Source organism: Pagrus pagrus (assembly GCF_965226575.1).
Source record: "Pagrus pagrus genome assembly, chromosome: 18".
Classification (NCBI taxonomy): Eukaryota; Metazoa; Chordata; class Actinopteri; order Spariformes; family Sparidae; genus Pagrus; species Pagrus pagrus.
In genome coordinates, this window is record NC_140202.1 from 10,129,017 (window position 1) to 10,258,173 (window position 129,157).

General features: G+C 42.2%; 1 protein-coding gene across 7 annotated transcripts; it reads right to left on the reverse strand.

The window, feature by feature from the left end:
- Nucleotides 1–687: 687 nt before the first annotated feature.
- ralgapa2 (Ral GTPase activating protein catalytic subunit alpha 2) lies at nt 688–93,802 on the reverse strand. Of its 7 annotated transcripts, XM_084382212.1 has the most exons (43): nt 93,566–93,802; nt 79,143–79,253; nt 78,755–78,804; nt 69,632–69,689; nt 67,967–68,010; nt 67,679–67,859; nt 67,370–67,485; nt 66,683–66,821; nt 65,669–65,877; nt 64,831–65,070; nt 64,407–64,586; nt 64,056–64,190; nt 63,756–63,904; nt 63,497–63,608; nt 62,773–63,010; nt 60,884–61,063; nt 56,261–56,407; nt 55,670–55,792; nt 54,701–54,786; nt 54,513–54,603; nt 54,161–54,334; nt 53,081–53,260; nt 52,147–52,340; nt 51,957–52,055; nt 50,780–50,935; nt 46,759–46,887; nt 45,265–45,393; nt 44,955–45,013; nt 44,559–44,667; nt 42,807–42,917; nt 42,452–42,520; nt 42,017–42,154; nt 39,410–39,587; nt 37,194–38,028; nt 36,471–36,542; nt 35,543–35,666; nt 35,285–35,440; nt 32,053–32,211; nt 29,829–29,956; nt 9,353–9,474; nt 6,470–6,529; nt 5,494–5,536; nt 3,354–3,476 (listed from the first exon to the last, which is right to left on the reverse strand). In XM_084382212.1, the coding sequence occupies exons 1-42, from the start codon at nt 93,669–93,671 to the stop codon at nt 5,532–5,534; spliced, it is 6,081 nt and encodes a 2,026-aa protein (XP_084238338.1). In that variant the 5' UTR covers nt 93,672–93,802; the 3' UTR covers nt 3,354–3,476; nt 5,494–5,531. The 7 variants fall into 7 exon arrangements, with proteins under 7 accessions (XP_084238335.1, XP_084238337.1, XP_084238339.1 ...); XM_084382209.1 differs by lacking the exon at nt 5,494–5,536 and having other exon boundaries at nt 688–3,476; XM_084382215.1 differs by lacking the exon at nt 6,470–6,529.
- Between the last annotated feature and the right edge of the window lie 35,355 nt (nt 93,803–129,157).

Genomic DNA, 129,157 nt, shown 5'->3' on the forward strand with positions numbered 1-129,157 from the left:
CTGTGTCACCTCAGACTTAGAGACTGTCAGCATGGAGTTAAAAGACTGATCACTGATGGTGTACTTGGAAATGTAACTTCCAAGTCTCTTTTTTTTGTTCCAGCTGGTGAATGTCCAAGACCAAAAAGAATACCACTAACTTTTTAAAATGAGTGTAAAGGGTTTTACTGACACTACATCAAGACAGAGAGATATGTGAAGTGTGAGAATAGGCTACAGCCAGCAGTGTAGCACATGAAATAATACAATCTGCTGGTAATGACAGAGCATGTCAGCCTCACAGGGGCAGGGACAAACAGCCCCTGCCTATTCTGCTGTAAACTACCTCAGAGTCAATGATGACAGTGCAGAGCCGGGCGAAAATGAGCCAACATTAGGCTTCTTTTCTCACCCTTTCTCACACACAGTTTTAGGGATCCAATTACGGTCAAGTGCTTTTCTTGCGTCTCCATGTGACCCAGCTAAGGCAGGGCACCCAGTAGGTGCTGCAACCGTTGCACCTGCACCTCCTGGTGAGGTTCCATTATGCTGGTAGGGGAGAGCAGCAGGGGAGACAGATGGGAGCAGGGTCAGGTTACCCCTGCTGCTGCCGCTAGCACTGCAGGGCCAGGGTCAGGAACAGCACCATCATGTCAGCACACACACAACTATGTGATGAGGGGGGGAAAAAAAAAACAGACAAAGATACACAGAATTTCAAATTGATTTAATGAAATGTCTCAATTTTCACATTTCTAATAAAGGTAGCAGGACTTCGGTCGTTAAAAACAGTTTGATATGTTGACAAGTAATGATGAAATCTTCAAGCTTTTTTTTTTTTCCTCTTTCTCTTATACAAAGATTATATTACAGGCATTAATATATTTATATTCAGAGGGCGACCAAGCCCTCAAATTTGACACAATGTACAAGGATTTTTCTAAAACGAGAAGAAAAGCAAAAAAACAAAACAAAAAAAAAAAAACGTACTAGGTCTAACACTAGCTCATTTTCTTCACGTATATAAGACACACAATCCTTATCTTGGTCCACACTAACATCTCCAGCAAACTAAGCCACCAAAGGGGGAGCACAGACCCCTTAAACAGACATCATCTATAACCTACAATCTTTAGATCAGCATCCTGGGTGGTTCCTTCAAGTGGCTTTGGGGAGGGGGGGAAATAAAAACCATAGATGTTGATCCGGGCCTATATAGCTATACATTCTTCAAAAGAAACGCACAAAAATGGACCCCACTGTTTGGATTCCCCATTTTCTGCTCCGGGGAATGAACAAACAAAAAGGGAGGAGGCGAGATGTGAGAATGACAGGACAGCATGGGGAGAAAGTAAGGCATAGTAGTAGTGCAACAGATGGGGATAGTGTTGCAGCTTGGGTGGAGCCCTCAGAGGGTGTGAGTGTATAATATGTGTGTACGTGTGTGTCGGGGTGGGGTGGGGGGACGATGACACCTGGCTACCATGACAACTAGAGCAGGGCAGGTTGGCCCGCCTGGCTGTTGCTAGGAGGACTGTTAGAGTTCAGCTCTGGCATGCCACCAAAACCCATCTCCTCGTGTGGCCTCAGCCAGGAGGCGACACGGAGAGCGGGATCATGGGAAAAAGGAGGTGCCACTCGATTCCATTCACAGATTCACAGACGGAGCAGCACACCACCTATAATAAAGACTAAACAGAGAAACCCTGCGATTCCAAAATCCATCTGTTGTTGTTGTTGTTTTTATTGTGGGAAGCACAGTGACAGTCCTTCAGAGGCGAGGGGAGGAAAACACTTTGTTCGAGACCACTAACGAGGAGATGTGATGCAGGGTTTCCATGGTTTGTCTCAAGACGATGAAAAAGAGAAACTAAAATCTGATTACTGGGAGTCGGGGTGGATGTGGGACAGCATCTCAGGGGACAGACAATACACAGGCACTGTGAGAAGCTCCCTCAGAAACTCACACATACAGACACACACACACACACACACACACACACACACACACATACATACAGACACACACACACATGCACGCACACATACATACAGACACACACACACGCAAGTGCATGGAGTTAAGATTCATAAGATTCACCTGAGGCTCTGGCGGTATTTTTCCTCTAAACAGCACATGAATACATAACACAACACGACAGCAAAATTATTCATCAAATAGTCCTTTCTATATACATCTAGCAAATAAAACTTAAAGCAATTTACATCCAAGAACAGAAGATACACATTCAATGCGAGTTAATCAATGACAGTGATTGCAAAGAAAACCAAACAAAAAATGTTGGTCAGGAACGTTGGAATGTCGATGTCTCAGCTCTGTGGGACAGGGGAAACTGATAGCAGAGGAAAGAGACAGGAGGAACTTATTCAATTACCGGACATGAGCCCATGTTAACAACGTCAGAAAACAATTACAAACGCAGTCTTTTCTCATTCCAGCAGAGTTGCATAAATCAAACTGTGACACAATCCATTGGAATTCATTTAAAAACGAAAATTAGAGTGATTAAAAAAAGAAACAGATTTATATTCAGCTCAAGTTAGAAACACGTCATTGATTGTCCAATAAAAAGCCTCTGACTTCACCTACTACAGGGAATCTGTGATGAGGTGCAGTGAGTCCAAATCACTGTTGGGAGGTGTCCCCCATGCATCAGTCTTTACTCCTTCTTACAACAGGGAGATGGTCCACCAACAGGGTCCAAACTGAAGTGGTATCTTTGACACAGGTGCAGCAGGAGGTAAAAAGGCAGACACATGTATAAATGGATACCAATCGCTTGTGCAGTTTTAGCATTTACAGCTGTGTCATTCAGTGCTTCGCCACATTAAGTGTTGAGATAGATGAGATGTAGAAACAGGGTAAAGCAGTCTCCCATTCCCTTACTATAGTAAGAACTTGTTTTCCTCTAGTGCATCAAGTCTGCATTAGAAAGTGAGAATAAAAATGACATTTTTTATAAGAGGCTGCTTTAAGACTTCTCAGTCAAGTCTTCCTATGTTACTGATTGTTAAGCTGAAAACACCAGGACGAACATAAATAGCTTAGTCACATATCCACCTCGATTAAGCAGTTAAACACCACGACGAATGGAAATGTATCAACGAAATCAACGATTGCCACTTAAATTAAAAATTGCAATATGCTCCAGTGACATGTTTGTAGACACAAAATAAAAAAACAAAGAAAAACAATACACGCCAAAAAACGATAAGGAAATTCTCTTGCAGTCACGGCTGGGTGTGTGAGGTTCTTCGAGAAAAGGTTAAAGGCGGCACTCGTGGGGGGACAGGAGTGGGACGGGGTTGAAGAGCTCAGTTGGAGGATTTGCTTATAGCGCTGGCTGATCGGCGGAGTTTTCCGGAAACTCTGTTCTTTGTGGCACGGGGCATTGTGGGAGAGACCTGGTCGACAGAGTCCGTCGTTGCTCCTGTGGTGTTGCCGGCATCGGTGCTCGCGCTGCCGGTGAAGGAGCCTAAGGGGGGAGAGATGGAGGCAGAGTTTGTACACAGACAGAGATGGCAGGGGCTCGTTGGGCTTTGTGTGATTACTGTTTATCCCAGCATGCTTTGTCATGCACGTGGCTGCTCCCACAACCAAGATTACCCAGTTCATTGGATTTTCACCAACATTCACAGAACTTTCAAAGCAAACTGTTTGAGTTTGTTCTTCCCTTTAACTCATTAGAATAAAGATTTAAAGGAGAGAGAATAAAATATTTCAGAAATCACATGCCTTTTTCACATGCTGAAGATAAGCAAAGCTTGTTAAAAGAGAAGCTGCCTTTCTTCCCAATACAGTTTTTCCAGATGCTTATAGGATATAAAAAAATGAGAGGTGAGCTTTGTAGCTAAAGGCAAAAATAAATAAATAAATAAAAATGTATTCAATTCGCAGTGTGAAAGCAGAATGCTTTGAATGAAAATAAAATTACACATTATGCTCTTGTTGTGAACATGCGGAGCCTTCCCATTGTCAAACATTGTCCTTTGTCCAAAAAACTTCACATCCATGATTACGGGATGGCAAATAGTAATAAGCTGGGAGGTGGACATCAAATGCTGCTGAGGACAATCGAGTATTGTGAACGGCGCCCTGACTTCCTCAGTGTGCCCCCTGACCAAACCCCCACCCAACCCTCCCCAACCGCCTCTGCCCCATGCCTCGAGTTTAAACAACTTTTCTGCTTTGTCAAGATGGCATCTGCTTGCCTATTTTCTTTCCTATCCTTTTATTTCCTGCCATTTTTTCAGAGGCATCTCAAGTTGCAGCGGCTAAAAGGAACGGCAGATGGCTGGAGTAACAGACACTCGGCAGCACAGTGGACACCAGCAGCATCCAGGGCCGCGGCTCACTGGGAGAGGAGGGCTGGGCTTTGGATGAAACATAGGGTGTGTGTGTGTGTGTGTGTGTATTGTGAAGGGCTGGGGGGGGGGCATGCATTCTCAAATCTGCATATGAATATAAAAAAGGGTGGGCTTTGCTCAAAATGTGGGCTGGCCTTGTGGACAGAACAAATCCAGCATTCCCGTATTCTTCTTCCAGTCATTCCTACAGTAAACACTTTCCTAACACTAAACTCCAGCTGCATGTACTGTAAAGTCATATGATGGACAGGAGGAAGGCAACCACCTATTAAAGCTAACATACACAGAGAATAGTGTTCACCACCTACTCAGCAGACTTCCCTTTTCGTTTAGCAGCCATTAAAACACGCTGCACTAAGCAGTCGTCACTCCCAGTGTGACGCTTAATGACTGACTCTAAATTATGTTCTTCACTGTATGGTCTTATGTAAGAATTTATTTGTATAGTGCCTTGCTGAGTGCAAAAATAATCCAGAAAAGCTAATGTGTCATTATTATCGTCATTATACCCCAGCATTTCTGCTCCTTACTCAGCCCGAGCCTCCTTATGGCGAGGTTAATTTCAGATGGAAAAGAAGAAGGGACAGAGCGAGAGAGAAAGAAAACAAAAAAAGTCTTTAAATGGCCCTGCTATCCCATTGGTCCCCTCTGCAGCAGTTTAAACAAGGCTTTAGATGACAAAGACGTCTTCCAGTGCGGCAGGTGTTAGTCTCAGACTCTGCCCCAGGCAAACAGGCACACTCCAACAGGAGGAAATGAGGGGGGTGGAGGGATTGGGGGGGGGGGAAGAAAAGAGAAAAGTGTTTGCTGGGGGAAGAGATAAAGGCGCGCCACATGCAGAAGCGAGGGCCAGAAGTGTAGCCGTATTGTTCATGCTGGTACTTAGTCAGGTGCTAATTGTCCCCACCGTGCATCACTTTCAATTACCAGACTGTCCTAAACAGTAGGACACCCCCCAAATAAACAGCCTGGTTTCTCTGTCCCGCTCCCTTTTGTCAGAGCGCTCGGTAAATAAAGCGTGGTTAGTAGTGGATGGAAAAGGGAGGGGGGTAAACAGCCAGGACGAGCGAAGAGTAGGTAGTCCGCTGGACGCAAACAAAGCTTCCGGTCCGACTCGGGGCTTACCTTCACCCTTTACAGTATTTGGACCTTTAAGATATTTTTTAATCTAAAAAGGAAAAACAGAATAGAGCATCATGTGAGAGAGCAGTGGACAAACACCATACCACACTGCAGCAGGACACAACACAATGCTGCCGAAAAGTTCTGACAGCTTGTGTGGAGTCGAGGTTAGTCATCACTGGAGGGTTTAAACGTCAGACATGTTGAACTGATTTGGTTGAGAAGGAAAATCAACAAGTGCCATTTTTCTGAAGAAACCTACAGGCCGTGATGTCTGATGGTACCTGACAAAACTGTCCAATTCACGGATATCAAAAGTAACATTTTTGAAATCCAAAGCATGAATTGTGGGCAGTTTACATGGCAACAGCAGGCTGAGGAACATTTTCCAGCAGTGTTACTACGAGAGAGGGTTAAAGGGGGAGAAAAGTAAAAGATGCGGGGGCACCTCAGAGGTTCACGGGAGCTTTTAAGTGGTTTTATCCACTAGAGAGTACTGCCTTCTCGTGTGGTTACTCATTTTGAAAAAAAGTTTAGAGGATGAACAGAAAACAACAAAGCAATCACAACTGAGCAAGCAATGCAGGTGTAACACAGCACTGTGGATGGACTCGTGTGACAGATGGACGAACTCATGCAGAAGCGACGACTGACTGGACTGAGGGTGAGGTTGCAATCAGAAACACGGAGGACAAGGCTGTGGAGCCAAAAAGGTTAAGAGATGGGTGATAGGCAGGGGTGGGCCGAGGGTTAAATGTCTTACAGCAATACTAGTGAGTCACTGCAGGAGCGCTTCATTTAGCCATCAGCACACAGAATCTGCACTTGAATTCGAGACCTGCTTTGGGGCTAAATCAAGCGCAGCCCCCAGTTAATTTGATGATGCTGTTCACAGGGACCTAAATGAAAGAATGGATGGATGTTGGTGGGCTGGGGCTGGGCGTCATGCCTAGTGTGGAGGAAGCAGGCAGAGTCTTACAGTCATGTTTGGCCCAGGGGTACTCCATGTCCCAAACCATCCCCGGCCAACGCCTGCACGCTGTCATGGAGCATGGATGACATGTTAGTGGCAGCAATGGGAGCCAGAGCAGGATGAAGCGGACAGACATATGGATTGACAAACTCTCATACAATCGCACATACACTCGCACACACAAAGGCATGGGATGGAGGGGAGCAACACATTTCAGAAGGGTGAGAATGAGGAGCAGTGTCAGCCAGCCATCACTGCTACTTTGAAGCTATATGCTCGATGGGACGAAGACGATCAGGCATGACAGACTATAGCATTGTGGAAGTGGTTACATATTTGGCCTAAAGCATTCGATACAACTGAGGTTTTGAAATAAAAAAGTCAAAACTGTGTTTGAGCTACAGAGCAGCCTTCAATTTACAAATAAGAATACATGAAGACACAAATTAAGAACTGTGGCAGGCTTTGAGTAGTTTCCACAGTTAATCAACTAAGTGATGATATAAAATGAATATGAAACATTTCTGACCATCCAGTAATCGTTTACTAATAACTGTGAAAATGTACTGGCTGTAGTTTATCAAATGGGAATTGTATATGTAAACAGAAAACCTTCGACTGTTTGAATAAATCATTTTGGGATAATTTGGAAAATAATGTTGGCCATAATTTTTTTTAAAAACAATTTTAAGACTGACAGAAGAGATTTCCACACACTTACATCTTCTGAGGGACACTGATGCTTCCAGTACCTCAGTAAAAAAATTAGCCAGGTGGAGCAGAGGGTAACTTGCATTATCAAAGAAAATTCGACTGGTATTAAAAATACAGTAGAGCTGCAACAATTCATCAATTAGATGTCAACTATTCAATTTATTGTCAGCCATAAAAGCCATTTTTCACCATTTTCTGACATTTTATATAGAGCTAATTGATTAATCAAGAAAATAATACACAGATTAATCAACAATGAAAAATAGGGCCGCGCGACATCAAAAAACAAAGCATATTGCGATTATTTGTGCAGATATGATTGCAATATGATTTCATAATTAGTGGGAAGGATCATTATTACATAACAATCTTTGTATTCACTAAAAAGACAATTGATGATGTGACATTTTTTGGGATCTGTATAAAACAAACAAGCAAGGGCATCACTACAGTACTTTGTTATAATGCTGCATCATCACAGATTCGCCTTCTTTTAAAACATTGCAGCTTCTTGAGATTTGGATATTGCATGATTATATTCCAATTACTTGTGCAGCCTTAATGAAAATAATCGTTAGTTGTAACCCAGAATACTGCTCTGTGGGATTTAACCAATATACCTGGCAGCATCCCCTTCTTCAGGCAATTTCTGAACAAAAGCGATTTTTTAAATTAATCCATAGCACTGTTATAATGGTTAGCCTACAAGAAAGTCACTGTGTAACAGTCTTGTATAGAGTGAGTGAGTCCTGGACCAAATATGGATGGATGGACGGACGGACGGACACACACATATACACACACACACACACACACACACACACACACACACACACACACACACACACACACACCCTTATATTAATCTATTTACATGCAGAGATTCCGGCGAATTATGAATTGCCGTTCAGAACAGGTTTCCGCAGCAGTGAGGGCGACACAACAGCCTTCATTATGTTATGGCCTCTCACATTAGCAACAGCATACGCCCCATGCTGTGAATTCTCAAGCCTGGCTAGCCTCTCTAACCTCTGTCCAGCCACAAATTAACAAATGGTTGAAATGTATCAGATTTTCAGTATCAGATTTTCTTCCTCTTTCTTTTGCTCTCCCAAACACCCCCTCCTCTGTATTTTCCCCCCTCAATCCTTCCCTTTAAGTTGGTTTGGTGCTGGGGATGAGAGTAGGTGAGCAGAGGTCAGTCTGGGGAGATTTTACACCTCCAGAGGAGAGATGGGCAAACAGTATGGTAATGTGGCTGACCGATTCTTGTCTGCCTTAATATCACACCTGCTGTCTCAGAAGCTGAAGTCCTACACACACACACACACACACACACACACACAGCCTAAAAATTTCAGACATTTAATTCTCACATGCCAACGTACCGGATAAAAATATTACATACACTTTAAAACGTATGAGTGCTGACAGATTTGAAAATGACAAGATGGTATTGCCAGGTGCTTTCCTTGTCAAAACAGAACGTGTGTCGAGATCCAATAGAGTGGAAAAGTGCAATCCTGTATTGATTTCGGGGCTGTTGCAGATCGATCGGAGCTGCTACAAGTAGGAAGAACAAGATAAGACACGTTTTCCATTCTATTCATCACAGGCTGATAAGAGTGCTGTGCTGACATCCGTGAGCTGCTGTTTGGCGGTCGGATCTCTTAAGTGTTGGTGAATGAGCTCATGAAGACGCATGCATGCACGCACACACACACACACACACACACACACACACACACTCACGCATGCACTCTGCAACCGCCATTTAACAAGGCTGCTTATATTCATAGGAAAGTAATTGCACGGAAAGATGCAGTTTGAAACAAGAATAGATGAACAAAGTAGCGTGAGTGAGGCTTGAGGAAGTGGAGAAAGCAGAGTGTTTGAAGTCGGTCGGATGGCGTGAAGAGCCAGGCCCGTCGTTTGATATTCATCAGCGAGCGTAGGCGTAGAAGGAGAGTGCAGAGGATAAGGGAGGAGGAGATGGGGGCAAACAGGTGCGGAAGAGAAAGGAAACGGGGTCAAGAAGAAGAGACAATGAAGAAAAGGAAATGCAAAAATGTGATGAAGCAACAGTGTGATGGAGAGACAGAAAAATGGGGGCAAAAGAGATGCAGTGGAAAGAACATGAAGGAGGACAGAGGGGTAGTGTGGTTCATTTCTCACCTGTCCCACTCATTGGATAGCCAGGAGAGGGGGAGAAGACCTGCGAGGCAAAGTCCTCAAAGGTCATGACCTCTTTGTGGTTCTGAACAATGGCCTCCAGGTAGAGTGCCCGCTCCTCATAGCTGTTAGCTCTCGTTAAGGAACAAATCATAAAGACATGATGGAGAAAAAAAAACAAGGCAGCATGATATAGTTAAACTTAAAATAATCACATGTCAAAATCAAAACATTTATCTGTCCATAGCACAATTTATCAGTCAGGAACAAGTCATTGAAACAGTCATGAATCCCATTTTTTCACTGCCGCACTGCATATACGTGTAGTGTCAGAGTGAGCTGGGAGAGCTCCATAGGGCAGGGTAGCTCCACCATCAGCAACCCAGCCAAAGGCAGAGATGGAACAATCAGCCTTGCCACACATCCCTGAATGAGAAAGCAGTCTCCAAAATAATCATAAAAAAAAAAGAAAGAATACATCACTAGTGGCGTGATGCTCCAAACCTCTCCTCTACTCCCTCTCTTCTCTCTAATAGAACCCCTGCTGCAGGCACCATGTCTAGGACCACCCTCCCCGACGTGCTGCCTGCCACTTCTCCGTGCCATCAGGGGGAAAATTGGAGCCATTTGAAATTCAGAGTGACAAGCAGTGACTGGAGCCTGGGCAGCCAGCATGCAGGATGGATGGCCGGATTCGAAATGGGAAAAGCTCAGATTAATAAATAAATAAATAGGCTGGCAAAATGGCTGCCGGGTGAGGGTGGAAAACATTCTGATGGCCATTATCATATCATTATCATAGATATATTGTGCTGTCTCTGTTGTGGAATGGAAGCAAGTGCTGGATGAAATATGCAGCGGGCAACTATCGGAGTAAAAAGTTATATCTGATGGCGTAATGATAGTACGCACTTTTCAGATTTAACTGTGTGTGCATGTTTGACAATGAGTCTGATTATTCTCACGGCTGTCTGTTGTGGCCAATTTCCTTGATAGACGACACCTAACAAATTGCTCGACAAACACATGCATTCTCACTCTCACCAACTCCACTCAGAGAGCCCCCTCCCCCTCATCTCATCACGACTGCCAGCGTGGAGTGGCATTGGGCTGACGCCAAGGCTGAACCAGGCTGAGCTGAGATAGGCTGGACTGGGCCGAGAGTCTCTGGTCTGGGTTAGATAGATAGGACGAGACAGTGACTGGGCAGGACGCCCGCTGTGGGCACATGCCGCCACAGCAGGGGCCAAGGCAGCCATGACCAATGGCTTTGAGAGAAGCGTGGCAAAGCGGGGGTGACGGGCACCTGAGCCGGGAGGCACCAGAGGGTTCCACGGCCAAGCTGCTCATAGGGACAGACAGAGATGGACAAAGGGCAGACAAAGGATAGGGTAACAGAGGACAGTAGGAGCAGGATGGGTTTTTGTATACCCCTTGACATGTTAGAGGTGTTTGGTTCCTCACACCCCATGGAGCAAATTATCTATAATAAGTTGTAAGTGTTTTAAGTGTAATATGTCTTTTAAACAGCAAAAAAACCAGCATTATTTTGACATGGAAAGAAAGTTAGAGAGAAATACTAGTAATTGTAGGTTAAAAGAAATTGAAATATCTGGGAAAATAGGTAAGTCTTTCTGGCATTTTGTGGGAAAATTACATTTCTGGGTAAACACATAAGATCGGACACTTGTCAGGACACAACACCAAGAAATTAATTATAGTAAAAACTAGCTCAAGTCGAAAAATTGAAATGGAAAGTAGGCTATAAGACCTGTCAACTAATGTACTGTATCTCCATTCTCTACAGGGCCAATGTCTCCATTTAAGACGTGCAGAGCAGCATGTAAAAGCACTTCCCTGAGCTCTATATCTGTCCTCCAGTCATAGCCAGACAGGCAACGTCACTGTTTTCTGTCACTTGCTGGAAACAGTATTGGACAAAGAGTGGGCATCCCAGTCTCTGCTGCCATGGTAACTTGGGTCACAGCTCTGTGTGGTGGGTCATATCCAGGCTTTTATGGATGACAGACAGAGAGGAAGGATGTTTGTAAAAGAACAAAATGTGCCCAGATAGGTAAGACAAAATATAGTAGAAGAAAGGACTTAATGAAAAGAAATGAGAGAAGTTAGAAGGAAGCTGACAAACAGAAGACAAGGAAGGACGAGGGGAGAGAAAGAGAAGCTCGGCACAGCATGGGTCAACAGAGCCATATGGCTGTCCATTATCAGAGATGCAGATGACTGGAGGCCTGTTATTGAGATTCCTAAAGCAAATATTGACTCCAGCTGGAGCAGACGGTCTCTCTGACTCTGACACACGCCTCTCCTCCACTACTTCCTTCCGTTGCTCTCTATCCAAGTTAGACAAATGGATTATAGTGGGTGAGAAAAAAGCCTTCAAAGGCTAAAATGAAGGGAGATAGCGTAGAACTATCAAGAGACAAGAGAAATATACGACAGGCTGCCCGGAGAGAAAGAAAGGGGGCGAGGGAGGGAGACTAATAAAAGGTATTTTGGAGATGAGTGAAAGCGAGCGCCATAATCAGCTCACTTAAGTAAATGTACGACGCTATCTGTGGGTAAAAAAATTGCTGCACAGAATTCATACCTGATGCACAGTGAGAGGTAATCTTGCCTTCTTTCCATCTCTCGCTCTCCCTCATCTTTCTGCTTGGCTCTAATTACTAAGCCATGGGCACAGCTTGTTCCCCCTGCATATGCACAGATGCTGCTGCCTCCATGCAGTAACTTAATCAAGGGACACGTCCAGAACAGTGACGCAGAGGCTATGCCCATGTCATGCACACCAAACCCACTGACACTGACCTACTTTTGTAGAAAAAATAAGCTGCATCTACTGCTGTTGCGTGCTGGCCGAAGCTTCATGTTTGTGACAAAACTTCTCTGAAAAGGCTGAATCCCAAAATATAAAATGTAATGAACATGTTATGCGCAATAAAAGCTTTTCTGATGAGCTGCATTACTTATCACATAATGCTCCACTACATTTAATGCTGTACAATGCAATGTATAAAAATGAAAATGCAGACAGGTTTACATTTCCACAGATGGACTGCAACTTAAGTCACCCGTGACATAACTGTCATTTAAAGCAGAACTGGGCGGACAAGCAAGACAGGCCGGTGTGTAGGAGGGGAGTGTGTTGCACCACTTTGGGAATTTCCAAGGAACCCCTACGTTCCAAGTGGCTGCATTCCTATTAGGGACAAGAGAGGGAAACCAATGTAACGTCTATGGAGCGTGGCAACTATTGGGACAGTAATGAGAAAAATGTAATGTAAAACAACAAGGTAGAGGACTGATATCTAGAGACATGAAGGTTGTAGTTAAGGAGGTATGATAGTGGGAAAGAGAAAAACCCAAATCCATTCTACTGACGACAACATTTGACACATTTGGGATAATGTGTCCCCTGCTTGCCCTCTCCTTCCTTTGCCACTAGTGAAGACAAAGGAAGTGACTTGTGTTTGGCATGTGGTGGCTGAATGTAGGTGTGTATCCGAAAAAAATACACAGGTCGATTATGCACACACATGCCAAAAACATAAATTCTGTATGTGGCTGAACAAACACCACCAGAGCCAGAATCCAGCAAAAAAAGGTGTGAAAGCATATGTGCATGTGTATATGCTTCAGCCTACGTGTACATGCATATGTATCTGTGGGTGTGTGCACATATGTATACATATGCATGCCTGCTGTCCAGATGGTTGGGACGGGGGCTCTGGGGGAATGGTGGGGGTCAAGCATCTTTGTGGATCAAAGCCAAGGTCAGGGCAGCTGCAGTGGCCCATGTTCAAGGTGAATGGAGGCCTCAGATGGCTCTTCATTAGCAGGCTGTTCCGTCCCTGCTGGACCCCGTTGGCCAACAGTCACTAACTCTCCTCATCATCATCTCCCTCCCTTCTTACTCTCTCAGTTCACAGGGACCTGTCCTGAAAATGCCTGTCCACTGGGATCCATTTTGTGCAGTGTGTGGCCCCGCCCAGGGCACACAGACACGTTCACATGCTCGAAACATAGGCGTTTGTGCATTAAGTAGGCACAACACACACACTCACACTAACACCCTCCACCCACCCACACACACTATTCCCCTAAAAGTGCCTATGTTGACCTCTGAACTGGTGTCTCTCTGGAGAGAAGCATCCTGACCATCCAGCCTCCGTCTTTGTGTTCCTCAGTCCTCCTGCTGACAAAAAGCCTCAAGCCACCACTTGCCTCTGACACAGACACTCAACATCTTTTGAACACACACATGCATAAACATCCCCTTTATACATCATGGCTCCTTTACTTGAAGATACTCTGAATGTAAACAGTTTATACTCAGTGTTTTCTCAGCATTTCTCACCACCAAACAAACACGTGAATGTATTTACCTCGCATAAAAGACTGGATTTTAAATGTGGTTCCTTTTAATAACTGCCACCATCTGTCCACCTATGTCCAGTTAAAATAGTTGCCACATACCTGTCAATTCAGGTACCCACAAATTCTAAGAGCTTCAGGCAGATCGAAGACACAGAACTGCGTTAAGACAGAGATTGTGGAAAATGTATTGTCAAAATCGTTTCAAAACTGAAGGTTCCCAGGAGACAAGAGAGCTCCATCACTCTGAAATGCAGTCTAGAATTTACCATGTGGCAAAACCCAATGAATCTCATAAGGGTTTTAGTCAGGAGACGACAATGAAACCAATGTGAAGGAAGTTCAGGGATACTGAGAGCATGATAAAAAAAAAAATGCTTGGCCTAAATGCCAAGTGAACACCAGTGCCATATCTGGTGAAGACAAGATAACGCTCAACGCCTCAGGAATACCATCCCAACAGTGAACTGTATTAGTGAAGCATCATGCTATAGGCATAGTTATCAGGGGCTAGGACACTGGTCAAGACTAGAGTGGGTTCAGGTGTCAGTGGGAGGCCCTACTGAAATTCTCAAATAGAACCCTGTTTTGCGCTTTACTTGTAAAAAAACAAACAAACAAAAAAAAACACTGTGAAAGGAGGTTTTTTTTTGTTAGTAGTCTAACGTTCTGCATTATTAAGAGACGTAGAGATAAAGACTGTCACTCACACAGTAATCTGTTGATAAGACGGGGCCAGGGGTGAAGGTCCAGATTAAGCAAAGAAGCATTAGTAGGGGTCTTAAGACGCCCCACACTGATTTCACTACTTAAGCTACTACTATCCACTTCTAAGTCACAGAAGTCAGAGGACGGGTGCAGTGTTCCTGCCCCCTCCGCTTGTCCCAAAGATGCCCCTATTTATTTTTAGTGCAGTGCCTTTATGCTAAATTTTCATAGTCAAATATGTAGGGCAATGTCACAACTGGCCATAAGGGGCTTTGTAATTTGTACAGCAAATGATGCCCTCTGTCCTTAGACTCTTGATTCAGGAAAAACTCCCTGGAATTAAAAACAGATGGAGGAAACATCGGGAAGATCGACAGAGGAGGGATACCATTTCCATGACAAAAAGACATGCAAGAGATGTTGTGTGTAAAGACAAACATTGTAGAAGTAGCATACAATCAGGATGACAAAATCTTAAGAGAGACAGTAATATGTGTGGCAATGTCCTGCTTTTGCTTGATTGTCAAAGCACTTTGTACACTGTTTTAAAGGTGCTATATGAATAAATGTTTATTTAAAAGTTTATTATAAAAATATATGAAGAATGTGGTTGTTAAGAAACTTCAGGTGCCACCAAATAGATAACAACTCAGCCACATGACCTCTTCTCTACCATGGAGACCTGGAAAGAGGACAGACTACATTGACTCTTAAGAGGCTCAAACACGCCATTAATACAGGTAGGAGAAAGGAACACATAAAGGGAGAAAAGTGGAGCGAGGAGACACAAGAAGAGAGGTTTAAACTGGGTGAAGATCCAGATCCAAAACACATGTATTGAGGCACTGACAACCCGGAGAGAGAGAGTGGTGTATTCTGAGTAGGTGATTTCTTCAATGTGCTGATCACATAAGTGGGTAGGATCAGGGGATCAGAATAGCAGGGAATCCTCTGACTTAGTATAATTTGGCCAAGAGGTGAAATATAATGAGAGAAGAGCAGAGGGCAAAGAATGGACACCTGAGGAACTCCATATTTCGCATCAGAAATTATTTGATGTAGCATTACTTTAGGAAATACACTGTTTTCTCTCAGATACCCAAGACTAACCGTCCGAGAGACACCAATTGTGTGGGTGAGAGAAACATCCTGCTTTAGCAGAAGGAGCATGTTTGTAATTCAATACACATTCACACAGAGGTACATTTTTTCCCCCAGTTTTGATTGACACCATCTGCGTTCCAATCTCCTACAGGCCTGCTAAAGAGCATGCGTTTCTTCAGTAAACCGGGGGGTAGACCTCTTTGCATGTGTAGTTTTGGTAGAAAGAGGTGCAACTGCATCAAGGAGACTAGAAGGGGCTGTGTTTAAGACACTTGTACAATTTCAACAGAGGCCTGTTGCTGCAGTCAAGTGAGCCAGGACGAGCCATCAATTCTGAACCTATGATATTACATGACAAGCAAGATAACAGTAAACATCTAAGAAGCCTATTTCTGAGAGTTGTGTCGTGTAGGCTATTACCTTGAGACAGTCTGTCTGTGAGGTAGATTTGAAGACACACTTGTAGTAATTTAAAACAAACAAACATCTTAATCAAATGAGACACAATCATTATGTACTGCTCTCAGAGCAGACACATGGCAGACCATGACAACTAATGATTCTGGGAGTTTCACTTCACAAGTACCCCAAAAACCTGCCCTAATGGCTGCTTAAAAAAAAACTTTGCCGTGCATTGGGAGGAACCACTCCTATGCTCCTCAGGCCTCCACAGCAGCAGCCAAGGTTAATCCTGTTTGTAGAAGCGCTGGTGGTAAAAGGGGCTCTTGTAGTGAAGAGGGACAGTTTAGAGATGAGGTGGAGGGTGCCTCTAGGTGCTTGACCCCCCTTACTCTCTTAGCCCCACATCTGCCCATTAACCTTGGCCAATCAGCTTGACCTTGGTGAGGAGAGGAGCTCAGGAGTAGCACACAGTGCCATTGACTCCCAGCAGTCACATAATTGGCCTGTTAAGAGGAAGGGATGGGGAGGGGGGGCTTGGTTGGGCAGGGTAGCCATAGTAAGCATGGTAAAAACACAGATGTGGTCATTATTTTTCTGTTGAAAGGCATAGTGCCTCTCGTCCTCGTAGAATATGCACTGTATTACAGAAATATTGTCCACCCATGGGGGTTCTGTTCCCCGCTTCTGTGGTGAATAGAAGAAAAAGTGTCAGATTTGAACAATTACTGGTGGCAAAGGTGTGGCTGGAGACATCTTCAAATGACTTGCATACAGGCTGCTGTTCCCAGTCTTTACACTGGCTACCGTAGGAAGTTATGTAAGCAGACTGGTGTAGCATAAACATGTCTATATCAACATCACAGTGGCAACTCCAGGAGGCATCGGTATGGAGAAAGTGATTGGACTGCATATGGATGAACTGTCACTCGTTATGGAAAAAGAGATAAGAGACAGAAACATGGCAGAGAGGCTGGGAAATGTACAGAGAGGATGCACAGGGAAAAGGATTGGTGGAGACAGAAAAACACGGGATGGAACTATGGAGAAAGAAGGCGGAGATGGAGAAGAGGGCGGATGGAAGATGGAAAAGAGGAGGGGAAGAAAGAGGGATAAAACCGAGCAGGTGTTGATTGGAGAGAGGCCAGGCGGTGAGTGCCAGCGGTACCTGTTGTCACAGCGAGGGCTGAGGTGTGAAGCTCGTCTCAGCAGAGGCCCTTAGAGGTGTGAGGTGATTATGGGAAAAACGCGGAGGAAGACAGAGACATTTAGATGGAGAGACACTGAGAGGAAGGGAGATAGGGACAGAGAGAGTGAATGTGGCAATAAAGCTGGCTGCTGGAATAATGGCAGAGTGGGAAGGAACAACAGATTGAGGTGGATAAAGTGAGAGCGTGTATGACAGAAACTAGCCAGCAGGGTGATTGTTTAGTGTGTGTGTGTTTGTGTGTGTGTGTGTGTGTGTGTGTGTGTCCACTCCCATTTTATATGGCAGCTACTCAAACCTTGGTGTCTCATTAAACAGCTTTTTGCTGTAGACACAGCAGCAGGACAGAAAATGTCTGAACGTGTCACAGATGCATTATGATGAGTGGAGGTGTTTGTGTGCCCATTTTCTGGGTGTGCATAGACATACACAACATCAGATGCTCTAGAGGAATAGCTGGTTTTCAGAGAGATTCAACAAGTAGTCTAATTAGGAGCGGGAACTGGAAACTGCAGCTCACAGGTCCCAGAGGAGTCGGGCCAAACAGTAAGCCCAGGTTAATGATACCTCCTGAGGGGTGAGTTTCCCACAGCAAGAGCTTTCTAAGCTCCAACCTCCACACCTCTCTACCGTCCATCTGGCATTCAGACAGCGGGATGGGAAGTTATGGCTGTGACATCACTCCTAACCTGTGACATCATCACTGCCCATCAGTGATTTCACACAGGTTTGCCACAGCTGCAGACAAAATCTGATGTCTGTGAGCTGGCATGACCAGGTTATTTATGAGCTGACGGGAGGAAGTAATCACCCATTTTCTCAAGTCTCTGGCAGCCCACCATTCCTCTGGGGGACACTAAAAATCGATTTCTGCTCCGCAACAAATCATAAGACGAGTACCTACAACAAAGTCAATGTTGACCTCTAAACTATCTTAGGTCCTACTGATTGTTGGGGATTCACAGAATATAAACGATGAAGCAACAAGTCATCCTCACAACACAGAGACAAAGGACAGCCACAAGATACCGGGTGACATCATAATTTGTTGTAGCATGATTTTTTTTGACACAACATCACTGCCATCAAAGCCTACTGGGCCTGTGTATTCAGATGAGCCGAGTCTGTAACCAATCTCCTTTTCAAAGGACTCTGTTCTCCATTGATGAGTCCTAACGCAGCAGCCTTAGATGTGAAACACAATGGGTCGACATGATTAATCAAACACAGGCCCATTATAGCCAGACAGTCACACAGGCCTCCACTGTGCATTAACAGAAAGTCATAATAAGATGAGCAAAAAGGCTCATAGGGATGAAGATTAACAGATACAGTTCTGGGTGAGAGTTCTCTCTGAAGGTCCCCTTTGTCAGTGACGATAGCCAGAGTGACATGAATGCCTCCGCCTTCTGGAAACATTATTAGGTCAGGACAAAGGTGTGCATCTTATGAGCTATCTGACGGTGAATGTGCGTCATATTTTTCCTTCAGTTCCTGATATTTGAATTGTTCAGAATCGAGACAGGGGACAGCAGCATCTATCTGATCTCAATTTGAACTTTTAATAAAAAGTCAAAGATGAAACCGAGAAGGGCACACTGGAGCTAGACTGATTGAAATCCATCTGATCACCTTGTCCTTCTTCCAACTCTCATGATGAAATTTATAGCCTGATAATTATCACCAGGCTGCAGACTCAAACTGTGGTTCAGCCCACCTGAGCACGCTTTGAGCATAGCAGCAAGCAATGTTCTATAATCTATTTGACATAAGAAATACAGTTCACTTGTACAAGGAGAGGAAAGTCATCTCTGGGTCACGCCAAATGGCTCTGATTTTAGCCATATGATGACACTGCTCAGACAAGCACTGATGAAATATTAAAACAAAATGAACGCAGGCTTCTGCAATTTTAATGATGCTTGTGGCATGTGCAACAGAATAACTGTGATGCCGCAATGCCAAACATCTCTGTCTGCTTCCCCGCCAAGACACACTCAAGTCTCTTGTTCCTCCATTGCCCCCTCTGTGAAAGGTTCATCGGGCCAATTAGGTGGCCTGGCCTTATGCAAAATGACAGGCATTTAGCGGGAATGATAATGATTAGCGCTAGGTTACATATGATCACAGCTGTGGTGAATGCACAGAGCAGCGAGGGTTAGTTACTGAGGGCAAGAGTGATTCCATTTGCCCTCTTATTTAAATTTTGGACATATTTCAATTAAAGCCGTTGTGTTAACAATGACATAAAAACTCTTGTTTAAGGATCACATATGCAGACACCGGACGAATTTGCTCGGATCATTTTGTTAAAATGTTAATAATGAAGGATGACTATGTTGTTGTTGAAGAGCCAAGGATATGATAAAAAAGGCTTGTGTTGCAAGGCAATTAAGGCGATCCGTACAGTGAAAAGAAATGTGTAAGGTACTTTTAAGTGGAAAGCTGTATCCTGTATAGTAAACGTCCGGTAACACTTTATAGTAGCCATCATTAACCCTCAAAGACCTACAACATTTTTGGGGGTGCCTGATTCTCTTGTATCCCTGTTCTTGCAATCGGCATCAAGTGCCATACATCATTAAGTTTCAGTCCGTACAGTTTAGAGACCCAATTTTACATTTGCTGAATTGGATGAATTTACCATAAGTTTAAAAAAATGCCGGTCAAAATGTGGTGCTTATTGTTTTTTTTAAACTGTGAACTCAATAAGAACAATAAACTACACTTCCCTGGGTTCTGTCTATCAGAAATATGTACCTGGATGTTTTAGCGTTCTATATGAATTATTGTCAACATCTGACCCTTCCTAAGCAAGTTACAGCCATTTATAATAATATTTCCCAAGGTATTTTTCAGTGAAAAACGGGTGTAATCCTATATTTCATTTTCTGACAGTGATGTGTCCAAAAAAAGTTCAGAGAGTAAACAGAAAGGTTATCAAATCATAACAGAGGACATTGAAGCAAAAGTGACATTTTCTCTGAGTAATATATTATTCATTGAGCATGAAAAACAAAAGTAGCATGGCTACAACAGTTGCCCGTTGGCCCAGAGGAAGAAACTACATGGGTTTCCTTGACGAATTAAAGCTGCAGAACATGATGCCGTAATCACGTTCACTCTGGTGTCCCAAACAAGACATGTGTGATTTCACTGGAAAGCTGAGAAACTCTACTTTACATGAGTTTTAAAGCAAATTGACAAGGTAAGCAGTTCAAATGTGATTAAACATTTTAGAACAATAGCTATTTAAAGCTGCTGGTGGCTGTCTAAGTCTTTAAGGGTTAATTAGTTAGTTTAACTTTAGTTAATAGTTATTTTTCTGTTAACAATGAAATGCTTTATAAACCATTCATTGAACAATTGTTTAATAAATGGTTTAAAAGTGAAATAACTATAAACTAAAGCTTAAATAAGTATGAATTTACCATTTACTAATGATGGTTATTACAAAGTGTTACCGAAATCCTTATTACATTTGACCATTCAGTCTTCTCAATCTGAAAGCTGGCATACAGTGGTGTACATCTGACATTAATGTGCAGGGTGGGTAAGGAGCTGGGGCACAGCCAAGAAAAGAGGCCCAGCCGTGTACCTGCTATAACTGTAATGGATCGGGAAGATGGCAAAAGGAGATGTATATACTATGTATACACACATAAGCATGCACACACAGAGAAACCCACACACAAAACCTTAGGCAAAAAAAGAAAATGGACTTCTGTGTTGGCAACAGCTTTTTCCTAATCCTCGCCCCTGGGCTATATTGTGCAGTCAAGCAGGCTATTACATGGCAACAATTAGGGGGGCTGGAGCCCAACACCTGGTCGTCTCCTATTCTGGCCCTTCAGTGGCAGCTGACTGTACAGTCTCACAGCCAGGTGGCCCTCCTTCAATGACATTAGCTAGTCACTCCAGGGTTAATCAGGAGCCTGCCATCATCCAGTGGGCATGCATAGAGGCCCTTTCAGACTGGAAGCTTTTATGGGGGGGAGAGGGATGATGGAGACAATGTTGTTATAAAAACTTGTTCAACTGAAGATCTCAGACAGAGAGCCCAGATAATCTAAATTAACTTGGGGGAGGGGTTCGGGCCTCTTGGATTCGTGGGTTAAGTTCAGTGTGCTGCCTTGATTGGCTCAAGCGTAGCTAGCGGCACGTCAACTGTGCATCCTGCAGATTATAATGGACCTTTTCATGGGCGGACAAAAACAGATGGAGGAGCGGGAAGTGCTATACATCCATGCAGACGGGTGATGATGTGGGGGGAGGCAAACTGGATTTTGTCAAAGTCGGCAGATACAAAAACAAGTGGGTGTAGCTAGAGCGGCCCGGCTATATCTGCCTGCACAAAGCCCCATTCCAAAGCCCCCTGGCTTGGAGATCTGAGAGTAAATAACACTCATTAGAATAACAAAAGCTATAGATTTGTACCCAAATGAGCTAGAGTCTCATCAATAGTAATTAGAGGCTATACATAACTAATGAAGATGTGTACACTACATTAAACAAAGGTACCGAGAGCTGTTGTGTATCTAAACATAGAGTGTTGGATAAGTGGATGTCTGCAGCACAAAACTGTTCTTACATTTCAACCAAAACAATAAGAATGTGCAGGAGAAAACATAATTGATAATCATCTGTTGTATCAATATGAACGCTAATGTGAGACTATCGAGTTTTTTAAATTTTTTTATAAAAGGTCCCATTACTTGAATGTGTTGTGTCTGCAACCAACAATACCTTCCCCCTTGTCTGACATCAAACTCAGAATCATTAAGGCCTGTTGCAGTGGAGAGACACAGGAAGATTTGGCCGATATTTCTCAGTGCTCCTCTTTCAGCCACTTGACAATAAAACACACAGTATTAGTATTAACACATCAAAGGCAGACAATGCACAGCGATGCATACTTAAATGTTTTTGTTTTTGTTGTTGCTTTGTTTGCCTTGCCTTGTCTGTCAATGCAGAAAATTTCATTTAGTGCAAAAATGCAAATGCTGCAAGGCACAAGGACATCCTCTAAAAGAGAACAATGGCCACAGGCCAGCCGAGGAGCAGACACTGCCTTTGAACCATTTAAAGAGGCATTAATGTGCAACTTATAAATAATCAACTAATTCCTTCTTAAAACAGCCAATTAAGTCTGTGACATTAAAAGCAAGGAAGAAAAAAAAAGAAAAAGAGCAATCCCCGTCTCTGAACAAAAAAAAAAAAAAAAAAGAGAATTGTAAATTCAATGGCCATTTAGGGACAAAGAGACCCAATAATGTCACAAGGTGTCTTCACAAGAGTCCCAGTAAACCCAGGGCCACATCAGAGACCAAGAGATTCCAGCGGAGAACGATGAGTGACATTTCACTGACATTTCCCAGCAGCATTCAACGCGGGGCTGTCTCAAGACGGCATCAGAAATATCTATGGATATGCTTGCATGTGACACAGGCGTTAAGGGATGTGGGTTCTTTCAGGGGATGGCCTCAGCTCTGGGGCTGGGTGATGAGGAGCATGGACCCTGGGAGATTGAATGGTAATCACTGGAGCACAGATAATGGATGATTGAAGGCTCTTTCTGCGCCGCTGTTGGATTTCAATATCAGAGAGGCTCTAGAATTGGGATTCTTATCAGGGGCGGTGTGTCAAACAAAGGAGAGCTGAGCGTGAAATATGGGGTCCAACTCAGGCACACGACCATGGCGATTAGCACGAGGATAAAAAAGGCCGCACAAACAAAAGAGGGCAGCTTTAGCCGGACAAAGGGCTGTCCACTGCCTTGTAACAAGAGACACGGAGGAAGAGAGGACATAAAGGAAGGGAGAGAGTACTTGGTGGTAAAAAGGAGGACAGGACAAGAGTTTTGCTGAGATGGCTGGAAGATGAATAGTGACAGAGCCAACTGTTAAATAGTGTTCCAGATTCCCTGCTTCTGAAGAGGAATAATGGACCAGCAGGGATGAAATGCTATATACCCCGCCTCAAAGCCATTCATACACATCCAAACAAACACACATTTCCATTCACACACACACTCGCACACACAAACACACATGGTGGCACGAGGCTTCACATCTATGCCAAGTCCATCACAAAAAAAAAAAACAAAAAGAAAAAAAAACAACAAAATTATTCCCATTTATCCCCAGATTCCAAGCGCTACAGCTTGCCAGGAAAGCTCATTAACCCTCCCTTCAAGAACCCAGAGACAAAAGAGGGGAAAACAAAACATAACTAATCAATGAGAACGCACCCATTGAGGATGGTGGGATGGGGGGTGGGGGGGGGCAAGAACATGCATCCATTTGGATAACCTGAGAGGGCTAACAGCTTTTGCTTTAGTGTTGCGCTGGCTGGCTACGGGGCAGAGAAAGAAAGTTCATTAATTAAACAGGGCTAGGGGGAACAGATGGAATGGCTAGCTGGATGTTTATCACTTAAAGCAGACAGACAGGTTTTAACACCCACACTAGAAGCAGCGCAACTACACATCAATCACAGTGAACACGTCTTCTTAATGCCAATGCAGTCGGTACTAGTCCAGTGGTGACGCTGGGGTCAGGGTGTTCTGGCTGATGGACAGAGACTGATGACCTATTAGCAAGAAAGTCATTATAGCAATTTCATCTGTTGGTAATATTTAGGGAGGACACGTGTAGTGTTTTTGGACAGGGTTAGGGTTAGGTCTTTCCAAGGGTATGGTCTTGATGAGTGTTAACATCCAAACCAACACAGTCACTCATTCCTTTACATATTAGTGAAATGTATTAGAAATGTATGACAGCTATTTTTTCATTATCAAATTAATTGAGATAATCAGTTAATCGATTTGAGTAATTTTTTTAGGAAAAGTCAAACTTCCTGCTACTTTAATGTCAATATTTTTTGGTTTCTTTCTACTCCTCTGCACAGTAAACTGAATATTTTTGGGTTGTGGACAAAACAAGGTATCTGAGCGCATCATCTTGGGCTTCACTGACATTTTCCACTATTTTCTGACATTTTACATACAACAGATAAATTAATCAAGAAAGAAAACCAACAGATGTTTTAGTTTGTAACATTGCTTTCTGTACGTTATTTTGAATTATGCAATCCTCTTAGGTTTCTATATCTGATGACATGTTTTTCATTTCAAATGTAATGGCCTTTAGAAACCAGCAGAGAAAGTACCTAACAAAACCTATATTTGGTTTGTCTATGTACTTAAAGGATTCATTCACTTTTTTTAAACAAAAGAGTTTTTAAATTCTATTTGATTAAAGTGAAAATTCTTTAAGAATTCATCAATCTACATAAATGTATCCTAATACAGAAAATATATGATGTGCCCTAAAGTTGACCAAGACCGATGGAGATGCTCCTGTTATTCTACCTGACATGCAAAGCCTGAGTTGGGACAGAGAAGAACTGGCAGTCTTGCTGGCTTTCACTTTGCCGCTCACAAACACACAGATGTCAGACATTGAATGCCAAACAGACGGAGAGAGGGGAGGGGTGTGAGGGTGGGTGTTCAAGTTTAAAAATACACAGAGCATGACATTCTTCGGGTTACACTAGGCTTAGCAGTTTTACATGCTTTCTTATTATTTTGTGCAATGTATACAAACAGAATTGGTGAAAAAATAAATCAAAATGTGGAAAAAGTTGAATTAACTCAGTCGGACTGAAATTACTTGTAAAGGAGCACCTCAATTAATTTGGCAAATAAAAGACAAGCCTTATTTGTCATAAAGGTTGCAGTAAGACACATACAGGATGCATGGTGCACACAAACACACCCTAGCGCACAAAGTATGCTGGCTTGTAATACCAGAGGGACAACAAAATAAAAGCAGCTTCTGTATACACAGAAACACAAACAAATGCACTGACAGGCACAACAGTTTGACACCAGCAGTGTGTGTACGCTACCCCAGGCGGGGCTCTGGGTCCCTGCTGTTGGCCGTCTGGTTCCACGCCTGCTCTACCTGTGTTTAAAGGGGGCGGCCCCCATGAAGCTCAGACCTCAGAGTACAGGCTGGGCTGGGCCGGGCCCCCAGGGCTTTCAGGGTGTGGGTGCCATGCAGCGGACGCCTTTTGTTACGGGCTGGGTGGCAAGAGGAGGAGGATCTGATGTGGGGTGGTGGAGGGAGGGAGAAAAAAAAAAAAGAGTAATGCTATGAGTCATTCTGCATTAGCAGGACGGGAGGGAGACCGGGGGTAGGGTGGGGTGGGATGGGGTGGGCGGTGGGGGTGGATGAGGGGGGAGTGAAGGGAGAGAATACTTTTGCATGTTGTATGAAGCTAGACGCCATATGCCATCCGAGCTGGGCTGCCTCCTGAGTCAGGGCTCTTGGTTTGACAGGCCTGTGCTTGCCCCCCCATCACCCCCAAAGCTACCCCCTTCTCCCCTAACTAACACCCTCCTCCCTCTAGGCCTTCCTAGGCTCCAGCAATGGGCTAGGCAATTGCTTTGGTTGTGCATGGACTGCGCACTGTGTATTTGTGTGTGTGTTGGAGGGGTGGTGGTGGGGGGTGGTACTCAGTGATCTGAACACATCGGACATTGTCGTGAGTCCCGGCAGGAACAGCTGGTCAGCTGGAGAGAAGGGTGGGAGGGGGATGGGGATAAGGAGGGGGGAAGAGATGGGAGGCAGTGCGCTACACTGATAATGGGATTAGGTTAAAACATTCAGTGGGGGAGAGAGAGACCCCTCCTCTCTGTGTAGCCCCCCAAATACTGCATAAACTCTCAACCGCTCTATCAAAGCCAATGCCAGCCTCCACCCAAACCACTCTGGCCAAGTCCAAGCAGGGACTCTTGAACTCAGAAAGGGCCCCTAACCCATCCCCCAACTACCTGCCTACTCACCCAACAACATCTTACTGCCTCCAACTAAACCAGTAATAAGGAAACACCACTAGATACTTAATATACAGTGATTTCTTAAGTCTCCTTTTAAGAGTAACTTGGGGCATTTTTATAAGGCCCATTTTATTGGTCAGTCCTGTTTTCCATAAACAGGAAGTTGGCTAGTTATACTCGCATCAGCCCAGACCATTACACGAATCCAGCATATAATGACTAGCCTGGCGTCTCACTGTGCCCAGTCAAGCACTGTGTTCCACACTGATATAGACTGCTGAGTATTATCTATGAGGCTGCCGACAGTTATGGCACAACAGCTGGCAAATTAGACCTATCAACGATGCTAAATAATTCATGTGAGACAACACTAACATGGCAGATCCTATTCATGACATCCTATCATGCATACAGGCGCACTTTCATCTTCGCTAGGTGAGGAATCGTACAGTGTACAAAAGAACGCGCTGCTGTCGGACAAAGACACAGTGAGAGTGGGACAATAACTTGCTCAGAAGGGGTGTGAGAATATGTCACTGTCAATGCACTGACTGTAATAATTATGATGGCGTCTTGGAGGGGGGGCTGCAACAGAACACAAAGGAGCGCATGCAGGATATCATATCCATTATATTTTCAGTATACATCCATTGAAATTGTGTACATGTCGTTTTTGCGTTGGGTGGAGCTGGGGGACTGTAGATATGCTCACATGAGCCTGCGAAGGAACATGACAGACTTTCTGGGTTCCACTGAAAGGATCAAGCCCCCTCCTCTCTTCTTTTTGCTACTGCACACAGACACACAGACACACACCATCTAAAAGCCTGGCTCGCATGACTGGCGATGGGCAGAAACAGATTATGGTTATTGATCGCTGCCTGGAGATGGATCTGTGTGTGCGTGTGTTTATGTGTGTGTCAGAACAGAGGATGGGGACTGAGGGCAGTGTGCAAAAACTATTGATTCTGTCCAATAGGGAGGCTATGTCTCTGAATCAAGGTCAGTTCCGCACTGTCTCACCTATTACAAACTCGCCGTCTCCCCAACACACACACATGCGGACAGTTTTTACCCTTAACAATGCCCCCGTCACAAAGAGTGATGGACAGCACATCAAACCCAAGTGCTTGTTGAAGAGAGAAATGAATCCCAGCGTCTGGATGAAGACATTATTCTACAGTGACAGTATGAAGGTTCTTCATCATATAGTAAATGGCAGCAGACAGCAAAGCCATCCAGCGAAAGGCTGGGTCCAGGTGACACAAACAAACTCATTGTCTCCTTCAAGCCGATTTATCATAAGCTGTGTGCATGAATTGCAAAGCCCCATTAATAGACGGACAAAATTATATTCACTTATTCTACTTTGGTGAATCAATAAAAAGAATGGTGCATTAATAAAAACTCCAGTTGTGTGAGAGGGAACACTTTGTGGTCACAGTTATTCCAAGTGCAACTGTGAAGGGTAGACTAGTTGCAGACAATACACTTAGAACACACAAAGCTAGACCAGCTGCATTTTCCATCAGGCATATAAATAATAGATGATACATTATGAGTTGTTTGTGAGAGGCTCGTGATATGATGTCTATGAGGCCGTGGTCGTGTCTTGACGAAGAAATTCTAACTGACAATGAGAGCTGGACACTGTATGAGGAAACAAATGCAGCTACACAGATTTCACAAATCAGAGATGGAGGAAAAGCAGAGAGGGAGAGACTGAGGATGGATAGGAAAACAGCAAGGAGGGAGCATCTATCTGAAAAACACTCCTCCAGCCTATCCGTGTGTGTATGTATTTTCAAAAAATGTTGCCGGTGGTCATTTTTCAATATCAAATCCTATTAGCCTGAGAGATCCTGTGAGTGTTGCAGCAGACTGCTGGAGTCCTCTCAAGCCTTGTGACGGAGCAAGAGAGGGGGCCGCAGTGCCATACTGGCCTTTTATCTGGACACACGGGGGTCATATAGCTTCTCTTTGAAGAAATATTCAACTAATTACCTTGGAGAGTGGCCTCACAGGCAGAGAGTGCACTGTGGATTGTTAAGGCATTTTGAAGGGGTAAACTAAGGATGAGGATTTGTGTTTTGCACAAAAAAAAACACATCCCAGACAAAAAAGGTAGGGTCCATGTTATGAACTGTGAAAGAACTGCATAACCTGAGAAGATGAAAGAATGATGTCTGAAGAGGGAAAGCGCAAAGGGCTGGTGTAATACGGCAAATCCAATGATGGAAGCATACAAAGGACTAACTCCAACCTGCCACTCATGACTTTGTGTCGTCAGTCATGGTATCCTGTGATCCCAATTCTCTTAAATCTAAAAACTTTATAGCGACTTTCACATTGCACACACCAAGCGTAACATTTTGCCTCTGTCCTCACAAGCTCTCGAGCTCGGCAGACAAACAGCAGAAAAAAACAGACATACAGATACTCATGCTGGCAGTGTGCTTTGCCTGGCACATTCATTCATCTCCTCTCTTGGAGTGTGTGAGGCCTGGCAGCCTATCAGTGCCAGAACTCCAGAGGCAGCGCTTATCTCCTCCCATAGATCATGCCTTTGTGCTGTCTGCTCCTCTGCTAAGGAATGCCAGGTAAGGCTTTTGTGGCCCAGCACAGGCCCGGTACTGTCCCACCCACCCACCCCCTGAGGCTCACAGAGGCAGGCAGGCCTGTGGCTGTGACCCCCCCTTCTGGCACTGAGAGTCACACTGGGCTAATTCACTTGGCGTTGGGTAACAGACATCTGTCACTCAGGATGCCCCCGGGGACACACAGACAAGGCCTGATATAGAGGTGGGGGGCCTGGGGATGTGATGCACTGTGAAACGCATACAGGCAGACAAATACTGACACATACCCAACTGTAAACAACATACACACGACGTGTGCTGTCATGTAATTAGAGACCAGAAGCCTTTGTTGTAAAAGACTATGATACAAGGACATGAACATTTAAAAACAACAACTTTTTAAAAAAAATGTCAGTGTCTAACAAACAATAGATACTAGTCTTCCACCTTGGGGGAGGTTTCTATAGCAACCGCCAGAGAGGCAGCGTGGTTCTGGTGAGGCGGTGCAGTACATGCTGTCCGAGGAGGAGCGGGGCGTTAAGGGAGATCAGGTTTCGCCCTCCAGGGGCCATTCCGACTCTGCCCCCCCTTTCACCCCCCAACTCTGTGCTGCTGGCATTCACATGCTAATTCATCTCCATTGGTGATTACACTCCCTTTAAACCAACTGACAACTACAGCTGGAGTCAGGCTCTTAACGGCACACTGTTGGATGGATGGGTGGAGGGATGAGAGTAAGTGTGTGTGTGAGTGTGTGTGCGCTTGTGTCTGTATGCACTTGTATGCATTTGTTGAGGGTGCTCCTGTTTCGGCTCTCCTTGTGCTCCATAAAACTGTAGTGACAGATGATGACACGTTATCTGTGTTCCTGCCCAAAACATCCAAACGCAACCTCCCATGATGCTCCAGGCTGTGAAACAGCCCTGGCCTAATAGCTGTATGTAAATCAGCCAGCCCATAAAGATCAGTGTCAGCACTCAGCTGTGTACGTTAGCTGACGTGACAAGCACGCCACATGTCTCAATGAATTTAGCCAAATGGGCCTCTTGTGGTGCTTAAACTTTTAGCTCAGTTGTGTTACGCATTTGATGAAATCATTCTAAAAATATCACTAAATGTATGCTCATTACCTTAACGGGGTCAAGGGTTGATTTTTTTTTTAATTGTTGCATTCCTCTGACGAGCCATCCCCGTATGCGATAGTGAACAGTCAGTGAAGCAGAATGCATGAGGAGTAAAGGATACAAGCTCTGGTAGAGAGTCAGCCGTGACTTGACAGCTCTGCTGGCATTGATACAGGTGGCCCGCACCAAGCTTGGCAGCAGCGTCCCAGTGATGATGGCGCCATTAAACAGAGGCCCAAAGAAAGGAACCTGGAGAAGTTAAGATTAGAGCAAGAAAAAAAGGAATCAGAACATAAAGCATCAAACCTTCAACACTGATCCCAAGTTAATTTAGTCAGTGTCCCTTCATTCTATACACAAGTGCCCAAAAATTAGAAAAGGTTGATTAAAAATCTTTTTGTTCTTTAACCGTTTCTCCATCTGTTTTAGGGCAAAGGTTCAAGTTGAAATTGGATTTTTTACCTAACTTTGCATGACAACCACACATATCTAATGCAAATCAATGTTAGGTAAATGAAATTAAAATGACAATCAATACTAAACAATGCCCTCATATTGAGCTACCGAACAAATACAAAGGAGCAATATGCATTTCAGCGGCAGCCGGCGAGTGTATGTGGGTACACACGTCTGTTCATGCATATTGGAAGGGGGCCCTTAATCACTGGAGCTCAATGGTCGTTGACCTGGAAGTTGACGTGAATGTCAAAGTCTCTCCCAAAGGTCCTGCTGTCTTCAACTTGCAAGTTCAGCTTATATAATAACCAGTCAAATTATAAAATAAAGGAATTTTAACCAGAGATGATAAAAACAAATTAACTTAATCACGTGCCAGAAAACTTGGTTGACATTGTGTAAACTAACACCAGAAATTTAGTAGATAGTGTGATGGTTATTGGAGTTAAAAAATTGTAAAGATTGACTTTCACAGGGTGGGGTTTGGTTGGGTGGGAGGGCTGAAGAATGGTAGACTCTGCTCTTCTCCCAACTGTGCTTTGACTATAAAAACCCTCTTCTTGGTTGAGGCTACAATATGCTATATGCACTCATTTGTGAACCATCTGCAACCATTTAAGTAATTAAACTTATTGCACCCGATACTACTCTTTGATTCTGTTTGATTGTTGAAAGAAATGCTTAACTGTTTAGTTGTCCAACATAAAAAATCCAAATAGTTTCTCTTAATGAATGCTGTTTGCATAACACTATGAGTGGGATCACTTTGATCCAAACAGAGATGGCAATGAATTGTTACTGTGAGCATTTATAATTTTACCATTTGAAAGAAATTCAACCCATTATTAAAGTATATGAATCGACCATAGGGCTTGTCTATGACTATCGAAAAGGATTCAACATTGAAGTAACATTTGCAGTTTTGCTGCACTATTAATACAGGTGGGCAAACAAAGAATTGATTAAAAAAATGGGAAGCACTATAGGAACAAGGGCTTAACAGTTAATCAAATATTGGAGGAGCTGCATTTTTCTGATATAGGTAAGTTGTGTCAAAACATGCCAATGTATATGAAGATGCACCAACCTACAAATCACAGTCTCCAGATTAGAAGATTAGATTAGCATATTGTTCAGTTCTAATAGAAACACTACAGTAATATCTCCACAGAGTTGGAAGGTGCTCTAGGGCCGTATACTTCTGACGGTCTTAATAAAGTTAAGTTGAGACTCTTAGTTTCTTGCATTATATTATGCATTTCTCAGTCATCTCTCCAAAATGACCTGATTGAAGATTAAAAAAAAAAGATAATCAAGATCTTAACAATGAGAGATACAAAACATAATGTTGTGGTCACATTTTTTCTTCTGAATAAGGTCACATAGGAGGTATTGTGGACCTATCTGAACATCTAAAGCCAGCCTTTCTCCGACAAAGACATTACACTCTCCTCTGGAAGGCCACACATCGAGTGCAGTACTACAGAGTAGCCAAGATGAAAGCTAGCCAAGAAAGGATAGTAACCATCTCTGAGAGCACATACCCACAGTGTGGGTAATAATGCACTGCTGGAGAAGGGGGAAATTGAAAGCCTTTAGACAGAAACCACAACAGGAGAAAGAACCTATAAAACTCACAGCAAAGTCTGAGTAGAAAGCAAGAAGAAGGGACTGCTTTAACTTGTGAACAGAAACTGGACATTAGCGCAGTGCTGAAGACAGCCTGCATGGTTTTCTCGTCTACTGTACTGGGAAAATAACACACTTTGTAATCCTAGTAAAAAAGGAAGCTAATTAAAAAAGCACATGTAATTAAAGTGAATTCCCACTTGTTGTATGCGAATAATTGACGGCAATCTTAACAAAATCCACTGACGGCAGTGGTTTACCTGTGGTTTCTTCATGATCTGGATGAAATACATGTGGTTCTTCATTGGGTAGATGATGATTAGCACGTCTCCAAAGTCAGTTGGGATGATGCCACGTCGGTAGTCCCTGGTGTGCTCTGACCACACTATGTGCACCTCGTCATTTCCCAGGTGACGCAGCTGCCAAACAAACAAAATCAGTCTAATCAGGGGCTCAGCCAGTGCAGCTAATTTTTGATGACAGGAACATAAATTTAGCAAAATTATGGCATGTCTCCACTTTCATCCAGTATGTAACTTAGACCAGTATGTAACTTAGACAGCTGAGAGGTGAACTGAGGCATGTGAGGTATGTAAAAGGGGGTGACTGATAATAAAATAGGATTAACTGCTGACACAGGGTCGGGCAATATATCGGTATTATATCGTTATCGCAATATGGGAATATATATTGTCTTAAATCTACAGCATCTAATCTACATAACAGTAACGTGATGTAATTTTCTGAACTTACCAGACTTGTTCTACTAATATTTGCCTTTACCCACTTAGTCATTTTACCCACATTACTGATGGTTATTTATCAAAAATCTCATTGTGGTAACATTTTGTAGTACCAATAGTCATCCCTACAATATTTAGCCAATATTGATATTCAGGTATTTGGTCAAATATTGTGTATTGGACATAACCTTAACTATTGCAATACTAATCTAAGGCTATATCAACCAGCCCTATGCTGATGGATTGGGTTCTATAAATAATGACACTGGCTTTTATCATTGCATATATCAAATATTTCATTTAATGTTTTATTCCAGTATAAGCAATGTTGCCTATCCTAAAGATAAAACATAAATCCAGCAGGTGCAAGAGCAAGGTGACTTCTTACAGTTCAATCACAAACTTTGTTTGAAAACAATTGTTTAAATAAGGGGTTAGGGCTCCAGCTTTGACTCTTTTTTTATAGCTTTTTTCATTACAAATTCAAATTGCAAACACAAAATGCACAAAATTGAGCATTTTAAGACCAAATAATTCAAATCCAATTAACTTTCCCCATAAGAGATTAAATTGCTTCCCATTTCCACTCTATTCACAAACACAAATGAAACTGGGCAGGGCAAGAAGACACACTTAAATGACAGGAAATTGACTGAGGCTAGTTTGAAATAGGTAAACAGCTTTCCCCTTTCCAAGGTAAAATAGATGGACACTGCTACATAATATTCTCTGACAAGTGGAGATCACTTATTAGCTGCTAGTCCAGTGATGTTTTCTGGGGTATCATGGACACTGAAAAGTGAGCCTCTACTCAGAAGAAAACATCTGCCAATGTACTGTGGGCCTAATGAGCCATTAAGAAACATGCCCTCGCCACCAAAAATGCAATTAGCACATTCTATTATAAGCCCTTAATTATGGTAATACGGTAATCTTAAACAAATCCACGGCATGCTGATTACTGGAGCTTGCCAGTTCAGTCTGTCTGTCCAAGGATCAGCAGGTACCAACCAGGTCAGTCACTGGGACAATTTCAGAGAAAATGTTGAATATGCATTTGCAGTAGACAATCAACACTGGGATGTTAATTTGGGTTAAGGTATTAGCATTTGGATGAGCTTAATCACAAGTTTAATGAGGATGCTTATGCTCTAGTCAATCGTCCTCTGCACCGATCTATTTACTCCCTTGTTAATCACATCCAAATGTTTGAAACTTCTTTAATAAAATGTGATTCAAGTCAAAGACGCCCGTCTAATTAGCCCTCTTTGACCTCCCACCCAGCAAATGGGCTTCACACACATGGAGACCGCCGACCAGAGGACCTAAGTACATAAGAGGCTCCTTAGAAAAACAACCTGCAGCAGCCCAGTTAAGCTGTAGCGCCTAAGGGTGAATGTGATAGCCTAGGCACCCGTCTATCTCCCTCTGTTTTACAGACACACATACACACACACACGCGGTCTACATGGCCTGACCCCAACCCTGCAGGTCGCTTCTATAAATGCATTACTGAAGCCAGCTGCTACTGCTGCAGCCTGCACTGCCCTAAAACCCACAATTGGATTGAGGAATTCATGGTTTTCCCTCTTTTCTTTTTGGTTTAGCCATTTTTTCCCCCTCCATCGTCTTCAAACAGGCAATCTGCCCAGTGAGAGCTCCCACATGAGCCGTTCCCCCACAGTATGCCTCTATGGTTACAGGCAGTAAAGTGGGTAGGACACAGACGAAGCCCGTTTTTCATTCCAATTCTTCATACCACTTTCTCTTCCACCCCCCCCTCTTTTGTTTCTGAAGCATCCGTGCATGTAACCAGCCAGCCAAATTTCTGTTCTGTTCGGCCTGATGCTGATGTGGAGATCTGTGCGAGGTGAGCAACAGCAATTACAGAAGTTCCCAGCGAAATGAATGGAAGTGGAGTGGCAGCACACTCCTTTCTGGGCACGGTCGCCCCTCCAGCGCCTCACTCTGGCCAACCAAAGTCAAAATCTTTACTCTGTCTAACTAATTTCTGAAGTCACTATAAGCACAGGCTCAAGATGGGCTTGGAATGAGTAGGGGGTTATTTGTGAAATAGAGAGGGGGAGATCTGTGGAGGACTGGAGGGGGGGTTGGATATGAGGAGAGTCTGATGAATTTCCCTTCTCAGCAGGGTACTGTATGAGAAGATTGGCAGCACTGGTAGGGGCCTTGCGGCTCATTTCTTTGTGCTAACTGCTACTGGTGCACTACAGCTCAGAATCCCACTGCAGAACCCAATCGATCGCTCCTGTGGCGGCAGCAGGAATTGGATAAAAGGATCCTGCCGGCATCCGGCCGGCGCCTGCCCTAGCAGGGAGAGCTAATGGCTGAATCCAGGCCCTGGTCACAGCACACGGGGAGGGGGGCATGGGCTAGCAGAATCATAGTCATTACCGCTGCGGCACATGCCCTCTCTTCACTCACGCGCCTGCGACTTTCTACTCCTCAGGCCTGCCTGGCTGGGGTCACTAATCAATGCCCGCACTCTGGAGTCACACCTCCTGATCACAGCTTAACACAGAGCTGAAGGCTACAACAACATACTGCTATGGGCCGGGCAGGACTGTGTAGCCATTTCACTGCATCAAACACGCAAAGTAGCATTTTGTCTTTTTTCCAGACATACTTTGGACTTGAAGTATGCAATTAATACAATACACATTACCATAATCTAAATGTCACAGACAAAACAGGTTAAACAATCATGAACACAAACAGGACTTTTTACCTTTTTGGTGAGGCTGTCATCAGAATCAGATGGCATACGAGTGGAGACGTGGAAGATGGCTTCCACGGTGGAGGTAGCATAGTAAGGAGCCGTTAGACCCGTGCTGCCATTTCTCTGGAGGCCACCCATGAAGCCGCAATGTGTGGCCAGGTCCACCTGAGGGATACATGTACAATTTAGTGTGTTCTCAGTGTGCCTGTACATCTGTGTTCAAATTTAGATTTTGTCTGTGGATATTGAGGGTGTGGTTGTCTGCACCTCCCATCCCAGTCCAGACACAAAGTCTTCATAGGCCTGGCTGCCTGCATTATTTGACAAAATGGAGCACTTGTCCTCTTGGCCCTCTCCAATGTAGAACACAGCAATCTTGTGTGTCTCTCGACTACAGAACAAAACATATAGCAGACAGCATTAAAAGAACAACAACCAAACAGCGGCCAATTTTCTAAACGCAGCAGATCTTGAAAAGCCTTGCGCGACTTTAGCCACTTCAGATGAAAATGCTTTGAAATGTGAATGCAATTACGCAACAACACTACACTTCTCTTATCAAGGTAAATTGAGTAAGTGTTAATTTAGTAGTTGAATAAAACCAGATGAGCAGAATGTGAGAGAAAAAACAAGTTTGTCTGCAAAATGTGTCCATTATCTCTCCAGCTCTGACATGATTTTAAATATAGAACAGCAGCAAAAAAAAAAAAAAGCTCCCCCCTCTACTTTCCCTGTTGCCATGGCACTACATAATGCTGGGGTAGATTTAGGGCACTTTGCATGCTTGTGCACAGGTTGCCCAAGCAAGTCTGGCCATCTGGGAGAAAGTAGTCCAATCTTGAGGGAATACTCTAATAAAGCTCCTGTCATTAGTAATATGTGGAGTACTTATTGATTGGACTAAGAGAGAGAGAGAGTGAGAGAAAGACAGCAAGAGTGATAGTGGGAAACTTCCAGGGCTGTGATCAGCAAGAGATAGCACACATTAGAAAAATCATGGCAGAGGAGATGAGGGTCGGGGCAATATGATGCTGCTTCGAGCAACTGAGTGACTTGTAACCAGTGCTTATTTCACTTATGTAGAGTCAGGTTTACTATGTTCTGTTACTGTGTTCATTGGTATCTCAGACAAACCTAACCTTCTACAGGACACAAGATAATAACAAGTTGCAGACAGAACTAATAAAAGCTTTACCACTGCCTGGAATCCAAGTTCTTCAGTTCCCTTAAGAGTTTGGAGTTTTTCTTCAACAAATGGAAACTTTTCCTGTTTAGAAAATTACAAAAAGTGTTCATTAGACAAGATATTTTCACTTCTGTGCATAACAAAGACAATTTAGGAAACCATACTGACAACAATAAACAGTCAATTGAAAATGTATAATCCACTGTCCAACAACCAGTTTTCAAGATAAGTTTTGTTTTGCAGTCAATGTTAACAAAGGCAAAAAAGGCACAGGTGCAAACAGCAATCTCCAACTAGCTGCGCGCACTTTGCACCATTGCCATTAAGAGGTGTTAGCTTTTAATTTACAGGGAAGCACTGCAAAGATGGGGATTGGCAAGGTGGACCTTAGTGAAAACAGCATGGCACTTTTAGCCTGTGGAGAGGAGATTAAGACACTCCAGACTCCAGAGTGCTTTTAACTTTGTTCTTTCTCTCTTTGACTAACAAGCCCACAGCTGAGTTACTTTGAGGATGAAAGAAGTAACTTGGGTTTAAAATAGTATTAGACTGCAGAGGTTATAACACATATTTTATTTTCTTCTTTCAAACTGGCTAAATTTGAGATGCAGTTTGCAGACTGGTTAATAAATAAGCAACAGACATCCCCACTTCCCTTCATTTGTCTCCGTCTTCCTCTAGTATCGTGCAAACCAGACCAGTTATTGTAGCCAACTTCAGTTGATAATGTACCTGCGGTCCCAAGAGTTCATGCCAAGGTCATTAAGCAGCAGCCGGCAGAAGTAGAAAGGAGCTTTTGGTTCCTTGTGGGAGGGTTCCCTCTGGCAGGCGGCCCGAAAGCTTACATCAGCATCCCACCTCCTTACTTGCTCCTCCTCCTGCTCAGTCTGACGCTGAATGGCCTCCAGGATGGCACTCTCTTGCTCTAGGTTCATGCCGTGGGGTGAGGAGGCTGGCTGGTTGAGCCTGAGTTGTGGCTGGGGCAGGCATTCTGGGCTGCACTGACCCAGGTCTTCCAAAAGCTTATCCAGAATATCTACCTCTTCCTCCTCACAGCAGTCAGAGGGGGAGTCCAAGACTGAACAATGATTTTTGTACGGTCCCTTTGTTGGAGAGTTGGCCTGGCTTCTGCTGTGAGCGACAGTAGTGGTAGTAGAAAGAGAGCGATCAACTGCATTAAAAACTCCCGCATGAACAGAGTCTTCCTGGGTGGTGCAGTAGAGGATTGCGCCATCCCATGAGTATTTGCCCGAGATGTCGCGGACAATGACACGCACTTGGGAGGAAGGCTGAGGGGGCTGTCCGACAGTGGGGGTCTCAGCCGGGATCTGCAGGTAGGACACCAGCGTGCTGTCATTAAAGACAAACAGCTGCAGGTTGGGGCTTTTGAAGACCTCGGAGGACAGCTCTGATGATTCCACGTACGGGTTATCGTGGTTTTCGCTCACTAGGCTGTGAAGAAGGGCAGGGCCACCGCTCAGTGGATGGTGGCCCAGATGGTTCACCAGGTGTGTCATGACCATGCGTGCTGTCAGGGGAATCAGCTCCATGTTCCGACGTCGCTTTTCTGGTGGAAGAATGAGAGCAGGAAGACAAAACACTGAGGAAGTGTAACAGTGATCAACAGTAAATCGAACTGATGGGTTTAGAATAAAGAAGCACATGGGGCTATCTTTTATAATATGTGAAATGCAGAGCCATATTTCAAAGGCCCTACATTTGTGTGTAGACATGCTATCATCTCTGTTAGCTCTTTTGATACAAAGCCAAATCTCATTTATGATTACTAATAGGGGTACTTTATTCATTTCTCACAATAGCTTGGCCAGCACATCTCTAAGTAGGTAGCATCTAATCATGAGAGACAACTTTGAAAAGCCCATTGAGTCTTCTTACAATGGACAAGCGTTGAGACTGGCTGAGTGCTAATGAGAACCACCATCTTTACAGGCAGCTTAATAGGACTCTACTTAGTGAATTGCATTTATGTAAATGCACAGGTTTTTACTCCCAAGTGAAAGGCATGCAATGCTTTATTCCACAGTGATGCGGGAAAAAACAAGAAGATGCACTCCTGCATTGTGACAGTGCTATCAATACCATCATCCCCCATCAAAGTGGAGAAAGCTCTTTAGAAAGCAGGCCAAGCTGCATTAGAGATGCGCTGGGCCTTTGATGTGACTTGATCAATACGAGGTGGGGGCATGAATATAACTAGGCCGGCACTCTTTTGGTTTGCCCTTTTGATAGTGTTTTGTTATTTCTTCTAAAACTCTGTGCAGCTGTGCACCAAAAAGCAGAGGTGTGGTGACATTTTCCAGGCAAAAGCTACTGTTCAAATCTCTCACATTGTTTCAGTATGTGCACCTCATATTTGGGCTCTAAGGACTTTTCAGAAGTTGAGGTCAGGAGCGAGAGAGAGGAATATATTGCCTAATGGAATCACAAGGTCGCAAAAAAGAAGAAGAAGAAAAAAAAAAAAATCACATTTTTATCTAAACCCCGTAATGGGTCTTCTATCCAGGGCTGAGTACTAATGTGAACATTCCAGTCTCTGTGATAGTTGATTTCCTTTTCATGATTTTAATAAGATATTGACATTTAATGGAGAGACTCCAAATGAATGGGCTACTTAGAGTTTGCTTTTCCCTGAAATATATTTCTTTTTATATTTTGGGGGGAAGGAATATACATCTCCGTGGTTTGTTAGAAGTAAAGTATGGAGCTGAAAAGAAGTAACAGGTCAGAGACATCATCTGGGAATAAGCTGTGATGTATTGGCTGACAGCCACCAATCTGTGTTAGTTCTTACTCTCACACATACAAATTCTTACATTCAGACACATGCACCCATTGAATCCAACATCATTATTTTTTCTGCCAGGCCAGTGCAATCTCACACACAGCAGTTTGTAAAAAGTGGCATCAGGATGGCTTCATGACCTTACCCTCAGCTACAGTGAGCAAGTTGCCGAAATCAGTGGTGGTCGTCTGGGAGGGTGGCGGCTCAAAGCTCTTAACCTGACCCAACATGAGGTCATAGTCAGTGGACAAGTCTGACAGACTGAGGAGGTAGTGGCTCTGTTGGGTGTGCAGGGTGGAGCCAGACACACAGCAGTGTAGCACCTGAAGAACAAAAGAAAAAGGGTAAGACTTTGTGATTGTATTCAGATAAAGATGGGTGTTTTTTCTACATTATGGCAGTTTTGGGCACTTTGATGACTGAAAACACTGTCTTGTTAGATACGGTCGTGTCTGGTGAGATGATGCACAGTGACACCCCTGCAGGCCTGCTCTAGACTGACATGATCCAGGAGCATATGAAAGGGGAATATACGGTTTATTTACATCATAAGGCATTAGAGGGAGGGAGAGAGGGAGGGAGAGAAGGGGAGAAAAGAGGGTCTTTATTGCCACTAATCCATTTCTCCTGTGATGTGTGAGTGTATCGATCTACATAACAGATGGCAGAGCATCCGTTGGCAGGGCTAGATAAGGCGCACTGGGGCAGTTGATTACAGCCATTGGACAGGTTTACACTGTTTGATTTAATTAAGACTTTATCCTTGTGCTCAGCTCCCACAACAAACAAGCACACACTCACAAAACACACCTGTATATTGTATAATCTGAGTGGAGGTTAGGTGCTGCATATGAGTGGGCAAAACATAAGCTTAATGTATGTAAATGAGGGGGGCCTCTAATTCAGAGCAGAGCAACTTGGGTAAAGCCATGCAAAGGCTAATAATCCCATTCAGTGCACACATACGCTCGAACTTGGCTGAGAGACGCTCAGAGAGGCAGGCTGGCCCTGCCATCTGAAACAGTATTGTGTGGGGCAATGTAGACAGTATGTGGATGATTCTACTGAGCAGACCTCTGGGTGCAACGGGGGAGGGGTTGGAGGCTTGATGCTGAAAAGACCTGAAGCAAACAGCTGCTACGCCAAAGCTCCAAAGAGGTTCCTCTGTGGAGAGGTAGAGAGACAGAATGGGAGGGGGAAAACCCACAGCTGTGCTTGACAACTAAGTGACTGCACTCCGCATAGCAACAGTTCCTGGAAGGTAACGCACAGTGAAACAGGCACACTGTAGTGAGAGGGGCACATTGTATGGATACATGAGCACACAAAAACGCACACAAATCAAATAATAAAAATGCAAACAGAGATACGCAGGTGCAGATACACATGTACAAATGTACCTATCCTAGCTCACACACACACACACACACACACACACGCACACACACACACCCACACACATATATACATGCATACATATGTACACATATATACATGCATACATATATACACATACATACACACATTATATATACACACATACACACATATATATAGGGGAGGTAAAGCTGTCTGCTTAGGCAGACTGAGAGAGCAGGTGGAAAAGCTTGAACAGAACTCCAGAGAACCAATTAGGTCTAGTGTAATGTTACTTTCTACAGCGATGGCCATGGTGCTGGTCACCAAAAATAACTTTTCTCACTTTTCTCTTGCATGACAACCTATTCATTAGCTGGGTCCATGTATTGTGCTAGTGTTTGATGGCTTGGGTTGGATCAGATTGAAGCTTTATTTAAATATAAAACTGCAGTTAAAGGAAGGTGAAGCATGAACAAATGAATGGACACTCCCAGCTATCATGTCAGTGACACTTCCCAGTGATGGGATAAAAGGGAAATGTTTTCTATTAGGGAATCTATTCTCTGCTTGCTATAGAGAATAATTAGCAGTCAATGCAACTGTAGAAACATATAGATTTCAGTCTTGATATCGCATTAATGTTGTCACACCTTGAGATGCCTTGCTTAATATATTATTTCCAATGAAACCCAGAGGGGCCACGTCTTTTGTGTGCCGATAGACAACCAATCATGCCTAATTGTCTTTGCTTTCATAGCAGCTGCAGTCGCTCTCATATTAAGACATATTCCATTCAAATCTCCAGGACAAGCGTTTATAGCCTGAGCTTATCAAGTGGACAAAGGGTCCTGTTTGAATAATTGGACCATTTCTTATCAGGGGTGACATCCTTACAAAGATCTGCCGTTGACCGCATCTGCCCAGACAGGAGGGAATGAATAATACCTCATTCATTTGTGCCTGAAGCTTGGCCCTCATGCTCAGGGTCAGGCCATAAAAAAAAGGGTTTGAGGGACAAATACATAGAAATAGATTGAATACTGGACATTTTTGTCTTCTTTAAACTTCATGCTACGATAAAGCAAGTTTCAAGAGTTTCCTGCATATGATAAATGCCAACTGCATGCATCAGCTATGGTAGGTGCCTCAATAATATACTACACTATAATGTTAAATGAGGCATTATCATGAGGTCACGGTGGAGGTGAGTTTAATTAAAGTGGCAAGCCCATTTGGTGGGGTGGGGGTGGGGGTGGGGGTGTCAAATCTAAAGTTATTGTGTCTGCGGGCAAAGACTATGTATTTCTCAGAGGATATTGGAAGGCAGGCATGTTTGTTGTAACCACAACTTTCAGCTTTTCCCACCCCCCCAACTGCCAGTGAGGCTACCCACCCTGTAGATGTAGTCCAGCAGCGGGGCCCTGTGGGATGTGCAGTCCTCCAGCAAAGGCATGGTGATGGGTTCCAGCAGCAAACTCAGGGGAACAGCCATGCACCAGTCCAACAGGCAGAGCAGCAGCGATACCATCAACTGGCCAAGTGAGAAAGAAGAGACAAGTTCCCTTATCAGTTCAGTAATCCAACATTTAAAACAAATAAATGTAATACTGATAGCACGAAAGATCCCCGATCCAATTTCAGAGAAAAAACAGGTATTAGATGATGAGAGCTGCACAGAAAATACAGAGAGAGAGAGAGAGAGAGAGAGAGAGAGAGCGAGAGTAGTCAAGACAGTAGAAACATTCCTCTGCAACAGCACCATTCCAACAGGACAGATCAAGGGCCTTTAGATCTCAGCCATTTCACGTCACTCCTTTCCTACATGTACCTTTTTGTCTGCTTCCTCTGTTGAGTGCTCTGCGCTCGGCAACAAAAAGGCTATTGTGGCCACAAAGATCTGTGTTGGGACGAAATGAGGAGAAAGATAATTGGATGACACGGACCTATTCATCAGCTGAGTCATGGCTGTGTGTTTAAAATGGATGAGATGCCCAAGATGTAGTGTATGCATATGCGTGAGTAATAAGTCATGTAAGACTTTCTCATCTTACTTACAATATGCTCTCACAGGCCCCTAATGGTAAGTGGTAATTTAAGTGTGTGTGTTTGTGTGTTTGTGTGTTTTTGTGTGTGTGTGTGTGTGTGTGTGTGCGTGTGTGTGTGTGTATGTGTGTGTGTGTTACCTCAATGATTTTCTTAGGCTGAGTGGGCTCCAACCTCTGGAGATGTTCCCAATGGGAGATGAGCAGCTGAAACACATCACAGGCTGCTTGAGCCACTGCTTTGTTCCCAAACTGTACAAACAAACAAACAAGAGGACAAGACACTAATTGACCAGTGATGCGAAAGATCTGGCACCTGTCACAATAAGCAGCATTAACAGAAGAACAATTTTGACAGTACACAGGTATTGTTTCACATTTCTTAGGGCATTCACTCTGCAAGCAAACTAACAATTCATAGGAAATGCACAATGCTGGCTGGCTGAGTGAAGACATCCTTGGCTCAACTTTTTAGATGTTCTTGCTTGCCTGCTTCACTAATAATGTAATTTTATCTAAAGATCTCTTTGTGAAACTGTTCATCAACATGTGGATGAGGGCTGTAGTTTTTTTTTCTATTTCTGTGCAACTACATTCGTGCGAACTGGCCACTCATTTTCACTCTAAACAATGTGACAAAAGACATTTAAAGGCATTTGAATAAATGATTAAAACTGATAAATAATGTATGTATTGCATAACATGAATTTCTTTACAGCCAGGACAACATATTATGACATATTCCCAAACTGGACACAACTTCATAAATGCACATAAACTAAAAGATCATATTACATCAATATGTGTGTCTTGACTGTGATGTGTGTTCTTGAGGTAGATCATTTAATATTTGCTCATTAAGAAGGATCATTTATTTTACAGATTCCCTTGTTGGATTTGTGTCACCAAAATACTAATACAAGATAGGAGAAAAAGTTCAGGCACTGACTATGATAGAATTTGGAGTAATTTCCCTTAAATTTAGCTTTTCACTTACTGTGCATATAATCAGCATAATTTCATTTCCACTTCAAACCATGGCTCATTTTCTCCAGACTCACTGGAGGAGAGAATTGAGCTGTTGACAATTTTCTTTCAAATGTGGATTTCTTCAGTGATTTGAAATTCTTTGTGGAGAAATAGAATTTCCCATTTCTTCCAGCTGAATGCCTCTCAACATGTAACAAGGGCAGACAATGTGGGGAGTGCAGAAATGGCCAAACACAAAAAGGGGCCCTGAGAGTTCAGCACCTGCTTTTAGAAAAGAGACTCTCAGTGCCACTCTTCCCCCTAGATCCCCCACCCAGCCTATACCCTCTATTTTGGGGCTGGCTGAGTCTGTGTGTCAAGTTGTGCAGGGGAGTGATTACTGCTCCATTAGAGAAGGGGGGGTTTGCTCGAGCAGGAAGCTCGGAGATGTAGCTGCTTAAATTGGCCCACATCTACTGAGAGTGAGCAGCCTGGAAATTACGCCACCACCCCAAACCCTTTTCCATGAAAAAAACAAAAAACAGCAGCCTCCACTGGTTCGCTGCATCTCTTCACTCAGGTAGAAAAGAGGGCTCTTCCAAAATATACCCATGAGTCACGTCACTGGACATGTTTTATTCTCACACTTTTTCCTCTTCTTGCTATGTTGAAATTGTTTTGTGATTAACTATCATTTTTCATTTGAGCAAAACTATGTAGGGCTTGTGGGGGTAAAACAAAACAAAACCAAACAAACAACTGACTGTGATGAAATCCAGGCTTGCTGCATGACTACGATAAAAGACACTGTGATTTATTCGATTCAGAATTTTTGCAGCAGTACAGTTGCACTTTAAATTAGATCTCAAACTGTAAATGCATTTACGACACGATGAAGCTTCCTTGCCTCGGAGGGTCACTGACCTTTAGTGTTACACCCAGAACATTGATAGCGTCTTTGACCTGGTGGTGGATGTTCTTCTGCATCAGCTCCTCGCACACCCACAGACCCAGACTGCACACAGCAATGCACCTGAAAGAGGGACGTTATTTTTCTTATGTTTCAAAATAAAACAGAATTCAAACTGTAAAAAATGTATTCAGAAAACTATTTAATAAAACTAAAAGCACTAGTTTGTTGGTAAATAGTCTTTAAAGCATCACACCAAATTATTATGATGGTTAGTAAATACTCTGAATCTAGTAGGGTTTACATTTTTATCATGCATACATATGTCAAACACATTTACTTCAAACTAATACAATACATAGACAATGTAACATAACAAAAATAAGCAACACCAATATTGCCAATCATACCTGGCCCCTTCACAGTGTTCCTTTGTTGCCGTCTCTAGCAGGATGTTGACCAGATAATCCTGAACAGCAAAGAGGTTTGCTAGGTTTACTTTGTGATCTCAGATTACAAGGCAACTCACTTTACATAATATTTGAAAAAATCTGATACCTTTTGTTGTAACATTAGACTTTAGAGTCAGACTGAATTATTCTTAAGATCCTCATGTTCACATTTTGGGAAAAATGTGATTAATCCACAATACAGTGAGCCGTTTTTGTTTCTAAATGTCTTTACTGAAAATATTCAGTATGGCACATGTTGACCACTTACCTTGATATCCTCATTGCTTACAATGATGTCATCAGAGCCAGAGACTCGCTGCAGTACGGGAATCTGGACGTAAAGGTTGGGAAAACACACAAGGGAGCCCAGCATTGTCTGAGCCTCCATCCTTGGAGCCTGACAGAGATAAAAAAAAAATAAAAAAAATGAATAAAAAATCATGCTATCATTAATTTCCTAATGCTACATGAAAACAACCCAGTTCCAGGAAACAGGAAGGTTGCTATCTGGGGGAAAAGGATTGGAGGGATCCAACAGAATTAAGTGGCTCTTTTTTCATGATTCTGCTTATGTTCAACAGAATCTCTTGACACATGGTAGGCGCTGGGCAACAAAATGACTGATTAAATGCACAAGGGATGCAGGTCTAAAGCAGACTGTACATCCTGTTGCACCTGTTGAGCTGCTATTACCCTCAAAACAGATAATACATTCATGCTGGGAGAAATTATCTGACAATCAAAACTGTAGGAAAGGACACATGGTCGTGTTAATAGGGAGTGGTCTTCTTAATGGTCTGTAAACAAAGTGGCTACGAATTGGTCCCAATCTAGCCACAGTCATGTGAAATGTTTGCACTACAAGCCGGTGTTCATGTAAATCAGCACACAATTCCAAAAGATTGTGCAGAGGACTTGCAACAATCACCTTCTTCAACATGTTTTATGGCTTAGTGTTTGACACTTTGAATGTGATTCTTGTATGTGTTTAATGAAATGTGTTGCTGTGCATATTGGCAGTACATGTTCCACAAGAGAGGCTGGAAAAAGTCTAAAGTTTAAACACAACAAATCTTATTAAGGCTATGGAATATTAAATAATCCAACTTTACTCATTACATCTTAGCCTTTCTTTCCCACAGGTGTGCATAAACTACATGTTGGGAACTTCTTATGAAAATACAAAATGTGAAATTATCATTCATCAGTGTTGGCCATGAGACATTGTTGGTCATTAGTATTGACTGAAAAAAAATTTCTAAAAAGTCATGAATCCCTAAAAATGCTTTGTAGTTCTAATGTCTGCCACAGCTGTACAGTCATATATCAAAGTGCATAACATTTTCCACACTTGAAGACTGCATTCTTTATTTTCTTGCGAACCAAACAGATAAAATAAGTTTCAAACATGTGAGTTATTTTGTCCCTCAGATTTTATGTCATAACTACTGGAATTCACAAAACAATTTGATATTCAATGTCAGAGAGCTGCGAAATTTAAGACACTTTTTACGGGGACAAATCTGTAATTGACAGAACCTTCAGTCATGAGAGGGTGAATGAATGATGAACAGTGAAGATCAGCATGTATGAGGAGGAATTATGATTACATTCGGTTGAACTTTCCACAACAAGTAATGAAACACTTTCAGTGACACTCCAGAACACTTCAATCCTGAACATAAATATGTAATATTTAATAACTTTTGAGATTCCAGGTTGACACACTTAAAGAATCAATGTTAAAAATGTGTGTGTGTACCTCCGAGGAGACCGAGCTGAGAACGCAGGCAGCAGCAGTGATGAAATCTCCAATGAGCATGGTGAAGCCTGGCAGGCCGAGGAAGAAGAAACGTGGGGAGCAGGAACGGATGATGGTGTTCAAAACATCCTAATATCACACACAAACACACAGAAATGTTAAAAGGATTCAAACCATGATTTTCACATTGATAATTATGTCATTAGTCATCAACAACTGACTTGACATGATACAGGAATAAATAGCTATCATCCATCAAAACCAAAATTAAGTATCTTCTACAATATGTACACAGTTAGATGGGATTTTAGTAGTTGGTATGAGCACAGGGTCTTATAAGTGTAGGTGGAGTGGAGCAGTAACACTTTGTAAATGGGCCACCATGTGAGAGCCATGGCATGGAGAAAAGCTTTTTCCTCCAACAGGTAGGCTAAGCATTTTAAGTATGTTGAGCAGGCACTCAACTGTACATGTCACTAAAGGACAGAATAAAAAAACAGAGTGGGAAAGAAAGAGGAGAGAAAGAGAAAGAGAGAGAGAGAGAGAGAGAGAGAGAGGCAGCAGATGGATTGTTCACAGAGGATAAGAGCGAGAACAAAAGACCTCAACTTTTGTGAGTTATGTGTATCCACACACACAAGCAAACCTGTAATTAAAGCCGGAGACAAGGTATTGTTTTGCTGAGGTACAGGCGGCTCAGTGGCAGATGGGTGCTCTTTCAACATTGACATATGCTGTCCTGCAGAGGGTTCTGCACAAACTGCTCAAGTATGTACAATGTCATACCATGCAAGAAAAGAGCATGAAAAGCAGCTGACAGGTTTTCCATGCTATATTTAGAAGGTGAAGCAGCAGAAAATAGGTTGATTTATTTGTTCTTTGTTGACAGCAGCAATATTCTTATTTTGGAAAAATATATATATATTTGTATGAGAATGTAGCATCCCAATAGGGCAGAGTGATTGTTCTCTCTTATCTGAGACATTCGCGTGTGCATTTGTGTACAAAGTCAAGGTCCAGGCTAGAAACACCTGCCTTCTTGGCCATAAACTTGTGTAAATCGGACAGTTCAAACATCAGCCTGCTTTCGAGCTGAGCCGAGGGGCACCTTAGCAAACACACATGCACACAATTTCGCTCTCTCTGTCTCTCGCAATGACATTAATCACCTGAAGCTTTGGTAAACAGGGAATGCAGGTGAACAAAAGGAGAATAGAATAAACACGCTGAGGCAGTAAGTAGTAAGTCAAAAGCAACACGATGCACCGCATGTGGAAAATTGGTGGGAAGAGCTTTAGGATTGAGGGCCCATTTTACCATCATTTTGTTCGTAATTGACCTCTGAAGCATAATGTGTGGTGCAGTCGGAGGTAATTAGCATGCAACAAACTGTTGCTTGATTGCCTGAAATGAGCATTTTAGAGGAGGGCACAAATGCAGAATGCAAAGTGTTTTTTATTGTATGTGTAAGTAGAGGGAACCTGATTTGAGGTGTGTGTATAGAAATGGGAAATGAGTCCCGCATGTGGCTCTGTGCTGGCAGTCGCTCTGGCCCCTGCGTCAACAAAAGGTGCATTAACGTAACTCTGAATAGAGCCACCTTAGGCCTTTTTTATTTGGCCTCATCTCCAGGAAAGCACACACTGTCCACCTGCTGGCCCTCTGGGGTGACAGGGTTCAGGCTGGTATTACATCACTACACAACAACATCTGAAAATGTTTCTCTCATTTACTAAACATGGACATTTCAAGTTTATTACAGGCAGATTACCTGTCAACACCCCTATCATCACTGTGAATATGTGGGGTTTTCCCCTCACAAGCTGTTAAGAAGGGATATTACCCATCTGCACGACTATGAGGTTTAATCAACAGCCACAGTCGTGGCTTAGGGGGTCAACTGTCACATTTTAATCTGGCAAGATATTAGTCATACAAGACCTCTCTTTAAGATTAAAGAGGTTAAAATTGAACTAGTTTTGCTCTGAAACTCTGGTGTTTAAGTGTATATGCAAAGCTGATAGATGTTTTCTTTCACCTATGCACAATGACTAGGTGCAAATTAAAAAATGTATTTGTGTGCACAGACCAGATATAGACCTATTAGATACATTTCTGCTATTGTGCTCTGGTCATGCCTTTGTCAGACCAGTGACCAGGGGATGGACAGTAGCCCTGACCATGGCACTCCGTCAGTTGGAAGGAGATTTCCTCCAAGGGAACTGTCATTTTCCTCGAAGCTTTAGGGCCACAACTGATGATTATTTTCAAAACCAAATAATCTTATGATCATTTTCACAATGAATTGATTGTCTGTATAATGTCATATTGGGTCATGTGACATTTTGATAAGCTTTAATCACAAAGTAACATCTTCAAGATGCTTCTTTTGTCCAGCTAACAGTCCAAAATGCAAAGACTCTTAATTTACTGTCATAAGTGACAAAGAAAAGCAGCAAATCCTGACATTTAAGAATGTTTGATATTTTTGCTTGAGAAGGGATTTAAAAAAATTATCAAAATAGTTTGTGATTGATCATCCATCTATCTATTGATTGATTAATTGATTTTGGGACCAATCGTTGAATTAATATCGAGGATTAACACTGGGATTCCCTTGTTGTCTACTAAACATGGCTGGTCAGATTTTGTTTTATTCTATTGATAAACAGGCAGTCTAAACAAAATGCTTAGAGGTAATCTAGAGTATTTTAAATGTACAATTCAAACCATGTGTAAAAACCAAAAACACAAACCATATGTTTAACTAACTAACTGCACATTCACAATCAGATTTGATGATTTGCAGACCAGCCTCCACTAATGACTACTTTGATCATGTAAGCTAATTGAAAAAATTGTGTATGAAATAAAAGACATAAAAAAATACATTAATGTATGGCTGATTTGGAAAAGTATATGTTTTTTCCTTTTTTGGGCGGGGGGTGGGGTGGGGGGGTTGTGGGTGAAGGCAGAGAGGAAGAAGGAGGGGGAGAGTAAGAGCCACTTTCTTATGTTAAGCAGGCGTGCGGCTGTCCTCTATTGTGTGGCGTGAGGACTCTTTTCTCTGGCCAATTTGAGCATGCTTCAGTGGCCAGCCTGGCTCTGGCCCCCCGACGCATTATACAGAGCCACAACAAAAGCTGGAGAATGTTGCCTCAGTCCCTCTCTGTGCCCCCCTCATTGCTCTACTCTACACTACGTTCCCCAGACTCCCCTCCCGCTCCTTCACACACTTGCATACACACAGGCAGGCAGGCAGGCAGGCAGGCAGGCAGGCCAGCCTACTCTGGGCCCCTGGCCGACGTGTCAGTCTAACGGAGCGCGACAGACGTCAATCCTTAATTAATCACGTATACGCGGCGGGTGCTCAAAACATTATTTAACGACATGGAAAACATTCTAATAAGCTTGTCGCACTGCCAAGGCGCAATAGAAACCCAGCCAGGAGGGCATACATATACACACACACACACACACACACACACCCGCGTGCATCCAAAACACCCCCCTCGCACTTTTATCCCTGTCCTTTGTTTTGGGGGACTCCATTCATCTCCACTCAGCTTCGTCTGGATGGAATGGAGCGAGGCCAGATTTAAAAATGAGGTAGGGTGTGGCTAAAGGATGAGGAAGATGCCAAAACACCAAAACATTCTTCATCACCACTGGTTGGCATGCAGTTTTCAACATTACCAGCTGAAATGAAGTCTCAACAATCTTAGATTGGCAGAGCACCTGTATGACCTGTCTCAGTTAAAATACCTGGAATAAGAACTGGCACTTTACATATATTTGGTGTAGATAATAAACTTAAGGTTTACCTGAATTACATCAAGAACTAACAGGTGAATAAGAATCACTGACTCTCATCACACAGGAAAAAGTAGATGGCAATTTGGCATCTTTTTCCAGTTTTTAAACAGTATACATGTACATCACATGAGTTTGACTGGTGCGCCATCTGTTGGTGAATAAAACAACTGGCAGCCTTACTGTAGGTGCCACCTGCTGGCTGTACCTGGTCGTTACTGGTAATGCCCTTATGCATGATGTGGTAGAGGTGCACCATGAATTCACGGTTGGGAAGCACATCCTGGTGCCTGGTCATCATCTCACAGATCAGCTTGTAGGCCTGCAGCTTGCCAGCCTTGTACTCAGCGGATAGCATGGTGGCCTGTGGAGGAGAGTGATGGGCTGAGGTCAGTATTATTATGGGGAACTGAAGACTTGTTAAGCATCTATTTTGTTACAGGGGTAGTGCAAGTAATTTATCAAATGTTTCAGTGAAAACCATTGGATTCACCTTCAGCCAATGTGTGTTTAATGTGACCACACTTGCTTCTCTCAATCAGAGAGGCAAATTACAAATTTTGAGTTTGACTTAAATGTGCAACATTTTTGGTTTTATAAATTTGCTAAAACAAAACGATTAGATACTGCTAATTTAAGTGTGTGCTTAGTCACAGCACTAGCACCGCAAAAGCTAACCATCCAGTCTGGTTTATTACTTAAAAAACTTAAAAAAGTTTATTACTTGAAAAACTTAAAACTATTACATGCTGCTGGGAATGTAATCAAATAGCTTCTTGAGCAATAGAGGATTCTCTCTGGGAAACACCTAACGCATGTTTACAACAGCTAAACATTTTAATGATCTGCAGCCGATGATTATTTTCATTGTAGATCAATTTGTCAATTATTTTCTCAATGAATCGATTACATGTTACGTCTATAAACTGTTATAAAAATGGTGAAAAATCTCAAATGGTGTTCCCTAAAGCCCGAAGACGACATCCTCAAATGTTTTGTTTAGTCCACAAACCAAAGTCATTTAGTTGGCTGTCACAGAGGAGCAAAGAAACAAGAAAATATTCAAAATTAAGCTGGAATCAGAAAATGTTTTACAGTTTATTCTTTAAAAAACTACTCAAACAACTTAATTATAAAGTAGTTGCCGATTAATTTATTAGTTGACAACTAGTCGATAAATTGTTGCAGCTCTAATGCTACATACACCATGCTGTAGAATTTGACAGAAATGATTAGTCATTCTGCATGCTGTATACCTACTAAACTATAAATCACTTCACATCCAACCTTAGCTCCTTGGTAGCATTTTGCACATTTTTCAAGTTAAAAGTATTCAATCATTGTGAGTGTTGTTTTCTAAATGTTGTCTCTTGTGTTGTTGATACCCGAAAGAGCCAGGAGGCCAGCATTCGAATTGGAGGGATGAAGGCTGGCTGGGGAGGAGAGGACTGGTTGTCAACACTGATCCCGAGATTGTCCCGGATCTGAAAGCATATGTTCGCTTTCTGTAAATAAAAACAACATCAAGGGAAAAAAAAGCTTCACATGGTGGTTGTTTTTGCCCCTCCACCTCACCTTGCAGAGCTTGTGCCACAGCTCATAAAGATAGGAAAAGACCTTGGCGTGGATTTTGGGGCAACGGATGTTGTTGACATCTCCTAGGATACCTAAAATCCTCCTCCACAGGACGAAGGCTGAATCAGCATGCCAACCAGTCAGGGTCCCACCCGCAATGATGCTGACATCATCAGCTAGACACTCACTACTGTCTGCATGGTCGGAGAGAGAGTTTGGGGTGGTTTGGGTTAGAGAATAAGTCATTTGGTACATTTATTTGTAGTTGCCGATACCTTATACAAAGTGAACCGATTTTAAGTTCATAGAGGACATTGGATTCAGTCAACAAATGCATATCTTTTCTAGAAGCATTTCAAATGACTTCTCTGTAATACCTTTAAGTTTGAAAAACCCTCAAAGCCATCCTGTTACTGTTAGAGCAGTTGTTGACCAAATCCTAAGCCTCCCTGTGCATTTTCCCAAATGCATTAAAGCACTAAGATCTTTGTCTAGTGAAACAGTTCAAAGCGCTGAAACATTTTTGGGGAAACAAGCACAAGTCACATGCATCAGCCAAATTAACTGAACAGTAAGTGGACAGTGCCACCTAGTGGGCAAAACAAGAATGATTGGGAGTAGTTCAGGCCCGGAAAAGACACAGATGTGGAAACTGTGGATAGTGTAGCAGATCTGAGGTGATTATTATAGGAAGGATTTTTCTGCTCTTTGATTGTTGTATACAAATAAAATTAGATATAGAGCAATGTACAGTATGTTTGGTTTAAACTGAGTAATTGAACAGGATCTGCCATCTGGGAGAATGTAAAGAAACATGGATGGAGGGAAGTGTAATGTTAGTAAAGGGAGTCAAGGAGGAAAATATAGAGCATGGATAGTCAATGGAAAATGAGGACTCTGTGGTCTATGATGAGTAGCAGCTGGGGAGCAGTACCCAAGTGGTGAGGCATGTGTAAGACAGACTGATGCATGGTGTCGTCCAGGGGGCAATCCCGTGGGCACTCTGTGTGCACCAGCAGGGCTGGTGAGGCGGGCGGGTTCTGGGGGTAGTGGTAGTGGTTGTGGTGGTGGTGGGACGGGGGTGCAGAGTGGGGAGGGTGGGCACACTCAGGACCTATAAACAACAACGGGAAAGGGATAAAACTGGGTTTGAGGAAGGGAGCAAGGGGATAAAGGAAGAGCGACAACTTCATGATGATCACGATGTGGGGCAAAACAGACAAATTCACATACAGGGGTGGGAGGGGCAGAATGGCAACGACAACCTCTCCATCTATAATTATGATGGAGGAAGGAGGAGAGGAGGGGGTAAACCTTTGAAAGTGCTTTTTAAATAAAGATAACTTTTAAAACCTGAAGGGTATAAAGCAGATAATTATTTTCCTATCAAAATAAATATATCTGTGACAAACAGATAGCACAGTTCTGACTAAATCAAATTGTACACCACAGGTCATTTTCCCTTCACAAAATTCAAAATGCACAAACACACAAGCTGTCAGCTGGATTTAAAAGATTAAATGGTTTAGCCAGAGAGGCACTGTAGCAGATACCGACATGCTGGTTAGGTTTCCTTACTGGGACACACTACCTGGAAAGTACTAATCCTTCAAGGTTACAGGAGACACCAAAAACTATTGAACCCTTTCAACTCATTTTGACTCTGTGCTGAATGTTTACAAAGGACTGCTAGGTAAGATTGTTTTTCAAATAAATAAGACAATATCTGCTGTCTTTGCTGAATATAATTATTTAAGTTACACTGAACCAAAAAGTTAAAAAGCCATAGAGAAGACATTACCTAAATTTACCTCATTGTGCATTTCTCTCTAATTGACCCTCAGTAGCTTCTTCATTACATCCTCTCGGTCTGCTCATCAACTGTGCAAGGCTAAGTTCTTATCTAGTGTTATTCTGTTATAATTCATTTATGGATGTAAATACATCTTGAATAATACAGTAAAGTAGAAATCTGTTTCTGGTGCTCAGGGTGAGTTTTTATCAGTTCCAGTACCTGCTAGAGCTTCATTGTGGCTGAGCAGCAGACTCCCCTGGCTCTGGGGGTCAGCTGTCACGTCCATGTGGGCTGACTGTGTGGACTGAGTATCAGCCTCCTCGTCAAAGGCCTGCCAGGTAACCTCAGCTTCATTGAGGCAGCCATTGGACGTCTCACTGCTTATACTCTCACCTAGGCAGGGCGGATAAATGAGGTAGGTGAAGGACATAAATAGTGTGAGAAGAGTAAAAGAGGAGATGGTTGTGTAAGGATGCATAACTATTAACTATTAAACCATGCAAAGAGTACACTACATGGAAAGTCCATTGATTATCATTTAAAAAAAATAATTGGTGATGCTATCTCTAACTTTTCTCTCTGAGCTTGGGTCTTGTGTAGTTCGTCTGTCCCTCAGTGTTGCACTCTGTCTCAGCTGGACTGCTGCTCCGCCGGATGAGTATCTAGGAATACAGAAAGAAACATTAAATGAGAGACATTTGAAAGGGCAAATCTTATTTCCTTACTTTGACATAATATTATAGTACAAGGTCTTCTTACCACTGGTGGCTCGCTGCTCTCTCTCCTCCCCTCAGATGTCCTGCTGTCAGAGCCACAGGAAGTAGGGGAGTACTCTCTCTTCTGGGCTGAAGAGCAACAGGGGATATTAGAAAAAGGCAGAGGGATCTTTCTACTACTACCTTTATGTCCTTGAATTATATTGGACTGGCAAACATTTCTAATATCGTGCTAGTGAGAATTGATGAGGACTTCAAGGCCAACTCTGGCTTTCTTATGATTAATGAACATATATTTACTAAAATCAATGATGAATACAATGTAAGGGTAGAAGCACTTCCTGGACACAAATTCAGTTTGTTAGAGGTGCTTTTTGGATAGGTTTCTATATTCAATTTTGTTTTTTAGGTCTAACATGACCATGCCTTGATAATAAAGGCACGCACAATAGTTTAAAGAGAGTCCCTTGGAGTTTTCTTAAGGTTTTATTGTTATTTATTGTTATAAGTATTAAATATAGTCTTCTATAGCACTGTTGCCAAAAATGATCAGCAAATGATCACATTCTGTTTTACTTATGTTTGGTTTGTAATACAACAGATAAATAAAATAATAATATGTCACATATAAGAATACACCCTGGTTGCCTGGTATTCCCATATTCTCTTTATAGGTGGTGAACTTAATCCCTGAATAAAAACAATCTCCAAACTTTAACTTTATGTATAAACCGAGTTTGCTTTCAAAATTCACAGTATTGGTAGGTATCCATCAAAGAAATTGCCTCAAATTGTAGACCATGGCCTAATACTATTCCACCACTTCTAACTATGGCCTAGACACCTATAACATCTAAATCAGTGTCAACAAAGGCAACTCAACTGGCAAATTAGTTTTTCCGTTTTCACCCAGTTACCCGATGGCTTACATGTACCTTTTCTTAATAGGGATGTTATTTCCCTAGAGAAATGTAGGGAATTCAAATCAAGTTTGCATTTGTATACACTGTACCTGGTAAAGCTTCAGACAGTTGTTGGGTGATGTCTGAGGTGCTGCTGCTACGTGGCAGAGGGCTCTCCCCTCCGCCCAGCTCCTCCTCCCCCCCACATTCTGACAGCTGACACTCCTCCACATCTGACAGACAAGAAAAAGAAAAGAAATAACATAGTTAGGCAGAGCTACAGTACAACACCAAGCAAAAACTGTTACACAAACCTTTAAATGTCAACACACCAAGATAGTCATTTGTTATTTTTAGGGATTTGAAGACACAGTATAGATGAAGTTTTAACATATTAATGACATCATTGGTGAGAAATTAGGACATGCACACATGCAGTGGTGACGCAGTCATACTCTTGCTGTAGACTCTATTTCTACACATTGCCTGGCTGCCATAAGAGTTTTTTTTTTCTTTTTCCTTTTTCAATATATAAGCCCAAGACAGTCTTAAGTTCCTGTTAATTCATAAACCTCTCAGATCCAAATACTGTCACAACAGACACTGAAACCGGTGGTGTATGACAGATGGTGATTGATGAATGGAAAGGCAGGGCAGGTCACAAACACACAAACACATGCAGCTCTCAGAACACACTTTACCTGAGAGTCTGTGAGAGCAAGCAGAGTTACCAGAAGAGATACCAGGCAAGAAAGAGCTCACAGTGTGGAGCAGCATAGGAACGCTTTTAGTAGTGGGCAAAGCCTCGTATAGATGAACACAGTTGCTGATGGACTGGCTTCGCTTAGCTTCCATCAGGGAAAAAGAAGAGGAGGAAGAAGAAAGAGAGAATAGAAACAGAATAGAGGTAGAGGGAAGAAGACAGTATTAACAGCAGGTACAATAAAGCAGAGCAGACCAGAGTTTGACCTGAATATGAGAAAATAACTAAAGAAAAAAGACAGCTGAGGCTCTGATTAAAGAATTGTAAATAAGATTCTTACCAGAAGAAAAGGCATGATTAAAACAAAATGAGGGCTGGGCGATATGGCCTTAAAATAATACTGCATATTTTCAAGCTATTGACATTTTTTATAAATAATCATCAGTAATGTGAATATAATGACTCATTGGGTGAAGGTAAGTATTAAAACAACAGTCTGGCAAGTTTACTGTAATGCAGCCTTTAAAATGATATCAATATAATATCTATATATTTTCCAGCCTTCAACCAAACTCAGATTTAAGTCACTGAAACAAGTTTGTTGCATGCATTGATGGATGCATGCACTGAATAGGGGTGTAATGATTATTATTACATTACATCAACTAGGCTACAATTCTGAATATAATGAACACTAAAGAACACTATGAAGGTAGATTAACTTTATAAATTAATTCCATAAATTAACTAAGTAAACACAATAAATAAATAGAAAACAGTGAGACAAGTCTACGTTTGAACACTGGATGTGTCACAATGTTTATAATTCGCAAGCAGCCACTAAATGCACCATGTAGAGCGCGGTCAGTCAACAGTCAAAATTTGAAACGGTATGGGTCAAGGATACAATGCATTTTTACGCAGGTTTTGTCATTCTGGGGACTGGACTGACGGTGATGCAGTGGTGGCAGCGGGTTGGTGGGTGGATGGATGGATGGATGGGTTGGGACCGTGGATGTTTGTATTGCAGCTTTGAACTTCAGAATTGTTAGACCCTTAATACTGAATATTTGTGTAAGATGCAGCATCTTACTGACTTTTTCTCAGGACAAGACAGTTACTAAACAACCTCAAACACACGGTATCTTTGGCATTTCTGCAGGGGTGTCACGATTCTCCAAATCCTCAATTCGATTTGATTTTTGATTTTAAGGTCACAATTTGATTTGATTCTCTGTCTTTTTTTTTTTTTTTTTGTGTTAGCACAGATGGCAATGCCATTGTTGGACTAGTCTAGGAACATTGGTTTTATGCCATGATAACTCATTTAATTTTTTAATTCTTATTTCAAAGGATGGTCTACATGGTGTCATGAGTGATATAATCTCCATTATTCGTTTGCAATGTACCACAATAAGGCCTTATTGTCAAATTTAAATAATGTATAAACAATATAAATGTAACAATAACTTGTTTCACTGATCAATTGGAAACTAACTGTAATCAACAGGAGAGATGTCATAGAGGGTACCTGCCATCCAGCTACTCTTTTTTGTAACTGCAGTGTGCACTCTTCACAGCAGAGGTCACTCCAGTTTACATCAAAACATCCAATGTTGCCTGTGGACGCGCATGCTACACATGTGTTGGAGCGTCACTCCATGGTCCGTGTGTGTGACGTGTTGGGAACCCCCGCTGATCAGTTTGCCGAAAGGCGAAGTTGCTATGTTGTTGTGCTACTAGCATGCTGACCTACTAGTGATTGTTTGTCCTCATCGATGAACATCGATAAACACAACAGTGAAGTCATTACGGTGTATTTTAAACTGGGGCACAAAACCGAACCGAAGTGAAAGTGAAACTTTAGGCTACACTGAGAAATGTCTGTTGTGTTCGCTCTGTAGTATACACCGATTAGGCATAACATTATGACCACCTGCCTAGTATTGTGAAGGCTCCCCTTGTGTAGCCAAAACAGCTCTGGCCTGTCAAGACATGGACTTAAGACCTCTGAGGGTGTCCTGTGATGTCTGGCACCAGGGCGTCTTATAGTGGATCCTCTGGGTCCTGTATGTTGGGGGGTGGGGCCTCCATGGATCAAACCTGCTCCAGCATGTCGTACAGATGCTCGATCAGATTGGGATTGAGCTGTTTGGTGGTGCGTGTCAAGGTTTCCCAGCAGAACATTGCATTGTGATGAGATGATCAATGTTATTCATGTCACCTGTCAGTGGTTTTAATGTTGTGGCTGATCGGTGTATATTCATGCTAAATAGCATGCCCTGCTACTGACCCGTTCTACTCTGCTTATGATCTCCAGAGACATGACCGGTCATGTCTCCGGAGATCCACAGATGTGTTTTAAACTGGTGCACAAGGCCAAACTGAGTGAATACACACGACACATTACTTTACACTCCACTGTGGCTTTATTCGTAGACTGATTGCCAGCTTATGTGATTGGTCACCGCAACGTGACATCGGGCTGCGTTTCTCCAAAAGTTGACTCAGTCTCAACTTTTCTGGCACGAACCGCCACAGCCAAAACGGACTACCCTCATTAAAATGAATGGGAAAACATGCGTTTTCGCGCAACGCCTGATACAGTGTAAATCCATTCGCCATACTACGACATGCTGTGTGTGATTTTTTTCTCTTGACACGCCTCCCGGATGTGACAGTGGGGCCGTGGCTAAATCCTGTCACTTCGATCGATATCCGAATTACAATCGAGATCGTGACATGCCTAGTGCACATCCTTGCTGCTTATCGCCCGACATATACGGCAACATATGATATAGATATATATCTGTTTTGTACATTTTGTCATTTGATTTACTGGTCAGGCTAAAGTTTAGACTGCTACTGCTTTCTATGACCATGTTGGTTGACATGATAGTGATAAAGATAAAAAATTACATATATGATATAGTGCTTAAACTAAACACACTTCTGTGACTTAGCAGACTGCTCTGCCAAATCTGGTGTTAAATTTACAATTCTTTTTAAATTAATTAACCATAAACTCTGTGCTTTATGCTAAGCTATATGCTGTGTATTACTTATGTTTCTTAAAGTTGTGTATTTAATTGTTATTTATTCAGGACAAAGGAGAATGGGGTGACCTGTTCTTTAGGATGCTTTATCTAAATGGTGCAACTAAACACAGTAAAAGAATTAACTGTGTAGAGGCCAAACCAACAACACTGCATCTGATTTCTGTCTAAATGATATAATCTCATGGTATTATTATTCAGACACCAATTAGTAAAGGTATAACTGATAACCATCCCAGCAATGACAGAGTGAGAGCTGGTTCAACTGGGTCTCTGTAGTTGGAGAAGCTTAATGAGTACCATAATGAAATATCCAGTTTTTTCTCCATTATCAAGACAAGATCTCACAACAATATTAGTTTGTATTTGCATGTGCAAGTGCAGCCAAGTTTTGACAGTTGTCAAAATGAGGCATTGGCATTGTGTGTGGATAGCACTTCAGGCTTAATCTCAAAGAGAGCAATGAAAGAGGACAGTTCTATTCTCTGCTTTCAGCACACTTTAATTATGCCTTTCAGTGAGAGAGAGATACATCGTCTCTGCTACAGCCCACCACTGCTTCCCATTTATGCATATTAATGAGCATTAATTACACTCTTAATGAAACTATCAAAAACTGCCGTGCAATTGATGTGTGTGGGTCTTCTCTTGAGGAGTAGGGAGGAGGGCTGTCAGCCCTTTGAAGATCAATGTGGGAGAAATCCAATTAGGCCAAAGAAAGGGAAGGGAATTTGAAGCGGTAGTGTTTAATGTCCATCTTTGCTTGCATGCAGATACAAACAAACAGACTAACAGAATAGGTGCATTAACATGCACACAAGACACACACACATACACACAATCACACACCTCTTCTAAGACTTCATCCTTCAGGCACAAATACATCTGCTCCTAGCTCAACAAGCTCCTCATTTTAGTCCGTTGGTGGTAATTAGAGGGGTGGAAGGCCAGGGAAGAAAAAGGGATCGTCTCTGTCTTTTATCCTCTACATTAAGATTCTGTCTAGACTAAATTAAGTCGAGCAAGACAGGCACTGCAGCTAGTTACTAACTCTACTGCCTTCCAGCTCAACTTATAATTAGCCTGCCACATTCCCATCCGATAAGGGCTGTTTGCGGCGACTGAATTGAGCTAATGACGAGTGTCCAAAGCTGGCCTTTGACATGCCGTCGGGGGGGATTGCGCTGTATATGCCTGCAATCGAACTGACATAGTAACATGTTGACATTGGCCAGTGGCATATGAGGGGAACAATGGGGGCCATCTGCTGGCCTCTTTGTCTTTTGCGTTAGGCCTTTCAACAACACCTGGACTGGCGTACACATGGACCTGTCTGAAGGCTTACACAGGCAGTCAATAAGTCTGATAAACCATGTGAGCTGAAGCTGTGAGCCACTAGCTTATCAGTGCTGTGTTGTTGGCTCACACAAAGCAAGAAGATTAACACAGCATGGATACAAACTAGTACATACAGGTGGAGGCTCTTATAAAAGCTGTCCCTTTGTATTTTATTTATGGTCTTTGATGGTATAGTGACTGTTATCACTGATATTACAGGTACTTACCGGAGGCCTTCTGTCGGACGTTGTTACGGGCTTTCTCTACACCAGGAGCTCCTGATGTAGTGGCAGAGCGTATCCTCATGGGCTCCTGAACTCCTGGCCCACCCTGCTCCCCTTGGTTCCTCCAGCTCAGTGAGAAGGAACGTGCCACTGCTGCCGCCTTCTGGGAGTCCTGGATCACTCCTGACATGCAGAGAACAACACTTGATGATTATTAAGGTGTCAGTGTACAAGTTATTATTATCAATCAGCTATATATTTGGATCTCGACTGACAAACAAGATACTTCACTGTGACTTTAAGCAATGCAGAGTGACTTAAAGGATGAACATCATAACCTTATGATGTTTTAGTTTTAAAAAGGTCATTTGAATATAACACTCCACATACTGCTTTAAGTGGCTTTTAACATCACTGTCTGGTTGCCCATTTCTTTTAACATGCATGTGCAGCATGGGTAATATCTGAACTAGCGTGAGCTTCAAGTGCACACTTAAAGCTCAGATATGTAAAATGTGAACATTTTTGTCTTTCGCAGGTAGGCAGCAGGACACACTGATGGATGGATGTTGGCCAGTATATATTTGTCACTGCTGTAATATTTAGCCAGCAGTAAAATATCCAAAAGGTATTCAATTTCCAATGAAACACTTGAGACAAAAAAATCACATTTGAAAAGCTGGAAAAAGAGAATGCACTGCTTTTTTCCACAACAGACTCACAGACTGAATCAAGTAACTGATTATTAAATTGTTGTTGATAATTTTTTTGGTGGTAGACTAATCCATTAATTGACTAATTGCAGTACTAAACATGTGTTTAAGAGTCTACATCCATTTGAGCAAGAGGTCATAATGTAGGAATTACTTGACATCCATTCAGAAAATCTGTTACACATATGTAGATCTATGTCCACAAACTGGGGCAGAATCTATCAAGTCAGACTTTTGAATATATATAATTAATAGTGCCTAAAACTTGAGTCAAATAAGGTATACTAGAAATACTGTATTGTGGTTATATGCCTCTGTGCACCAGTCAAGTTGCTATTCCTGAGCTATGGTGTTGCGAATAATAGCAGGGACACTTTAAGCAATAGTCCAATATTGGCATATCACAGATATATTGGTATCGGCGTATATATTGTCAATATCATCTGATATGAAAACTTTTGGGTTTAAAAAACACACTGCAGAAAAAGATGCTTGGGACAATTTATAATAATCAAATTTCCTGTTTACTGTTTCAGTGCACTGCTGTCATTTAAGAAAAAAACAAGTGTTTGTGGGATCAAAGTGAAAAATGTGTTTTTATGACCAATAAATTAATAATGGAATTTTATCCTTCCTCATATCGGTATTGACCCTGAAAATTGCATTTCCATTGTGCTCTTCTATTTGTGTAAAATGTTGTAATAATTATCATATGAATTGTTGAGCAATAGCCAAAAAAGTGTCTCTGTGAGGTCACAGTGATCTTGACCCCTGACAACCAAAATCTAAACCGTCTAGTGGATCCAAGTAGTCCAAGTGGATGTTTGTACCAAATTTAAAGAAATTCCCTCAAAGCGTTTGTGAGATATTGTGTCCACAAGAATGGGATACCATGTGGTCAGAGTGACCTTTACCCTTGACATCTTACCACCAAAATCTAATCAGGTCATCCTTGAGTCCAAGTGGATATTTGTGCTAAATTTGAAGAAATACCCTTGAAGCGTTGAAGGCAGATGGACAACCCAAATGCATAATGCTTCCACGACTATCTCCAGCGTGTTTGTACAGTACACTGACCTGAACAGTTACCAAATCCAGAATTAAATCCATCTCAAACCTTTTATTATTTTTTTTTACTCCAAATCCAAATCTACCCCCCCCTTATTTTTTCACTCTCACCACGTCCTCTCTGCTTCTTCTCCTTCTGTTCGCTGAGTTTGTCCAGAGGCAGGTTGGACATGTCCAGGCCATAGACAGAGCGTGCCAGCACAGCCGTTAGCGAGTCCATGATGCTGGCCCACTCTGTCACCAGCTCCTCCCAGCAGGTAAGAGAGGACAGCACTGCCAGCAGCTCGTCCCATAGCTCCCGGGAGATAAATACGCACAGGTTGGCTCGCACCCATGCCACGATGATGGTCTGAATGCAAGATGAGATGGGCAAGGATGAAATAGCAATGACAGACACAGTTGCGGCTAGAAATTCCAGCCCCTGATCAGATGTGACAGCAGAGTTCTCACACGGACACATAGAGTTTGGTATAGTGTCTCTTTGCCTTTTTGTCAACAACCAATACATTCAAGAGACACACACACACACACACACACACACACACACACACACACACACACACACACACACACACACACACACACACACACACACACACACACACACACACACACACACACACACACACACACACACACACAGTACATATAGGTTCCTGAGAAGGACATATAATTATTCACATTAAATGTTCTGTAATTATAATGTACTATAGCTGAAGAGAACTGAGAGTAGGGATGATGGCATATTCACACTCACTCCCTCATCGTTTTTTTCTGATATAAATTAAATACCTTGTATATCAGTTAATGTGAAGCTAAGCACCTGAAGACCTACCCTAAAGAGTATAGATGCTAAACTTTCAGCAAAGCTGTCTTTTCTTTGGTTTTCCTGCGGCCTCTTCATCACTGCCTCTGTGATCCTCAGCAGTACCTGCAGCATCTGCTCCCTGCATAACACAGACAAGCAAATAAGAAGTGTCAACCAAAAACAAAGGGTAAAGGGATAAAGAATCATCATGAAATCAGATGACATGTTAGAGCCATGAAGGAATGACTGGAAAAATCTTGCACGTGTATCTGACTATCTCACTGACCATGTCTGCGTATTCATCGTGTGCTCCATGATCATGTGCCTGTAAATGCTGAGAACACCCTTGCACACCTCAACCTGGTTATCTAGGAGTTTAGGTACATCCTGGCATGGCTCCAACAGGAACACATTGGATGAGTTGGTCAGGAACACCTACACACATGAAAACGGAGTCAAGATGGAAAAAACAGCAAAACAAAAACAAAAAATAAGAAAACAATATGATAGACAAAGTTCAAACCATAAGTACTGCTGAATCAAAGCACAAAATGCTGTGATATCAGGATAAATCATAGACACAGACCTGTAGTGTGGACTGGATACCAGCCTTAACGTCCCTGTTCTGCTCTTCAGTGAGAAAGCCCCGATTGATGGCGCTACTGAATGAGTATGTCCTCCCCCAGCTGGACGACCGTCTGTGGCCATGACTCTGTAACGTCTGGTAGAAAGACAAGGCAGGGCAGTCGATTGGTCAGTATACCAATATGACAAATACTATACTCATACTATATATAGTATACAAGCCTGCTTATCTATGCTGTTTTAAGTGTAAGCATAGTGTATGCGTTTTAGCTTATGACATGATTTATAGGTGAATGTCATGTCTATGCTAGAAAAATCAATTTTAATTGGCTGTGTGTGTCAGAGGTTTCACCTGTGCGTGCATGCTGTTAGTCTCTGTGCTGAGTGTCTGTTCAGAGTCATCCACTTCATCTCCCTGGGTAGTTGTGTCCGGCTCTGTCATGAAGCCAGGCTTCTCCTGCAGGATCCACTTCCTGTACACTTTGATCACCTTCCTGGTTGCAGATGCCTCGCAGGACGGCAGCAGGAAGGCCTGAGGAGTTAGAACATGGACTTTTAATTTGAACTGTCACAGTATTATGAATGGTTTTAAGAAGGTAGTCTGGTAGTAGGAATGAACTTCATGTTATGTTGAAAAATGGCCAGGAGAGGGCAGCATAGTACATGTTATCACAGTGTCACCAGCCTGTTTTCTACACATGACCAAAATTGAAAACTGAACTATTTTAACTGAACAATGTCAAATTAAGAAATAATTCTTGGTGACCCGACTGTACCTGGTGGAAGACCTCGTTGACAAAATTCACATTGTCCCTGGTGGACAGCAGGATGGCGTGCACCATGTCATAAACATAGCGGTGCTCCTCCTCAATGCTACACAAACTGGAATCGCTGGGCCGTCGATCTGACAGCGTGCTGCTGTTGGAGTGGCTCTTCTCAGGCTCCCCTCCTGGCCCGTTCGTATCACCATCTGATGTCTTATCCTTCTCCTGGCTGCTACTGCCTGCAGTGACAGTCTGGGTACCACAGAGACACAGTGGCAAATGAGAGTCCCTTAGTATGCTATAGGGCTGCCACCGCACAGTTAAATAATTGGTTACTACAGTTTCTGTGATTAGAAATTACTTAGTTGATTAGCGTCTTTCATGGTCATTTTCATGGGGAATGAGACACTGCATTGGTTATTAGTGAAAATTAATCTCACCTCCATGTAATCACAATACTACTTTCTCCCGCTGATTACTGTAACTTTGTTCAAACCAGAAACCTACTGCAATGCATATAAATCTCACTATATTATTTAAGCACCTATATATAATGATAAATGATACATATCTAATGTTGAGGGAGTCTTGTTGGTCCCGATTTTTCAGGACTTCAGCGGTTTTTAGCCAGTTATGTTTAAATGTAGTTATTTGATTTCCAAGTTTTGCGCCACATTCCACTGCCAATTGTCATGCATACTGTAGTATTTTAAAGGATTAATTATTTATAAATCGGTGTGAATATTTTCTCTTTTGTGTCTTTCCACAGATTCATGCGCTCATCGGTTTTGCTGCAAAAATACCTTCACGATAGTGTGAGAATACAACAGAACGGTACCGTCATGCTCACCTGGATGAGTTTGGGAATGACCTCAGTGCCGTTCTTGGCGCTCTGCGCCACGGCAGCACTGCTGACATACTTCTTCTCCAGGAAGAAGGTGACCAGCCAGGTGATGAAGGCCACACGGGGTGCCAGGTACTGGTCCCTGGTGCAGAAGGTGCTCTCATTGTTCCGCGTCACTGGCACATACAGGGGTTTTGGTCTGTGGTGGGGTAGGTCTAATTGACCAGTGGGATGAATAGTTAAGGATGGTGAAAGTGGAAGGGGAAAAAAGGAGAAGGGGAAAAGAGGAGAAAAGGAAAAGAGCATGAGAGTAAGACAAAGAGATTAAATGTCAGCTTCTGGTGTCTTGCTGTGAACTTGTTCAGCGTTTTCATGCTGAATCAAAAGTTGATCACTCAACCATAAAACCTCAGGAACAAAACAAACAGCATATTATTTATTATACTGAAATTGATACATTGTTGAGTTGTAACAAATGTGTTTCTTCTGTTGTTTTGATGTCCCATATCACACATCATTCTCTCTTGTAAACAAAAACATTTGTTTGTGTAGTTTACCTTAAATGGTTAATGCCTCAGCACTTGATTTATTGAGCTGAGGGATATACCCTAAAATGACATTATAGGGTTTGCAAAGGAACTCAAGGTTTAACTCTGGGTTTCAAATATCAAAGTCATCTTACTTCTCAAGCTCCTAGTTGCAGAATATAAAGCTTACTAACTTTGCTGTCTTGCCTTTTGCAAGGACAACTCACTCATTTATTTTGCACACAGCCCTGTCTGTGTAGGTTGTGTGTTTTAGAGTGAATATTGTAAAATATTGAGAATGGTACAATTCTAACAATGAACAGTAACACATACAGTACTGTATGTATAGGTATATACACAGGTGATTTATCACCCAAATAGCAGCTCTGGCATCTACTGTACAGTGTGTGTACAGTGTGTGTACCTTTGCAGTAACAGAATACTCACTATGTAGGACAAAGGCAAATACTATATATACTGTAAGTCAGCTTACCTAATAAAGGCTTGTAGAGATTTGTTAGCTTGGTGAAGGAGGGGAATAGATGTGGAAGGTAGTACTTCTTGAAAAGACTGAAGAGAAACCTGAAGCCTGTATCCTGGTTCTCTTTGTTCTTCCATTCTAAACTGGATGCCTGGCAGATGGAGCACAAAGGCAGACAAGGTCAGGTGACAGGCAGCAGAGACGGTTCCAGCATCACTCAGACAGTGAGTGTATATTGTTTGCAACACAATAGTTTGAAGGTTGTTCTAACAAGACATCTATAGCGGGAAAATGGTTTGGGTTAGATGCACGGAAGATTAACAGACTCCAACTTTACACATTTAACAATTGATATTGTATTTTGTTTTATATCCTACTGTGGTACAAGACAAGGATTACATAACATACACTGTAAAGAAAATATACATAAAAGGAGAATGAAGTCTCTAAAAGCAGTTTAAACAAAACAAAATGGCAGAATATGCATCAAGACTATACCTAACCTAACCATTGACCCACAAAATGTTGTCCCTCCATCTTACAAGCAACCCTGCGCTGTAATATAACCTGTGCTACTGCAGTCACCCAGTACCTACAAGGGAACAAAGGAGTTCAAACTTGATATTAAGTTATGATAATCACATTGCAGCCACTGCATAATCTGGCAAATAGTCTTTTCCTAGCATATTTCGGTATTACCTGGATGACCATGTACTTGAGCAGGGTTTCGAGGATGTAGCATGTCTGGTCATCTGCTACCTTTTCTCCTACCACAGCTGGGACCAGTGGGGTAATCTCCTCAGGCACCACCTTGGCTGCACAGATTGATAGATATAGAGATCTTTAAGTTAAGTGCAGGAGACAAGAGTTCTCGCGAAAAAGAAAACCTACACAATCCAACATCAGTTTAATATGTTTCAGATGACCACAATAACCGCTCTCATTACTTCACAGGCTTTGTAAGATTTGTGTTTATCAATTCACACGTGTAGAAGCATTCATATTCACCATCAGGGGGGTTGGAGAAGGGGTTGTAAATGATGGTGTCGAGGGTGCAGGGCCCTCTGGTGGAGGGCACAGCAGGGAATCCTGGCACCAGACAGGCAAAGATAAGGAACTGCTCCTCAGCACAGTTGTCCCTCAGGGCCTGCAGCCACAGCAGGAAGAGACGGATCCCCTCACAGCGGATCTACACAGGAGGAAGAAGGGACATATTAAGGGATACACAAACTTAAATAATCAAGGATACAGACATGTGTAGCCACATTTTGAAGATTTTTTATATTCATACATTACCTTGAAAGAATTTCCAGTGTGTAGAAGCTTTTTCAGAATAGAACCTGGAAGAAAGGCGAAAAAAACAGATTGTCAAAGACTTTTGCAGTCCAAATATTCAAAAGAGGTCTTTACAACACGAGCACAGACACAACAGACGGCACAAAGCTGACAGGGAGGGACCTGCTTGTCATCTCCACTGGGGCAAATTGACCTTGATGGGCGGTTGTGACAAACTAGTGGGGAGAGTGGCGAGGCTTCACATTTTCCTGATGAAAATTAACATCAGTTGGCAGCGACATGCATTCATGAAGGCAATCTGGTTCCGCTGTAATCAAATGAGACATTGCTCTGATTGCTAAATACCTTGGGCGGGAGAGGTCTGTGTGCGTGTTGTGTGTGTGTGTTAGGACATACTCTTGGCAGCCTGCAAACAGCACTGCTTTCATGTAGGCTGTGAAGAAATTCTGGGTAGTTCTTTTGATTTTAAGTAAAGGATTAGGATTAAAGTTGGGATTTTGTGGGAGCAAAAGTTACTTCAGAGGTGTGTTTAAGGCCGTTTTCACACATGCTCCAGTCTGAATCAGCTGATAAGATTGTAAACTTGGTGCATTTCCCCCTTTGTTTGACCAAGACCACCAAGGAGCACAGGTGTGACAACAACCGAAATTTCTGATCAAGAAGATCATTAACTGAGCGATACAACCCAATATCACCCAGTGAGTTCTTTTAAATTTCCTCCACTGGTTCTTTTGTTGTTCCCCTCTCATCAGGTTAGATCAATAATATTTCTATGTTTAACACATAAAGGTCTCAAGAAGTTCTTTCAGTTTTTGGGCTGAGGACAGGAAGAATTAGAAGTAAGCAGACAGAGAATGATAGAAACATTTTCTTCAGATTTTAATGATGTGTCAGATTGCTGCGCTTGAAGCTACAAGGATAAAAACCACTACAAATTATTATTATGCGACTCCTGATGTACCCTACCTACACACCACAAGGATTTTTTCCCCCAGAGAATCAAAATAATTTTAGCAATGAAACTGGAGATAGAATTAAATAAAAAAACCTATCGAGCCAACACCACATGTTCTTCAAAGCAGAAGCACATGGTCACAGCACACCATCTTGACCAGTGACACAAGAACTGATGAGCGCTGAAGAAAATTCCATGCGAGCTCAGGAAAAGGCCAAGATACAGACTTAAACCTTTGAGGATTTGCTGTCCAATGACCGACAAACAGGTGAATTTGTGTGGAGCACCCAACCCCAGATGAGTCTTGATATTTGGAATTACAAGCCTGAGGGGAAGACCAATCTACAACTGTGATCTAAACCTCCACTGTTGCTGCCAACGGCTGACAAACAACAGTTATAATTGGGGTTATCGCTTCTTGCAAGGATTTTCTTTTTTGTGTGTGTGGGACTGAAATCATGCCAGCATAATTCAATTACTTATTTGCATTTCAGATGAAGTGCTCATTTGCATTTTTCCATTTACATCCCCTTCTAAGACTAATTATTTTCTCTTCATTATGGAAGGCTTAGGCATGGCTGTGGTGAATTTTTCTATCTTACAGGTTTCAGACACATAAGGAAGACACAGTATATAACTACCTATCAGGTGTAATGAAGAGACAACATTCAAAAAGTGTTTCATAAGTTGAAAAGATTTGCAATACATACCTATACTGTGAAACTGCCATCGGTTGTAGATTTTCTCAGGGAGATGTTGTAGAATTTTCTGATGAAAAAAGGAAAACGTTTGGATTAGGTTCAGTAAGAGAGAAGTTCTTTATTAAGAAGCCTATTAGCTTCCACAAAGTAGTTGCTAATGTTCCTGGGGTCCTTGTAAACAAAACAAAGCAAAGAAATACAAATTAAAATGACATAGTATTATTAGAAAAAAGTTAAATATAAATGAAACAAGATGATAAGACAACAAACTCTCAACATTTAACATCAAACAACAGAACCCATAAGAAGTATAATTTAGAGTCAGACACATTTCAGCAGTAACAATAACACAATAGTTGCGTTCTACAGTGGGGCCTATTTCCTTCACCAAAGTACTGAGCAGCTCCAGGCTGTACTTTGAAGGATACATTTTTGCTTACATCTGAAACACTGGTTTACTTTGTCTTATATGATAGTAAATTGAAAATCTTAAGAGTTTTGGACTGTTGGTGAGACAACGCTGGACATTTGAGGACATCTCCTTGGGTTCTGGGAATTTAGGACATTTTTCACAATTGGCTGATGTGAAAAGACCGACCAAAGAATTGATTAATCAAGAAAATAATCAGTAAGTTAAACAGTAATGGAAACAACTGATAATTGCAGCCATATGTGCTGTATTTGTTACTAAAAAAAGGGGGAAAGAAGAAACACCAGCGGACTTTGTTTTAGTAAGAGGCACTATTATGAAAAAGCATTATACACTTAAGGAATGCAGCGTGCGTGCCCTTTCCCTCCACTTGGTCTAGCATGTCTGCAGATCCCAGTGACACAGGACAGCACTGAGAAATGTCATCACCTCCCCAACAACCGCTTTACAACTCAATTAGAGCGCTCTAACCTTTCAGCAGCCTATCATTATTCTTGAATGCAGCGACAGGTTAACTGGGTCCCTCTGGAGAGATGAAAAAAAGGCTTGGGGGATGGCAGATGTGTGAGCGTGTGCACGCATGGCTAGTTAATAGTCAGCGCACTGTGAGGAACTGATGCCCCAATGGCTCACTTCTCATCAAATCCTAATCACTGACCCAATAAGACTTCATGATTGCAATGTAGAGGTCAAGTCCGTCCTTTACTGCTTTACGTATGCAGCTCTGACCTATTCAACCAGACACCAACCCTGGCCGGCATGATAAAAAGCTCATCTGCCCTGCCCCTGCAGAGGAAGAGGAGGATACAGACCATGACAAAAAATGTGCATAACTCTAGCTAAAACGATTAAGTCCTCTACAGCCACAGATGCAAAGTAAAACAAAAACAACAAAAAAAGTCTAGAAGAACATGAGAGAAAACTTCTAAGTCTATAGCGCATTATTTATCATTTTATGGTATGGGAGAAAAATGACACTGCCAAGTGACAGCTTTTATAATCTCAAGGATTTTTTTCTTTTTATGGTAAAACAATGAGGCTTATGTAGATATCATTTTTTAAAGTGGAAGCAGACAACCCCCCCCCCCCCCCCCCACCATTTCCAAGTGATATTATTGTTGACGCAGATGTTGCAAAGACAACGGGATTGCTTTCCATTTTCCTGAGTGTAGCAACTGCCAACAACACAGGAGAAAAAGTGAGTATATTCAGTCATTTAGTCTATAATGGAGACGTGAAAGAAGATAGAAATGCTGCCAGTATGACTGGATCGCAAGTCCGGGGGATTTTCGTGCCCAGTGGAAGATAAAATTGCATTGTAAAAGCGAAGGTTATAGGGAACCAATTTTACACTGATGGGGTGATTATTCTATCGTCATTACATTATGCAATCAACATTTACCTTATAATGATACTTCAGAGCATAAACGTGTCTATTGCCAGTTAAATCAGAAACTGACGTTCATAACTGTGAGTATATATAAATGTAAAGGTAACCTATAAAAACAAACTTGTTACTCACCCTTACCTAACAATATTCCGAGTGATTTTTACATTTAAATATTTAAAAATGTAAATGTTTATGACAACCAAATGGTCACATTGTGTTGTAAAATGTCCATATTACCACAACAGAATTGCGCTGAAAGATGGAATATCATAACATTTCAACCTGTGCTATGCTATGTTATTCTAAGTGCTGTGGTGGTCCAGAAGTCATCTCATGTGTTGAGTGTCTCAGTTTGTCAACAACTTCCTCCTTCTCTTGTCATCCTCCATCTTTAACTTTCCCTTCTTGTCCTCTGAGACTAAATCCCTGTCATTATCAGTGACAGGCGAGTTATTGAAAGACATACATCACTTAAAGGGGGTGTTGGATGACTATCTGTGCTGTTCAAATACTCTCTGATCCACAGACGTGATGGTTGGCATGTACAGGCGTGTGGCTGCACCTTGCTATTGATCCCACATGGGATTATTACATCTCTGTGCAGGCTCTATACTGGCCTCCTTCACTCGGTCTCCTTGGGGCAGCAGACACATTATGCTAGGCGGTAACACAGCAGGGTAGCCTGCTTAAGCCTTTCCCTGTGTGTATGTGTGCGTGAGTGTGAGCAGACACAATAACAATGTCATTCTCTCTCCTTACAGAGCACCAGGATGGCAGAGTGGGAATGAGATGGAGAAGCTAGCTCAGAAAGACTCCCTGCGGAGCTGGAATGGCGGCTGCAACAATGAGGAATTTACTGGCTGATATGAGGCGAATGCAGACTCTGCCGGACGGAGGGTTGGTGGAGTTACTCTAATCTGCAGCCATACTCCAGCATAAAGATGGGGGCATTACTGTTGTACAACTACAGCCTTAACACATTTACATGATCCGCACTTAGGTTTCCAGTCGCAGGGCCTGAACATGACACAGAATACACATCTCCAAGAGGTGGTCTGCAAGGGCGACAGCAACAGACATGCAGCACTCTCAGGAGAAATGTAGTCACTTACCTATTGTTCAGAGATTATTATACCATCTAAGGACAAAGAAATCTCCAGAGAGAAACCAAGACACTGGAGACACAAAGCACTAACCTACTAACACTACATGTAGTAATCAGAATACAACCAGTGTGTCACTCACATAACACTTAGGCAATACGTACATCTTAAAATACAATAAATAATGTATTGTATTATCTTTCTATTCGAGAATAACAAATTCTGGCCTACAAAGGAAAGAAGACTTGTATGCCTCACGTACAGTGTGAGAGATAATGTCAGTTACACACCTGCTTTGTAAGAGCAGGCAAAACAAGACTGCTCATTTACATGCTAACCAAATTTCTTAGCTCACCCTCATTATTTGTTGGTAAATGTAAATTTAAGATGACATTGCATATCTTATATGAGCGTAAAATATTATAAAGTTCAAAGGCTAAAGCTCTTTTTCTAGTTTTAATTTACAATGAATTACCAATCTTCACCTATGAGCAAAAATACTAAGACGTTTTCATTCCCCTGTGTGGCCAGTGGGTGGCAGCAGTAGAGTGCAATCAAACTCCTTCTCAGGTGTCCAACTGGCAACTCAGCTGTCAGGTTTTCCTCTGCTGTGTGAAAGCCAGCTGCTAGGACCATTTTGAAATTTTTTTCAGGATTAGGCATGAATACTGTTTTGGACAAAGGTAGAAAGCTAAATTGCATGTCAACAAAGCTATACATTAAAAAAAAAAAGAATCCAGAAAATGTTCAATGATGAATAAGCACTCTTGCAAGTGACATAAATAGTTATCTATAACTATAGAACTCTAAAGCTGTTCAGGTTTGAAGTACATTTTGGCACTTATGCATTAACTAATAACTACTACTAATTACTAAATACTAATTAACCCCCTGCTGGCGGACCATCAGTCATAACTCGGACTGAATAAAGAGGAAAGAGGGAGGAAAAGAAATCATTTGGCTAAATGGCCCTGGGTTCATTTATCAGCAACACACTGGTCAACATGTAGAGGAGAGTTTGAGCGATTCAACAAAGACGAATTCAAGTGCAAAACCATTCCTGGTTTAATAAATGTAATCTAGTAAAAAGCCCTGAACCGCATACAGTTCAGCATTATTCATTAAAATAAGATGAATTAGATGTAATAAACAAAATTACCCCAACAAGACTACTCAGTAAAGTCAGATCTAGATGAGGGTCGTTTACAGAGAGAATTACAAGGGAAATTCAGAGTGCTGAGTCAGGTCCGGATGACAGACTACAGGTCATGGTGAGGTCACATCCTGGAGAGAAAGTGGATATGTCCAGATTTTCCTGAGTTCTGTTGCTCCCAGAGCTGTCCCTTAACCTGTCCCACAACCTCAGTGGCACCAGGATCGAACTGCTTTTAGACAGCAAGAGGTCACGTACGGTCATACGGGAGCGTAAACAAACCGAAGTCCCATAAGGCCTGAGAAGCTCAATCAGGTCTTGCGACAGCAGAGAACAGTTTTCTTTTACAGATACAGTACTCTCATCTGGTTTCATTGCTAGAATTACACCTACACATTCATCAGCAACAGCTTTTCAGTACCTTTTTCACTACGTACTTACATTTGCCATAAACTACTTGCACTGGTATGGCGCAAATAAAATTATATGCATTCCCCCTTTAACTTTCTCATATTCTATAATTTAATCACAGTGTTTAAATTGAGGTCTCTTGATACTGATTAACAGAAAGACTCGATAAATCATTGTGAAAACAAATATCTACAAATGTACTATGCACAGTAATATCAGCATGTCATCAGCATCGACCATCTTTAAAATGAAATCAGCTTGAAATGAACAGTTCTGACAATATGACAGGCTGATAAGATGACACTAAATTATGTGCAACCCAAGTAGTAGTAGTAGTTTAAGTAGTTTTCTAATTTTGCCCAGAGAATGTGTACAATTACCATTATGCAGACCATTATGCATCTGCCTCTGCGCCATCACAATAATAGTGGGCATACTAATATGTTAATTTCACTCAAGGAAAGACTTGATGTTCTCTGACATTAGGTGAAAAAATGTAAGTGAAAGTATTGGCATTTGAGCCCGATTGATGTTTTGGTTGGCCAATTTTTCAGCTGATATTGACCTATCACAGATATAATGGTACTGGTGTATATGTTGTGAAAGTGATTCTTTTTTACTGAACATTATGCTGAAAAAAAGGCTTGGTGTATTTCTTATTTATTAAATCCCTAGTGAAGTTTATAATGTCAGAGCACTGATGTTATTTTCAACAATACCGATTTTTAAACTGTAAAATATCCTGCCTCCATTACATATCTTTGAAAGGATATACGGTATACTTTAATATTTTCAGCCGATATATTGATATTGGAATCTTTTACTCTCTTACATCTCTATCAGCATTGATCGGGCTTAAATCAGCATTGGCAATTGGCCAAAATGAGTTGGAAAAAATGAAAATATTGGGATAATGGAAAAAATTGAATATCGTGTATCCCCAAAAAATACCTAAATTAAGTCAAAATATGGCATCAAAATAAGTTGACTGCATGAGTATTCTTCATTTTCAAGGGTCGAGGTCTGATAAAAGGCTTTGGCTTTACATTTGGGGTCTTTTAAATTTGCACACATGTCCCACCAGGAGTTCTCTGTCATTTAACTCACTACCTTCACAACAGTCCAGGGCTCTGATGCAGTGAAGCATCCCCACAGCATGATGCTGTCGCCATCATGCTGTGTTACGGTGCGGATGGTGTGTTTCTGTCATGTGTCACGCTTGGCTTCTAATAAACAGAGCACTTCGAATGATAGTTAAAAAGCCTCAGTTTTGGTCTCATCAGACCAAAGAACCGTTATTCACTTTGAATCACCAAAGTGCATTCTAGCAAACTCTAGTCAACATGTCATGTTTCTTTCCTTATCCATGGCTTCCTCTTGGCCAGGAAATTGCTGTTGCATGCACAGCATCTCCCACATCAGTCATAGACCCCTGTAGCTCCCTCAGAACCACCATAGACCTCTAGTTCACTTCCTCTTACTTCTGATTATCTCACATTGACAGAGTTTCCAAGGATGGCTTGTTCTCAGCAGATTTACTGTTGTATAATATTTCCATTTTCTTTAAGTATTTCCTATCATAGTGTGAGGAATATGCAGCACCTTGAAAACTTTTTCATATTCTTTATACTGGCCTTGCTGCAGAATTTGTTTGAATGTTCCTTTGTCTGTATGAGCCAGCTAATGCCAAGGGATTGACAAACAAGCAGTTCCTTAAACAAGTCTATTTAACGTGCAATCACATGTCACACCTCGGACACACACACAGGTCTTCACTGAACTTGTTATGCAACTTCTAAAAACAATTAGGAAGCGCCAGTGGGAGTTAATAAAGTAAAGCAGTATTTCCACATTGGGTCAATGAGACAAATCTTCTTATTTAAAAAAAGAACATGGACCTTTTGCTGTGATGATACCAATAGATTTTTTACGTGTTAAAAAAAAACTAAGTATACAGAAATCAATATAAACACAAAAGGTGATGTAAACGAGTACAAAGAAATTTTCTCTCCAGCATCTTCAGTACTAAAACTAATGCATTCTCACAGAGATCAAATCTCTCCTCTGTCAGTTCTGGGGCAGCATCACAAGCTGCCATGGTGGATGCCTTCGTGGCAGCAGACACAAAGAGATCCTGGAAGGGAATGGCCCTGGCTGCTGGTGGCGGTGGGGGTGGGGTGTTCCAGCAGAGTATAGGGGGGAGGGACAAAAGATTACCCCCTCCAGATATCCATTACTCAAACAGGCTAAGCATTGGGCATCATACTCCCCCACAGCAACCCAGGAAAAAAGGGGTCACATACCTCATCATGACAGCAAAGTAATCCCCACATAGCCAGCTCAAAGTAAACACACACTGGAGATGTGTACTGTATAGGTCAGTCAGATTTGAATGCAAAGAGGGACTCAGGTGATGGAAAGTAAGGGGGACTTTATTTCCCATGTGCCTGGAGAGATGAGGACATACAGTAACTGGGAATGGGATGTTTCGCCATGTGTTCTTCTTCACCTGTCATTTTGCATTTAAGTGTGTTGTAAAGCAAAACATGGCTTTTGTCCCACACATTCATAATCTACTCTCCACACCCCTCTGAGGCTATCTGGACAAAGGCTACTGGGGCTTATGTTTTGGTTGGTTGATTTCTGTGACTAAGACAAATGATACACATTTTAAAAAAAGGTAACATCCTGCCCTAAGCGATTAGGTTTTGGCTAAAAATGACATAAGCTATGCATGACTGTGCTTGTTTCAGAAAAGAAAATTATTAGAATGCATAATCCACAAACCTCAAAGTATCGTGTTAATCTTTTACCGCATTTGCTATGTCCCCGTGTTACATAATATGACCTCTGGGATAACATGATGAATATTAGTAGTGCGTGTTTGTGAGCAAAAAGCGTATCCATTGATATATTCACAACCACATATGGTCCAACATGCCTAATCTAATATGGCGTAAAGAGAAAGTCCGCAGAGTGTAGGAGAGCTCGGGATCAAAGCGACCCTGTATCTGTCCTGTACACACCACTCAAAGTGAGCTTATCTTCTCAGTGCACGGGTAAAAGCACACGTCGTCACAGGCAGGGGCTAAAAGGGGACAAATGAGGGTTAAGCTGCTTTCAATGTTAGTTCTTTTTCAAAAGATGACTCCATAAATATGTAGGAGGCATGAATCCAGGCTTTATTTACAGGTTAGGTGGCTGGATGTGCGCAGACAGGCGGGGATGGAGTGGAAAAAAATTGAGGGAAATCTAGTGAGTTTTCTGAAACAGAGGGAAAGCACGACTAATTGATTAATGGTTTAGTCAACCTGTCTACTGTTGTTTAGTCTAGTATTTCAGGTGCGATTTAACTGAATAGTCAACTGCAACTAACGATTATTTTCATTCTCAATTATCTATCACTCTTTATCTATCATGATTAATAGATTCATTGTTTCGTCAATAAAATGTAATAAACGAATAAACGAAAACTGTGAAAAATCGTCATCACAATTTCGATAGCCCAAAATCTGTTGTCCAACCAACAGTCAATAAACCTAAAACTCTTCATTTACCATCACAAATGACAAAGAAAAGAAGTAACTCCTTACATTTAAGAAGCTGGAACCAGCAAATGCTCAACATTTTTGCTTGAAGCGATTAATTAATTATCAAAATAGTGGGCTTATCGACTCATTTTCTTTCGATTGATTCATCGACTAATCACTGCAGCTCCAATCTGATAGGAAAAAAACTGAATGAACGTCAGCAGACAATACAAAATTTAAATAATGCAAGCACTAAAATGTATTACTAAGTACATAATGCATCACTCAGACAGAACGACAAAAAGATGTAACGTGATAACATGAAAATAGAGTTCAAGTTGTGCAAGATATGCCTCATTAGCAGGAATTCATATTAAGATTAGGAATCCATAGCTAAAGACAGACAACAGCAGTGTCTGGCCTGATGCTACTGTGATAAACAAATTAATTGGTCAGTGGGCCTGAATATAAAGTTACACATTATCCTGCTAATAATGACTTACTCTATGTTAGACATAATGCAAGACACACTCCCACACAAGGCTCCCAGGTGAGAAGAAAAACTAGGACAAGACATACTGTACAAAGAGGGGAAGGCAGACTATCCCCCATTTTTTTTGATCTGCTGCCATCCTTACAGGCCTGCCCTGAGCAAATGTAACTGGAGAGCTGACTGTTTGTATTGGAAACTGGAGCTGCCTTTGCAGTCAGGTGGGAAAACAAGGTAAGGGACTTTAGCCTGCATGTGCAACATTAGAGCATTCAGAAAAACAGAGGGAGGTGCCAAAGAGGCAACGATGCATTACACACATAGACACAGAGAGACTTCCCTCCTCTGATTTGCATGCACACCTAGGTTTTAAAAAAGGAAATGAACTGAAAGCTCTCCTAAAGCCTGTTGAAGCCTGGAAAATGATTGAGAAAATGTGTTTTTTCTGCACATTCTCCAATTAATTTCTTGGCTATTTGAGGCAATCTCAGGAAGTAGCCAGAGTTGCAGAATGATGCCATGGAAACTATGGTCCCACCCAAGAGTTCAGCAGTAAACAGGTTGTGGCTGTAGCAGCTATCAGTGGAAATGGAGACAGCAACAGAGACAAAGAGGGATGACTTACTTCAAAAATAAAGAGGATAGAGTCCAGCTCCTCCCTTTGAGATTTGTTCCCTAAAACACAAGGAAAGTACTTTGGTTTTTAAACACATAACCGGGAGCTGTACTGCATTAGCCTCATCAATAATGTAACAATAATAAAGAACATTTCGTGAACACTTATTCAAAGGAACTTGTGTTCCTTGAATGAGAGCATACTCCCGATGGGAATTAATGTCGGGCTCCACACAGAATCATAGTGGACATATCCACAAAGTACTTCTCTACGAGTGTATGTTCATTGCTCTGTTAATGTGGGGCATAGCATAATGAGCAGGTAGAGGGCTTATTATTGAACCACCAACGAGGGTGGTGGTCAACTAGTGAGTGTGCAGTTCATTAAAAAAACTTACCTTTTTGTTTTAAGTTGCTTTCCAGTGTAATGAAATTTTCATAGAAGATAAAATAAATCTGAGAACAGTTGCTCTCAAAGAACGCCTTCAATTCACTCTTGTCGATGAAATCTGTGGAAAAAAAGGGAAATGCTGTCAGTGAAGATCATGAAGACGTGAAGGTCATTAATCTTTGTTGTTAAGATTCTCCTTAAATCTAGATCTGGGAAATAACTTGTATGTATCATGAAATGAGAACAGATTTTATATTATGCAGAAAGTTGAACAGAACAGCCACTAAAAATCTTCCACCAACCTATTTTGAGATACCTGAATGCTTCTGGGCAGACCTGTGAGTCTCTTTAAGCTGCTACCTGACTTGCTGTTTATTTAATAAAAAGTGACAGTGTTTAACTTCACTGTTGCACAGATGAATTTCAACGTGTTTCCCATGTTGCAGATCAGTTTAACATTAATGCAAATTGCTTCACTTCCTTACCCTGTGTAACTTCACTCACTCATCACCTGCAATCATTAGTGGAATGATGACAGGCTTGTTGGAGGGGTTGAGAAACAACTTTGCCTCCAAATCTGATCATTTCACAATCCCTGAGTAAGTGCAGATATTTCTAAAACATCCCTTCCTTGTTGATGATGTGACACAGTACAAACAGATGTGTCTTTGAATGGGAACTCATATCAATGTGCTACTGCACCTATGTTCCACTCTCGCATTGAGATTATTCAGCTCTGTGCTGCTTATCTGTACACAGCTCCACAATATGTTGATTGCCGTCGAAAAGAGGGGTGTGATACACTGCCAAAATTTTCTACACACTTTCAGCAAAAGTCAAAGAATGAGTAAAAATGCATGTCAGTAAATATATGCTGGTGTTCCAGCCTGCAGGACAATTTGCAGTTTCCTCAAAAAGGCTTTCAGTCACCATTTAGAATAAATAGTTTCTCATCTCAGCTTGGATGAGTTTGGGGATTATCTGTGGCCTGGATCAAGGCCAGGCTGTGGTGCGTTCATGGCCACATGAGCTCAGGCTGCAACAGTTAATGAGGGAAATAGGTGGTAGATGTGTACAGTCACAAACAGACTGGCGCTGACAAAATTCCAAATTCTCCCTGTAATGAACCCCTATCATTTGCCATACTTATACAACTGTGGTAATGACATAGGCCTGGTCTGAATAATCAAATGTAGGCCAGGAGGAGTCCTGGCACAATAACAGCAATTAAGGTTCACCTTCTGTTGCAATTCTGCCTCTACCACATGGCAAATTGGACAACTCCCAGAAGCAGTCCAGTTTATGGGAGTGCTGGAATTATGTAGTATACTCAGATGACTTATCTTTGCCCTGAGATTAAAGCAAAGATAATGAAGACACCTGATGGGAAGATCAAATAAAAGGCGCCACTGCCTTTAGTTTTCAGCCTTAACATAGTAAAAACCAGTTAGATATCACCTGAGGATCCAGGGTAGTCCAGTGGCACTTTGAAAGACAGGAGGACTATAATGAAACTAGAAGCTGGATCCCGATGTGCCATAAAAGCCGTAAACAATATCTGAAGATATACTGTCACACTAGCAGGTAGCCAGACACCAATTCTACACTGAAAACTGTATGAATCAGAACTTTACATTTTTCAGTCGCCTGACACAAAAGACCACATCCAATGCTCGAACTCGGTCTCTCACAGAAGGCAGCACTTCATTAAATGCCCCTTGCTCCTGGCATTAAGCTAATCACATCTGCTCAATTCACATTACAGCACAATGACACATGAGAGTGCACACCCTCACAGTGGACCTTAAGGAAAACTTTAATGGTAGGAGTAATGATTGTCCATACAGGGAGTCTCACAGCCTGCAAAAAGTGTACGAGCTGCAACAGCCACCACCAGAGGCTGTGGATGTAGGCAAAGTCATAAGTCAGTGGTGAAGTAACACTACTGTTGTGGCAAATAATTCTACTTCGCCAGACAAATACGCAATGCATCGACCCTTTATATGGTGTTTAGTTATTGTTATTGGCATTGGTTTGTTAGGGTTCCTCTCTGAGCTGACAGGATCAGGTTAGCGGTCTTGTCATCAGTATAGATAGCTGGACTGATAAACTGCTCTGCTGTAACAAAACAAAAACACTCCTGCCTGAAAATCCCACGGGCCATTATACGGGAGATGTGCAGTGAACTGTGGACAATGGACTGGAGCTTCTGCCCAGACATTCACCTCTCAAAGAAGAAAAAACACAAGAAGATTGGCTAAATATCACATTTAAGGTAGACTTTGCTTCAAGTCTTTAACACAGTTCATTCTGTTGGGAGGGTTTCCTGAATGCTGGTTCACCAAAATCCCTCAGACAACAAAGACCAGCTTAAGCCTGTGTTCTGTGATTACACCAGTATTTAAGATTGTCTCTTTAAGATCAGTTCCAAGGAAAATAATGTCACACCTAATATCAATAAAGATCGTTAAAATGTCTGATAAACAATCAACAAATTGATATCAAACAGGTATGATCATTGCAGATGGTGTGCTGGTGTACATTACCTAAATAGAGAAAGACCACAGAGGAAGTCTGTATAATTTTTCAACTCGAATTTGAATATTGTTGGGTGCATGTGGAGTTGATGGGGGTTGGGTCAATTTCATATGTCAAGCAGCATGTCAAAGGGCTATCATCTTGTGCTCTCCAGCCTTCAGTCTCACTGCTCCCCATCTGCTCAAATAGCCCCATGGCCAGTGGAGCATGACGGGTGGAGGGAGAGGCCGTAAGGGGAGAAAAGAAAAATGTATAAAAAGAAGATCACAGGCCTTCTGACAGCGAGCAAGAATGTCAGGCGGACGCCAACCATCTTGGAAAAGGCTGACAAGACACTGATAAGCCTCCCCTCAGTAGGTAAATTCAAACAAAGACAGTCAGACTCTGCATTGCATGAGCAAACATATCTGTTTACTAAATGTTTATATATAGGTGGACGATTTGACAATTTAAGATTGTGATTTATCTATTTTTCAGGTTAATTGTAGAGATTCAGAGAGTATGTAATGCACTCTTACTTCTGTTTCTAAACTACTAGTGCAAATCAATTCAAACAGAGCATAACAACTTGAGAAAAATTTAGATCATGGATCATGTTTGTGATTAAATACAGTAGATTGTGATATTTTTTGGCCAGATGGCTCAACTTTATGTTTATACATACAACATGTACCAAAAAGAACAACATTAAGAAACAGGTTTAGCCAAAAGGCAGTAAGTATATTTCTGAATTCTTGTTTGATTTTTGAATGCCAGATATTACATTGCTCATGTGACCCCAATCACACAATACAACAATTAGACCAACACTGTCAAGCTGAATAAGTTTGTCTCTTTAGTCAGTACTTCTGATTAACATGGGGAAAGTGTACTTACTAGTAAAATGTTAGGTGAAGTGACAACCACAACAAAGTTTATAAATTAAAACCAGTGACAATGAAAGGCAGACTTCTAGATAAACTTTCTGTTAGTAACGACATGCTGTTCGAGTAATGATCTACAGGCTGAGTGTTCTCCTCTTTGTTTTCCTGTTCTCTGGTTTAGGTCTTACTGCTTGGCTGAAAGGATGAAGTTGTACAACGGTTATCAGCATTGTGAACTGCAATATCCAGCGAGACTCTTCACTCAATGGGCTTCACGGACTTCTCGGGTAACAACGAGCGGACAGAAAGAGACAGAACTTGTTCTCTGGCCCTGGGAATGCAGGGGATGACATTGTATCCTCCGAGTCCAACAAGATAACTGTGTCCTTCAATTGACACCCCTCAGTCTGCAAGGCTCTCATGTCACAGACAGGAAAACAGTGCTGGATGAACAGCAGCTGTAGAGAGCTGTGATCAAACAGGGCTGTTATGGTGAGAGGAAATTCTGTGTCTTAACACTGACGACTGCAGCTGAATGAGCTGATAGCTTGGCTCTCTTGTTTTCAGAACGCCTCTGTTTGAGGAAGCAGATTTAATGCCAACCGTCGGTGATGTGATTCACACATAATACCTCTTCTTGTAGAAGGGAGAGTGCTGACAAACTAATAAAGGGGAAAAGAAAAGGGATTGAGGGCTGCTAAGAAAACCAAGCCAAGTTCAGTAGCAAAACAAACCAGGGGGTCAATTGTTCCCCTAAATACTAACCTAGTAATTCTGCATCCTATTGACTGAAGCTAAATACTCAGCTATTGCCTATCAGCTGCCTAAATCACAATTAATTGACTATTCTGCAAGGGGATCATTAAGTCAGCCATATTGTTAACTGACTAAAAACTGTATGAACAAGGAGGTAGATACTGTGGACAGTGACAACTTAATGATGCAGAGACCTGTAATCTTCTCTACAATTAATAAAAACATGCCAAACAGACAAGCCATGGCAGGTTTGGGTTGGATGACACTATTCTCTATTGTGATATGTTTCCTGTTAACTGTCAGGGAAGAGCAGATGTTCCAACCCTGTGTGAGAGGACCAGCTGGAAAATAGTAACGTGCAGCCAGAGGTGAGGGCCAAAATCTAATATTTGGAGGGCAGAAAAACACAGCGTCATCTCAAACTTCTATGGACGCAGATATCATCACTGTCATTTCCATAAAAACTCTTCCCACGCAAATGTCAAAGCAAAGATGTGGTTGTTTTCTGACCTTTGGCTGAATAAACAGATATTTCAGATGTCATCACGTCATTAAAGGTCTCCCTGTTTATTACTCTGACTTCTAGGGCCAAGGGTGATTGAACTTTTGAGTCCCACACAGTATTATACATCCCTATGGCATGCCTTTGGTCCATATCAACTTCATAAGGTAATCATGGAAAAAAGGACGCAATCCATCTGGGGGGCAATGCAGCATAATTTTAGGCTCCAGCTGAATAATTAGTGTCCCTTTCTGTTGCTTGCTATTCTAATGAACTGGTGTTAAACTGGGTTTGCCCAGCAAGCACTAAAGAGAGTGCACACAGCACTGTGCACATAGGGCTTGTTAGCCAAACGGGTGAAGGTCATCTAGTCAGTTGAAGCCTATTGTATATTTACACAGTCAAAACCAAACGCCTGACTACTGTGGCTACAGCTCCCTGTTCAAACTTAATCAGCACACAACACATGCATAATAAGTCCTCACATTTAATTTTCTTAACCCTCTGGACAACTTACAATGTATGCTGTTTATACCACCTGAAGCAGAATCATTAATATGCCATGTCATACTCAAAAAGCAGTCTAATCAGGCCTTTGATCAGACATACACTCATTTGCATTAGATCTGGGCTGGCTAACACTGCAGGTGCACTAGATTCTTGCCAGAAAGGAGACAAGGAAGGAGAAAAGACTGATATGTTTCTTTGGCAGTGCGCTCAGATCAGACACAGAGGACTCTTTAAGGTCCCCAGCAGAGGGATGCCTTGAGGGCGCCAACACAAAGTAGGAGAGACACGGGGGTGGTAGCTAATGTGGATGCACGATGGATGCGCCATAAATGGCGCTTCCCTTCCTACACGGTTTTCTACAAACAAAGAAGCATGAGAAAAATTAAAGAGACTGATAAGATAGCCATTTGAAAGATTAGAGAGGTGTTTTCATTTGTGATTTTTGGCATAAGAAAAGCCAAAACTCACAGACACAGTACTTTAATCAGTTCCAAAATGATGCCTTTCATCAACTACAGTTTTCAATATTAATACAGAACGCCTCAAGTTAGAAGTCAGGTGCTGCTGAAATAATAATAAAAAAAAAAAAATTATCTCAACTTTTTGGGAGAAAGAGCTACAAAAGACATTTTAGAAGCTTTGCTTTTGTAAATGCGAAACAAACAAAAAAAAAAAAAAACATTTTTACACATTACTTAAAACAGTAAGAAATACAAAGATCAAATTCTTTTTTACATGTATGACAGATTTAAATGCTATGTTGTCTGGTGTCAATCTTTTTCTGTCTTCTTTGTGGCCAAAGAAAGAAAGAAGAGATGAGCTGCAGTCAATGCTGTGTCACCCATGGCTGGGCGAGGAGGTTGACATTTGACCGTCGTAAAAGGAGTTTAATCATAAATCTGATGAAACCAGCTGAGGTCTCTCATGTGATTTTACAGAGTTACAATAGCTAACAGGTTGTATGAACCTCATTCGAGGTCTTGATAACAAACATCTGCTTCTAATAGTGTTGAATGTGCTCCAAGCTGCGCCAGTCTGGAGATGTCAATCATAATTCAGTGCTCACTGGATCAAATTGATGTTCCTCATCAGGGGGTCGATTGGGGCCAATTCACCTAGTTTTCTCTAAGTATTGACAGAAGACTTGTGTATGGATGGGTTTAGCTTATAGCACTTTCCGTTGCAGCATGGCACTATTGTGGACTGTAACAGCCATGAAAGCCTACAGTGGGCTGACCAATTTTGAGTGTCTATAGCCAGTCAGAAGGACGCATTAATAACTGGCCTGCCCATGCAATGTATAATCCTCTGTGTGCAATATAGTCAGAAAATGATTAACATACTGCCAGGCTAAAGCAACGGAGCAAAACATGCAGCTCTATTTACACTGACAGATGCACAGCAGGAGCTACAATTCATGTAAGGTATGCCAGTCTGTAAAAACTAAACCTTTGAAATGTCAACAGGCTTCTACTGGCTCAGAAGTGATGACAAGCACAGGATAAATGTTACAGCAGAGTGTCATATGGCTTATTATTCAGTGTGCAACACAAACTGCAGCTGCATTAGAAACAAATGTAATCATTATGACAAGGGTTTTTCCTACATCACAACACTTCTGGTGCATATAATTTCATTACGATGCCACTGTGCCAAACACAGCGTGAATGCCTCTTGACTCGCAGTCAGTGTCTAGCTGTGCAACAGATTGGGGCCTATGAGTCTACGCAGAGCACAGTGTGAAAGAGTCATGGTAGAACTGGCAAAGCCTGACCTTATCCCAGTCTGAGCTCGCACATTAGAGAGTGGCTTATCTCGGCAGCTTAGCACTGAAGAGCCGCTAAACTGGGAACTTTCACTCTTCGTCTTCAAGTGGCCTGAAAAATCCTTACCTTAATCAACACAGGGGCTACAATTGTTTCCCTGTGTAATTATTCCTTCTGGACACTGCCTTTCACAAATGGAGGGTAAAAAAAATGCCAGATTAAAGACTGCACACCAACCGATGTGTTTTCTTCCTACAGTTTTGAAATATCCTTCTTGTTCCTTAATTTTTCTTCCCTTTCAGCAAAGGTAATTTATACGCAGGCACACAATGAAAAGTCATACGCACACTGGCAAAGGAGGAACTCTACCTATTATTATTTTTATCTTTAATTCTCAAAAATCTGCTCGTCTATTTTTGGCTTAAAGCAAACAGGTAGTCAGAGCAGCAGAAAAGCAGGCATGAAGCATTTCATTTTTACTACATCAGTCCTAATTAATGTAATAAAGAAAAAAAAGGTGGTTTCTCGGGAAACCAAAATAAATAACAAAGTAGTATCACTGACTTCTATTAACTTATTCAGTCATTAATGTTTCATCCAGATGCATGATACATGGCAATGACTACTCCATTTGTGGCTTTGTAAGATAAATAACTGTAATATGATGATGCCATGGCATACCACCAGACTACAGAGCAGCTTCTTTTCTAAGGCTTCGAGCATGATTACTTTGGTGGATATTTCTGCAATAGAGTACATAGATGTCATAACATCAAAACTATTAATTCTGCACATTGTGACATTTTCAATGTTTCCAAAATGTCTTACACCTTGCACCTTTAAGCATAGCTAGAATATCTATATAGAAATAGCTTATCTTCTCGCTGATGGTCTTGTTTGCTTAAATAGGTGACATAGAAGCATCAGTATGAAATTGAGACCGTTTCATAAGCAGTTAAAAACACCTTGTTATACATTTAAAATAAACAAAAAGTTATAGCAACACTTAGTTGTATTGTTTGAGATTCAACTTCAACTCCAGCTGATCCCTCACTTCATAAAACAAATAGATATTTATTACTGTTTCTAAATATCTGTTTTTCCTCTTTTCATCACACATTATTTCTCCTGAAATTTGCTCTTTATCAGCTCTGAGTAGTAATCTGCTGGCATTGTAAGCCAAAGCCAAGTGTTTATTTTCCTTTGATTTTAAACCTGGAAATCCACAGCAGATTAGCAGGAGCTTGGCCACTCAGAAAGGCAACATACAATGCAGATCCACTCTACTTTGAGTTCAAATCTTGATAACAAGTGTTGTCACAGTGGACTGCAGGTCCTGGGCTAGGTTTGCCCATTATAAAAGCAGGATAGGTAAACGTTGCAACTAGACAAACTGGTTTTTCATGTGCTGGGTGAAGTCACACAGATATCATCCACAGCAGAGACAGAGCACAGAGCACTGGTTATTTCCTGTCTCTAACTATCTGGCAGGCTAGCAGCTAAAAGAAAAAAGCCTTTCATTCAACACCATGTGATTTATATCATATTTGAATTTTGGGTTTTCAGGATGTGCTGAAACACATGACAGTTATGCCACAGACTGAAAAGAGAAAAACAAGGCAAATAACAGTGCCAAAGCTGTCTGTGAAGTTAAGAAGTATAAAACATCAAAAAAGTTTATGTATATATATATATGTAGCTTCATAAAAACTCATCTCTAACCAGATACTAGTTAGTTAGAAAGAATAGTAATAGCAGTAATAGTTAGAAACATTTAGTGGCAGAAGTCTAAAACTAGACTTTTTAATCATTACATAGTTATTCTAATGACTGTAGCACAGGACTTCTTTATACTGCCAAATGCTTATCTTGACACTGCCAACAGTTTAGAGGTAAGCCACACACATGCCACCCTAATAGCAGAAATAAGAGTGGCAAGGAAATAGATTTATAAATGACAGAGGTAAATTCCATTTATTCATGACACCTGCTCCCATTTCCTTACCAGTTCACTAAAGTTTTATTTATCTGATATAAAAAAATCTAAAGTGGAAAGTCATTTTTACTTCCAACAGATTAAGATTTTAGATGCAGGCCAACTTACATTCCTTATGTCAACTAGAGTTGACTGGCATTGGCAGTCCAGTATTACCGGCTTATAACAGACACCATTTTCGGCATAAATGGCTTGAGACTGGTTGGTGAATTTGGTCAGAAAAATGTAATTACACTGTAACAATTACTCAAATCAATCGGACTCTTTTTGGGGTAGCGATTAGCTAGCCATTTACAGTCAAAGCTAAAATTTCTCTACCTCACATTACTTCATAATTTAAATATTTAGAACAGCTGATGACTCTGTGGCTCATTCCTCCTTTCTTCCTTTAAATCTCCCTCTCAAGCATCACTGCAGATCTCATGCTAAGTGAAAGATCTTAGATGCTAGATGCCAGGACCATAATGACAGAAGCTGTTATCATAATAGCGCCAGACAAAGACCTGCTAATGGCCGCCTAGTGTCACCTTACCTCAGCAGCAGACAATCTTTCTCAAGTAGCTGTCAACAGTGTCACTGACAAATGCACAAAAAATGTTTTTTGTCTTCTACTTATGAAAGAAAGTCGCTTAATGCGTCAAATGCTGTCATTTAATCATCAGGGCTGTCTTATATTTTGGCAGTGGTGTAGTTTAAATCAATTTGTACTAATGTATTTTCAATTTGACATGAAGAGTCCATTTGTAGCAATCAGTGTCAAAAACTTCATTTATCCACTTTGATTTACAGGCCCTGTACTTTCATTGTGAAAAAACAGAACACTGCAAAAACTAAAAACTGTAATGATGATGATAATGCACATCTGTTGGAGCACAGAGACATGTGGATTTGTATCCTTTCTCACAACAGTTTACAGACTCAACTTCAGTGTGCTAGCTTGAAAGGAAAATAAGATGTCAACAAGCTCCCCAGGACCCTAAAAAGTTAATAAAACCTTTTATGATTGCTTACACTGATGGTTATACTGAACTACAGTTGGAGAAAACCCCTCAAGAGTCGATATCATGCCTACATAGTGTGGGATAAAAGATGATAAGAGGCTGAAGTTATTTACAAATCTAAGCCGAGTGTTTTACAAAAGGGGAGAAATCAGAAGTCGAGTGATCTCAGCCTTTACTTGAGCCACACAGAAGACCTTTTTGAGAGCCCTTCCAGTGTTGCTCTCATTGTTTCCTCGGGTGCTTCACCTTGTGATTTCCTCTTATAACAGCAGCGCTTTCAGTTGACCCTGACTCCAGCAACACTTAGAGCATGCACATGGAGGAAAGTAAGGTGTTCATTTCTTCTAAAGAGGACTGCAGAGCTTCCTTAAAAATAAAAAAAGCATTACCTGTGGCTGCAAACTCTCACACACCTAAACCCACAAACAAGCACACCTGACTGTTATCACTAAAAACACTTGCATACATTCACTGTTGTTCCCATGCAGTTCAGTGACAGGTTTAAAATGAGCTTGTTTACATCAGCTTAAGAGACAAAAGGAAACAAATATTATCCACTTCAGATAATCTTGAGCTTGTTCTACTCAGCTGACTGGGTGATGCCCTATAAACAGAGGACCCATGCTACAGCCCTCATGATGTTAAGGCAAATCTGAACTACACAAGAGCTGCAATGATTACTTGATTGAAAGAAAATTAACTGAAGACTATTTTGTTAATTGCTTAATCAATTCAGTTATTTTTCAAGTGAAAATGTCAAACATCTGCTGGTTCAAAGTTAGGATTTGCTGCTTTCTTTGTCATTTATGAGTGAAGAGTCTGAAAATGTACTGTTGGTAACTGTAATGAGCATTTTCCAAAAAATGCTGACACTTTATAGACTACACAATTAATCGATTAGTTGTGAAAATAAACAGCAGATTAATCAATGATGAAAATAACTCTTAGTTGTAGCTGACTAGTCAGTTAAATGTTGCTACCCTCACTAGATGACACCAGAAATACTAGTCAGATAAATGTATTACTATTATTTTACACATGTAAATTACATATTGACATAATTTGTGATGAAATGTCAATACTTCCAAGTCAAATGTTGCTCTATAAATAAACAAGCAACCGTTACTAATGTTAGCAACAGCGGATAACTGTGGCATCTGAGACGTCATATGTAAAATATTTTTTGGGGGAAATTTTTCACCTTATAGATTAAACTGTGCTTAATTTTGACTATGCTTTCTAGTCTAAGTTTATACTTCCATTTATAATTCAAAGAAATTCGCCATTAGGAACGTCCCTTCTTGGCACTGAATCACTACTAGCTCCAGCAGCACTGGTCTACAGCTGACCTGACACTCTGACATCAGCGTGGAGGGAGTGAAAAACTAAATATCTTCTTCAGGAATCGATGGTAACGCCAGACAAACACTTCTGAGTAGCCTACACTCAAATTAGTGATACATTTCCTACACTAATGTGAGCATTTTGCGAGCATTTCAGAGGAAATAGGTCAGTGGTAGGCAACAGCAAACACAGAAAGAGTTGAGACTGAGCTTGACAATGACTCTGAGCAGTAAAGACTAAGGGGAACAGCGTTTGTGCCTCCACTGAGAGAAGCAGTGAGCGATCAGGTGGTTTAGCTGGGCTCCTGTAATTAACAACCTCAGCCAAATCCAGCCAGGCATGACCAGCAAATTAACATGCAGCAGCTTTCACACTCTATCCCACAGATCTGCTCAGTGAGCAGAAAACCAATACAGGGCCACTCTGAAAATAGCCCAGACCACAAATTGTCCTTTCAACTCCAATACAACAGATAACTACAACTTGATTCAACAAATTAGTCTAACAGCTGTCTAGTCCTGGTACTACAAAGGCAGAGATGATGGGACACTACTTTTCATATAGGTTAGTGGACAATGAGTTTGGACAACTTTTTAACTGTTTACTAAAAATTGTTTTACTGTTATTGAAACACACTGTAACTGTTTTTTACAATCATCACATGAGGGAGTTAAGCTAGACAGACCTTCTATTCATTGAGTGCCGTCCTGCAAATATAATGAACAGTATGATTTACAAAAATACAAACCGCTGTCAGAAGGGAAACAAGGGTTGTTATATTCCCCCAAGTCCCTGTCCTGTCCTACACAGCACCCCATCTCTCACCACTGCTTCCTGTCCACACAGGAAACCAGCAGCACCAGGAAGAAATCCTTCCTTAGCTGAAAGCACAGTGAAATCAGAGAGGTTGGGGGGGCATCAACATGTAGGCCCTACCATCAGCTGCTGGACAAACAGACCAGCCTTATCTTGAACTGCACATGAGGGAAAGAGAAACAGAGAGAACATGCAGAGCTCTGTGTTGACCTCCACTTTGGTTGTACTAGTCTTGACATTGAAGGTGTGCTATGATAGCAAAAACAACTAACCATTTTAACTCCCAAACCGTTTTGCTCAAGCCTCTGAAAACCAGTAAGCTGTGCAGTGCACCTGTGCTGTTGATCAATAACACAGCAAACATGTGACTATGAAAAGATTACAGGAAAGTATTTAAACACATGATTCAAACCATAAAAATCTCAAAAGAACTTTGTCCCCAGAGTGGCACTTCCGTTCCCATGACTTCGACTGCTACACCCGATATATCTTTATAAATATATATATATATAGATATAGAAATATATCTCTCAGTGTTCAACAGTATCAACAGATGCTTGCAAGATGCTGCAATATTTTTTTTCTTTCTAAAAAGGTTAAACTGTGGGACAAAACAGCGTTAAAGTTAAGTACTGTAGTTCTGTCGAGATGCTCTGGCCTGCAAATCTTGTTCTCCACATGTAAAAGCGCATGTTTGCTATAGACCCCAACAAATGACAAAATGAACATTGTGCTACAAAGAATAATTTCCACTAATTGTGAATCATATTTCAATCAGGCAAAATAATCCAAGTCTGATTTTTAAGCATATTGTGCAGCCCCCATTGCATTATTATGTAAGTACAAGTAAGAGTTGAGTAGACTACCTTTAAATTGCATTACCTATACTTTCTTATGAGAGACAAATTCTGTGGCTACCTGAGCATAAGTGGCCTACTTCCACTGAAATCCTAGAGGGAAAGCACATCATACAGTACGTTGCACTTGTGATGAATCCGTTGCAGTTTTCCTACATATCTCGCAATTCCCACTTGACAACTTTCCTCCTCGCCACACTCCCCCAAAGTACCCACTGCCCCTGTTTGGCTGTGATGCAATGAGAAATATAACAGTACTGTATACGTAGACATGCTACAGTACCCAATACAATGAAAGGCATCTTGGTTTTATTAGAATGAGTTGGTTAGGGCTGCTTCATCGATGGAAATATTTGCAAAATTGCTATAGTGCTAGGTGCACTACTTTCATCGCAGCAGCTTCCAGGTGTTTAAGGTAAAATGTGCAAAAAACAGCTAGTTTTTTCCGTGAAAATTAAAATTGCAATGCAAAAAATATCATTCTCGTAACCGTGACTCACATAGTAATAGTATTTTTGATCAAAATAATTACAATATTTCTTTTTTCCCATATTGTGCAGACCTAGAGTCTGAGAGGAACTATTTAACCTGCATGTCATCTGCCTCCTATTTGCATGTTTTTGTAAAGTGGATTTGGCATCTAGACCTTCTAGGGGCAAAGAAATCCACTATGTGGACTCTTTAGTAAATAATGCTATTTGAAAGTGGATTGGAAATAGGTTAATTCATGTGTAATACAAAACTGTGATGTGCAGCACAAGTCAGGCTACAGACAGGGTTGAAAAATCAGCTACACAACAGTTTTATGACTATCGTAAATCCTGCACTTCCTTGTCCAGTGAGAGAAACAAAGCACTCCTTCAGTACGACACATTTACATTTTTCATTATTTTCCAACCAAATATCTCTGGGGTAGAGTAACTTGATAGCAGCTCAACCTGGCAACCAGCTATTGGAAAGCTCTGTTCTCTTTAAAGTATATAACTGGAGACCTATGTTTGTCCCCTTCAGTGTTGAGCTAGAGACTTGCATTTACTACGTTTTTTAATACAGACAGGATGACACAGGACTCAATGACAACAGAGGTTGTTGTGGGCATCTGCTTCTCCACGACTGATGCCCTGACAAGGTAGCTTCGGCTAGCATTGGCTGGCTAGTTAGCCACAAGGGGAGCTAGCTCACATTAGCTAGCATCCATGCCTTATCACAGTGACTTGTCTTTTATGAGCACGTAAAAAAAATAAATGGAAACATATGGTGATTGGCATACACTTTAAATTGCAAATTTAGTTTTTTGGCATTGTGCGAGTTAATGCTACCTGTCAGCTTGCTTGCATTAGTCACCGCAGTGACAGCCAGCCAGCCAGCCAGCTAACCTGACGCCTTGTTTGACGTTAGCTGTTACCAGCTAGCAAGCTAGCTAGCTCGACTAGCTAAGCCTCGGCGATGCAGCATCAAAAGCCCGGTGACATTTCACTCACCTAACAGTGACCGAAGGTGTTTCAGCCGGGTCAGTACATCCTTCTTTGGGTCCAGAACTTTCTGTGTAGATTTCTTGACGTCTCCATGCCCCCTTCGAGTGAACATTCCGCTGTAAAATGCAACCGTGGACGCTGAAATCACCTGTGTTTCACCATACACCAAGCCTCCAGTGTGACTGTCACTTTCCTCACCACCACGCTATGCCTGCTCGGTAAACATTCGTCCGATGGCCGCTGGTGTCCTGTTTTTTTTGTGGGTGTGTAAACACGGAAGCAGCCTGACAGGGAGGAGTGGTCATATTACTTGTGTACGCCTCCTTGTTTATAACCGTTCCACCTTGCACTGCAAGTGTTTGTTTTTTTGTCCATTTAAATGAATTATTTCACCTTTCAAGACACTTGGATGTGTTTTTTTGTTTAGGGCCGAGCTATTACATTGTGCAGAGAAGTGTTTCCTCTCGTTCAACTTCCAAAATGTACATCTTTTAAAAACAAATCAAGACAAGCTTGGATGCATCCTGCAGTAAACTTATGCTGCTCTCTTATCCCCCAAGAAGGGACAGATAGATGTTACTCTCTTTCATACAATAGAGGTTTGATAACATGGGGATGGGGTATGGGTGCTCTTATAGCTCCCAAGCGCCCTCTGGTGGTTGAACTGGTTCAACACTACAGCAGAGGAGATGAGAATCCATCTTTACCATGCTTCATCTGATCAGCAGTGCACTGGGAGGAACACAAGTGTGAGGCTTCCCAGGATGACTGTCTTGAATGGAAATACATTTGTATGATTGTACTATAGAGCTGCAACCAAAGATCGTTTTCATTTACTGATTCATCTGCAGTTGATTTTCTCTATAATATTTTTAACAGTCAAAACTCCAAAGCTCTTAATTTTACTGTAATATTAAAGAAGAATAAAATGTATTGACACTGTTAACTACTGTCAACTATTACATACTGTAATATTAGTCAATATCATCTACCCTGTAGTTAAAGTGTAGTGCTAGGCACATCTAACATCTCTATGTCTATAGCAATTCTATTTCCAAATGTAAATACATATATAAAAATATATAGCTGTCACATATTAAAGTTTAATGCACACATTTTTTTGCACAAATCTCTCGATAGTGTGATAATTCTTTTCTACAAGGAGCAACTGTAACGTACCAATTTCCCCTCGGGAATCGATAAAGTGATTCTGATTCTCATATTTGAGGAGATTTGCCTAAAAGTGACTCCAACAGTTTTGATAAATGCAAAGACAATCACACCAAGAAGTGTAAGGGTTAATTTTAGCAAATAATAAAATGATCCCCACACTAAGTGCAAACAAGGACACGCTGTAGCATCCTATAATCAAAGTATGAAGCATAGTTTAACACACTTGGACTGTAGAAGAATGTTTTGTATATTTCAGTACATGCATTGCAATTTGGATGGATTTGGCATACAGGCCTGATATTAAAATAAACTGGATAACCACATTGTATAATGCATTAGTATATTATTGTGACAAAATGTGTGCTCCTTTGATTAACTATCGTCATTACAAGAACCTAGCTAGACAGTTTTGAATAATATTAACGATGACTGCATACCATTTTGTTGTTCAGCTCCATGGCTCTGGTATAGTGCATGTGGCTCACTGACACTGCTTATTGGGTACTACAATGGACTCGACCACTCTACCATGAGAAGTTTTGAATAGAGTGCATGGGTCTGCTGTAAAAAAGGTCTATTCATTATTGCAGTAAACGTGTGAAATTACCTATATTATAATTGTATATAGTATACTTAATAATTGCGTACCAATGTCGAAACCTCAGAAAAAACATGTCTCCCTATTAATCTTCCTAGCTAAATGCAGCAATTGTTACAATCCAGATATGACTGAACCAGGGAACCTAATGTCCAGATGAAAGAGACCTGTATCTTTTGATGTTCACACTCTGATACGCTGACACTCATGAGGAGAAAAAAGGAAATAACAGCTTCACTGCTCACAAGCTGCTGCCACTTGACACTTAAAACTGGAGATTTTGATAAATGAGTATAAGAATACAAGGGCATCTTTAAATAGAAGAGCTCTCCTGCAGTCAAAAGTAAACTTAGGGTTATGCTAAATTGCACAGAGTTCAGCGTGCTTATGGCTTTAATGGGTTTTCAAAATAATTTGTTCTACATGGTTGTGCACACAATGAATTCCATCATGGAAATGAAAAAAACAAAACAAAAAAAACAAGTGTTTACGTTCTGAGATGAATCTTAAGTTTGATGAAATTGGATGTGTCCGTTAATCAGCCCCAATAAACTGACACTCGGTGCAATCTCACACTTTCGCTTGTCTGAACCTATCTGTCTTATTTTGGAGGCAATTAATTTTGAGGCTAAGCTGGGAAAATGATTTTATTTACACATTTTAGACACATCTCATTGAAGACGGAGCTTAGCCTGCAGAGTCAAGATGGAGTTCAAGTTTGTGGCTGAGACTTCTTTTCCGACTTAGTATTAGATAAAGTCTACTAATATGAAGAAAAAGAGACATACATTTATAACTGTGCCGCTGTTGCCCCTATTACATAGCGCATTATACAATACCCTTTTTTTAAGACTTCAAATTATAAAATAAAGTCTATTAATATAAAAGAACAGACATATATCTTTAACTCTACCACTGTTGCCCCTATTACATATCACAATATACAATATATGTTTTTTAAAACTAAGTATTATAAAATAAAGTCTACTAATATAAAATAATAGACATATTCATAACTGTTTCAATGTCTCCCCTTTCTAGGGGAGATTGGGAGCAATTGTAACATCTTTTGGTTTTATGTCATTAATCAAAATCCTCTTAAACTATGTGGCTACAACTTTTATTTAAGTAACTTGTCTCTGTGTGTTACTTTTTAGCAATAATCAAATGATTTTACAAGCAATTCTAGAGACAGAATATTGATTACAAGTCTAGAAGTCAAATGTTACATCTGTCCCCATGCGCAGGGGCAATTGTAACAACATATTGGGGGACATTGTGATAAATAGTACATGTAGCCTAATGCCTCCATACAAAACTAATTAAAACAGTATAAGTTATCACATTATTATACAAATGTAAAAACTAAAAAGGTATGAGATCAGTTTGTCCATTGGCAGGCAGAGAGGTGCCATGTCAGACTGTGTGCATAATGAGTCTCATGTTGCTGTTTCTGATTGGTGCAATTTGAGCTGTTACAATTACCCCCTTGTCACAGTCCCCTTGACACTTAAGGAACTGGTATTTAAAAAAAAGTCAACTTATATAAAAGAATAGATATACTTTCTATCTATTGTACTTGCAAAAACTACAAGTAGACTCACTGTAAGGTGCTGGGATCTCACCAGGAGATGGCGCCTAAACCATTGTTGATCTGAGGCATATAAAACATACCAATACAAGCAACACATATAACTGAGTTTCATTTCATTAAAAATAGGGACCTGCAAAAACAGTGGTATTATTGAAAGTGAGAAAGTCAATTCATATGGCATTCATATGGACAAACCATAGCCAACGTTAACGTAACACAAGTCTCATAAAGGAGTAAGTTATGATTGAATTACTCAATTCTAAAAGTAAAATAAGAAATACTTACAACAATGTCAGTGTCTAAAGGATTCTGCACTCTGAATAAAGAAGACAAGATAGTAGTTTTTCATCTACTGCCCCCCCACCAATTGAGCATGGCGTGTTGTGAGAGTATTTGTCCCTTTTTTTCAAGGTGGATGTCTTGAATAATAGGAGACGGAACAGAGGGAAGCGAGAGCGGAGGCCATAGAGGAGGAGTAAAAAAAGAAGAGTAAAATCAGCCTTTGCCCTGCAGTTTGGTATGACACTCATTATCTGAAGTGGGCCATTCTGAGAAAGGAGGAGGTTGCCTGTCACAACAGATGTTGATTACACAAAACAGGGTAGTTTGGGAGGAGGCGTGAATAAAACACAAGCTTACACACACACACACACACACACACAACCACACAAGGGTTATTGTTGGTGCTTTGTCACCAATCTTAATTGATTGTAATCACCATTCCTTCTTGGCAAACCTCCTCTGTTCTTGAAGTGCAGGTTATTGCTCATTATCTAAGATGGCATGGACCTACAATAATCTATCAACAATAACAGGACTGGATGTTTTCTTCCCTCTCTAATCCTGCACCTGGAAGTATTTTGGGTCCAGCTCATTTCTCAAATGATACGCCGTAAGGTAGAACAATTCAACTTTATAGTCTCCTGTAGAGCCCCACACCACTTTCTCAAAGATAGTTCAGCGCAGAATTAGACAATTACCATGCCAACTGTGACATTATTTTTGAATGAGATCATTTATTTCAAAATGGGATTTCCAGAGTACAACCATCATAATTTATTCTTTTTCACACAGGCCTAGAATCGACAATTGCCAGGGCCTGGCAGGGAAATGAAGACCTCATCGTGACCAAATGGTGGCACTGTAGCCCCACAAATGAGGAGGCGCCTTCTCATGGCCAGGCTGTCGGACTGATTCCAATCCAAGGTTTGAAAAGCACTTGTCTGCTCTAAATTGTTCTTATAAAGAGCTTGGAAATACTTGACTTTTCTCCTTATGTGGTTATGGATTTCCTTTTTGTACAATTAAGTGCCATTAAAAGCTAATGTATCCTGTTAAACCACATTAAGGTGTTGGGGTGGACAGTGGCACAGTTATCCAGCCACATATTGTGAATAGGAGCCCACTTTGGGAGCATTTTTTTGAAATCTATATTACACCATTCAGAAACTTGGGGATGAAAAGGATCAAAAGGGAAACATCTACAGGGCTGCTGATTTTCTGGCTGTGAGACCACCCACAGCTGCTTGACACAGATGAGCTGTGGAGAAACGAAATGATGAAACAAAACCAATCTGTGTTTGACTCAACCGGGCTCACAGACGCATGTTAAAACCTTTTGGATTTTAGTTTCTTGTACACCGTTTTTATTTTTATAAAGCAGATTATGATTTTTTGTGAAGAGTAATCATGAAAATTTGATTGATAAAATGCTTTCAACTACACTAAATTTCGGGCTCACTGTTATAAAACATTATAGTATAAAAGTATTGCACTGAAAATCTTAATCCTCCTTAACAGCAGGTTCTACAAATAAGGCGCAAACACAAGTTTGTAATTTGAGATTTCAGCTCCCACCAGGGGTCGTCATGGTGCCCTTAACCACAAGGTTATCTCACAATTGACAACTTCAAAGCACAATAATTATAATTATATAAAAAAAATTCCAATCTTAAAAAAACGTGGACCTTTCTCTTGACCACAAAATGAGGAAAGAATTCTTCACGTCTTTAATTTTCACACACTGCAAACATGAAGCTCTGTATATGGATATAAGCAATTCCCGATTCTAGTGTTTGTAATGCACACTGTAGTTTGGAGCACATCTCCATGGAGGTTAATGAGGGGGCACTCTGAAGTAATTAAAACAAGAGCATTATAAGGCAGCAGTTTCACATAAGGTACTCAGAGCAACATACCCCATACTTAATTAAAACTCTTTGCTGACAGCATTTTGTATCTTCTCAGGTAATCTGCTGTGAAATTAATAAGGAGGGAGAATTAAATGACTAATGTTGGCAAAGAAAGGCTATTTTTTTTTTTCTGCAGTGTGCATGACAGGGGTCTCTATCTGGAACGCGTGATCCTTATTGCGTTGAAAAAATACTTCTTCAGCTTCTCACCGTAATCTGATTCCAATTTCACTTATGGTGTGACACCATAGCGACAAGCCAGGGGACGTTTAATTGAAATGTCCATGCTTTTAATTGGATTCTGTTAAGATGTGAAATTACCTCCTGAATTACAGTCTTGTACCTTTAAATGCTGATACAGAATGGTTTCCAGCGGTGATCAGTTAAGGAGCTGAAATAATGCCTCCATTCAGCGGCACATCACTGTGCCGAGGCAAAGGAACATTCTTGAATTTAAAGACAAACTGTTCAACCTGGGGCCTTGCATTTCAAAGACAGACATTTATCTTGTGAAATGAATTGTTGTTTTTAACAGGGGAGTTCTTGAGAGACAATGCAATACTTCAGAATGCTCCGGTTACACCAGACATGCAATTCAAGCCATTTTCTAACAATTCTTTCTTTATCAAACTCTTTATCAAGATACTGTATTTAGACGCACAAATGCCCATTACCAATAATACCATGGGTGACAGATATCCATTGCAAGCCAAGTCAACCAGGCATTCATGATATCATAGTTAAGCTGAAGGTGTTAGCATCAGACTCTGACATGATCAGGTAATGTGTGGGTGGAAGGCAGCAAAGCTTCCTTCACCTCCTTGAGGGTTGCGCTCTCCCAACCTCCTACATTGAGATTTGTGAATTTTCCCATTCTGGGGCCCCGGTGTCACCCTGCTGTGGCTGTGCAAAACATCCCTGCCTCCTCCACCTACATCCATGACCCCCTCTGATAAGCTTGGAGTTCATCCTTTTCACTGATTAGTTTGCTGGCAGATTGAATGCCCATGTCTACAGCCCTGTGTCACCCCAGCTGGCTCTACCTGTGTGTGGTTGGATCAGCAGGTGGCTGGCACACTGTCCAGTGTGATACTGAAACCATTATTTATACATAACATCTCTGTGTGCTCAGCAAAGCCATGTTTCCAACCTCAGGGAGAATGTATGGAGTGTAAACCACATCCTTGGTTGTTTCGTATTTCTAGAAAAATAGATCACGCCTCTATTCACGCCAAATATGTATTGGAATCATTTTCTGTGATTCTAGGATTCATATTTTGCATGAGTGAGGATCCAGAAAATGATAGGTCATTAGTAACTTCTCTGCCAAAATTCCCTCTCTTTAATACACTATGTTTGTGTGTGTCTCGGTGTGTGTGTGTGAATTCACATGTTTGTTTGTTTACCATGCCACTGCTGGCCCAAGCTGGAGCCACAGGAGTGTGAAATAACAAGCACAAGAGGGATTTCACGCCTTTACAGAGCTGAAAAGGTATGTTTTTGTCAGACAACTCAGTCCATTTCCATCCCAGACAAACTTTGTTTACTTCCCACTAGTCACTGCCTACCTATTTCCTAAAACACCATGCAATTAAAGGGGCAACATTATATATGGGTTCCCACGGGTATAGTGTGTCCAGGTTTGCTTATGCTTCACCTCTGGTCTGTTTTATCGCTGTTATCAATGGCACACGGTGCATCATTAGAAAAAGACAAACAGCTCAGTTTCTTTTGGGGGGGCGGACGTGCTGACAGGAAATCAATGCCCGGTTTCCCATGAGCACCTAATTAGCTGGACACTTGTGCACTGTTGAGACACGGGCTCGATCTCTTTGTCTGCCGAGTTGATCAGGTAAAAATGCATGAAAGACACCTTCAGAGCTGATAAAGTGTCAGAGAGGTGAGGAGTAAACACGTAAGTGACACTTACGGTGTAGCATGTCTCACACCCACTATATGCTTTAGCAGACTTCATTTGAACTGAGGGCAATATATTCTTATCAAGTAAGCTTTCTTATCTTGATAAATGTTTCTAATATATATATTTATGAACATATATATATATATATATATATATATACACTGTATATGACAGGGGTCTAGGGCTGAGCTTTAACATACAGTCAGGAAACAAGTGCTGAATATAGAATTTAAACTGAGTGCCATGCAGACGGCAGAACTCAATTGGTCTCTCACAGCAAATTCTAAACATTCAATAAAAAAGGGAAGAGGAGGGTAAAAAAAAAAAAAAAAATCTAAAATGTCCAATCTCATTCTATAACCTGTTAGAGTGACACTTGCGAATTTCCACTATGGACAAGGTGGCAGTACAAACGCAGATAGACGAAGACGAATAAAAGGGCCTTCTCATGACAAACTTTCTGGAAATGTCAGCCTTTCATGCTTTTGAGAAGACCTATTTCATATCTATTACAGCAGGCATTCTGTGTCCGATATTTCAGATTTCAGTCCTCCCCGCACTGCAAATCCTCTGCCAATCTTCCGCCCTTAAGAATCTCTGCCAGCCCCGATGCATTATTCCCCCTACCTCCTCTCTCCCCCTTTTGATGTGACAGAACAAACCGCGACCTATTAGGATTAAGGCTTTGAAAAGATCTTTGAAGCCGCTCAAGGTTCCTTTAAACTGGGGAATGACAATATGAGCTGTGTGGCAGCAGATGCTGAATGGAGTGATTGCTAGTCCTCCTCAGCGAGGTCTGCTGTCACACAACATACAAACACTCACACATGCGCGTGCATCTGCGTGCGCGCAAAAAACAACTCGCAGCATCCACCCTTTACCCAAAGCACTGCAGTTGTCTTTTACAGTACACGTATTGTGCTCACAAATGCAGATTTGGTTCAGCACTTTCCTTTTTTTTCTTTTTTTAATGCTGTTTTGTCAGAGCCGAGTTTGGCTCTGAGCCTTTGCTGTATCTGAACTGTTGCCCGGGATGAAAACAAACAAACATGTCAATACTTTGCATTTTTTTCTCCCTTTAATGATCTGTTTCTGTTTAGGACACAGTAATGTCAAAAGCATCATCGGAGGCTGGATGCTGAAATGTGAAGGACGGGGGTAAACAAGGAAACGATGTGGGCTGCTGGAAGCCGACATGAAAGAGAGGAGTCGAAGCCCACTTGTGTGTGCTAACGATGTCTGTACGAGTGTGCGCGAATGAGTTTTGTGTCTACTTAAAACATAATGACATGCCGTGGGAGCAGTTTATCTGGCTGAAAATTAAAGGAGTTCAAGGTGTCTCACTCAGCGTGAAGATTCTCAAAAGCACAGAAGAATTTTCATTTTTCATCTTTTTCTATCGTGAATTCTCGACACTGACGGAGCATCTGATGATGCTGGAATGATGGAATGCCGCACTGATGCAAAGGAGAGCAAATTAAGTAAAGCTGACATCCTGAATGCTGCCTACACACTTTACTTCAGTCACGCAGACATGGCAGAGTGCAAATACCATTGCTATGCATCTTCTGCAATCAAAAAAAGAATTTAGCTTTCTTTTTATCTAATCACACCTTTGAATATCCCTTATCGTACCTGCCTCGCCCCCTGAGGTAGCCAAGGACAGATGCGATATCAAATATTCAAACCGGGTGATTCCTGGAGAGATTTATCATGGCAAATTTCACAGGCGATCCCATTTAGATATTCACCACTGTCTGTTTTGCGTGGCGCCTGGGCTTAAACATGCCCCGGTGTGGGATGTCACAGAAAGACAGTTACTACAAGATAGCTGGTCTGTGGAGAAATGAAGCCATGGGACACACAGGGTAAAAGGCTTCTCACTACACAGCCAGAGAGACAAGTTCTCAGGGAGCTGCCACCATAGAGCACATATTGATCTGCTATTGCATCTTATCTTTGTGACTCTAGATTAAAATGCTCAACATTGCCTACCCCCCGTCTCTCTCTCTCCTACTCTCTGCCAGGCTGAAGGCCTTTCTATATCCCTGAGTGGAGGAGCTCTAATCTCCCCATGAAGTAGTGGGAGCCTATCACTGGCAGAAAAACGCACAGTTCTCACTGCAGAATAAGGGGGAGCTCAGAAATTAACCGGCTTAAAAACGCTTCCCATCGAAAGAGTAACTTGAATGATAATCGGGTTTGATCCTCGGTCTGCGTCTTTTGATGCCGCTGGTTGTTTTTCCTTTTACAGAATGTTGTTGCTCCGTGAGATTTCTGACTTTTCTCCCCTTCTCCTCCCACCCCCTTCCCACTCTTTCTTCTTCTTCAGGCACTGTTATCATAATCCAAACAATTGGCTGTTGTAACTGTATGTATTCCTCTTGTGGGAAATGGCTGGGAATCAGATCCTCTTGGGTCTTGTTTAATGTCCTGTCCAAATGAGCGGGGAAGAGTTGAGGCCCTGACAGAAAAAAAAAAAATCAGGCAGGAATAAAGGGGAGAAAGCCTGGGCAGACAGACGGATGAGCCCCAGGCTCCAGGGCTTTGACTTTGGCCAAACAAACGTTTGTTTTTCAAAGTGTTTTTATGGTAGGATGGATTAAGGCGGATGTGGACCAAAGCCCCCCACCACCCCTAGCCCGTCCGCGGTCTTGTCAAATGGTGCATTGAGAAGAGGGGTCGCACCTGTTAGGGCAGCCCAGAGGAGCAAGACCAGGATGATATTGAGCAGGGCTTTGTGGGTATCAGAGTCAAAACAAAGCTGTCAGCCAGGGCTCATTCATCTTTGATGTTCATTGATGAGGAAACTGGTGGGCCTCAACAGGGCATTGTTTCCTCTAAGTGGTGCCCATTGATAGCCAGAAAGCCACGTTTGTTTTTAGTCTCTGACGGGTGGAGCTCATTTTAAAAGGCTTAATGGTGCATTTAACCAGTCCAAAACACTGTGTTTTGGAGCGCTCCTTGCACCATTGGCTCGGGCCTGTCTTCCTGCTTCCTAAATGGCCTATAAACAATAATAAAATGCTAATCATGTGTGAATGGCCAACACCGGTGGGCATGCATGTATCGTTGAGCCCTAGGCTCTTCTGAATGCCTGCTGTGACAAATCAAGATCCAGAAAACGAGGGCATTTGACTGCCACCGTGTCTGCTTCCTGGCCCGTTCCCCACCTCTCCACTCGCTTTGTCATAAAAAACCTGGATAGCCTTCATAAAGTGCATTTCTCATGCTATTGTTCAGCTAATCATATCCTCTCCAACAATTTCAGGATGTGACAAGATAAGATAGGGAATATTAATGGCATATCGCCTCATCTCAAATTATGAAAATGTGTGGATGGGTGGGGGGAGGGCATCTAGGGAGGAAATAGAAATCAATTTGTAGCGCTTCCATTTTGTGTATTGCCTTGAAAAGAAAACAGTAATTTTCCATGTTATCTACCTCAAATCCTATTAGAATCAGGTTAATTTAGTGGCACCCATTTCAAAACGTTATCATGTCATCCTATCAGCTGATGTCTTTGAGTGCTCTCTGTTTGTGAGGTGTAAACGTTCAAATTTAATACCATGTCAGATACCGTATCTGACTGATGCATGATCTTCGATATCACTTGCAGAATGGTGAATGCAGGAAGACCACTTTAATTAAAGTCTCAATTGTAGTAAGTTTACTATGCGGTCCACCTTTGAATAAAGCGAATGTTTCTGTACTGACAACAAAAATCCTTGCTTCCATATTGTTACATGTGTTAACCAGTTAACTCTGAGCCTGACCTTAAATGCCCTGTTTGTTTGTTTTGGTTTTTTTTCTTCTTAATATTCACACCTCTCTATTTTACATCTTTCTATAAGGGCTGCGTTGTATAAAATGTAATTAATAAGAAATTCCACCTTGCTCAAAGTGTACACTCTAGAAAGGCACAATATGTTTTATATTCTTTCTAGTAACTAACATGAATGCTCTGAATGATTAGGTTATTAAAATGTTTTGCGAGTTTCAAACGTTTCACCCCTCGTGAAGAGCGCTGGAGCTGCATGCTCATAATTTACCACTATAGATCCTGAATTCATGAATATGAATGTCTTTCTCAAGAGCTGGCCCCTATTGTTGTGGAAGAAATCAAGGACTCTTGCCTTATTTCAGCACAGAGGTGTATCAAGGATGCACAGCCGCATCTTACCTTAAATAAGGGTCTCTGTTTACACCTTCAAAGCAGTGGGAAAAGAAGCTCTCTCCGAGTTTCTTTTCCTCTCCCCCCTGATTGTCTGCCAGCTTGATTCGCTTGGATTCTTAAATGATAGGCTCATACAGAGTCCCAGACTTTGTTTACGCGGGCTGCGCATTGGTTGGCTGTCTCCTTAAGCGTGAGGAGATATGCAAGAGCAATCAAATATTTCTATGTCTTGTATAAATGACGGTGGATGGGAGAGGAAGTTTGAATTTTTCACTCCTCATTTGTGGTTCAATTGCCAGAGTGTGTATTGCCTGTTTTTCCGGAAAGAAAATAGATGGCTTTGTCACTCAGTATGCATAAACTGTTGGTCTGTTTGTTGTACGCTGTCAACGGAAATGATAGCAATTCTATTTGTCTTATGAGAAAGACATTGTTACAAAGTCTGAATAGCGGTTTTCATGAAAGGGATTGTTTGTCCATTCTGAAGTTATTTTCGTCAGACATTATATGACATATCTCCATGAACCCTTTAAAATGCTGAAAACCCTGTCTCAACGTGATATGTTAAGAGGAAAGCAGGGAAGGAACTTGACATTTTTTGGAGACACATACACCTGCGTTATTTCTGACAAAACTTATTTCTGGCAAAAACTTGGTGGTAATTATGAGACACTCGTCCAATACTAATAGTACATCTCAGAGATTACAATTTCTCTCTTTATCTGAAATGACAGGCTGTCATGCATGCAGCTCGTCCACATCTTCCTTGCAGTCTTATATCATCTAGCACTTGAACCAAACATATATTTCCACCAAGGCGCGGGAGAATAGCATCCTCCGTTTGGCGCAGAGGAGGTGTGTCCCCTTCTATCTTCACGAGAGAGGGAGAGAGAAAGAGGGGGGGAAGAGAGAGAGAGAGAGAGAGAGAGAGAGTACCTCTCCTTTGTTCACTCCCCTCTCTAACTGGTAGTGTTTGACTTCCCCCAGCCAGGAGTGGGTAATTCTGGAGCCCTGTGTGAGGTTGTTAGATCACTGAGGCCCAAGACAGCACCATTCTTTGCAGACCCTTGACAGCAAATATGTGGTAATGATATTGTCTCCTGCTGGGTAATAACACACAATTCAGACTGCCACATACTGCAGTCGCCGGGGAAAAAATGGAGGGGAGAGAAAAAAAGAATTACACTGAAGTAGTGGAGGAAAATGACCGGAGAAATGTCTTCAACCTGAAGTGCTATATTGAAAAAATTCACTCCTGCAGGACACTGCGGTGGGAACGACTGTTTTATTCCCCTTTTCTCAGAGTGATGTGGCACAGAGCGGCAACTGCTATCTGTCAGAGGTGGTTTCCATGCAAATGTCCATTCCGGGGCAGTTTGGTTTGCTTTAATGATCATTGTGTTTTTTACATGGGCATTTTAAGCAGCCCAGTACCTGAATGCTAAATACGGGGCTAAGCCAGGCTGGCTGTTTAACAAAAGCCACGGCTTCAAATGACTAAAGCCCTTTGTGTCCATATAACTCACTGCATAGTTAGTGTTTAGTATAAACAGCATTTTCCTACTATGGAGACCTTCCATTGTTAACCAGACCACACTGGCAGCTTCAACCTTGACCTTTGTGTTGCTCCACTTGGTACTCGGCTTGTAACTGTCAACACCATCCATCACTGGCCAAACAGGGCTGGGATGGGGGCCAGTGCCCCTGCTGTACTGTGAAATTGTGGCATGTGATCCTTAATGTGCGTGAAGTAGACAAGGCCCTGACACAATGCATCAAGCGTCAGGGGGGCTCCTCTGTGCTAGTCTATTAGCCTCCTGCTGTGCCCCTGGCTGCCTGGATGTATTCCTAGGGATAAGTTGGAATAATAGTGTTATGTCTGCATGCCTCCAAGACACTGGCCTTAGCCTTGTCTGTCAATCAAAACCAGACCTGACCAGTTAGACAGGGTGGGAAGTCCAGCAAACCACTTAAAACACTATTTAGACCAGTTAAAAATAGATTGTTTTAAAGAAGAAAAATTGCAAGTTGGAGGGTATTTTGGCATTCTTAGCGCTTACATCCCCAAAAATAATCTCTGGTCTCCTCTGCTAGTGTCCATGATCTTAGATACAGAGCTTGCCTCTCTGAGGGAGAGACAGCCAGATAAAGAGAGAGAGTGACTCCTTCTCCTTATTCATACATTTGACTGCCCGAGCAGCATTGTGCAATGGGCTAAAATAAATGAGAGCACCATGTAAAAAGGTAGCCTTGATACCGCGCGACTGGGTGCAAAAAGGGAGGCACACTGAAACGGAAGAATTCATCTTTTTCTATCAGCCCCCTCCGCTCACGAGTTGAACCAGGTATTCAAATGGGTTCAATCTCAGCCGCTCAGATTTGCATAACACAGACAGATGAACTCGAGTGATTGAATTGGGCTGGGTGGATTGAAAAAACAGAAAAGAAAATGAATTTCCAAGCGAATTAGGGAAAGACGGAGACAGCAAAGGGTACATTATTTATTTTTCACACTGGAATAATTACGGAATTAACCTTTCCTTCCAATGTGACAGCCCTCTAAACCCTCTTTATCACACTGAATTTGATGTATTGGACTCTCTTGGAAAAAACTTGACTCCTTTGTCGGAAAAAACCCCCCAAAAAAACAGTATTACCTATTATCGCCGCCACACCTGTGTCTGTTCCACCATTGGTCCGAGTTGCTCAGCTGATCTGCATCGGCTGGCTAAGCTCCACCGGGATGTTGTGTTTTGTTGTCCATCAGTGATGTAACACTAATGCCGTGCAACTTCCCTGTGACTGGCAGTGACCACTATAGAGTCACAACACTGCAGGAGGGGAAAAAGCAATTTCATGGTTCACTCTGTGGTTAATGTGCTGCTGTAATCTTTAGAGAGGCTTGTCTTTTTTGTTTAAGTTTCACAGAATAAAGGCTTGGACTATCGTACGCCCAGGCCAATTAATCACTGCACTAAAAGGTGGCGGGAAGCCGTCCACTGGGAATGGCCCATGGTGAAAGTGAGTGTCTGTTTGTGTATGTGTGTGGTTGAGCGAATAAGTTCTTTCGAAAGGAGTCAGTGTTTCATTTTGTTGGTGTGTGTGCTGACCTCAGCTGGCGTGTATATATTTACCTGACTGTGCAGTACGTGCTTTTTTGAGGAGGGGGGTGCACTTTATCGAGTGTACCTGTTCTGTGTGTGTGTGCGTGTTTGCGTGCTGTGCTCGCAGTCAGGTAAGCTTCTCTAATTGCTGCGAGGTGCATTAGCACTCAGCCACCTCTCTCTCTCTATCGCTCTCTCTCTCTCCCTGTGTCTTTGTTTTTCCTCTCAGTGCCAGTCTGCGGGCCAGAAGACAATCAGACCAGAAGGGTCATTTTCTGCAAGAGCTCACCTCCCTCCTCCAAGCCTCGCCGCTGACAGGCTCACGCTCGGCAGGAACCCTAAATTAACACTTGACGTCTGCGAGGCTCAGCCCTGATGAGGCCGCGGAGAGACAAAATGTCAGAAAACAAACACTCCATCATTTTTGCTTCATTTCCCCCGCCGTTGGTGAAACACACTCACCTGGAGAGCTTGAGAGGGCTGCGGTGACATTCACCCCCCCTATCTGTTGCTGTGGATCAGCCCTGGTGCCTATGGGCCAAGGTGAGAAGTTGAGACCAAATAGGAATGCAGGGATGCTGCGGAGGAGCTGGAAATGAAGTCATCGTTTGTAAGAGCTGAATTGTTTGACACCTGTTGGGTTTAGATCAATAATCTGAAATGCTTTTTCTTTTTATTTCAACACAAGACAGAATCATAAATATGAATCTAATTTTGTTTTTGAAAATTTCTTCTCAAAAAAAAATAAAAATCACTTCTTTACTTCCCTGCATTTGGATTGCATTCACCTCCATTCTGCCATTACAAAGTAAATGATTTGTTTTCCTGAGCGCATCAACAACAACCCTTGTAATTATTCCTCACTGGGGATGTGCACAACACTAGGACTCGAAGCTGTAGAGTAGTATGATACTATTTGAAGCCTACTTCAAACACAGTGCCCCCAGTGAGTTACGATAGCGCCAGTGTCTATTTTATTATTTGCTTTATCTCTTTGTTGCGTGAGAGTTTATTTGTTTACATGAGAGGGATTGGGAGGTTTGGTGATCTGAGCAAATTGCAGCAGAAAGTACTTCAGATGGGAATGACTGTAATTAGCATGCTCTTAAATGTGGAACGCTCTCCTAATGTTTTTGTTTACGTGGGGCAGCTGATCTGTGACTGGGTGCGGGGGCGGCCCACAGGCAGGTTAAAATCACTTGTCATGCCAGAGATCATCATTATGAGCTTACAATTGGTCAGTGTTGAGGAACAATCAACGCAGCGCCAGGTAGGCACTCTACAACCAGTCTATGCTGTGAGATTCTGGGTGTAATTTTGTATTTATAGTTGTGTTTTCCAGAGTGGATAATTTCAAAACACAAGTGCATTTATGTGTGTATGTTTGTATGTGGCTATGCTCATGTTTTGGCTCATATTTTTTTTTTCTTTTTATAATGCCTACTGAACTGCCTTTTCTTAATCTCTGCATCTACACTGAAGCACATGTTCCATGACACTCATTAAGAACCAATTAAGAATTTGCTGGTGTGCCCAGTTATTCAGTCAGTGATTATATTTCACTGGAGGATAATATCCAGGTAAATTAAGATTTCGATTTAATTCAGCCCTGGTTGTCGCTGCATCTCCATTTCACATCATGGAACAATTGAGATCTTATCATGGATTAAAGTGGGGGATATTACACCTAATTTAAAATATGCACATCTACAACTGCACGCACAGCTTAAGCATCCGCCATGATACTGTGGAGAGAGAGAAAAAAAAAAAGCGAAACAATTAAGCACCTTATGTACAAAACTCAAAAGGCTGTGAGATACAATTCATCAAATTGGCAGAGCAATTCAGGGCGGAAATGCCGCCTTAAAGAGTTCTTGAGAAAGATGAAGGGAGGCAGCTGAAGAGAAGGGGAAACGAAAAGGAGCAAAGAGGACACAGGAAGTTGGGAAACATGCAAAGGGGCTGCCTTGGTAGTCAGGTGACAGTGTGACAAAGTTGTGCTTGTTTAAAATGGAAATCTTCCCAGACTTCCTCCCTCTTGCCCTCGCTCCCTCCCTCCACCCCCCTGGAGCCCATTGCAAATGCTAAGCTCCGGCATCTGAAGTGGCAACACTTGAGATGGTGAAAGTGACAACATCTTAACATAAGCTGAGGGGCTAAAGTGAAAGTCAGTGCGAACCCCCAACCAACCTCTCTTTTACACCCACATCTTACACCCCTACTCTGTCATCCTTCATACCCCAACCCCTCCCAACCCCACTCTGAGGCTGCTTGGACATCCAACTTGCCTTCCATGTGCACAAGTTGCCGGTGGAGAGCAGGGATGAGATTCAAAAAGTGAAAATAAAAGGTGAAAAAGTTAAGTAGAAAGGAGGGATCTCTCTTTCCGTCTCCTTGCTTTCTACGTTTCACTGTGATCGTTGGTCCTCCCTTCCACTTCCAGTCACAGGTGCCTCCAAACAGAACTGGAAGCATGTAATCCGCCCAAATCCAGCCTCTTCCGAGGAGTGTAAAACCAGGAATGTTCTGTGGGGGTCACTGGATTAGACAGAATTCATGGTGGTAGCTTGGCTTGAGAGGCGGAATTAGCGGAGTAGGGAAAAAGGGAGAGGAGACTGAACTGGTTTTGTATTAAAATGAGCTTACCAGGTGGTCTCCCTCCCAAAAGTGGACACAGTGTGTCAAGTAATCTGAAAAGCCCCAGGGTGTTTGTTGCTCATTGGCCAGAGGCCTGGTAAAAAGAGAGAGCGAGGGACTGAGAGAAAGCGAGAAAAAGAAGGGGGGGTTGGCTGGCTAGGGAGGTGGCACTGATGTGGCCATTGAGGCCTCAGTGAAATGTCTGTCAGGCTTGGTTTACCACAACCACAGCAGTGATTAGGCCCCTTTTGATGACAGGTTTAGTTTTCTGTCCATTGGCAAGAAAGTGAGAATGGACAAGAGGGAGGGGTAGGGGAGCGGGTTTGGGTTGCATTGCGAGACTTTGGGGGTGGGCATTTACGCACTGTTGCAGGAAAACGGGAGGGGTGGAAATGGGGAGGGAGGGGGGGTGTATATTAATGTCTTGCACCAGGGAGCTCCTACGTAATTTCCCAGCGGGTCGTGGGGTCAGGTTTGTATTTAGTTAGTGGTAATGATCTCGTTAGGGATCTGAATGGACCACCGTCTAAGCCCATTGAGGACAGCGAGTGTGCCTCCCCATCCCCCACCTCTGCCTGCCTTGTGTGGGCTTACACAGCCCGTGAACTGTGATTAATGGACTTCCAGGGCTTAATAACTTGCAAAACAGTATTAAACAAGGGAGGCCCCGGGACAATCGGAGAGGCTACCCAGGCGGAGTAGGAGGTGGCTGTAAACAGTGCCCAGCAACAATTGCAATGCATGGAATTAATTGAGATGGGCCACTCACAATGCTACAGCTGGCTAGTGGCAGGGAGCCAGGCCTGGGAGAAAGCTTCAGTGGCGCTTCCAGGTGGCCCAGACCAGGCCAGGCCTTTTCAGTTTTGTAAGTGTTAAAAAATAGAACAGGAGAAAGGCTACATTTGTGATGGGGAGACAGTGAGAGGAAGCCATTGAGCAGAGACAAGAAAGAGATTAAAGAGCACAGAGAGTGATAAGCAGATAATAGGGGGACACATTCAATGGAACAAGTAATCCTTGACACGCAAGCACAAATATGAAGCCTTTTGTCTCTTGTGTCTAATTCAAGCCAGAATGTGTAAAAGTGGCAAAGCAAGAATAGTGATCCACATTAACACAGTACACAGAGACAGATAAAACACACTCATGTGTCCAAGTGCACACATACACAAACATTTCATCCCCCCCCCATATTCTTTTTTTCCCACCCTTGTGCCCTCTTGTCTGGAAACAAATGATCCCAGCGTGGAGTCATGAGTACTGATGTGTTCAGACCACCCTCCTCTCTGTCACAGAGCTCGTCTTTTCTCCCAGGCATCTGTGTGCATTTTATGCCGGTATAATGCATCTCAAATTTGTAAATACAAGCAATGGGCCAATTGTGTCCTGGGGAAAGCACTTTTTAATGGACACGAGAACTACATTGATCTATATTGTTAGAATGCTTCAGTTGAACCAATGAAATTTTAATTAACTAGTTTGTGGTCAGTGACAGTTCACATTTTTGAAATACATTTCTGTGAATACATTTCAAATGTTTTCTTGTCCAGAAAATAATTTGTGGAAGTATGTTCGAAAATGAATACCACCAGGGATAAGAGTGATTGTTGAGACAAACACAATGCCAGCATGATTTTAGCAACTGCAGAAAACAGACACTGGCATGAAACTGCGCGATGTGCCTTCAATTATAGGTAATTATGAAACAATTTGGAAAGCATTTGATTAAAACATGAACAGGTAGTTTCTCCCATCATGAGGTATGTGAGATAAATGTTTTTGTTGAACACAATGTAATCATTGTTTTTATCCCTGCACTCCTAAAAATATAGTTGGTGACAGTATCGTATTGGAAAAATAACATCATGTTGAAATATATTCAATATTAAAGGGGCACTATGTAGTTTTAGAGAAGAAATTCAAACACAGAATATTGATATTTACAATTTAAATGAGGTAATAATACAAATTTGGAAATATTTATTTTTTCCAAAACTGAATAAATAAGCTGTTCTCAGAGGAAAAGAAGGAGCCGAGAACACTGTTTGAAGCTAGAATGTTAGCAAGGTCTGACAAATATAAACAAAGGAAAACATTATGAGACCGTGTTGTCCTTTAGGTCAGTTTGCTTACTCACTTTATTCAGTCATGAAAACAATGAGAGTTTGCGTATTGAGTTTGTTTATGCATAAAAAAAAAATCAGCCAATGAAGATCTTTCTCTTCTCATTAAAATATCTTCCCCAAAACTACACAGTGCACCTTTAAGTAATACAGACGAATGAGCAACTGCTTTCCTATATATTGTCTCGCCTCAGTGAGAGCAATCTAAATTATCCACAATAAGAATAGAAAGTAGAGTTTTGGTTATGTAAGAGAAAAAAAAATGAATTATTTCAAGGCAAAAAAAAAAGCAGCAATAGAGGAAGCTTAGCTGCTTCTGCTGTTTGACATTCACTCCAGTGGGTTTGGTGACTCATCTCCAAATGAGTGACACTGGGGTCATCCTAATCTGCTTTTCTTGCAGATCAGAGATGAGCTGGACAAAAGCTCACTTTCCCATTCACTCTGCTGTAGAGGTCCAAGATGTCTGCAAAGTATTTACCCAAACCCTTTTCTTAATCAGTGGCTGAGAGGTTATTCGCCAGCACAGTCTGATGCTCCTTCGAGGTTTATGACACGTGTTTGTGTGTGTGTGTCTGTGTATGCATGAGATGAATGTGAAAGAAAGTTAACAATTTTTATGAGCCATTCGACAGCAGAAATTGATGAAACAACATACATATTAATCCGAATTTAGATATTAATAGATATTAATTTTAGATCAAGCCATAATGTGTCGCAAAATTATGACATTTAATACGTGTGTGTGGGAATACATACTGTTGCATTATCTCCCTATCTCCCTCTCCCACCTCACAGCTGTCTCCCGCACTCCCCCGCCCTGCTCGCCCTCTCTTGCATCAGGGTGTGGGTGCAGCGGGTGCAGTTGGGGCCTTGGCCCTGACGAGGCCGAGAAGGGATCCACTGCTGTGCTAAGCCTCAGGCTCCCTGCTCCCTCCCCACCTCCTCACATCATGAATAATGGAAGAGAGAAATACATTTATCTTTTAATAGCCCCGGCCCCCTGGCTGAGACTGTTCAGTCTGGCCCAAACCGCCACAGCATAGGGCTGAGGTTTCTGAACACCCCACCCCACACACACACTACTATACCGCCCCACCCGTGATTGTCTCTGCTCCTTTTGAAGTTGGGCGCTTCTTAGTGTCCTAGAGATGGGTAATCAGGCTTGATTTTGGAAGGGTCAGGCCATCTTTTGAAGGGGCGGTCATCCCCAAGTTCGACAGAGGAGGGCTACGCTCGTGGTCTGTGTAAGAATTACTGTAATTTCATCAGACGTATTCACTGCCCGGGATTGAATTTGATAGAGTCAGGAACGTAGATGACGAGAGCATCTAAGTCTGGAGCAGGGTTGTGTAAGAAGCAGCGGTGAGATAATTGTGAGGCAGAAAAATGTGCTTGCTTGTATTCAACTTTTCTGCTGGAAATAGGGGTCTGTTATTGATTCAAATGTGAAGCATTGAGATTATAAAATAAGATTAATGAATAAAAATATCCCAGATTGGATTATTGAGGGCTGTGCAGCTCATCCAGTATTTCATGATTTGTCAAATATTTCTCTTTTTAAAACTCTTATAAATATTATAATGGTGAGTTTTTACAGCGAACACACATGCACATACAGACACAAACAGTTCAAACAAACCTAATACAGTTCACATTATCACCATTAATACCTAAACTAGAGCATGAAACAAAGACACTGTCCATCTCTGTTGTCACTAGTTCTAATAAGATACGATGATTTCAAATGAGCCAGGCCCTTAATGCGCTTCGTATCGGCGCACCATAATGTGGGAATCACACCGTCTTTCTCTATTTAACTAGGATCAGGAGGATTTTGGTCCAGCCTCCTCGTCCTCATTGCTTACACATATGTGCGTGCAGGCTCTGGGGAAGGCAAGTTGTAGCTGGACACCTTAACCCTCTGTTTGTCAACGCTGATTTAAGGCTCAAACAGCCCTCGCTGTGACACCTGCAATAAAACAAACAGGAGAGGGGCTGAACCAGGGACTGAACCAGCCTGCAGTGGCTGCGGCAGTGATTTGACGCTGAATTTGTACAACTGAGGAGATTTTATTAAGTGTTGTAAAGAGTTTACAAAACAATTATGCACACAATAATTAGTTGTTTTTGCTTTAGCACCTCATGAGTGTTTGTCTACTTGAAGTAATTATTTAATAGTGTTTGCAAAAATGCTGTTTTTCATACCAGTAAGGTATCACTAAGCTTTTGCAGCATTTATTTAATGAAATAGTTTTTTTTTATTACAGGGCATTTTTATTTAAAAAATGCAGAAAGTTACAAATGTCACTTTTGTGTGGAAGAGCCTTTTATTTTGAAAACTGTCCTGAATCAAATAGTAGAATGTTTCTGTGTAAACATAATTTTAAAAGGGTTTTATTGTGTCTATAATATAACATTTTAGGGATTGCTGATATTAATGTACAAGTTCATGCCATGTGTAAATTAAAGATACATTTTTATACTGAAACAATTAACCTGCATTTCCTCATGGTTTACAGGCAATAATTACTTTCATCACAAGGTTTTTTAAATGTAACTTTTTAGGTTTGTTGGCGCAATATTCATATGTAGGAGAATTGTACAATTTGAGAGATTTTTATGTCAGATATTTTATGTCATTAACTTGTGATCAGATTGTCACAATACTGAAAAATACTGGGAACAAAACACACTCGAGAAACACTGAAGCTGACATCACTTTTTCAGCCAACAATAACAAGTTCAAGCACACACTTCTTCCCAACATGCCCCCTCTCCTCCCCCTCTCCTAACACACACACACACACACGCACACACACACACACCTAAATCTCTTTTCTCCATGTCAACACACACACACACGCACACAAACCCATGCAGCACCAAACCCCTCTTACCCACCACTCCCCTGCACCCAAAGCCTTGAAGCAGCCCCGGGCTTGTGTAGTCATGCGTCAGTTGCCCGGCGTTAGGGATGAGGCCTTGCTAGCCATGGCTGTAGCTGGGTCCTAGCCAGCAACTCCTCAGCTCCCTGCTCTGCTCTATGGACGGCAGAGAAGCTGAAAGCACCATTTATCATCACTTGTGTGGGCAGCATCACCACGGCAACGCTCGGGCTGGCAAATGCCACTGCTGTGAATACTAATGAGGCTCTTGGCAGGCCTGTGTTGGCGTCAATGGGGCCAGGGTTGTACTCTACGTGTATGTGTGTTAGTGTGTGCATGTGTGCGAGCGGGTGCTGGGCTCTAGGAGGGCTACAGTAGAGGTAAACAGTCCAAAGGAAATCAATTAAGTGTTTCCACAGTGTTTGGCAAGCGCTCTAATCTTCAGCGCCACATTTTAAAATAAGGGCGGAATCTGCCTTTAATACCTCCTCCGCTTTCTGCATGACAATAAACAAGCAGGCAACAATAAACAGCCGAGCACAGCCAAGCTTGACTAAGTCCTCCAGTCTCTACTTTGAGTAAACACAAGTGAAGTCATTATTCCAGAGTTCTTTCAGCTTTCTTTCTTCCCCATGCACTATGTCTCCTCTTACAACTGAACATTGTATCATGAAACTAAACAACTGCAATTATTTCCTCAAGGTTTCATATTTTACGTAAATTTGATTAGTAAAATAATTTCGACGGTTTAAAGTTGTGCAGCCCTGAGTGGAGGCTGCAAGGCTTTTGAGCTAATGTAATGAAGCATCAGCAGTGCGCTGACATGAATTAGGGCACACCTGCCTTTCTGCTACTGACACTAGCTTTTAGTTTCAGCGGGGCCTTCACACTGTCACCTGTCAGAGACACTCTCACTCTCCCCCCCTCTGTTTCTCTGTGACTCTTATGTTAGAGTGATGCTGTGAATAAATTGGGCTGGAGCATGCCTGCTCTGCTCTTTATTGATTCAGGCACTCTGATTGAGCAGGGATCTAATCAATTCTTCAGTGGTAGTGAGACGCCAGAGTAAAATTATTCTTAGGCAAACCCTTCAAACGACTTGTCATTAATTTGCCTCTTTACTGGCACTTGTTTGCTGGGAACGAGACGCGTTTTGGGCTGTCTCTGTCTATTAGCAGGGTTGTGCTCCTGGGATTTTCATGGGCTGCTAAGCTTAGGGGGGCGAGAGAGAATGTGTGTGTTTGTGTTTTGTGTACCAATCTGTTTATGCGTATGTGGGCGCGGGGTGATTGGGCACACTATGCTTGCTCATCCTTACAGAGTGACTTATTAGTGCTAATTGGGAAGGACAGTTCAAACAAGCACAGAGGAGTGGTTGTCACACAAGCGTGACATGAGTGTAGAGAGGCAGGCAGTGCCGGGTGCTCTTCCCAGTTTCAGCCCACCCTTTTCCGCCAAACCCAGCCCTCCCTGTGTCTCCTCCTCCCCGGACCCCCCCTCGTGCTGGTTGTCCCCGGCCCCCCGGCCTGGCCCCGCAGAGTGGCCACAGAGTGGGCTCTTTGTCTGGACACGGCCATTAGCAGTCAGCGGACTTCAGAAATGTGAGCAGGACAAGGCAGTGGACAGAGGCGCAGACAGAAACATGGCTGTCTGAGACACTTAGGAAGTCAACAGCTGACGGAAGGGCCAACACAAAGGAGGAGCTGCTGAAGCATGGGGAGCGTGATCTGCATAGAATATAGACCTCCCTCCCTTTGCTTGTGCACTTCATGGCGAGCACGCGCAAACAGCTACACGAACACAGGCACACACACACACACACACACACACACACACACACATAAACAGGCCTGATATGTGCCTGAAGACACACACAGACACACAAGGCTGCACGCAGATGTGAATGTGCTACATCAGTGCCTCCATTAGCTGGTGCAGAAGATGCACTGACACCACAATATGATTGGAAAGGCATTCCCTCTGCCCTGAACCCTCTAGTTAATGACGAATCAACCGGTGGTGCATAGACACTAAGACCTCTTCCTGGAAAATGCTCCGTACTTCTATTTAGCACAGTTTTTGCTAAAAGATGCTAATTCCAATGATTATTTAGTACCATAATAGCTGCAATTATATTCTGCACAAACTGATATAAGGTATAAGCACCAATTAGTAACTGGTCATTATCTTAAGCATTTGGTGCAGGGAGAGTGAAGTAATAGGCAACCATTCAGTAACCCTTGCTCAGAAAAATGACTGCATAGTGCCTCGGTAATTAGTGGAGCTTGTTTGCCTTTAGTCTTGAAAGTGGGTTGTATATTCACTAACCTGCATTACTGCTCATTGCTTGCAGTCACATTTCGCTATTATGCAGACAGCCTTGCTATTAATGGGTAGCATGAGGACAGTGGCGTATTTTAATGATTCTCTATTTGGTTATGACAAGAGGGCGCTTTCAATGAAGTAGTCTTTTCTCTGGAAATACTGAGCGTTTTCATATACCTGTAGAGTTGCTGTGTAACACATTTTTTTTTTTTTTAGCTCTTTCAGAAATAGACCCAAGTGATGAAACCAAATATGGGAATGAAAATGGCAACAAAGTGCTCCAAATAAGCCAAATTTACATACAAACACGCGTTTAATGCCTAGCTGCAAGACGGCGGTTTCATGACAATAATAATGGAAAATTCTGGAATAAATAAAAAGCACTGTGTTCAAATGGTATGTAACGGTGATGGCCCGGGCTCTGTGCTGCATGTGTGTGTGTGTGCTTTCTCAAAGCCACGCCAGCGAGGATCACAAGAGCTGTATCAAAGCACTCGGCCACCATGCGAAATGTCTTCTCGCAGCAGGAGGTTGTGGGATTGTTGTCGGCATCCCAACTCTCTTTGAATGTCAGCCTCACTAACAGGGCAGTTGGCCTACACGGCACTGCTGACAACACAGCCACACTTTCAACTTTTATTCTTTAATTTTTCCCCCCTTTTTCGCCCAGGCACAGCGCCTCTCAATGGCAAAGAAGATGACAGACACAGAGACTATTCTGAAACGCATTCACTCCACCCTTGCGGAAGAGACGCGTAGTATATGTAGTTTGACATGTGTTGAGGTGAACGTCGGGCCAACGCGCATTATTTAAGTTGACGAGGGATTTTTTGTGTGCGCGGCGACACAAACAGGACTTGTGGAACATGCAGCCCAATACGCCGCTGAGTATCCTCACAGCTGAACATAACAGCTTTTCACATAAATCAAGCGCACCCCCAACACACTGGGCCTGCCTAATAGATGTTTAACTAAACCCCCTCATTTCAAACAGTTTGACCCTGGTCCGCTAAAACACAATGTGAGAACTCCCCGAGGATTAGGCCCTGACCTCACAGGGAATGGAGGGAATGGCCCACACTGGCTATAAAGGAGCCTGCCATTGTGCTGTCCAGGCATGGGGGAGGACAGTGTGAGGGAGATACATGCCAGTGGGTGGAGATAGCCTTGTTGTAACGACATCTTGATGGAGCATCTTTCCCACCCACCGGAGCAGCACCGGCTCTGTATGTATTTTAATGAGGCTTTGTGTCTGCCCACATATAGCCCCTCCACTGACAGGGAACGTGTTAGCAACATGCTCACCCTTTGTCACAGCACCCAATCACATAATCGACTGGTCGGCTAGATTTATTCTCTCCACAGTGTGTGTGTGTGTGTGTCCATATGTGCAGGGATGTAAATAGTGAGAGTGACCTTTTACAGACACTGCAGCGCATAGTTGGCATCGGCTGTAAAGCTGCTGGGGCGAAACTACAAAATCCATGGAGTTTTTTGTGAGTGCCTTTACAGACCCCTGCATGCGTCTGTATGTGTGCGCACAGAGCCTAAATAGGAAACTTCAAACTTTAACAAATCCATAATTTTTAAGGGTCACTGTGATGACAGTAGTACTTTGCAAATGCTTGTCCTGAAGATGAATTTGCCTTTCATTTTGCGAGATCAAAATAATAATTTTTACTTTTGAAGCACAATCTTTTCATTCCAAAGTGCCCCTATTGAGAACACGGTGAATGCGTTCATCATGTTGGGGGGTGGGTGGGTGGTTGAGTGGGGGGGGTGTAATTTTATTTTCTTAAGCGGGGATATGGCAGGGCTAGAGGATCCAATTGTGTGCAGGGATGCAATTCAGATTTTATTTTCTTAGTTACTGACCTTGATCGGGGAACTGCAGGGTCAGAGCCTCTCCAGTCTCTTTTGTGGGCTCGAATAGAATGTTAATGAATTGGTGCACTGAATATTAAAATGCAGACCTGCTTTCGGCACCCAGTCAGACTGTTGTGGCACGTTGAGTGTTTTGGCGGCTGGACATGCAGAGTCTGCCTTGCAGTCTGCTGCTGACTGGAGAATGGGTGGGTGGGGATACCGGAACCGTTCCATCCATTTGTAGCAGAGAATCTTTTCTTCCTCCCTGAAAAATACAACCAAATCTGAGCCACCAGGAGAGGGAGAGCGTGAACGAATTAAGGGTTTGGGGGGGCTGGTGAAGGTAAACGTGTGATTTGTAGGCATGGCTAGTGGGTGGGTGTTGAGGAGTGTCACTTGGCCCACAATTGGGTTCTGTGTGATCCTGAAGGTACAGTACAATGGTCCATTTAGGGTGCACCCGGTGCCCCGGTCCCTTTCGCTGGCCCCGGAAGTGCTTCATTTTGTTCGGAGGACAGCTGCACGGCTCCGTTTGTCTCCCCCTGCCTTTTGATTGGCCTGGCATGCTTGAGAGGGGCATGAGTACTGATTGTTTCGAACAGAGCCTGGCATCCTATCAGCTGGGAGGATTGTTTATTGCGGGTGAGGCAGGACAAAGTCAACAAAGAGAGCCAGGAGCCAACAGTGGCTCTAGAAACGTCCAGGAACAGTCTTCAAAGCAAACAAGCATCTATACTGCACCTCCAAGCCTTCGTGAAGTATTACAAATACTGACAGAATACTCATCTCTCTAGTGCCATCTCAATCAATGGCTTTTGTAGTCAAGAGTTAACCCTGCTGAGCCAGAATGGGCTCCATAACGTCAGCAACCATCCAAGGAGGGATCGCATGTAGGGAGGTATGAATATTAAATGTTACATAAGGAGAGGTAGCCCATCAGTGATGGGGGGGTCATGACGAGGGGTCACCATGTTCTCACCACACTCTTGAAGCATTTATCCGCACTGTCTGTATTCACATTTGAATCGGAATGTGGCGGAGAATACGGTTGAATGATAGTAAGCAGCAATAAAAATGGATGTTTTCTTATGCATTATTTATCAAGGACATTTATCAGCCTATTTACCGACAAAAAATAGAAAGCAACATTCGCCATATGCAAACGAGAGTGAGATAGAAAGAATGCAAAAATACAAAGTATGTTAAGAATGGTGAGCAAAACTAGAAGCAATGTGAACACACAACTGATTCAACACAAGCCCTGAGTTGAATAAATCTAATTACTAGTTAGCAGCTGCAGCTATGACTGTATCTATTTACCTGTGAAAGGAAGCAGCATATTTAATGCCATTTAACTGACAAGTTGAGCTGAGTTTCACCTTGCATTTGGCATCTAAATGGAAAAAAAGGGGTTATCCTTTTTGAGTTTGGCTGAATAGAGCACATCCCAGAATTAATTTAGCCATGCCTATTTCTCTTTCACAGCCCTGCACTGAGTCCCTCTATACAAGGATGAGTGAGTTGTGGCCTTGTGCTAGCCTCCATCTCCCTGAAAGAGGAAAGGGAGAAAAGGCAGCAAATAAACAAAAACGCGTCTTGGAGTTGCTTTTCCTTGCCTCTCCATCCTACTCATTTTGAAGCAGCTGTGCAAAGAATGTCAAAAATTCAGAGTGTCCTCTTTTTATATACCTTTCTGTCAAGTATTTCTTTTTTCCCTCAGGTTCAGATGGAAACCAATGTCTGATGACACATCTGAGGTACTCTAAAACGACCCGGAGAGAAAGGGAGAGCAGGAGAAGTACAAAAAGAAAGAGGAAGGAAATGGGTGTGTGTGTGTGTGTGTGTGTGTGTGTGTGTGTGTGTGAGCGTGTCTGCGAGTTTCCCTCTGTGCATCTCTGTGTGTGAATGACTGTTTTTGTGTGTGTGTGTGCGTTTGCGTCTGAAGATGGTGCAGATGTCCGTGCTGTGGCTGGTCTCACACACTGTTCAACATGCCACAAAAAGAAGGGATTTTCCCTCTTTGTTTCAGATTTCACAAGCCGTCCAAATGGGCACAGACATGCTTCCAAAATAAATAAATAAACGGATGTATCAGTGGCCAACATCTGCAGATTATGATTAGCATTTGGAAATTGCGTCCTTGAATGAGATTTGGATGTCAGTCTTCTTTTATGCGCGCGACTCCTATTCTGGGGAACTAGAGGGTACTGCTTTGTCCTTAAATTGGCTACAATTTGGAGGGAGAAAGAAATCCTCTTCTCTCTCTTCCCCTCTGCCCGTTATGATGTGCCGTCTGAACAAGAAAGAGACACTATTAATTGTGTTGAATATGAATAGCTGCATTTGGTTAACCAGTTTCAAAGGAAATTGGCCCAAAGGAACTTCTTTTCCTCTTCTTCCCCCTACTGTCTGTCCCTGCTTTTTCTTCTCCCTTTATCAAGATTTTTTCTTCCCTCTCTAATTTTACAGTGAGCGAGCTGGCTGCTTTAGTGCGGCTGCATTATCTTATGTATTCAGCTTTCAGCTCCTCTCCCTCTCCCGATGAGGCGAGGCTTAATTGGGCTCCGGCTTTAAAGTCTGTAGAGCTCTCCACTTGCTCATAGAAACACATTCAGGGGCTGCTCATTCACTTCGAGTATGTGTTAGATGTACAAATATTATTTACTTTTATACTCCAAATCAAAAGGCACACACTTCCTGCCTCTCTACACACAGTCCGTGCAGGAGAATTCACAGTTCAATTCACTTCAGGGTATTTTTTTTTCACCCCCCCCCCCACTCCTCCTCCTTCGTCAACTGCATTACAAGAATATGCTGCTGCTTCACAACAAAAGTATTATTTAAAAGGACTGTTTCATTATGATGTAGTGGTATTGTTGATAAGAAAATATTAACATCCCTTTTAGAAGACAGTAATTATTACACTGCCTTGCGGTGGCACAGAAACTAGAGAAGCTGCCACATTTTAATTCTCTTAGTTTAATTGAGAAGAAGAAGAAAATAAACCATTTTTTACCTTTAGTGCAATTGACACAATGTGTCGAATTTGTGTTATATTTTTATTTTAAATGTCTAATTTTCATTCAAATTCTAAATATAAAACTATTTTAACAGAACGTGTATCATGAAAGAATCCTTAAAACAAGTGAAATATATTATAGAGAAATCCAATCATCAGCAGAGCATATTCTTGAATTATTTTCTTGCCTCCATGTGGAAAAATTACGCACACACACACACACACACACACACACACACACACTCAGGCACACACACACTCAGGCACACACACAAAATAAAAATAGACACAGATGGCAGAAGTGGAAAATTAAGGTTTCACCTCTTGGAGAACAGGCGACGGGGACAGCTTTGTACACACACTCCTCCATTCCTCACAACTAAACAACCTGAGCAATTAGCTGCACCATTAGAGCCTGGAGAAGGGAAGAGGAGCTGTTAAGAGAAAAGGAGGAGAGAGAGAGAGAGAGAGAGAAGAACTCAGACACAGAGAAACTTGGTCGCTCTTGTTCTACAGCGCGGCCACTGCACTGTCATGTGTGGAGTGTCCCGGGCGCCGGCGATTGCCGAGGCCATTTCAGGCAGGAGCTCATGAACTGCAGATGAACAATTTTGCACTTCCATCAGACCTGAGCTTACATACAAACTCCTCCTCATTAGTTTTTTGTCACTTGCTCGGGTGCCAGGCACAGGAATAAATGAGACCACTATCAGCTGCTGCCTTGATAAGCTGCCTTATCTCATTAGGTTCCACATCAAAGTTAATCAGAGATGGGAATAGTAATTGGCCAGCTAGACAATGCCACAGATCATGGGGCTTTTGTAGTGTATGTCATCTCCAAAACATCAGCAGGCTGGGGCTGGAAGATAGGGTGCATCTGTTGGAGAGAGAAGGAAAGAGGAGTGTGTGTAAGGGTGGGTGGGTGGGTAGGAGTGAGAGCTGGGAGTGAGTGTGCATGATGAAGAGCAGGGGGTGAGGGAGAGAGCGAGAGAGAAGGAGAGAGAGAGAGAGAGAGAGAGAGAGAGAGAGGAGATGAGAGGGGAAAGGAGTAATGGCAGAGGCATAACAAGCAAGCTGCTCAGAATTAATGAGCTTACTCAATAAGAAAAGAATAACCAATCAGTGTGTGTTGGGCAAATATAATTTGGGAATAATTGCTTGATTGCTTTTCTATAGTAGGCTGATTTGACCACACACAAGAACTGAGAATTAAGATGTCAAGACAAGAATTAATTTGGCAAGCGAGGGCACACAAATGTTCCTCTCGCTCCCCACTCAGGCGGCTTGGGAGGCAGCAGAGCCGCGAGTTGGAGCGCGCTAATGATGAAAACACAGTGGTAGATTGCGTATTCATTTCCCTGTCTCTGTTTTACATAAAGAGAGCCACGGCTAATGCCACAGATGTTGGGATATCATACAAAAAAAAAAAAAACTGTGCGTATGCTAACACATTTAATTGGCATTTTTGCATATTCCACTCCATTGTTGATAGCTAGTTGCAGCTGATTGTTCAGTTTGTGTCCTCATTGATTTCAGTGTGTGTGGCTTTTTTTTGGAGGGGTAACTGTCTGGGGATAGTAATTGGTGTATTTTGACGCTTCCCACCCCCAAACAGTGCTTATTTCTGAAGTCTTCTCTCCTCACTCGATTGCCAATTCGTGGAGGCTTAGAGTGTGTCTTTCATTACTTGCTACCTGCTTTGAGAAATCAGTCTCGACCTCACTTACACACACTTGTGTGAGAGGCAATGAGGAAATGTTTTTGTCCTCTAACAAAGTGCCGGTGGTCAGAGTAACACATTAGAGAATAACCGACAGGGATACAGTGAAGAGAAGAGCAAAACAACACCCACCCTAGGACCCTAATGGCCAGCTGCACCCTGCTAATGATACACACACTCACGCATGTGCACACACATTCACACAAACGGCCCTGATGTTCCATTTCCATTACAGGCCACTGTATAGGGTCTCCCGATGTACACATGGCAGGAGCTTATTAATAGTAATCATGGGGCATGATGCGGGATAGAATCCAACATTAGCGCTACATTTGGAATGGATTCAGCCAACCCCCATTCAATTTAGATTTGAATAAGAAATATATCCCAACCTGACCACATGCATATGAATCGCCACATATATTTGCTCCCACATGTGTCTGGTACTTAGTTCCAATTAGGCTGAAAACACTACTGCTGTGACGGAGGCTGCTCACACCGTCTCAGTTATCACTTCTCTGCAGGTTCCACAGCTAAGGCTATTCATTTTTCAAATGTGTGTGTGTGTGTGTGTCAGCGTGTCAGGGTGTGTATGTCCGTGTGCATGTGTGCATTGACATTATTTGAGCAGTGAGGTAAGTAAAGGGAATAAATAAGCAGGCAGAGGTCCTGTCATGATGATGTTATTGCCGCCCTGGGTTTGCTTGCGGCATTATGAGGACAGGCACGCTGCCATATCCCTCACTGTCACATGCACACACACACACACACACACACACACACAAACACACACACTTGCACACATACACGTGCCTGCGTGCTGGGGATCTAGGGCACATGCTCTAGGTAAATTTGCTTTGATCTGCATTGCACCTAATTGAGTCACAGGCAATGTCTCTATTCCCACATCAAGGAATTTGAAAATGTTAGATTATTTCGCTTGGGGATTAAACCTAATTTTCGTGTGTTACGCATTAACCTATTAGGCTGCTTCATCTGCATTGCTAATGCCCCGGTGCAGACAGCTGTCACTGCCCTGGAAAAAAACATGATCATGCAATCCTTGAATGAGTGATCCCTGCACCGATTAGTGGCAGTGAACTTCGCTGAGCCCAAGTGATAAGGCTGCAAAATTCCCAAGTTGCCAATAGCTCCGAAAATTATCAGACTGTAGGCAAAGGAGAAATTGTGCCTTCCGGCTCAGGGGCTTCAATCCAGGGTTTGCCCAGATTGACATTATTTAAAGCTATGGAAATGGGCTCTGGCTATCTGGAGGATTGCTAGAATAAGAAATTTTCCAGCAACATTTATGAATACGCTGACAGGAGGGGATAGGGGCAAAATATATATATATATGCTGTGTGCATTCTCGAAAAAGCAATTTTAGGGTAATTTCATGATTTTATGATCTAATCTAGGTAAATAAATAAACAGATATGTGTGGAGGGAAAACCCATATGGCTGTAATATTCTTAAAGGACCTCAGCAATCTTCACTGAGAAGCTACTTTAACAGGAATCACTGTGTACTCTATGTGTGGACCAAGTGCATTGTTTTCTAACCTGATGCAGCAGAAATGGAAACAAAATCCCTTCAATCGCGTCCTGTTGTTTAGCCAGGACATATTGGCAATGCAACATCTGTGCACGTGGTGGTACATGGAGATTGTATTATATTTGCTGGTCAGTAAAATGAATCCATGTTCTTAGTCGACTCAGCGCCGGTGCATATTTTGTAACATCACTGCAGTGATGCCTCCATAGTGGACAAACACACACACCGCTGGCACATCAGCCCTTTTCAGCATGCACAAGCACTTGTGCATTATGAACGTGGCCATTTTGCATAGCTTAACACAAGTGTGCACGCTGATCGACAAAAGCATTTTATGTGCAGTAGAAGATGCTCATAAACACGACACATGTATTCATCTGTCTTCGAGTGTGTGTGTGCGCGTCAGTGAATAGATGAGTGTGTTATCGCCACGTATGAAAATGTGTGCTGAACGTAGGGGTGGAACACTGCTCCTGAGTACCTATTCAAACGAACACAAACATCCATCGCTGGCCGGCCCCTCGTGCTTCCAGCCTCGGTGGGTGACACTGTAGTAGTCACGCACACGCTCCACCCAGGATGCATTTGTGGTGTTTTAATGAGAAGCAGAATATTAATCCTGTCCGGCCGTTTATTGTGTTTTATTTTTTTAATTATCTGTTTTTCACTTTTGTTTAAGCGCTATGCAAATGAGGCATATGCATGTGTGTGTGCGTGTGAGTCTCAGGGCTGTGTGAATGCGGTACTGGACACTTCAGCATGCCTAATGGATACAACTTCATTGGATATGGTCATTATCATGGATGTTCAAGAGCGAGGTGACCTCACATTATCACAATAGATCCCCTACTATTCTCATCCACTGTCTAATTATGTATGGGTGCTGGGCATGGTGCACTATACCCACAGTCTCCACCTTGCCAAGGCTGAATTGATTTTTATCATAGCTGGCAGACTGTTTTTGTCTGCTTGGTAAAAAATCTGCGGCTTCGGATGAAACATCAGGCTAAATGCTGCAGTTCATGGTAACAGGTCAACTTTATTTAGTAATAAATAAAACCTGATATGTAAGACTAAGCCTCAAAATTCTAGAAAGGATAAAAGCTTGTGTAGCACTAACTTTAGACATCGCCCATCAGTAACCCAGTGGCTGTTGCCTGAATGTGGGGAGTCGTGGAGCACAAAGGCTAATCAATGTCAGGGTGGAAGCGGAGAATCCCCTGGCCCACCCTATTTGACTTAACTGCTCCGTTTGTGCTCCTACTGATCCTGTGGTCTTTGTGTACATTGTAATGAGTGCTGACATAATCCTGCGGATTTTCCTGGAGGCCAAACCTTTGCCACCCCCATCAGGCCTGGGGTTTCTCCTCCGATCAGGAGGGCTGCCAGAGGGGGGAAAGACAGAACCACAATGCCCCCCGACCCCCATGAGACACTTACATTTAGGGATGGTTTGAAGCTCTCTGTGATTGAGCTAGTAACCCATTTTAATCCTATTAACACTAGCCAACAAAAGCTAAATCTGCTGCAGGACAGGCAGGGCTGGGGCACAGAGGCTGGGCCGAGGATAGAAAGTGGGGGCTGGGACCAGGGGGAGATATTGTGGAAGTATAAAAATTGTGTAGCAAAGGGAATAAAAAGATGCTGAATTGAAAAGCCTGCCCTTAAGGGGTACTTCTTTTTTCAGGAAAAGAGATGTGGAAGGCAGGAAACAAAGGACAACAAGAAGAACACAAGGAAGAGACAGAAAAAAATCACAGACAAAAAGCTCCTTTGTGCCAAGTCAGCCTCAAAGAGGTGGACCACCAATAGCCACTGTCAAATACACACAAGGTTAACTCATTCAGCAAACATCCATCTTGGAGCTTGAAGGACATGTTATTGGCAGAATGGGGTAATAAATGTACAGCAAAGTGCAGCACAGGAAGCGAGTCCAGTGCCTTGTGGGTGTTGGTACCTTGAAGGCCGGGGAACAAAAACTGGGGAGACTCTCAATGCACTTTTGTGTTGGGTGCATCATGGGGCAGAGGGGCCAAGTATGCTGGTGGTCCTTGCCCTCGCCCCATCAGAGAGGGACGGGTTTTACACATCTAGTGTGGCAGCTTAAAACCCCCCATTGTAAGAAACAAGAGGGGAGTGACAGGGCCCATACAGACAGAAAGTGTTCTTTAGCCAAACAGGGCAGGATATGACTCTTTAAGGGGCAAGGGGGTGAATGAACAATAACTTGTGTGAAGAATGAAACCCTGTGTAAGGCACACTGATACTGCAATTCCTCACTAGGTGTCTTCAGTCATCCCTCATCGCTGTGCTCTGTGCTTGGACATATTCCCCCACTCTTGCCCTCCTTCGCTGTTCCACTCCCCAGCTCCTTCTCCTCACGCCTCGTCTCTCATCAACATATCAATTTGTCATAATAGTGGCCTGATCCGGCAGCAAAAGCTATATATATATATTTATATATATATATATGATTATAATTGTCAGTGTGGGGTCCAAGTGATGAGGTATGATATGTCATTACAGCAGCACGGGGTAGTCATTGACATGGGTCATTAGAGACAGGAGCCTTAACCAGAGAGGCGGCAGGCCATGAACCAAAACTCCAAGGGGAATAGCGGGCACCCCTGCTCATGGCTCCAACATCATTATTTAGACGCAACAACGTATAAAACCCTGCTTCTTCTGTGCCCCTTTCCCTGTGGAG

Excerpts from the sequence above, each read along its gene's own strand:
- ralgapa2 (XM_084382209.1), bottom strand. The coding sequence starts at position 93,671 with ATGTTCACTCGAAGGGGGCATGGAGACGTCAAGAAATCTACACAGAAA. Across the intron at positions 68,011-69,631 it reads ATGGCAGTTTCACAGTATAG|GTTCTATTCTGAAAAAGCTT; the intron begins GTATGTATTGCA and ends CCTTTCTTCCAG. Across the intron at positions 32,212-35,284 it reads ATGACAGCCTCACCAAAAAG|CTGCGTCACCTGGGAAATGA; the intron begins GTAAAAAGTCCT and ends TTTGTTTGGCAG.